Raw genomic sequence first — 120,038 nt, 5'->3', positions numbered from 1 at the left:
GTAGAATCTCCTTCCTTAGAGGTTTTTAAGGTCAGGCTTGACAAAGCCCTGGCTGGGATGATTTAACTGGGAATTGGTCCTGCTTCGAGCAGGGGGTTGGACTAGATGACCTTCTGGGGTCCCTTCCAACCCTGATATTCTATGATTCTATGATTCTATGAATGAGCCACAAACGGAAAGGAAAGCTACATTCACAGTGGATATTATTTTTAGAGGTAATCCTGCCAGCTCCACACAAGGGAATTATTCAGATCTGGATGATCTTCAGTGTGGAACTATAAGGGCTAATATGTGTGGTACAGGGGGCAGGGGAGTGGGGTCAAATAGCAGTATCACAAAAACAGGCAGAGAGGACAGAAGGATGGAAGATTCTCATTTCTACATGTATGCGCCCATACATTTCCCTGTGCGGTGGCCCAGAATGCCCAAAGAGGGCTTTACATCACAGCAAATGAGACTGGCTTGAAGACGGGCAGCACTTGCATTAGCTATTACTAGTGTGTATGCATTTATGAGCTACTTGTCACTAACAAATAGATGCTGTTTTACAAAGATCTACAGAATGATACAATACCACAACACCTGCTGAAATTCTGCTGCTGTGCTGTAGCCCTTCGAGGTGTGTTATCAATTCTTGAGCCCTATTGATTTTAATTTGTGTGGAGCATTTCCCCAAAACCTCTCTGAGGTAGGGTCCCCATGATGAACCGTCTGCTTGTTCTTCAAATTTTCTCAGTGTTCACCAGCTCGTGATCATTCTGTCCCTTGCACCCTTTGCTGTGGGTCTCACAGTGACCATGTACTTATCCAATTGCCTAGACTATGACTTTTCTTCTGTTCTGCCCTCTCTCGGGTCAGAAAACAGGAGCACATACCAGATCTGGTTGAGCTGGGCTTGGCACAGAACCAAACGCGGGACAAGGTGGTTTTATGTGGCCCCTGGGTTGGCTGAGTGGACTATCTGCTTCTGTAAACTGCATTGCATTGAAGTTCCTGTTCCAAAAGCTCTAGTCATTTCCTCCAAATGTCACTGTGGCCAACGCTTGTGATGTGTGGTGGGGTTCGAGCACCAGCTCGGGCAGGCAAATGGTTTCATGAAAACCTCAGCTTTTATTTAAAACAAAACAAAACAAAAAAACCACAAAGCTTCTAGCCCTCATGATTGCAAACGTAACCTGAAACCATGGCATGAGAGCACCCTGAAGGTTCGAAACCCAGGATGCAATTAACCCCTCCCCCCACCAAATATTAAGCCAGTTTCATGATTTTTGAGAGCTAGGCCTATGATTTTTGAATGCTTGGGTTAGCAGTAATGCATACAGCAGGGCTAGTGCAAGGTAATGGAGGTTTCAGTCAGTTCTGCTGCTGCATAACAATTCATTTCAGCACTCTTGGTGGTACATAAATCTGCCTGAAAGCCACCTTTTGTCAAGACTAACAGAGAAAAGCATGTCCCCAAAATTAGACCTAGGCTAAAGAAATAAGAACTCCTTGATCTGAAGTGTCTCAAGCTTGGGCTCTGGTGAATTAAAGAGCACTTTTAAAGGCCTTCAACTGAGAGAAAACAGGTTGCTCAGGATAGTATTTCACACTAGGAACCATCAGCAAGAGCCTCCCAGCTCCTCTTCTCTGCATGGCAACATAGGGTAAGAAGCAAGCTCTCAAATAGCCAGGTCTCAGGTTACTTATAGCCTTAAAGGAAATCACCAACAACTTGGATTGCATCTGGAAGTAAACAGCAAGCCAGTACGGAGAAGAAAGAACAGGTGTTACCCGTTCACTGCAGTTCACTTTGCTCAGAAGCATGCAGCTACATTCAGTAACAGAATGGGGGAGATTCTCAGCTGGCTGAGCTCCATTAACTTCAGTGTGTGCTCAACAAACCACAGCACATGGTTAGTATTGCCTAGACTAGAGGATGAGGAGCACGCAGCAGCATCAAATCAGAGCATTCACACAGTATTTAAAGCAGCACATGGTTATGGAGCAAGAATTTAGCAGGGGGTACATAGTTGGTACTGTCATAAAAAGGGAAGCAGGCATTGCCCCAGGAAGGCAGAGAGAACTCACTCAGAAGAAACATGGGATTTCTGCATGTTTTAAACATTGACCATGGTTCCTATTTACTCGAAGGCAGCTTTGCACTTCTCTGGCAGTGTAAATGGTCTCGCAGTGAGTGTAAAAGTAATCTACACCCATTTTAAGGCTTCTTTTTTTGCTACCAGAATGGTATAAAGGGGGCCTCAGTGTAAATGGGAACCAGGAGCATTCTTTTCATTATGGGCAATGAGCACAGAGGAGTCAGCTTTGGCAGCAAAGCTGGTCCAGCTCCAGCACTATTATTAACAACATGAGAAACCAGCTCAGTCCCCGAATGCTCAGGCCTCTAGAGACATCTAAAACACATAAGGTACTGACCTCGGCTAAACCAAAACAAGCCTCACTTAAACTGAAGTAACAGCATCCTCACAGGGGCTGACTGGTGTGACTTTCTCATGGAGATGAGGCCAAAGCCTCAGTGGAGTGTATTTAGCCGTTTCTTTCAGCAGCCACCACGTTGCTGACAAAACGCAGAGCCTTCATACACTGCAGTCTATGTATGGGTGACAAGATTTTGCACAGCACTTAGTGAGGAATTAAAATGGGAGACAATGGGATTGCACTGGTATTACTGAGGATGTAATTTAGCTTGCAGGATCTTTACTAATGTTTGGTTCACCACATATACGCAGAGAGTTAGAAACAAAACAAATTCTCTTTGTGAAAGCTTGCAACGAAACGCTGCTTTGTTTGTAAGGGTTCAGAACCCTGACACACACAGCAACCAAATACAGACAGAGGCATAGCAGGCTACTATCTAAAGGCTGGTCTATACTTAAAGCAGTGCAGCCGTGACGGCCCTGCTACACCAAAAGGAGAGCTTCTCCCATCGGCGTAGTTAATCCTCCGCTGCAAGAGTCAGTAGCTATGTCAACAGGAGAAGCTGTCCCATCAACATAGCGCTGTCTACACCAGGGGTTAGGTCAGCATAACTGCATCACTCAGTTTGCAGTGTAGACCTGGCTTCTGGCAAAGAGGCACACCTCAACTCACCTTGCCCCAGGCTAGCTCTTTTGCAGAAGACACAGATTGCACACTTCCCTTAGGGAAGTCCCCTAGCCTGCACGCAGGACAAGGGTAAGTCCTTAAAGCTTGAAATGATAGCTTGTAATATTAACACAGTTTTCAAACACCCCACAATTAATAGTAACTGTAAGAGACTCACCATCCTGGAGAGCCCCCTCAAGGCACAGTGTGGCATTGCAGCCACTCTGCCTCAGCTTCCCCACCATGTTGTTTGGTCTACTCCCACTGTAGAGTCGGCTTAGGGTTGACAACTTTCCAATTTTTCAAAACTGGACACTACAGGCACCTCTGTTGCTCCCCCCGACACGTCAGTCGCCCTCTCCACACCCCGGGACAAATCTGCCACCTGCAGAGCCAGGCTGGGAGAAGCTGATGTGGAGCCTGCTGGCCTAACTGGGGCATGGCAGGGCGGAAGTGCGGCTGTCCCCGGAGCAAGGGGCCATCAGGATCCCGGGAGACTGAGAAGGCAGGACAGGCAGTCATGGGTGGCAAGCCTGGCCGCTGGCTCCGTGCCTCAAATGCCACGCGCTGTCAGGATCCCTCTCCTCTGCGGCGCTGGTACCTAACTCTTCAGCGGAGCTGGGAGCCAGTTCCTCAGATTAAGCTTCTGCCCATCCACTGAGCTCCTCCTGCAGCAGTTGCTCTTCCTGCCCTCCGGGCAATGGAGGCCGATTGCGGTTACCCTGGTAACCAGACTGCACAGGTCCCCTTTCGACCGGACTTTCCAGTCAAAAACCAGACACGTGGCAACCCTAGGCTTGACCCTCCAACCAACTTACTTTAAAGCCTTCAGTCCGTTCCAGGGTAACAGAGTCCCTTACTCCAAGTCCAGAAACAATATCAAAACAAGAGAGTCTTCAGCCCCACCAGGCTCAGGCTTCAGCCTCCTTCCTTACAGGCAGGGTCCCAGCAGCAATGGCCTGCCAGCTCTTGGGTTCCAATCAACCCAACCATCTAGGCCAGGTCTAGCTTCCTACCAAGGGCTCTGGCAGGCTATAGCCCGCAGCCACTTCCTATCCTGAGCCCAGCTTCCTGTCCCACACGGAGGAGCCTGCCCACTCTCCTCCTGAGCCAGCCTGAATGCTGGGCTTTCCTCCTCTTAGGCCAGCTCCCCCCTATGGTGGTAATCCTTAGGGCTTTCTTGCCTCAGGGCTAGACAGAGAAGACTTCCCCCCCTCACCCAGTCCACCCTCTCCAGGGGATTCTGGCCACCTTCTCCCGCAGCTTCCTCTTCCTCCTTTTGAGTCGCACACCTGCCCAGCTGTGGTAGGATAGAGCTAAATGAACAGGGCTGACTGGCCCCAGGCCCTCGAAGCAGCAGGCCACCCTGTTACAATGCTGATTCATGAGCGGGTAAGAGCCCAGCTTGAGTTTGCAGGGCTCACAGCTTGGGAAAAACCACAACTGACATCCTTTACTTGGGAACCTGAGCAAATCTGTTCTGGAGACACAGATGATAAACCTTGACCCCTGTGAGGTCATTTTATAATCCCCCTTTGGAGTAGATACACCGTCTCCCTCTTTTGCTGTTCCCCTTTGAACCAGCACTGCAGGGAGGTGCAGACAAAATCCCTGAGTTTCTGTGGCAGAGCTGCTGTCTCAACACCCCGCCCCCCCCTTAGCTGGTTGTGGCACTGCAGCACCCTTGCCTCAGTTTCCTACCACGATCACGTGGCCAGCTCCAGCCACAAGAGCACCCTGGCCCTCTGTCCAGATCACTGCAGAGCCCTGCCCCTTCTAGGGCCACAGTGTCTTTTACCGGAGTGCAAAAGAAACACATACAAACCCAAACCTTTGGACTGGCTAGGCTCAGCTGGCCGCCACCTCATCACAGGCGTGCCTCTAGTGCTCTAGACTGTCTTCTGACAGGCTTCTGTACCTCAGTCAACAAACCCCGCTCCTCACGCAGGGGCTCCATTCAGGGTTCCAGCTAACCCCCAGAGAAGCCTATCTGCTTTTCTCTCCATCTCAGCTTTCTTTCAGGCTGCTTCCCGGAGAGCAAAAACTCTCCATCTTCTGTTCTCTGGGTCTCCCTCACCCAGCTCTTTATGGGGGCAGGGGAAAGAGGAGCACCCCTACAGGTGGGCTTTATTTCTAATTCGACCAGGCTAGGTGCACCCTAGCTGATTTAATGGGCCTCTGGGCCCATATTCGCCATTGCACAGTGTGCGTTGGATATGCAACCCATCAAGGCCTATCTCCCTGCTCCTCACCCCTTCTCTTGTAAACAACCGCATGATTTACACAGGAGCCATTTCACATTGTTAGTGCAATAATAAAGCGTTTGGCTATGTGAAGTATTCACAACTCTGCGCAGGACAGCAGTTTGTACTCTTTGCCAGTGCTAGGAAGAGTGGGAGGAGGGCACACTGCTGGCTAAATGTTGACTCTGAGTTCAAACTCAGCCACTGATTGGCTGAAATTTCCTCGGAAGACATAGGGAGAGGCCTGTAACCTCTAGCCCTTCGTCCACACGTGTGCACCGGCCAAAATGCATCAGGTCTGCAATGTCATTTTAACGTTTAGTTGCCTGAATAAAGGCTGATATTTGGGACATGAGGAAAATGCATGTCAGTTTTACTACCCTTTGAGGGGTGCTATCAGCTTGAAATCTAGTCAGTTTTTAAAAAAATGTAACCCTGTCCTGGATCCCCCTCACCAATTTTGGTGTTTTATAGTAACAATTTCCTGTTTGTTTTTTAAAAAATGCTCTCTCCAGTTGCTGTATGAATGACTGACACAAACAGGGCAACGTGCCTAGAGACTGATCCTACAGGGGAAACAGTGATGCTGACGATATACAAAGTACTATCAGATGCACAAAGTCAGCACCCTGATTCAATAGAGGACAATATTTTTCCCCCTAATCCCATTCATCTAGTGCTTACTTTGGCTTCAAGGCCTTATTCTTGCTTTCAAGAGCCTGCCAAACTCTGACTCTCCCTATTTATCTGCCCGTGTCTCTTTCTGCATCACTTCTTATCCACTCTGCTCCATCAATGCCAGTCTTGATGTGCTGTTTGTTCACTTCTCCCGCAACCAGCTCTACGCCTACTTACTTCCATGTGGCCACGCTTCCGGTGCTGGGCCGCAAATAGAATCACTCAGAAATTTTTGAACAGAATGATTTTCCATCAGAAAATGCTGATTTGTGGCTAGTGAATTACTTTGTCTAAATGTGTTGATTTGGGGGGGGGGGGGGGGGAAAGGAAACAAACAAACAAACCCCAAAGCATTTTCATAAGGTGAAAATGTTCTATTTTGAAATTTTTGGAATGGAATATTTTAATTTTTTTTGTTTCAAAGTGATTGTTTAGGAATGTATAGTACACATTTTAACTGTAAAAATGGAAATAAAATGTTTCAATTTTATTAAAACCAAAGATTTAGATTGACCTCCCCCAATTTAATTGATGTTTTAATTTTGTTTTGTGGGAAATTTCAATGTTTTTGTTTTCACTAAGGTTTGGAATGGATTTTTTTTTTCTTCAAATCTTGGAATTTCCTGTGAAGTAGAAATTTTGTTTTCTGACCAGGTCTATCAACAGGGTGAATATTATTCCCTCCTCTGTCTGAGGCCTGGTCGACACTTAAAACTTAGGTTGCTATAGCTATGCACTCAGGGGTGCTAAAAAAATCCACACTCCCCTGACCACTGTAGCTATGCCAACCTAATCTCCAGTGGATACGCAGATAGGTAGATGAAACACTATTGCTGTTCACCCAGCTACCATTGCTCTGGGAGGTGGAGTTCCTACAAGGACAGAACAACCCTTTCCGTCTCTGCAGTCTGTGTTTATGTTACAGGGTTATATATGGTATGCTGCTATAGCTCTGTGGTGTAGTCATACCCTTAGGCTCCAATTCAATAAAGCACTTATGTATGTGCTTAAGTCCCTACCTATCCTGCAAAACTCTTAAACAAACATGTACTTAAGTACCACTGACTTTAAGAGAACTTAAGTGCATGCCTAAATTTAACCATGTATGTTTTGTTGAACTGAGGCCTAAATTAACGGATTTATTATTTTATTCTGCTTTAAGTAGGAATAGTTTAATTCACTCATTTTCTTAGGAGAGGTATCTCTCAAGTAGCACAGACAAAATATTCATATGAAAAGGTTTTGTTGAAATAGGCTCAGTTTTGGGGTTGCAAAACAGAAGAGACTTTTAATAAAATTCAGATTTGTTTGATGAGTGTGTGTGTGTGTGTTTTCATTAAGATGCTTGAAAAGATTATGTGGCAGATTTTCCCATTGCTTTTTTCAAAGCTTGAGCTGGGTTGGTTGAGGCTGATTGGTCACCTAAGACACATGGTATTTATTATGTACATGCACATGTCTCTGTGTATAGAATGTATTATAAACGTGCATGTGACTGTCCGTCTATTGTTTTAACGATGGCTGTCAGGGAGTGTGTCTTCATGTGAAGTTTAAAATGTGCTACCTTGAGCTAGACATGGATTTAACAGGCCAGTCTGCAAAAGGCTTGCAGGCTCCTTGAAGTTTTGGGAAAAGTGAAATGATGGGGACTAAAAAAACCCCAACCCCGCCAAATAAACGACATAAAATGAAGTATTGAAAAAAATGTGAGAAGTTTCATGCAAATTGCATCATCAGTTTCATTGAACTCTATATTTCCTTTCCAAGCTGTCCCCTGACCTCACAAGCCTAACATTGTGAGCACTGATGCTGTTCAAGAGCTGTTGATTTCCCCAGGAAGTCCACTCCCTGTCCTACCCATCTCTTGCAATGTGTTATTTCCAAAACACTCCAGAATTTGTAATTCACTTTCCATTCAAGCAATTAAAAAGGTGTTGCATTAGCACTAATCAGTAATCATTTTTGCAGTAAGCTCGTGTTGTTTAAGGGCCATTTCACAAGTTCTCAGGACATTGCAGTTAACACATTTGACAAAGTAAGTATTTAAAAGCCAGATCCTCATGTGGCATGAATTGGTATACCAGGGGTGGCCAACCTGAGCCTGAGAGGGAGCCAGAATTTACCAATGTACATTGCCAAAGAGCCATAATAATACGTCAGCAGCCCCCCATTAGCTCTTTCTGCTCCCAGTGCCTCCCACCCACTGGCAGCCCCGCCGATCAATGCCCCCCTCACCTCCCGAACAGCTATTTTGAGGCATACAGGAGGCTCTGGGGGAGAGGGGGAGGAGCGAGGGCACTGCAGACTCAGGGGAGGGGGCGGGAAGAGGTGGAGTGGGGGTAGGGCCTGTGGCAGAGCCAGGGGTTGAGCAGTGAGCGCCCCCCGGCACATTGGAAAGTTGGCACCTGTAGCTCCAGCCCCGGAGTCGATGCCTATACAAGGAGCCCATATTAATCTCTGAAGAGCTGCATAGAGCCACAGGTTGGCCACCCCTGTGGTATACTTTCACTGAAGTCAACAGTGCTATGCCGATTTACACCAACTGAAGATCTGTCCCCAACAGTTTAAAGTGTCAGTTAAACTGTCTGACGTACTTCCAAGCTCACTGTGTGACATGACGTATTCCTTTATTCCAGACAGTACAGACAAGGACTGTAGGTATGTTCCTCCGCCCCCCACTGAAAGAGAGCATTGACTGTGGATAGGCAGATTCCCATTCAGACAGCATGAAGCAGCTTAAAAAATGCCTGAGCCATACAGGACTTTTCCTTACTGCCGCCTAGGAGGAAAAGGAGAGCAGAGGAGTTTAATTGACGTCTTGTAAAGCAGACAGCAAACCAGGTGGTTTAACAGCATTCATTTCTCGAATACTTATAATGACAACATCCTACACAAATTGCATTCACAGTGACTCCCCGAGAGTCTGAATTATGGACTTAGACTTTCTACAGCAGGTTCTCACCTCATTTACTCATTAGATGCTGCAGGATCGTGCAGGTCTTGCTCCAACAAAATAATCATTGACCCTTTACTTTCATGGATTATTGGAATAGTAATAACAATACTTAGTTTACATATAGTTTTTCATCCTCAAATTACTTTACAAGGAAGGGTAATTATCATTACCTCTCTTTTATAGCTGGGAAACTGATAGAGAGGTCAAAGTCATACAGCAGATTAATACTACAGCAAGGAACAGAACCCAGGTCTTCTAACTCCCAGGTGAGGACCTTAGCCACTGGCACCATCAGCCTGGAACATGACAGTTTAATTGCAGAGATTCATTCGTTTCCTTAATTCTCTTGCTCATGGAGAACAGAGTGCACACTTTGGATCATCTGTTTCCAGAGAGCCTGGTCTCCCGTCAATGTTGCAGCCTGCTCTTTTTAAGGCTGAGGCATGAGAGGTCAGGGGTCATGACATCCCTCCAGCATGTGCGAGGCTGTCCACGAGGTCTACTCCATCCAGCTTTTGTTAGATAAATGCACAAAGGTAGTGGGCTGGTATGGTCTCCAGCATACCGAGCACATGGACAAGCCACCTGAGCCAATATGAAGTCACTTGGGAAGACATTGGCAGCTGGTTGGTCCAATGCCTGACATCCTCATTCATTACATCATGACACCACCATATGCCTTCAATACATCATTGCTATTTCATGTCAAAAGCATCCAGCAGGTGCATTTGTGCCTCTGTGGAGCCACACAGCACAGACGCCATTGCTGCTTGGTAGATACATGTCATAGTCCAAGTTGACTTGTGGCATTAATACAACAGAGGCTTCAAAGAGTGAGCATAACATGCATAGCAGTGCTGATTAAATGTTTCATAGAATTGTAGGTCTGGAAGGGACCTCAAGAAGTCTTCTAGTCCAGTCAACTGCACTTGAGGCAGGACTAAGTATTAGCCAGACCATCCCTGATGGGTGTTTGTTTAGATAATACTTAGTGTCACCTTACTTCATGGCAGCAAGACAATCTTCTTGTTTGGTGACATTGGAGCCAAGATACTCAAATGAGTTGACAAATTCAACTTCTTGCCCATTGACTGTGATGGGTGGGGGTTGAGGTCCATCAGCCACAAAAATAGCTGTGATGGGATATATAAACAGAGTTTATTTTACATTACCTAGATGGGGCTTATTCCGTGTTACTATCATTGCTACCAAAGTCTTATAGGGATGGACGCTTCAAAATTGCTACCGAAGTCTTATAGGGATGGACTCTACAAGCAACTGAGCACTCCTTAGAGGAGTGAGGCACTTCCTACTCTGACTTCAGCCCTGATTCAGGAAAGTACTTCAGTGAATGCTTAAAGTCAAGCATGTACTTAAGTCCCATGCAAGTCAATGGGACTTAAGTATTTGTTTTAAGTTAAGCATGTGCTTAAGGGCTGTATTGCCTACAGATGCTTTTCTGAATCAGGCCTTCAGTGGGGGCTGAGGAGTGCTCAGCATCTTGAAGAATGCAATCTGTATTGCTTCAGGAAATTCCACAGTGCTAAAAAGACATTGTGGGAGGAGGGGAGTTGAAAGTGGCTTGATGTATAACACAGGAGAACTAATTCCCCCTCCTGCCTGCCTCTTGGTTTTAATTTAGTGATCTGTTAGAAAATTGTGATGTCTGGTAACAGCGGTAGAGAGGGCAGAACCAAGATCAATTATGCTGCTTAGACAAAGGATGAGAAATAAGAGATCATCATAAGCAGCTCTTTACACATGGCAAATGGGGTTTAAGCTTATAGCTCTTGAATAAAAATAGTGACCATTTTAATTATGTAAGTGTGACACATTTGAACACCTTTCATCCACAGACCCAAGCATGTGTACTGTGTGGGATATTGCTCCCTGACTTACTCAAACTGCTTTCCCAAAGATTTCAGATGTCCTTGAAACCATGCAGCTGAACTAGGTTACTGAAACATTTTGGTTAAACTTGTTTGTTCTGTGTGCAGGGTTCATTTCACCCGTCTGTGAAATACAATCACCTCGCTGCTTTGAAAGCAGCTGTCTTTAAACAGTACAGAGCAATGCTGCACTAGGGTGTAAGAAAGTGAAATATACCTTCTCCTAACTACAGAAAGAGTAACTAATTACTCAAACCCAGGTTGTCAAAATTAACCCCCCTTACACTTGCAAAGAGGGCCATGGGATTTTTGTAGCACACGGAGTTCTGTTTTCTGGTCAGTGCACTTTTAAATGCCAGAAAGTTTGCATGCTGGCCTCCCATGAGGCAGGGATGTAAGGGATCCAAGAGGACTACAGAGTCAGCAACATACTCAGCTCTCTTTCTGATGGAGATTTATATTGGTTCTTTCTTTGTAGTTTCCTGTAACCATAAATATAAGACATCTACACCAAGAGCGTGTGCTTTATATATGGGGAGCATTACACCCAGGACCTGAGTTATACATCTCAGGCCTGATTCTACCGCCTTGCACCTGTGTAGTCATCTGTGTCAGTGCAAAGCGGGCATAAACCCTGCCCATGGCAGAAGGGAGGGGAGAGTTCTGGGCTGGGGGCATTTTGCACAGGTATAAATGACAATACAATCTGCAGGGCAGTGGAAAACTGGGTCTCTCACCTGAAAGAGATCACCGTCAGAGCCAAGGTCCCTTGCACGTCATGCTCCAGCACTGGTTCAGGAGCAATGCAGAGGAAAGAGTGCTACTCACTAAATCACATCAATCACCCAGGTAATACACATTCCTCTAGAGGGATTTTCCTGTTTGTACAGCAAGGGAGGCAACTTTGGGAGAAGAGAGGGGTGTAAACCCCAGACAGACTCATTTTATTAGTCAGAGGCAAGATAGGACTTACTCTGTCTTCTCCTTTACTTGGAAGGTATCCATCGGTCGGATCCGCCCTTAGGAGTGTTCTTCAGCACAGGTGCTTCTATGGTTGACAAGTTTAACAGGCATCTATATCATGCACTGTTCTGTACAACTTCATTAGTGCTCATCTAAACCATTTAAACACCTCACCTGAAAGGAACTTAAAAGGAGTGTCTCGTGCCCCACTCCCGACACTGGAATTAGTGCTTGGGGAAGGTGCCCAACTGAGAGTCCTGGAGCCAAATCCTGGCAGGAGCATAAGCAGCATTAAAGTGCGTGTGACAGGCTGATTGACAGCCTTCCTCAGCCCTTCCATGCATCCTTGCCTAATAAGAACAGGAACAATCTACCCAGTGTACGAGTCCCCTGCTCACTGTCTGGTGGCTGTCCAGCTACCCTTCACCTCTGGTGTTCTCCTGGTTGCCTCAGATCTGGGCTGGGGGAACTCATGCTGTGTGCAGGAATCCCCAGGATGGACCGGCTTGGTTCATAATCTGTCTATGGATCCTAGGGAGCAAACACAAGAGAGAAAGAAACCATCAGTGTGATGAGGAAATGACAATGAAAGCTACAAAACAGGCCGAGGAGTGGCTGGGACTGAAGGGGAATGGTGTAGGCTAGTCTGCTATCTCATCACAAGAAGCAGTTTGAAGGTGTTGTTCATAGGACCGGATGCACAGATCCTCAGCCAGGGTACAACCAAATGAAAACAACCACTGGACTAATGCACTGAAATTAGCATTCTAGTGCCTTCTCGGGGCTGGGTGTAACATGCGTGAAATCACACTGCATCCCAAGAGCTGGGAATTCAGAGAAGGCAAGACATGGCCTGCCATCCGTGACTATTTCTTCTGGATGAGAAAACTGTTCTCTGACCTGCTGCTGTGGGTCTGACAAAAGACTGAATTTGAACAAATGTAGAATAGTCCTTGGCTTCCAAACCGATGTGTCCCTTTCCCCCCCTCACACTGAGCTATCTATTCTTTTCAAGGCCCACTGGGTAATGCTGTGCTTCTCTGAGTTGGATCTTCCTAGTCTTGCATGATTCGCCCTTGTGTTACAGTTCCTCTGCGTTAACAGAGATGCCCCCAGTGATTTCCGTATGTTTCCTGTGCATGCTTCCACTGGTTATCCTCACCTGGCCTGTGCTTCCCCTGTCATGTGTGTGCTCAGAGGGCCCAGTGCTCTTAAGATGTATATTTTAAACTGGTTCCCTTTTTTGCCATGGGATTTTTCTATTTGCCGCTTCTTGCGCCATCCTTCCACTGTTTCTTATGGGGTGATTTCCATTTTGAGTAACTGAGGCTGATGCAGCAGTTCGTACCCCCTCTTGTAGAGTTACGTCAGGCATTAATGTAGCATTTCTGAAAGTTCTTTGTTTAAAATCCCCACTACCATGTGGTCTCCTATGCATTCTTCCTGACAGATACCAAAAACCACAGTGCTCTGGTTGGTCATAAAGGGGCCCTTACAATGGCTTCCAGGTTTTCTGCAGATCTCTTTGGGTAAAAAAAATACACCTATTTGTTCATTCCAAAAATGAGTGCAATGAAATGATCAATCATTTTAAGTTAGCCTCCTTCCTGAGTAAAGAACAATGGTTTATAAATACTTTCAGCTCAAGTTACTTCACCTCTGTGCATGAAGCTTCTTTGCGCTTCAGCATCTATTGACGTTCCCCTCCTCGTTAGCCATTCTGTGGGCTTCTCAGATGGAAAGGTTTGGGGAGGGCTGGATTTTGGTGTGTTCCCCTCTTCTTTTTTATATTGGTTCAGTATCAGTCAGCTTCCGATATCATGTCTGATTTCTCGTAGCATGGAACAAGAAATTTCATTAGAAGAATTGAAAACAATCCTGAAAGCTACGCTATCTCTGCTTCTTACAACTTTGCTTTTTCGATGCAGAGCTACTACTCCAGCCCTTCCTATCTGGTTTCTTGTTATAATTTCAAAACTACATTATGTGTCTCCTAATCCTTTATTAATGGTGACCACTGTAGCATGAATAAATGAAACAGACGTCACTAAAATAAAAGGATTTTTTGTGAGTGTGTATTTCCCCTCCATTCTGCAGCCTTCAGATCAGGTTTGTTTCAAGTTCTGGGAGAAGGTTAGAGACTTTTTTTCAAGTTTTTGAATATGTTCTAGTGTGAATGGATAATTCTGGAGATCGAGTATCTTACATGGTACCTTACGCCAAATTTTCCACCACTGTGGCACTGTAGCTGGGGTAAGAGCTTGCTCAGCAATCTAGAAAGCAAGAGTCACAAGTCTACTTCTGAACTCGGGGTCTTTCACTTGACAGGGCACCACCTATGCACTGCTAGCAGAACAGTTCACCTTTGAACATATACAGACTCTTCCACCCCCACCAGCATATCGGCTACAGGATAAAGAGCACAGTAATGAAAAAACATAGTTTGTTTAAACATCTTGTTTGTAGTGTGATAAGGTAATTTACAAAAGTCTATTTGTCTAAATTCTGAAAGATTAATGAATTTACAAGGCCTTTTTGTGACAAGATGCCCAGTTAACAAACATAATAAGCAAATAATTTTATCTATTTAATTATTAGCAGGAATATTCCAAAAGTTTCATGTCATATACGACAGCAAAAGGGTTTTTTCATTAACCAGACATTACCTGAGAAGAGTATAAAAGAAACACCTCTCTCCTCTGTCTGTCTACCTTTCACCTACATTCCAGCCCCCCTCAAATCTGACACCATGAAGTGGGGAACATTCATTTCTTTTATTTTCTTGTTAAGCTTTACCGAATCAAAAACCCTGCCCAGAAGATATCGGGATGTAGGTAAGAATATTTCTTGTACATTAACTATAAGCTTTCATAGAACGTCAACACACAACTTGGTGTGGTCATTTGGGGATCTCATATGGTCATTGTCCATTCTAAAACAAAAAGGTAATATAAAAAGTTAACAGTTATAATTGATACATGTGAATAGTACATCACAATTATATAATGGCTCTGACTACACAGGAACAAGATCAAAAGCACACAGTGGGTCTGACTTCTCAAAATAGGCTACTACACTTCAAATACAATGACCACGATTACCTACTGGATTTGTGAACATGGTTTAGAACACATTGAAGGTTCTAAGTCAGACTCTGCAAATACACAGTCTCTTTTCAAGCCAAATCATGCTCACCTTTTTCATGCAAATCATTGGGAGCTAGTGGGAGATTTGCATGAGTAAGGTAAACAGGATTTGGACTTTATATGTAATGCGCAGTTTGATACCCCTGTCAGTAAGTGTCTTAGTTCTATTAGCGCTATCTAGTGTTTTTTAAAATATGTTTTGAAGAACAAACTGGGTGAATATTTCGGGCCCAGTTCTGCCACACTTGCTTAAGTTGATTGGTATCTTATTCTGTGAGCAGTGCAATTAGTTTTAGTGAGTAAAGGTGGCAGAATCTAGTCCTTAATATTTAAAATCTAGAAGATATTTTCTGTGCCACCTTTTTCCAAAATCATGTGATCATTCTCCGGTTTGTGGCTTATTAATGCTTTGAGTATCCGTGCAATATATGGGACAGTATAATATTTACTTAGAGGTGTACAATATGCAGGATGGTTTTAAACACACACAGCTTCATCATACTCATGTTGATTGCACTTTTATCTTGGGAGCTACTTACTTTATAGAATGCAGAGGCAAGTCCTCTGTAATTAAAAGGGCCCACTAAGAATCTTGGAAGATGCCTAGAAAAATGAGGCAGTCTTGAGATACCTGGTTGAAAGTCTGGTTTCCAGAAATGCCCATGGGCAAATAGTTAGATTTTCATCACAGACTTCTTTCTGGCTACATTCTCAGATAATCGCTACTCTCGCTCCTCTGCGGTTGAATCACTGTCTTCCATATGTCCAAGAATGGGCCCATTAGGAAAGGGGAAAAAAATTGCTTGCTAGCTTTAGCCGCTAAGACCCATTTTGTTTCACTGGGCCAAATTCACCCTGGGTGTATGAGGGTGAACACCATTGACTTCAAAAGGCGTTTTAGCCACTCATGTAGTGCTGATTTTAGCTCTTTAACTTTAAATACATAATTCCCCATTTTAACTCCAACTGGCCAGTGATCAAAGATCCCTTTAAATAACTAAGCAAGGTTTTAAGATATTCTGAGGTACTAAGTACTTGGCCTAACATTACCAAAGTATCAGAACACTTAATTATTAGCATATTTATTCTCATCATAACAACCGTGTAAGGTGGGAAAACACTATTGTCCCCATTACCCAGATGGGGAACAGATGCAGAGGGAGGCTAACAGACCTGTCCAAGGTCACATGGGAAATCTGACAGAGCGGAGATGTGATTCTGGGTCTGGGTAGCACCCTAACTATTCAACTATCTTTCTTTACAGATCAAAAAATGCTTCATAAAATACGTGTATGAAACATTTGGTGACTCAAAGACCAAATTATCTTCTTTTTCAGACGAAAAACACACCATTGGCCATTGTTTTACAGACCTACACGAGGAGAATTTTAAAGGCGTGTAAGTGTGATTGATAAAAATCCTGCTGAAAGTGTGAGCCTTACAGTGTATTTTTATCCAGTTTGGAAATGAAAGAGAATGAACGAGCCAGATGCTGAAAAAAAATACATTTAAAAAATTGGCAGAATAAAAGTTGATTTTCAGAGCAAAGTAAGTCAGAGCAAATATCAAAGAAAGTGAGACCAATGAGATGACTTGGCCTTTGCCCCCACCTATGAGGAAGCGGGGCAATAAGATCCGTCCCTTACAGCTCTATGCAGACTACTCTGGCACCTGCGTATCCACAGCCAAGGTCAATGGGCCCTGGGCACCTGTTAGTCTTCAGCTAGAGCCAGCAGGAAGGGAGTGGAGGTGGGGAGAAGCAGAGTGGGCAGAACCTTAGTTGCATCCTTCCCCCAGCTGAAGTGCTGGAATGCTTCAGTGAGCTGGCACAGGGGAGGGTCTATATGCCAGTAGCAGATTGCTGTCCCTCTAGAGAAGGAGGAGCATGGGAGAAATTAGGACTCAGAGGGCTGTTGATGAAGTATAGTGCCTCCTGCGACAGTGCACCTCATACACCACCCTTGGCTCAGGGCTGAGCCTAACAGCACCATCTAGTCCCAAGTATTAGCTACCCATTACCCCCACCAGTTCCTAAACTCACCTCCAGGAGATACTTCAAACGGCAATGATAAAAGGAACAAGAGTTTTAAAAGAAAAGACTATTTCTGGCTTATAGGAAACACGGCAGCTAGAGACAAGCCAAGATCAAAACTACAGGGAAGTTAGGTTTTGTCAAGTTCAACAAGAATAAGGTTTTTGGAAGACACATTACATTGTTTCCAAAGATGGCCTGGACATCCATGCAACTGTGCAGAATCCTGCCAATATTTCTTCCCTGCCCTTACTGTAGTCCACTGACTTTTACAGCCTTTCTGCAATAATACCTGGAGGAAAGAGAACTGCCAGCTGGAGACCACTCTTTGCAATGCGCCTATGCAGCATAGGGACCGGGGAAGTTCAAGCTCTGACAAGCTCTTGTTTCTTCCAAGCAGCGCAGATATTTACAGATTCCTTATGAAGTGCAGCTGATGCTTTATGGAAAAAAAACAGAAACGGTTGTTCATCAAGCTTTCAAAGAGAAGAATTTTCAATCAAACATTTTCACCTTCTCTGTGTTTCTCAGTGTTTATAACTTAAGGGCATTTTCATAATAGCAGGATCCAAGTCTGAGAGTTCATCAGCAGTTATCATAGTTAAGTAGGATTAGATGGTTAACTAGGATGGTTCTTACTCAGAGTTAAGCTGACAGCCAAATCTGGAGTCAAGAAAGCATACCCATCCCTCCATGATATATTGGTAGAGATCTCAGGGTTTTTTGCCTTGCCTGGGAACAATGAGTGTGGATCATCGGTAAGGCTGATGTGAAGGTCTTTCACACTATCAGTTTTCTGTAACGGCAAGAGTCTTGGTGGAATTTGATTGCCTCCTAACTTCTAATTTTATATTTTATATATCAGAGGATTTTCATTTCAGAAAGCGGGGGGCGAGGGGGTGGGTGGGGGGGAAGCAGAACCGACAAAAAATAGGAGCAAGGTGTCATACAAATAACCTTAATGATCAGAGGGAGAAATAAACAGGGGGGAGGGATAGCTCAGTGGTTTGAGCATTGGCCTGCTAAACCCAGGGTTGTAAGTTCAATCCTTGAGGGGGCCATCTAGGGAATTGGGGATTGGCCCTGCTTTGACCAGGGGGTTGGACTAGATGACCTCCTGAGGTCCCTTCCAACCCTGATATTCTATGAAATACTAAATATGATATACAACTAATATGAACTTAAGAGGCTGATTTGCCATGCTAATGGACACATGGGGGAATGGAAGTCTCTATTGCAATGCATTAGCTCTACCATGGCTACAGAAAGGCAAATTCATTTAAACTGCCTTAGTGGTTCAGCATTGAGCTTCTTTGACCATTGTCCTGTAGGTTTGAGATGGATCTTCATAGAATAGCGGGATTGGAAGGGACCTCAGGAGGTCATCTAGTCCAACCCCCTGCTCAAAGCAGGACCAATCCCCAATTTTTGCCCCAGATCCCTAAATGGCCCCCTCAAGGATTGAACTCAAAACCCTGGGTTTAGCAGGCCAATGCTCAAACCACTGAGCCAGCCATCCTTCCCCCTCTCCACCATCATCATACTTTATCACTACACAATGGAAAAACATGACTGTAAGTCTGATTCCACACTGACTTTCCCACCATGGTTCAGTAGGTCAGGAAACATTGTCTTTAGTTGCATCTCAGGTTCTATGTTAGACCTGTCCTCCAGCCCTGCCAATACACCAGCTCCTATGAGGAAGTTTTGATCTCTGGATCAGATGTAGCACTCACGCAGCTTGAAGAAATCCATTTTGCTTTTTGGTAGCTAGCTATGTGTGTAACCGTATTATCTTATTGCAGTGCCATGGTCATGTTTGCTCAGAATGTGCAGGAAAGCACTCATGAAGAAGCAGCTAAAATGGTAAAAGATGTTACAGACTTTGCACAAAAATGTGTCGCCAGTAAGGAAGACGCAGCATGTCTGAAACCGCTGGTAAGCAAAGATAGGATTGGTATCGTGGCCAAGACAATGTCATTGTATTGCTATCATGACCAAGATTTTTCAAAAGCGACTCGTGATTTTCGGGGCTTCAATTTTGGATGTCCAACTTGGGGTGCCTCAAAGGAGCTTGATTTTCAGAGGATGAGTGCTCAGCACTTTCTGAAAATAGGGCTCACTTTAGGGCATCTCAAGTAAGGCACTGAAAAACTGAAGTCCTCCAAAATCATTAGTCACTTTTGAAAAATCCTGGTCTGTATCTTTAAAAAAAGTCTGTTTCGACAGAAATTGGGCATCTAAGGTCAATGCAACTAAATTTAGTAGCAGCTGGTGCCACTCATTACCAGCAAGGAAGGAGCCTTAATTTGTTTTTAGCAATTGACTCATAACAGTCTCACTTTCTGTCAGAGATGGGGTCTGAACAAAAATACTGCATCCAAATATCCTTGAAATTTTGTTTCAGTATCCAAATCTGGATCGGATTTGTGCACATGCCTCCTATTTGTTATAATGGGCTGAACCAAAACCCTGGATCCGAGCATCTCAGCTCTGTGGGGAGCTTGAGATCTGGATCTGAATTTTGCTCCTTGAACTTATTTTGTAAGTAGGGAGGAGGATGCTTTTCATCAGACAGTTTCAATTCTAATCAGAGATGCACAAGACACATGGCTTTGTATCTTGTCATACTTGATATTACAATATGGAGGTGGACAAACAATCTTGGTTTGGGTAAAGATTTGAAGATTATCTGAACCTCAGTGGGAGCTGCTTGTTGCTCATTATTTTTAAAAATCATCCCACTTGTTTAGTTGCCTAAATGTGGATTTAGGAGCCTAAAGTTAGGCACCAATTTTGATAAACCTGGCCTACAAGTTTAGGGCCCAATCCAATTCCCATTGCAGTCAAAGTAGAAAGGAATAAAAAAGGAAAAAAATAATCAGTTTGTGTTAGTTAGGGCTCTGTCAATGGTTCGTGGTCTTAAATGTTCTTTCCACAAGAGGAAAGACAGTGCAACTACTGACAAACAGAAATGTTTCTTCTTTCCACAGACTGCCATTTTCCTGGATGAAATCTGCCATGAGCAAGGCCTTCCTGAGAAATATGGGTTAGCTGCATGTTGTACTAAAGCTGACCCTGAAAGAAATGAATGTTTTCTATCCCATAAAAATTCTACACCAGGATTCATTCCTCCTTTTAAAAAACCAGACCCTGAAGAGGGATGCAAACAGTACCAAGAGAATCGAGCAGCACTTCTGGGCTTGTAAGTAAACTAATTTTATATTAGAATTGAATGAGTTACATGGAGTGGTCCTCAGCTCTGTAAACTGACTGCTAGGTGCCTTCTTGTGGGTGGGCATGCCACAGCTACTCTCTCCTCTCTGCGGATGCCTGCCCTGCGGAGATTTCTCTGCCAGTGACTTGGCCCTCTGGCTGAGTCACCATCTTAAGTCCAACCTTTCCGGAGTCACATTTGTGCAAACTAGAAGTTAGGCTTGCCAACTGCCTAATCGCACAAACCCAAACACCCTTGCCCCTAGGCCTCACCGCCCGCTCACTCCATCCCCCCTCTCTCCATTGCTCACTCTCCCTCACCCTCACCCACTTTCAACAGGCTGGGGCAAGGGGTTGGGGTGCAGGAGGGGGTGAGGGGTGCAAGCTCCGGCCAGGTAGCGCTTACCTCAGGCGGCTCCCAAAAGTGACCGGCACATCCCTCTGACAGCGGCTCCTAGTTGGGGGTGGGCTGCCCCTGCCTGCAGGCACCACCCCTACAGCTCCCATAGGCCACAGTTCCCAGCAAATAGGAGCTGCGGAGTTGGCGTTTGGGGCTGGGGCAGCATGCGGCAACCCCCTGCCTAAAATCTCCCGGTTTGGCTTCAGTAGCCTCTGGGAGATAGAGCCTGATTCCGGAAGACTCCCAGCAAAACCAGGAGGGTTGGCAACCCTACTAGAAGCCCCAGAAACATCTTAACAGAAAAAAAGAATCTTTCTGCCTTTTCTGAAGCTATGTCTTTGTGGCTCAGCCTGCAGCCCTCCCACTCAATAATCCTTGCAAGGGGCTTGTATGCCCCCTTCCCTGGGGACAGTAGGGGAACCTAATCCCACCATCTATTCTGGGTTCTGGTCCAGCGACCCTGTACTGAACAGCTAGTCTGCTCCTTCACTTGCACTGAAACTTCTCTGGGCCCCTCCCTACCCACTCTCTCCAATTCCCCTTACTTCTCTCCCCTGCTTAGTCAGGGTCTCCCCTGGCCACCCTGCTTTCCTCACACTCTTCCTGCTTGGATCTTCCCAGCAGGTTCCTTTGCATGCCTGAGTTTCCTTCCTTTATAAGAACCTCCATTCAGCTCTTTCCCCAGGTGGCGTTATCACTACTTAAGCCTGGCATGTACCTTTCCCCCCTCAGGTGCTGGCAGGTAACTAACTGGCATCTCAGCTCCTCCCCCCTCCCACCCCCATTATCCCATTCAAGACCTTTTTACATTTCAACTCCCCAGAATGGGGTCTTCTGCCCCACTTTGCTCCAAAAGGGCCATTATACCCCAGAACAAACATCAATTACTGTTCTATTATGAACCCTGTTCTATGACCTGCTAACTGTGGTCATCTTTCATGGCACTCAATCCTGCAAGGTGCCAACCACACTGGTTTGATCAAGCAACGTATTTGGGCTTAACTTTAAGCATATGAGAAGTTCCCTTGAAGTCATAGATGCTTAAAGTTAAGAATGTGCTTCAATAATGTGTTGCTGGATCTGGCCTAGAGCACTCAGCATCTTGCAGGATTGAGCCCTTAAATTCTAGTAAAATCTTAGCACCCCTTCGCAACAGAATTCCTTCATTTTAAATCCCATTGCATTTTACTGTTCCCTGTTATATTGGCAGGAAAATTGCATGGACTGGGGTGGCTGTTACAACAGGCTTTGCTGTATATTTATTAATTATAGAGCAGCGTAAGTGCATATGACACTTTACAACCCACCCAAATCATCTGGACTCTGCCCTGGGAGCTTATGCTCAAAGTTAATTCAAGGTACCTTTCCATTTTAGATACATCTATGAACTTGCCAGAAGGCATCCTTTCCTCTATTCCCCAACAATTCTTAGCGCTGCTGGTCATTATGAGGAGATGATGAAAGGCTGCTGCCAAGCTGATGACAAGGCTGCATGTTTCAGTGAAAAGGTATTCTATTTTAATATGTACAGTTACTTCAGGTTTTGATTAGTGGTCTCCTATAACTAGAGAAATGCTTGAAGCAGAGCTGAAGGTCAGCTTTTTCCATTTTAGTCACCTCAACCCTTATTTAGGCCCCGATTCCAGCAATCACCTCCATTCAGGACAGGATTTAAGCATGTGCATACGGCTTTCCTGAATTTGGGCCTTCGACTCTTAAGAAAAATGGTCTGATTTTCAGAGGTGCTGAGCCCTGGCAGCTCCCACTGCCTTCAAGGTAACAACAAAAAGTTTATTTTCAAAGAGAGGACACCATTTTAGGATTGGTGACTGAGATTTTCAAAGCAGTGTAGGGGATTTAGACACAACTTCCCCAAACATTAATGGAATTTCTGTATCTAAGTCACCCAGAGTGTTTGAAAATCTCAGTCAACATTCTGTTATCATAATTCCTCTTTCCTGTTATTCTAAATGAACAAAGTATCTTCTCTTTTCTCTCTTTATCTCTGCCTGTCTGCGTAGCACCGATGTGGCCCTTCTCACTATTGAATCTCAGGTAGATGTACTTATTTTGTCAGACAGATATTGGTGCAGTAGGATGGGAGAATGCTAATTGTATTATTAGAATAGCTGCATTTGACTGGCTTGGGGCCTGATACTGCATGGTGTTGAGAACCTTCACCTTCCGCTAACATCTTTGGCAGCAGTATAGTAGAGTTGAGTACTTTAAGAGGCTCTCAGCACTTTGCAAAATGAAGCTCTTAAGAAGGAGGCATATGTACTATATATCATCACATCAGATTATCCATAACTGCACAGTTTAAAAACACAGAGTAGTGTTTAATAAAAGTTTTGTGAAATGCTGACCATTAGAAACCCTAACTAAATAAGGGGCTGGTGATCCAGCCACGTGAATGAAAACTATGTCATGCAGCTTCCTTTTGCTTTGTTGGACATTTTATAGCTAAGCAAGAAAAGGCCCTTTTGTGTTTCTGTTAAAATTCTCTATTTCTGATTCTGCTTTCTTCATTCATTTTTTTTTAAAATGGTTGCCCTCATCTTTATAACAGGCACCATCTGTGATGAAGCCAGTGAAAGAAAGTGGCTTGACAGAGCAACAGACATGTGAGATCCTGAAGAAGTTTGGAGAAAGAACCTTAAAGGCTCTGTAAGTCTGTAGCTTGTTTATTTAATGTACAACATTTTGGTTACTTGGAAAAAAGACCCCTTCCCCCACAAAACTGTACACCTGCCAGAAGCCTACTGCTCATCTTTAGAAGCAAAAGTGAACTGAAGGGACTGTGAAAGAGATGTGCAAAGAATACAAGGCAGGGCCCTGAGATGTTAAAAAAAAATATGCCAGGTCTCCAGACTGTAGCTCTTCTCCTTGGCAACCACTCTCAAGTGGTCTCTGGAGGAGACAGAGATAAGGATGGTTTAGCACCCGAGTGTTTCTTGGCTGGCTAGAGCTGGTGCAAGGGGGTTCAATTTGCATCTGCCTGTGCCAGTGAGGATGGATGGGCTTCAGGGAGGATTCCCCTGCAAGACACCATGTAGCATTGTGCAGCCTGGTGATGGAGGCCTAAACAAGCAGCACTCACAGGAGGTGCATTTCCAATAGCATCAGAACTCGAATGAATCCCTCCGCGCACACACTATGGTCCTTTCTAGGAAGTGGAGGACACATCACTCTATAATTTTAAACTTATCTTCTATGACAGGGGCCTCTCATGAGCGCCTCCGGTCAGCAGGTGCGGACCTGCACTCACTCTCTCTCTTTTCACGGTGCCCCCATCGGCTGTTGCCCTCGTCAGGTAGGTCTTCAGTGGCTCAGCACACAGTTAATATGCATTGAACTAACAAACCCCTTCCGAGGTAACAAAGTCCAACAAATGGTTGGCTCTCTCCAAGGTCTTCAGCCCCATCTCTGGGCAATTGGTAACGTCTTTATCCAGGTTTCTGGGCTCTGTCCTCTGCCCTTTCTGGGCTAGCTTTAAAGGCATGGCATAGAGCAGTGCCCTAGGGCTTCTTCTCTGGAGACTAAGTCCTGCCCTTCACTTGGGCCTCTAAACAAGCCTTGTCCCCTTCCTGGCGCTTAGGCCACCCTGCCAGTGGGGGGACCCAGCCCCCCTCACTACTCTGGGTCCCAACCCAGGGACCCTATAAATAGCAGCCATGTGTTGCTTCCTGTAATAGTTACTGCTGCTGCTATTCCCTGGGTCACACAGGCCTCTCACATAGCCTCTTCACCTTCACCCTTACCCTTACCTCAGAACTGAAGTTCTTCCTCATGGCATGCCAGCAGCACCAAACCCATCTTCTGAGTCTTCCTTGAGCTCCGGCAACAAGCACCATCCTTGCTTCTCTGGTCTCCACCAAGGAAAGGAGGGGCTCTGCCCCTGCAGCTCCGGTTTTGTCTCAGCCTGCTACGCTCTGATTAGCTGCTTCCCTGCAGCCTTTCTAGGCAGGCCTGGAGGACCCACCTTTATTGCTCCTTTTCTGGGGCAGGGTGTGGTAGCACCGTGAGGCTTCTAGCAGGGGGCCTGGTATACCCCATCACACCACAGTTGCCAGTGGAATGAAGCTCTAAAGCTGTAGGCTGTATAGGGGATGTAATAAACAGGCACACCCTGCTAGGACTAATACTAATCTTCCCCTCTCCCCAGCCAGTGCTGATGTGGCTGTGTTGGCTGGCTCAGGGCCCATCAGTGGAGTCACCTTGCATCACCGTAGCTACCCTCCTTGTGGACTTTCCTGCCACTGTGTACTAGGATGGTTGACGGGATGAACCTAAGCTCTAAGTGTTTCTTTGCAGAATTATTTAAAGTCCCTAAATTCCATCTGCAAGCAGGGGAAAACATTATCCTCTCAGATATGACTATATCTTGCCATTCCATTTTCTTGCCAGCAGCCATGGGCAACTTTAGGGATTACCAAAGAGAAAGGAAGGGGATTGCCATAAAATGAAAGTCCACAGAGCTTTAATGGTTGCAGGCCCCACTTAAATTACTTAGATCACAATAAATCATTTTTGTGCACATTCATTTGATGGAGGCTGATATGTGTAAAGAGCAGGGACTCAATGTTACTGCTTTGCCCTCTGAGCAACAAGTATACTCTAACTGGAGTCCATTTTATAACAGAACGTACAGCTCAGATTTGCAGCAAACTTTATGTGCTGCACAAAAACACCTGAACACACAGTTACCATGATTGTACACTCCACCACCCCAACTTTTACATGCAGATGGCCTGTGGGATGTGTAATTGGGAATGCAAATTAGGCATGCAAATGAACATATAAGTGTAGCATAATTTTCTTAAATTCTTATCTTTTAGGAGGAAACCAGCTGTAAAATAATGGCCAAATTCTGCTCTCATGTATACCAGTCCAGACCTTTGGAGACCGCTGGTGTGACTTAAGAATGCAGCCCAACTAGTGTTTCTGTGGTCACTCTGTACCAGTTATCGGCCTGATTCACCAATGTGTAACTTCAGCTTTATACTCATGAATAACATCATTGTCTTTTTCTCAAAGAGACCTAAGGGAATTAAGTGACCAGCTCTTATTGAAGTTCAGTGGGATTTGGGGGCCAAATTTCCTTACCACTGAATTCAATTGCAGTTTTATTATTAACTTCAGTGGTAGCAGAGGCAGGCCACTGCTGAGTGCTTTTGAAAATCCCACCCATAATAAACTGCTAGGGACCATATTATTGCATTCTAAGTTTTAAACAATACTTGTATTTATTCTTTCTAGGAAACTTGTTCAAGTCAGCCAAAAATTTCCAAAGGCTGATTTTGCTACTGTTAACAAACTTGTAACGGATGTTGTTCACTTACACACGGAGTGTTGTCACGGTGACATGATGGATTGTATACACGAGAGGGTAAAAGAATAATTTATTTACCTCTTCTATGTTTAAAAAAGTAGGTCTGATAGTGGGTTTTCTTCCTTCTAGTTTTGTTCCTTTTTGCTGATCTTTTGTGCATCTGTTAATTGTTCTCCAGATTAGGAGTTTAAAGCCTGAAGGATTTATACATAGATGAGAATTTTTCATCCTACTCAATTATCCCATGTGACTCTGTTTACAGTGAAATAGGCAGAAAGCATAAGGCACAAGGATGAGTTTGTGGCTAAAGCACTAGACTGGGATTCAGGAAAACTGTGTTCAGTTCCTGGCTCTGCCACAGACTTCTTGTGTAACCTTGGGCAAATCACTTAATCTCTCTGTCCCACATCTTCAAAGGTAGTTAGGTGTCTAAATCTCATGGAAGTCGGGCACCTAAATACCTTCAAGGCATCTTCTACTTGCATGTTGCAATTCTTTCTCCCACTCTTTGTCTGTCTTGCCTATTTAGATTTAATAGTTTCAGGGCTGAGACTGCCTCCTACTATGGGTATGTACAGTGCTTAGTACAATGGGAGGCAGTGTTGCCTAGTGGATAAAGCAGTGGCCTAAGCCTAGGGTTCTAGTCCCACTTCTGCTGCTGACTCACTGTCTGCCCTTGGGCAATTCAATTCACCTCTCTGTGTTTCAGTTTCCCCATCTGTAAAACAACCCCATGCCCTCCACAAAAAAACACCTTGAGTGGTAAAGATGAAAAACACTGAAACTGCTAGGAGGTAGATATTAATGGGGCCCTTATATCACCTGGGGACTTCTCTACGCTCTACTGTATTAAGTCACAATTGAAGGAGGGGTTTCCCACTGCAAAACAATGAGAAAACCCAGATAGAAGTATCAGTGGTTTTAAATTTCTTTACAGGTAAAGCTGACAGAGTATGCCTGTTCCCACAAAGATACCATATCAACGAAACTCAACGACTGCTGTGGAAAGTCAGAGGTGGAACGAAGCGAATGCATAGTTCACCTGGAAAATGATGACAGACCTGCAGGCTTGTCTCCCACAGTTAGGGAGTTCATAGAAGACAAAGATGTGTGTGAGCACTTTGCCAAGGAAAAAGATGCCTTCCTGGCCAAGTAATGCAGCTCTCAATCTACTCTGACTGTCATTTAAGCGTTGCAGGCCCAGCATTCCAATTTAGAGGCCAGCTTTGCTTGCAAAACTCCGACTTGTGAGCTAAGCCTGTATGTGGGAATGCAGTCAGTGTAGAAGCCCAATCTTGACCCATTAAGTCTGGTTTAGGCATTGAGTAGGTTTATTGCAAAGAAACAACAACAAAAATAGTATGCCTAATTTTCAAGGGGTTTTTATTTCAAATATTGGCCTTTATTTGTATTTGCCTTTACATTTGTCTTAGGTTTTTATTAATGCATCTGTAAGCCTTTTACGTGACTAAAACAATGAAAGATCTGCTTTTTTCATAGTTCTATAATTCCATCATCCAGTAATTGAAATACTATGTTATTTTTAAAAAAAGAAAAGGAGTACTTGTGCTACTCTGAAATATGTTATTTTTGGCTCTGAAGGGGGCTTAATAGAATATTTAAAAACATTAGCACAAATATAAACACAGAGCTATTTGGTTTTACTGAGGTTTACCTGAATACTGCTAATTCCATCGTTTTTTTAGAGAAAGGAAAAAACCAGAACCTTCAATGCTGCTGAATTTGAGAATGGGATGGGAGCAAATGTGGAACTTCTGATTTCATAAGTTTTCCGTTATTTGGGTTGGTAGAACATGACCAAGAACAGGGTGAAAATCTTAAATTTCCAGTGCTGTCCATTCCAATCCCAGATTCCAATGCTAGCCCCGATTCAGCCATAAACTTGCCTAAACCAAACCCAGATCTTTATCTAAACATGTCTGCTTTAGTCCAATTCTGGCTCTGATTCTATGCCCATTGCAATCAATAGCAAAAATTTCTATTGGCTTTAATGGAAGCATGATCACATCCCAGATGTACACCCAGAAGCTGTTTAGGTCAAATGAAATACAATGCTTTTGTTTATGAATGTGAAAGCCAACATCTTCTGGGCCAGATTCTGGGTTAGTATAAGCCAATTACTTCACTTGTATTACACCATATCTGAGGACTTGGTTCCTTGTTGGAAAGAATTTCACAAGCATTTAGATGTGATGTAAATGGATAAAGCCAAGCTATGCATTTCAAAAATGTCTTATAGTTAGAGCGGGAAGAATTGTCTCTTTCCATTTTCCTCAACATTTTTCAGTTTTTCATATTCTCTCCCCGCCCCCCAAAACAAAAACAAAAAACCCTGAAAAGCCATTGTTGGAGATAAAAATTTGAACAACTCATCAAAAAAATTAGCCAGTGTTGAAGAATCTTCATTTTCTAAATGTTTCATTGTAATTAGAAGCCATTCCCCAACCAGTTCTAGTAACAGCTAGATTAACTTCGTGACCAGGAGGTGCTCAGCACCTAGCAGGATCAGGACTAATAGCTCTGCACACCAAAAATAAATAAATAAATAAGCTAATCTTTACCATAAACCCTGCAAATAAATCAAATCTGCATGTATGGTCAGTGGCCACATACAAATTGTACATTAATCCTGTGCTAAAATAGGGCCAAATTTTTCATGAATGGCCTCTAACTTCAAATAAACTAAAAAAAAAATTAAAAAAAATTGTAGTCTTCAACCATATAGCCTAAAAGCTTCCTGAGAAGAAAAACATCTTATCATCAAAGCATATTATAGAATCCTAGAAGATCAGGGTTGGAAGGGACCTCAAGAGGTCATCTAGTCCAACCCCCTGCTCAAAGCAGGACCAATCCCCAATTTTGCCCCAGATCCCAAATGGCCCCCTGAAGGATTGAACTCACAACCCTGGGTTGAGCAGGCCAGTGCTCAAACCATTGAGCTATCCCTCCCCCCTATGTGCTAAACAATCCGAACTGACTATAATAAGCACGTGTCGGACGAGCCAAATGGCAGGAGTTGTTCAGCGAGATGTGCTCTATCTAGTTCACCTACAAGTGGCTGGGCTAGCCTCACCAGGTGGAATGCTAGGGCCTGTGTTCTGCAGGGGGGCAGGCTAGATTATAGTAATGGCCCATCTAGCCTTAAAATCTATGAATCTTTGAAGGGGCCCTAACTTCTAATGCTGACGTCGTTCATGTGTTGCAGATTTGTCTATGAATACTCAAGACGCCATCCTGAGTTCTCCCATCTCATGCTTTTAAGAGTTGGTAAAGGCTACCAGGAATTACTGGAAAATTGCTGCACAACCAGTAACCCTGCCGAGTGCTACGGCAAAGGGGTGGGTGCCACTGTACTTCATGTAATAATCGGGAGGCCTGAGCGGAGTTCACAAACTGTCATGGTCTGATGCTGATTGAGGCATGAGTTGGAAGCATTTCCACTCTCCTGGTCTGGAACTGCACCCCATGGTTTCCTAGAGGGAGAGAACAATTGTAATAAGGTTCTATGCTCTCCAGTCTATGGGAAGGCAAATGGAGTCTTCTCACCCTTCCATTATTTGAACCATGTGGGGTTTGCTGGGGAATGAACATCCCTGTGCAGGAGATGCGGGGGACAGCATCTGCTTATTCAGTGGCAGCTGGAGCAACTGGAAGCTCTCTTCTGCTCTCCCAGGGCACTGATTCTAGAGTAAGCTAGCTGTTCAAACTGGAGTGGGTAGCTGAGAGGGACTCCTGCCCATTCGGGACACGTAAGCCCCTCTCTTGGAAAACAGGAAGTAGGGGAGGACAGCAGCAGAGCCCTCTCTCCACATACAAACACTTGTTTTTAAGGGGCGCACTCTAAGTCCCACATCACTGATCCCTCTGCCCCTTCCTTGCACCTCCATGCAGATGGCTCCTAGGGAGCTACTACTGCTGGGGTGCTGCCCCATCTGTGATCTTCACATGGGTAGAGAGAGGTGCCAAGAAAGGGAGATCTCAAGTCTGTGAAATCCCTGAGCCCTTTGGGGCCTTTGGGGGCTCCAACCAATGAGCTACTCAGTATCCCTAATGCATCCCTTATGCACGGACTTGATTGTCCTCAACATTGGTCAGCATGGCCTGGAGCTCCCCTTTCTGGTAGTTAGGGTCGCCCAGGACCCATAGGGATGTTGCCCTGAATAATTGTCAACTCAGTTATTTAAGAGATGTAGCAGCTTATCGTCTATGCATGAGTTATGTTCAGATAGTTGAGGCTTCAGACAGCAGAGGGAAATTTTAATGCAATCAGCAGCGATATAATTATATGTCAGATAACAGGAAGTTGTGGATAATCAAAGCTGCATTGTGATGCAGTAGTATTCTGCATTGCACAATAACCGCTTTAACAATATAGTTACACTGTTTTTCAGGAAGAAATTCTCAAAAAACAAGTCCAGGAAAGCCAGGAAGTGCTAACAACAAACTGCAACCTCTACAAGACATTGGGAGAATACTTCCTCCAAAACGCGTATGTTTTGGGTTTTGTTTTTTTAGTTTCCTAATGAGCATCCAACCCTTGTTTACCAGTTTTAAAAAACAGGGGGCCATATCCTGAGCTGGTGCAAATCAGCGTGGATCCATTGATATCAGTAGAGCTATGCTGATTTACACCAGCCTCAGGTCTGGTGTAAACAACTTTAGGTTTTGTCAAGGTAACATTCTATCTCATGAATTAGGTCCATATTTCCACTCATAAAGTGGGAAGGTAATAAATACATTGTTAAACTGCCTGGTCTCCTGTGTATAATACAGGTCAGGTTTGCTGATCACTGAGATGTGCAGTTTCAGTCTGGCTGAATTCTGAACCCTGAGCTCTGACTTAAAAGCCTTAGTATGGCTCAAAGTGAGTTGCTTTGCCCTTTCTCATAGGCCCCTGTTCTTTCTCCGCGTGCTGTAATATGCCCCACTAGTATGTATTAACAAATAATCTAGCTGTGGAGGAGAGGGACCAAAGCTTGGATAGACTAAACCACCACCTCATCCCAGGTGACAGTCCCACCATGTCAGGGTTGACGAACATTAGGGCACAGGGAGCGTGGACAAACCTACAACGCTGCTGGTGTTGGCCCTAATTCAGCATGGTTCTTAAGCACAGGACTAACTTTAAACATGGGAAAAAGACGGAGGAGTCCTTGTAGCATCTTAGAGACTAACAAATTTATTTGAGCATAAGCTTTCATGGGCTAAAACCCACTTCATCAGATGCATGTAGTGGAAAATACAGTAGGAAGATATATAGAGATATATAGATATATATATACACACACACACACAGAACATGAAAAAATGGGGGTTGCCATACCCACTATAACGAGAGTGATCAGTTAAGGTGAGCTATTATCAGCAGGAGAGAAAAAAACAAAACAAAAATCTTTTGTAGTGATAAATCAGGATGGCCCATTTCAAACAGTTGACAAGAAGTGTGATTAACAGTAAGGGAAATAAGCATGGGGAAATAGTTTTACTTTGTGTAATGACCCATCCACTCCCAGTCTTTATTCAAGCCTAATTTAATGGTGTCCAGTTTGCAAATTAATTCCAATTCAGCAGTTTCTCGTTGGAGTCTGTTTTTGAAGTATTGCCACTTTTAGGTCTGTAATTGAGTGACCAGAGAGATTGAAGTGTTCTCCGACTGGTTTTTGAATGTTATAATTCTTGACGTCTGATTTGTGTCCGTTTATTCTTTTATGTAGAGACTGTCTGGTTTGGCCAATGTACATGGCAGGGGGGCATTGCTGGCACATATCACATTGATAGATGTGCAGGTGAACGAGCCTCTGATAGTGTGGCTGATGTGATTAGGTCCTATGATGGTGTCCCCTGAATAGATATGTGGACAGAGTTGACAACAGGTTTTGTTGCAAGGATAGGTTCCTGGGTTAGTGTTTTTGTTGTGTGGTGTGTGGTTGCTGGTGAGTATTTGCTTTAGGTTGGGTGTCTGTAAGCAAGGACTGGCCTGTCTCCCAAGATCTGTGAGAGTGAGGGATTGTCCTTCAGGATAGGTTGTAGATCCTTGATGATGCACTGGAGAGGTTTTAGTTGGTGGCTGAAAGTGACGGCTAGTGGCGTTCTGTTACTTTCTTTGTTGGGCCTGTCCTGTAGTAGGTGACTTCTGGGTACTCTTCTAGCTCACCTTAACTGAACACTCTTGTTATAGTGGGTATGGCAACACCCATTTTCTCATGTTCTCTGTGTATATATATATCTTCATACTGTATTTTCCATTGCATGCATCCAATGAAGTGGGTTTTAGCCCACAAAAGCTTATGCTCAAATAAATTTGTTAGTCTCTAAGGTGCCACAAGGACTCCTCATTCTTTCTGCTGATACAGACTAACACGCCTACACTCTGAAACCGGTCTTTAAGCATGGGAGTACTCTGAATGAAGTCACTTGTACGACTTGTAGTGTTAGGCATCTTCTTAAGTGCCTTGCTGAACTGGGCCCATCTTCTCTGAAGCGAAGCACAGGATATGCTGCGCTCTCTGTCTGGTCCCTCTCAAATCAACACATCTGCTTTTAAAAAGGCCTTTGGAACAGGAGAAATGTCCCAGCAAACCTGGCTTGACCCTCAACCCGTTCACCTTTCACTCCGTATTCAGTGTTTGTCTTGCCATACTTGCTAATGATAACGTTGTATATGAAGAAGAGTGGGTTCTTTTCCAGCCAATCTTCTGCCCCATGGCAGCCTCCCATGAAGTCACATAGGGCTCAGTCTTGCAAACAGATGCGGTCCCTTGAGTCCCATTGAAGGCAATGGTAGAGTGGTGGTATTTGTCAAGTTTCAGAATCAGGCCCATTATGTTGAATTTGTGACATCACCTTCATTTTTATTCCAATACCTGATGTAACAGAAGAAACTGGGCCGTGAGTGAGAGAACTCTCAGGCAAACACAAAGGACCTGATTCTTATTGCTTACACCCCTGTAAATGGAAAGCAACTAGCTTTTAAAACATTGGGCTAGACCCTCAGCTAGCGTGAATGGTTGGAGTTCCACCTACTGAGGAGTTGGCTCATCAATTACTAACCTGCTGAACCACCGGTAATTGAGAGGTTGTTGTTTCAGGCTCCTTGTCCGTTACACCAAGAAGATGCCTCAGCTGTCATCCGAAGAGCTGCTCCACTTCACCAAGGAAATGGCAGCAGTTGGTGCCATGTGCTGCCATCTAAGTGAGGACAAAATATTTCCTTGTGCTGAGGGACACGTGAGTATGTTTCTTTCCTTATCTCAGTCCTGCTTGTTCCTGGCAATCTTGCTGTCTCCCCACTATTCCCAATCTCCCACTGCCCAGAGGCTCTAGAGAGAAGCTCTAACTCAGAACCCCCATGAGGTAGCAAAATGCACAACTGGTCACTGACTTGGCCTTGCGGTGTAGGGACAGATCGTGAGGTGGTGTAAACAGGCATATTACCATTGAAGTCAATCGATTTATGTTGATTCACACCAGCTGAGGATCTGGCCTATAGTTTTGCAAACAAAACTGTCAGGCTACAGTGAAGCATGTCTTTTGCTGAGTCAGGGCATTAGTTACACCTACTGGAATTCTGATCCTGTTCCCATTGCAGTCAGTAGCACCTGTCTCCTGCATATCTTGGGAGCAGAACCAGGCTGTGAGCAGATATGGCCTGGCTATGACATTGCTCCCTTGGGATGATTAACTTTATATCATTATTCCATCACTGATACATCTATCTCATGGGCCAAATTATTAAAAGGGCCACAAACTGGCCTGCACGTGTACTTTAGCATATGCAGTTTTTTGCAGTGTCACATGTACATACACCTGAAAATCCCTGTTGGTGCAAACCAATCAAGTGCACGTGTAAATTCCATAATTTGTGTGCACAGATGACAGTGCATAAAATTGCATAGGCATGGAGGCCACTGTTTGAAAATCTGGCCTCATTTTGTGTTGATGGCACCACTCAGCTTTCAATAGGAATGTGAGCTGGTGCTCTTTGAAGGAATTTGCTTTAAATTATAAAGGTTTTCATTTATAAGGTTGAAACCCTCATGAAATTACCAAGGATAGCATGTGTCTGTTATTTTTTTTTAAAATGCCAATGTAAAAAACATTTCTCTCTCTCCATACAGGTTGACCTTATTCTTGGCCAAATATGTAGACGACACTATGCCAGGTCTATAAACCCTAATGTCTGTAAGTGCTGTAGTAACTCCTATGCTCTCAGAAGGGTGTGCATTAGCAACTTGGGAATCGATGAGAAGTATGTGCCCATACCATTGACTCCTGATCTGTTCACCTTCCATGAAGACTTGTGTGCAACTCAAGAGACAGAGCTACAGAAAAAGAAGCAGGAGTAAGATATTCCTGTTTATTCTATTTGCCCCAGCTTCTGTACCACCATCCTGCTACTATTCACCCTCTTCTTGTCTACCCAGCTTTCTCTCTAGCACCTTCTGTTTCCTCTTCCTCCTTCACATCCCTTGTTAAAAGCTTGTTCTTCCAGAAATATTTACTTATTTCTTCTCCTCACCAATTCTCTATATTTCCACCCCTGCTGCCGGAAGTGTTGTTCAATTTTTTGTTTGGTCTTCGTTTCCTTGTCTGCCTTCTATTGTAAGCAACTAATTTTCAAATTTAGGTGTCTACATTGCTATTTAGGCACCATGGGTAAAATCAGTGGGACTCAGGCTCCTAAATCACATAGGTGCTACTGAAAATTTTATCCCTCCGGTGTAAAATTTTAAAGCTGACCATAGTTTTATTTTTGGGTGCCTAACATGAGAGGCTGGAAAGAGGTCTGATTTTTTTCAGAAGAAGGGGGTTCAGCATGTTCTGAAAATCAAGCCCCTTTAAGAGGTCTCAAGATGAGCACTCAAAAACTGAGTGACCTAATTTTAACTACATTTTGAAATGTTAGGGCTCTAAATGTTCATATCTGGACCCCTAAATCAGCACATAAGTTCCTAAAATGGGCATTTATCTACCGAAATATGGATTTAGGACACTAACATTAAGACAACCAACTTTATAAATAGGGCTGTTTATGGTGCTTATATAGCCCTGTAACTGTAGTATCTTAACATCTCACAATCTCTGAGGTCTCTAGCCCAAGACACCTCTGAGGTGGAGCAGTATTATTCCCATTTTACACAGGGGGAACTGAGGCACAGAGGGTATGTCTACACAGCATTTTGGAACAAGCCTCCAAGCCAGTCTTGCCCTACTGCTCTAAACATAGCTGAATAGACAATTCTTGGTAGTTGTGGCTTGGCCTGGAGTTCGGGCTCTGAAGCCCACCTACTCCCTAGTCTTCAGAGCCCAAAGCTGCAACTTCAAAGCACTCTCTGTACAGCTATTTATAGAGCGCTCGTGTGAGCCCTGCTAACCCCCGTCTGTCAACCTGGGCTAGGAGGCTTGCTCCCACTCTCCGTCTGGCATTGTCTATACATGGCATTTTGGAGGCTAAGTGACTTGCCCAAGGTCACACAGGAAATCAGCGCAGAACAGGCAACTAAACCTGGCTCTCCCAACTTCCAATGAGCACCACTGGGCCATCCCCTGGCCCCCAAAAGTGGAAGAACCCAAATATTTCTCTCTTCTCAGTGGCTCTGTGACACACCTTAGAACTAACGAGACCTGGGGTCTTAGTGTGCCATCTCTTCTTCCCACAGAGAGCAACTAAGGAGCTGCATCTCATCCTGTTGCTGGAAACGGACACCTTGGCAATTAACTTTCTTCCCCAAGAGCTGTGTTTGTGTGGGGACAGTGCACACATATGGACCATGCCACCCATAGGGGCACCATCTGGTGCCTGTAGCTAGTTGGTCTAGCGTGTCAGTCAGGCTGCTGGTCTGCCCTCCCCCAAAACTATTCATGTCATACACCCAAACAAGCAGAACTCTGAGGTCCTGGTGCGGGGAGGGGCCCTTCTTTTCCTTGGAGTCGCTAAAGTTACAGGTGGCTACAAAAACCATTTTCACGATTGCATACAGGCTCAGGGCCAATCAACCTTGCAAGCAAAGGTTACTACTTTGTACTGAGGAATGGTGCAGAGATTTCCACCTACCTGCCCGTTCGTCCATGGGGCAGTGACCAGGCCCAGTGAAACTACACAAAGGAAAGGAGGTGATAACGTAACTTTGAAATAAGGATTTGTAGATTTGAGGGCATAGAAGTTCTTTGGTGGCAATTCATGTGCTATATATCTTTAAGTTAAGTAGGCATTGCTGTGGTTTGTTCTCCTTTCAGCCTGCTCATCAGGGTCATCAAATATAAGCCCACCATTACAGAAGAACAACTGAAGACCATCATTACATCTTTTCTGGGCATGAGAGAAAAGTGCTGCAAAGCAGAAGACCACGAGGCATGCTTTACAGAAGAGGTATCTTTAATCAAATCATGTATCTTTAATCAAAAAGGAAGGCAGGCCTGGGAGGTGTAAGTATCTGCTTTTTAAAAACAACTACGGCTAGCCAGAATGGTTCCATTCAGGTTTTTAAAGAAGGAACCATATTGCCCGCATCTAAATATATAAATTCCAAAATGCCAAAGAATGTAAGTTTGCCTAAGATACATCTAGTATTAACCTTTTGCTCATGTTCAGAAGTTTACACTTACAGAACACACCCTGTATTAATAGTGTCAAGGGCCTGAAGGCCTATAGGACACTTCACTGATGTAGTCCTGAGGGCAGGTTCTCAAATCTAATCTAACAGTTTCTCCTGAAGGATAATTTCTAATTTAAATCTCTCTCCTCAAGCCCAGCTCTGAGAAAGGGAGGAGTGGTATATTCTCAAAGTTAGGTGAAAGCAGTTGTTTCCTAGATTTTTAGTGATTGAATTTCTCAATTTCTTTCACCTAGCTCCATTTCTCTCCCTGTCTCCCTGTTCTTTTCCATATTGGTTGAGATTCATTTTACTGTTAAATCACACAACCACCTCCTTTTGCTTCTCTCTCCTCCCCACCCTATTTCTGTGCATCTTTTTCTTAGAGTGCACTCTCCCCTTTTTATGGATATTCCGTAGCTGGAATTTAGTTACCAGTCCCCTTTCCACTGCTTGAGCCAGAATGGAATCCAACTCTCTCCCTCAAAACTGTAGCTGCTCCGCAAGGCTCTAAGGGGTAAAATGCAGTAAACACTCATTTCTGTCAATAAAAGGAAGACATTGAGACTCTGAATCCACACAACAAGCAGATCTATAGAGGTAGAAGGGGCCACTGTTTCCAGTCCCATTTCCAAGTGGATCTGTACTTTAAATACTTTTCTAACAACTGCAGCATCTTTCAGTAAAAATCTCAGTTCAGGAGTAGCAGCCTTAACTGTGTTAAATACAGTGAGATTTTCTTTTCCTTTTGGGTTCAACTGAAGTATTTCAGAGTTGATCCAAGTGAATATGGGGATTGTGTGAAATTTCTTGGAGATAACGTTGCAACTTTATGTATATACAGCACGTACAACTGTATGTTTCTAAATGACAGGAAATGCTCCTAAAGCTAGGATGCTTATATTGTCTATCTAAATATACATTCTCTTCCAGGATTGTCACACTGATAAATCTTTGTCTTTCTCTCCTAGGGTCCAAAACTGATAGCAAAAAGTCAGGCTTTGGTGGCACAATAAAACACCACAGGTAACCGCAGTGGGAAATATGTTCTGAATTACATAAAGGAGTAACAGTATTTTAATAGTGAGACTGTCTATTCCCAATTTCCATGAAGGGTGCTTTGGAACTTATGAATTGCCGTGGTGGAAGAGACTAAGGAGCAGATTCTCAGCTGCTGTAATTTGCCATAGCTCTGTGGAAGTCAGTGGAGCTGTGACAATTCACACCAAGTGAGGCTCTACCCCTAATAATTAATCCGCTATCTAGTCTCCTGCAATGACCTATGCTACCTGCCTCAAAGATAGGTATAAACTCCCCATAATGCATCTGGCCAGCTGTGGAACACTAAGCCCACTCTAGACACAACATTGCATCGGTTGAACTAAAGGTGTGTTTTTTAGAATCAATTTAATTCAGTTGGTGCAAAAGGCCATGTGGACACTCTTTAAATTGATAGACACCTGGCTTACATCAAATTTAGCTCAGAATGATTAGGGACAGGGAAAATGAGCTGAAGTAAGCTACTCAGATCCAAATTAAGAGTGTCCACACAGTGTTTTGCATCAGTTTAACTAAACTGAGTAGAAAAACGATTTAAATTAAACTGGTGCAACTTCTATGTTTAGACAAGGCCCCGGTATCATGGAGGTTGGGCTTCTTCTTGTTCCAGGTTTATTCTGTGCAGCATAAGAATTGAAAGCCGTTATAATTTTTAGCTAAGCTAATGTAACTGTAGATTCCATTGATTCATAGTGTGTAAGGGCCAGCCCCTTAGCCCCTGTTAATACCCTGTGTGTCACTGCATAATAATCATCATCATAGATTAACTTAGCATTTTAATAGCACTTTGTTGAAAGTACAGTATAGACATTCACTACTTGAACTTGCTAATGCACATGATGCTATAACAGCACAAGGGGAACTAGAAAGCTGCCTTAAGGCACCTGAAGACTGTCTTGTTGGGCATCCTGAACAGATGTAGAGCAAAAGGCTGCTATAAAGGCCGATGAAGGATATGTTGGACGCAGAGTTGGAATGTGCTACACTCTGGCAAACCCCTGCAGCAGAGTGGCTCCCTGGAAACCTCCCTGAGGTTGCTGTAACTTGTAACAGGGGCTGTTTTGGCATTCCTGTTTATCCATATAAATGAACAGAGGGTATGTGATGCCGTCAAATACCAAAAGACAAATATCTCTAAAAGAAGATCCTTCCTCACAAAGGTTTGCAAACAGATATACCTAGATGTTCAGATTTAATGTGGCTCATTTAAAGTGATTTATCACTACCAAAAATAGAAAGTCACTTTCTTGTTTACCACTGTAAGTAACTCTTTTCTCATTTTTCATAGCTCACCTGTGAAGAAGATGGAGATAAAGTTAATCTCTGCCCTGTTTACTGTATTTGCTTGCTTTCTTATTAGTTGTCACTGTCATAGTTCTCTGATTCAAAGAAACAAAGGCAATTCTGCTCTTACTTTCATCTCTCATTGCTGCCTTTCATTCAGTGATGAATAAAGCTTTGAATAAACTCTTCCCTTGTCCTGGCCAGTTGATTCATCACATTGGACAATCACTCAAACAATTTTCTACAAAATCGTTGCCATGTTTGCAAATGGTTGGTACCATTACAAACTGGTAATTTTGTTTCTTTAACAGTTCAGGTCATGGAGACACTGCAGAAAATCTATCCAGGGCCATGCCAGGCTTCATAGGTATTTTTATAATGCCCAAAAGTGTTAGACACTCTACAAACCTGGGAAGACAGGCCCTTGCCCTGAATAACTTACAACCTACATATACACAACACACAGACGAAGGAAAGGGGAAGGGATTCAATCAGACGACACCACACTTAAAGGATGTACTTGCCTTTCAGTCTCATCAGTCAGTGGCACTTACTCTTAAAATTAAAGCGTGTGTTTCATTTCTTTACTGAATCACAGCCAATTTTTTTCTTTTCTGGTTTCTTATATTTTTGAAGTCTTCGCCGTATATCTTAGTCTTGTTTTTTTAGAACACTTACCTCTTTTACTTTTCATTTGTATTTCACGCATTGACGAGTTTGACAGAGTAGAAATAAAACAGACATAAAAGTAACTATATTTTTAAAGGCTCATTGCCAAGCAGGAACAGCACATTAAAGCTAAGTACTGGGATTTCTGAAAATGATACATATGCCCCAACATACAGGAGTGTAACTTGATAGGGTCATTCTGAGGGGCTGTATTTCTACAGCCTTTTTCTCACATCAGCCCTAACAAGAATGAAAGCATGGGCTGCATCTGCTCGTGATCTTGCAGCACCAAATGGAAGATAAATCTGTCACTTGGAACAACATGCACAATGAGAGGGTGGCCAAGGTCCATGTAAATAGGCTAGTTTTCCCCTTAATTGAGGCATTACTTTAAATGTAATAAGGATAATTGGATATGAGCCTGTTTTCCTCCATGATAACCTTTGTAAGGTCTAACTTTTACTCTCAATTTATCCACTGGAATGGGATTATTTTATCTGAAAACAGACCTATTAGATTTAAAGTACCTTAAAACTAGCCATTTACATTCCAGTGGGACCAATTTTGCAGCTTTTATGTACATGCAAAACTCCCCTCTACTTAGGCCTGATTTGGTTAAACAATGAAAGCCAATGGATTTAAGCACTTACTTAAAGTCAAGCAAATGCTAAAGTGCTTTGCTAAATTAAGAACTGTGTGTATGTAGGTATTGCGGGACCAGACCTGATATGTTCCCAGCCATTTCCCATATGACCTGTACATTGATGAGTTTTTACGTCTCAGCAAGGTCATTGAGTTATTCATATTTTAATATGTCAACATTTTCATACTCTGTATTCATAAATCACTACTCAACAGTTACTAGGCTGAATTCCATAGGCCATTCTACATAAAACTCATTAGAATTTATTCAAACATATTATGCACTGGATACATTGCCAACCATTGAGAGAGACCAGAGTTACAAAAAAAACCTTTTTGTATTAAGATGAAAACAATAAAATAAATTGTATAATTGCTAATCAGTCAGAAGGCTTGTACTCCAGTTACATTAATACAATAATACCTCAGTATGTTGTAGTTCCATCTACCCAGTGCCAAAGGTTACACTATATCTTCAAGCGAACTGAAAACGCAATGTGCAGCCGATGAAGTGAGCCGTAGCTCACGCAAGCTCATGCTCTAATAAATGGGTTGGTCTCTCAGGTGCCACAAGTCCTCCTTTTCTTTTTGCGAATACAGACTAACACGGCTGCTACTCTGAAACCTGTCAGCTAAAACTGTAACTTGTGCTTGGTTTTGGGTGGAAACCACACAATCATTTAATTTACTTGGTTCTGACCCAAAACCGTAAACTGGTGCAGACTTTATTGAAATGTGGCCTACCCTTTACAAGCCTAAACCTTTTGGCTCACATTTCCCATTTTTTAAGGCTTGGCAATGAAACTTTTCAAATACTGCAGCTGCATTTATTGGCTTAAGGAATTGACAGTTCTAGCTTTGAGATATTTAATACTAAGTATTCTTGACTGCTGAATGGTTTTAGCCAAAAAATAAGCACCTTAATAAAAAGTGCACAGGCAGAGTTACAAGAAGCTGTACATTAAAATAAACTAGTTGCTGATAACAAATAATAATTCCCATTAACACAGGTGCTTTTCGTTTTTGACACACCATCCAAGTTACAATATCTCAGGCAAGAATAAAGTTGGTATTTGTATTTGTGTAATTTATTCCGCTATGTTCTCCAGCAGCATATTGTGCATTATGGTAAAGCAACCCCTCAGTGTTTGTCCTGTGTAATTTATCCTGTATAAGTACGTGACAGCTCAGCATGGGACATAGAAACCACAAGACAAAAGGCAAACACAGCATGATAACAGGGGGCAGTGAGTTATTCATATGACTTATATGGGCTTTATTTACAACTTGGCAAGTTTGGCCTTAGCAAAATGCTTGGGATGCGTGATCCAAGTGAATGATATTAAGGAAGAGACTGATACAGACTCTGCGCTGTGGCCCCACAATGCCTGAGCCCTGCATCCTCAGGGACATGGTTGAATTATGCTAGTCTGCCCCACCAGTACTCATTGGGATCGTACTGCCTGCACATATTTTTGCCTGCTGAACAGAGCCCCCCATAGCCTCTAAACAAGAAGAAGGAAAAAGGAAATAGGAAAGTAATCTGTTTCTTAGCCAAAAGAAAATACCTCTGTGGGGTCTTGAAGAAACTGATCAATTGTAACAATGTTTAGAGAGAGCTCATTACACCGTGACTTAAAAAGGAGTTTCAAGTGAAAAATTTATCTCTTATTTTTAATCAATTGATTAAATACAAAGCATGAGGGGAAGAGTCTTTTTCAGATCTTATTATTCAAGCTAAAACACTAAAGGTCTGATTTACAAAGGTAAGGGACTTAGGCGCCTACCTTCCATTGACTTTCAATGGGATTTAGCTACCTCACCTGCTTACGTGCCTAAATACCTTTGTAAATTTGGCCCTAGATCCATTAATGAGTACCCCCAGACTCAGACTAAACAATCTCTCTCAAACAAAGACAGCTGATGACTATTTTCTGTATGATTCTTACGCCATCTGGGGGATTACGATATTTATCTATCTTCACAATGCTCTGGCTAGTGGGGTGCAAGTGGACAGGTTTCAAAGTTGTGCCCTTTTAATTGGCTTTTCTCCTTTCTGAAGTTTTAGTTACACAAGTTTTCAGAATGTGCAGTGCCCATGCTAGAGAACAATACGGTTTTTATCAGCTCTTCTTAATTCCCATTCAGATTGCAGTGGAGTTTCTTTTCAATCCCAGATGCACAGTCACCAGCAACACACCCCACCCCACTTGACAGGCCCATGTGCTATAGATGTCACATTCTCAATATTTCCAAGGATATAAAGGATATAAAATTAAGTCTCCTTTGGCTTACAGGAAGTGTTTTATCAGCTGCAGGCTGTGACATTATACGGTAGTCTCCGTTTTTATTACTGTTTTACTGTCAAGGTGCTGACGTATAATAGCCTTCTCCCTAACGTATCTGCGGTAAAGAGAGAGAGAGAGAGTGCAATCATTTCAAAACATACTGAACTATGCAGAAATTCACCCCAAATGTTCAGTTCAATATTTGAATGGGTCAGAAATTTTTCATCAGAAAAAAATTCTGATGGAAAATGGCAACTTTGTTGTTAGAAAAGGCCTGAATTTTTCTAGATTCCCTGTCCTGTTTGTTTTGGCCAGATCATCAGCTGGTTTAAACTGACATACCTCTGTTGACTTCAGTGACAAGTCCTTTACATGTTTAGGCTCTGTCTACACCACACAGCTTTTGGTGACATGACTGTGTTGCTACAGCTGTGTCGCTAAAAACTGCGCAGCGTAGTCGCTGTTTGCTGGCTCTCCTGCCGACAAAAAACTTTCACCCCCAACGAGCAGCGTTTGCGTTGTCGGCAGGAGAGCACCCCTGCCGACAAAGCGCTGTGCATGCTGGCGTCTGTCGTTGGCAAAGGGGGGTTTTAAACACCTCTGAAAGACAAACATTTTGTCGTTCCATTGCCAGTGTAGACCTAGCCTTAGCTATTGATCTGCATTTCTAAAGTGCCCATGACTGTGGTCTGTCCCTGGCTGGCATCAGGAAAGTTCATGTCAGCTAGCTGAAGAGAATTTTTAAGGGGTGTTGAGTTATAGATCTATCCAGATCAGGGTTACTATAGTCTCTGATCACAATCATTAATACAGTGATACTCAGATCTCAGTGGTTCAGGAGCCAAATTAGTGATCAACAGTACCCAAAAGAGCCACAGTCATGTGAATTCGTTGGTTCATTTACTATAGCACTATTCATATTTAAACCGTATAACGGGGAAATATTTAGTTTATGTATATACATGTATTATTCTCACAGCAAAATGACTGACCAAGTATTATATTTTTATCAACTACAATTGGTTAATAACATAGTAAAAGCATCCTTATTGGTTAATAATTAAATCACACAGTGTTTTAATATCATATTCTGCAAAGAGCCAGAGGAGACACATTAAAGAGCCATTTGCAGCTCCCGAGCCTCAGTCCAGGTATCTCTGCTTTAATACATTTATCCTCAAAAGGGGAGCACTACAATTCTCCTTTTACAACTGGAGAACTGAGGGGGTGGGTGAGCAGGCAACTGAACCTGGGTCTTCTGAATGCCAAGCTAGCACCCTCACCACTGACCCTCCCTTCTTCTCATTAGCAAATCATTGCTAAGTGCTATGCAAATACTACAGGATTTGTTCTTGCATTTACAGCCACAGCCCCGGAGTTTGGGTGTGGGTGTGATGCAGATGTGCTTCTGCCCAGTGGCAGTCCCTGGAGGCATTCTGATGGATTTAGCAAGAATATCTCTGGGAGCACTGAGGCTGTGCAATCTAAATGGGAGCTGCAACATCATTTAAAGGGTGCAGTGTGCACGCTCTGCTGGCCAGTGGGCCCAGTGTGGCTGTCAGTGGAAGACATCCACAGGTCTTGCACACTGGGATGGGAATCAGTGAGACTGTGGTTCCTACTTGGCAGGTGTGCCAGAGGAATGAGAAAGGCTACTTGCGCCCTCTGTCTATTTTTGTACACCTGTGCAGAGCTAGCCACAATATAGCACCACGCTGTATCTAGGTGCTACCTTGTAGCACCTACCAATGACTTTGAAAGCAGTGTATTTTCTCAGACTGCAAACAAATAAAGCAAACCTACCTCGTTTACTCCTACTTACTTTGCAATTGTCTGTTGAATCTCCCGTTCTTCTTCTTCATCTAGTTTGTGCAGAAAGGATTCCAGAAGAGGAACATGAAATTTAAGGTACTGAGCAACCTATTGTGGGGACCACAAGAAATGCACATCAGTGAGGTGTGTTAAATGGGAAGAGTATTGGGAAATATGCAGAACGAGGAGGATCACATACATCACTGGTAACTTCTTCTGCATTCTTGTCCATGAGAAAAAATTGGGCAATCTTTTCTGAGGGACCCTGTAAAAGTCTCTCCAGCAGTGGAGTGTCTGTGTTCTTGAGCCTTTTCTTTTCTGGGAATGAAAACAAATGAATTGATATGCATGTTCATTTTTGGCACAACATACAGCAGCAGTAACTAATATCTAACTCAAATAGTATGGCCAATTCTTTGCTTAGACATACTACTTTCATACTTTGGACATGCACTGCTCTTATTTAACACACACAAATGTCATTAACATAAATGGGAGTGCCACATGCAGATCGATGGGAGCATATGGTCCTACGGATCTCAGGACAAAATTTCCAAACCAGGCACCTAAATTAGGGCCCTAAACTTATATTTAGGCAAAGTGTTCAGTGGGGTTTCACAGATTGTAAATTAGAGCAGCATTTTATCTAAAATTAGGTTCTTAAGCCTATTTTTGCTTTTCCTAAAATAACAAAGTTAACTTGACACACGTTAGATATACAAAGTATATGATGAATAAATTAAGTTCCGTTTTCCACTGAGAGACTGCACCAGGTCTTCACGAATGTTTTTAGACCAACGCAATCCCCAATTGGCAGAGCACAGGTAAGACTCCAACGCTTATCCCTTTTGTGTGCGATATGAGCAGCCTCCAAAGCCCATTGGAAGTCTAATCAGCCGTGGAGCCACAGAGAAGCAAACTGTTTTATTTACCTCCTGATGCGTGGATGATATAAAGTGCAAATTCTTGTGGACTGTTTTCAATCTGACAAAGAAAAACCAAACTTGACTCAATGCACTGAATGGCAGGGTTCACATATGCTACATTTCCCCATCATTAAACTGTCAACAGATATGAGGGATGCACCTGAAATTTGTGGTCTTAACTCACAGTGGGCTGTCAGTACTGACAGTAGATAGAAAAATTAGTAGGGGTGGCCCCCTTAAACATTCTGGACTTAGGGTGACCAGAGAGCAAGTGTGAAAAATTGGGACGGGGTGGGGTGGGGGATAATAGGAGCCCATATAAAAAAAAACCCAAATATCGGGACTGTCCCTATAAAACTGGGACATCTCGTCACCCTATCTGGACTTTGGATAAGGTTTCACACTAAGGTACCATTTTCCTTCCCTTTGCCCCCAGCTACCATGTCATTAATATAACTACCATTGTACTTTCCAGAAGAGTAATGGATCACCACAGTAGATCATCTCACAAAAAAGTAATGGATCACTACTCCCTTGTTTCCCTGGAAACACTGTAATACTCCATACAAATATTTTTGTGACAATCAGATTTACCAGCTGTACAGACACCGCAGTAGAGAATTTGGATTTACTACCACCTATTTGCCTGAATAACACTACGAAATTCTCAGTCCTTTTTACATCTAACTCATGATTTAGTCTCTGTTGGGTGTCTTCAGAAACGGTAGTCCCATTAGTTATGGGTATTATTCATAAAAGTCCACATTCTCCTTTTAGCATTTTATTTCACATCATGTTCCACTGCATTTCACTGACTTCTCACTTAAGGGTGCTGTACAGCAGTGAGGTCAGATTAGAAAGCTCTAACGCACTATATAAAAGCTAGGCACTATTATTGTTGTTGTTATTAATTATCTCCAGTATAAAGTGATTCTGAAATGGCAAGAACTGCAGATAGGTGATTATTTTCCGTAATTTAGAACTGTTCTTTTGGCAATATTTTATGTAACACTCAAGTATAAGAGAAGCTCTGGGCATGGGGCTAGTGGCACATGTTAGTTATGAAAACGTATGAGAGTTTTGACTGAAGACAGTAGGGCAAATTCATCACTTCCAAAGGAAGGATTATTCTAATCACGCTAGAATAAAAGATCATTGCAGCCTGTTTTTAATAGCCTTTCTGCTCCTGTGATGTTCCTTGGCTGCATACATCCAGATGCCATATTTTATCAGTGAGGTTTGAACATGGGACCTTCCTCACTGAAACACAGGTCTTGCCACTTGAGCTGAAGGAAAACTTCTTTTGCTGTAAGCTGGGGAACCTGGTGACCGTTTTTTTTTTTTTTTTTTTTGCAGGTGAGGCACAAATCACAAAATATTTATTTCCACCCCGCCCAATGTAATAGCTATTAAAAGCTTACCTTGTTCATATGGAAACAGCAGCAAGCAGACCAGGCAGCTGGAGTTGCTACTGTTGGCTCCCCATGCACGGGGCCTGCCCCGTGGGGGCTGAGGCTGGGAAGGCACAGGGTGTAAGCCCCATCCCTTCCCTCTGCAACCCCCTGCAGCGTGGGTTTAACTGCTACAATCCTGCTATGACTGCACCAAACAGTGGTTACCACAGCAACACCCTTATAAAGTGAATCCTGGATGGTAGGTTGCCATAGTAACAAGGCAGATTCAGGAGGCACTATTAGTTATACCAAGAATTGAGCCTCTTTTGCTACTGGAGAGAGTGAATTGTGACATTTAAGTCAAATCAGTTTGTCCTTGACTGATAAACATATCCAGATTTAAGTAAAAAAGAGTTTTCAAAATACATTTTGTAGCCTGACTGGCGTGGGCTAATGAACTGCCACGAATTATAAGCAAATCATGTTTGTGAGGGCCTGTCACTAGAGGGAGACATGGGCATGTGCATTAAGCAATAGATTAGCTTTCCTTACTGTAAATGTGGTGATAATGAAGTCATTCGCTAGGAAAAGCTGAAGAATAGTGCAGCTTTCCTTCCCATAAATGTAGTTCTAATGAAGTCATTCTCTAGTTTCTCCTGCTCTGGAAACTAGAGTAACGACCGCATCAAACACTTGCCATTAGTCTCAAAGCACATATGAAGCCTAAGGAAAATAAAACCTACCTTCATCCTTAAAAGTGGCAATAGCACACTTTGTTTGCTACACTTTCTGTTTGTGGCAAGTCTCCTTAATATTTCTGTCCTTTGATACAGTCGGCGACAGAAGGCATTTCTATATTCTGGTTATCTTTTCCAGAATTCAATTTTTGTGTGCGCGCATACACAAAGAGAATTACCTTAAATTTCTGTAGTAGTTGCTCAATCACCTCTCCTGTTTTCATGTTACTGTTTATTCTTATTTTAGTTTCTGATCCAAAGGCTGGAGTGAAAACGGATGTCTAAAAACCAAGAGCAACAACAAAATGTGATATTTGATGAAAACACACTGGTTTAAAATTGATCTGGGACAATATGATGCATCGTGTCATGCAACATGTGTATATTATTCTTTCTTTGCTTGAAATTGTCTGCTCCTTGAAATCTACTTATGCATATTTTAAAAGCAGTAAATAGTCCCAATTTTTTTCAGTGTGACATATTTCTGTGAACAGACTTATGCAATGCGTGGTTCTTGTTTTTTTTCTAGCTTCTTATAAAGGAAGGAAGAAAGAATATAATGAGAATTAATGAGAATATTATGAAGATATTCTGAGCTACTATAGTTATACCTATGATAGCATTTCTACTGCAAAATCCTATGTTATAGTTTTTATTTCTTAGCACTAAAAACAATAGGCCAAAATTCTGATCTCAGTTATATCACTAACTCTGGGGGTCATTCCACTGATTTTAATGAAGCTAGTCTGCATTTTCCCAGCACATATGAGTGCTGAATTTGGCTCAGGTTTCAGAGGGGTAGCCATGTTAGTCTGTATCAGCAAAAAGAACGAGGGGTACTTGTGGCACCTTAGCCCTGTTCTACACGGGGGAAGCGGGGGGTACCTAAGATACGCAACTTCAGCTACGCGAATAGAGTAGCTGAAGTCAGCGTATCTTAGGTCTACTTACCTGGCCATGAGGATGGTGGCGAGTCGATCGCTGCTGCTCCCCTGTCGACTCCGCTTCTGCCTCTTGTGAGCTGGAGCTCTGGAGTCGACGGGGAGCGCATTTGGGGATCAATTTATCACGTCTAGATGAGATGCGATAAATCAATCCCTGATAGATCGATCACTACCCACTATCCGGTGGGTAGTTAAGACCTGCCCTTAGAGACTAACACATTTATTTGAGCATAAGCTTTCATGGGCTAAACCCCACTTCATCAGATGCATGCAGTGGAAAATACAGTAGGAAGATATCTATACACAGAACATGAAAAAATGGGTGTTGCCATACCAACTGTAATGAAACCAATCAATTAAGGTGGGCTATTATCAGCAGGTTTAAAAAAAAAACTTTTGTAGTGATAATCAGGATTTCAAATTTCAAACAGTTGACAAGAAGGTGTGAGTAACAGTAGGGGGAAAATTAGCACGGGGAAATAGTTTTTACTTTGTGTAATGACCCATCCACTCCCAGTCTTTATTCAAGCCTAATTTAATGGTGTCCAGTTTGCAAATTAATTCCACTTCTGCAGTTTCTCATTGGAGTCTGTTTTTGAAGTTTTTGTTGTTGGAGAATTGTGACTTTTAGGTCTGAAATTGAGTGACCAGAGAGGTTGAAGTGTAGTAGCTTAGTTCAGTAGGGCCAAAGACTATGGTTATAACCTTGTTGTATGTAAAGATTGTCACAGTATGCCTGGCCCCGGGGAATGAAATAGGTCCAGAGCCTGTGGGCCAGAGCAGGGGCTCCCAATATGGCCAATTAAAAGGGTAGGGCAGCACCTGGGACTATAACAGATCAGGGCAGCTAGACAAAAGAGACCAGGATGAGAGCAAGACCTGGTGAGTTGGAGACACCCAGTGAGAGAGAGACAGGGTGAATCAGAGCTGCCGAGTGAGGTCAGGAAAAGGGAAAGCTGACAGTTGCCAGAGCCAGAAGGTGTTTCCTGGGGGAAGATGCCTGAAGGAAGGAAATCAGCAAGAGGGGTTTATCAGCTGACCTCCCCAAGCCAGAGCACCAGGGCTGGAGAGGACTGAAAGGCAAGGGGAGCACCAGAGGGGATTACCCACTGATGTCTCCAGGTTGGAGAGCTGGACCCGGGGAACAGTGAGAGGACCCAGGAGAGTGAGGGACACTCTCCTGGTAAAGATGATATCCCAGCAGAGGGGCTGTGGGGGTTCCTGCTGGGAAGAGCGGGGTTGGGCTCCAGCTGGAAGGGCTGGGCTAGCCATCCAGGCAGAAGAGGGCCAATGAGGAGCCTAGGGGTGGCAGAAGAGGAAGACACTGGACTGTGCTATGGAAGGACTTCCAGCAGAGAGACTGGCAGGACACTTGCTGGGGAGAGCGGGGTTGAAAGGACCAGGTTTGGGGGATATGGGAAATGGACTGCTCTTGGGATTTTTGTTGAGGAATCAATGAATTGTGTTTTGGTAATAAACTGGCCCCAAGCAGGGGTATTATTTAATAAAGTGAGCCTGAAGTGGATTTATTGGGGACTCTGAAAGAGGAAACTGAAGCAAATGTACCTGTCATGTCACAACCTATGATAATAGACCTTAAATTAATGTCGGGTAAAAAAATTAATGAGGTGAAAAACAAGAGTAAAACGTTAAAAAAAACCAAACATTTTAAGGTCGTATACAACAATTACAATTGGTGAGACAATGCTGAATTACTGCATGTTGGAATAAGTCCCATGACTGCCGTCGACCTTGTAAAACTGGGAGATGTATCTCAGGGGGCTATCCCAGTGAGCAAACACACCTGGGAAAGATTCTGTTCAGCCCTTGTGGATATGCATAAGGGAGCCAGGGCCCCTCTAAGAGGGCAGGGCGGTACCAGTACAAGGAGTGACCATTGTATAGGTACTGTCCAGAATCGCAGTAAAGATGCATAGTTCCCTGCTCTCTACGCTGGCTTCCCAGAGGCTACTGAGTCAGGTTCAAAGTCTTGGCCCTTTGCTTCAAGGCTCTCAATGGTTTGGGCCCAGGATAGCTAAAAGATCGGTTAAAGCTCTGGGAGTGAAGGCGACAGTCTCGCCTCTCAGGCACAATGGAATCATTTGCCATAAGGCTAACGCTTGCCTCTGCAGGAGACAGAGCTTGCCTGGGGGCTGGTCCAAGGCTGCCGAACAAAATCCCGCAGGAATGAAGGACCATCCCAAACCTCTCTTCCAAGGGCAAGGCACACTTCTGTGGCCTGCCTTCTCTGACATAGACACAGACCAGGGCATACAGCATCCCTAGCAGTATTAGGTGCTGGGAGCAGGGCAAGGAGGGATGGGGGGTGGGCAGAGCCATGACTCCATGCCCCCTTTTTACCAGCCAGTCGAGCTTGCCAGACACAGAGGCGGGAGGACACTGCTCCCTCCTTAAGCACGGTGCAGCAGACATGGCCAAGCGCACTGTGCGGGAGCTCTCTGGGGGCTTGGGCTGCTGGGTTCTCATGCCACACTTCACCTGATGGTGGTTAAGGCAGAATCAAGCCTTAAACAAATCGTTGCATTTCACCCCATCAGTTCTCTGCCGCATTCACAGTAACTTTTAGCACAGGAGAGCGTTCACACCTCGTAGTTGTAGAAATGCCCATTAATGGAGAACCTGTGTGTTTCCACGTCTTTTCTTGCTATTGTGGGGGAATTTTCCCTTTTCCTCACTTGTGCAGCATCACTCATGGTTCTGGTTCTGTGAGGGGTCAGGGAGTTGAGCTCCTGCACACTCCTAGGCTTCAGGGTGCTGCTCTCATAAGAGGAGCAACCTGGACAAAATAAAACATCATCAGCACAGTGTAGAGCTACTTCACCTCCCTTTTAGTACAGCCCAGTGCTGCTTGCAGCATCATTTCTATAGCTGTTTGCCAATAGGTGATGCTGGTACGAAGGTATAATGGTTTGTAGTGTTCATAAAGCAGTCAGAGTTATCGGCTGTTTGAACTGGCCACCAGTAACAGTATGTCATTCCATTGAGTCTGTGGGGATAATCTCCGTAGAGACAGCATAATTCATTATTATGGGCTGATTGCTATATAGGTAATGAGCAGGTGTATTGCCATCACTACTATGTATTATAGTGTATTCAAGCAGGGTCTAAATATCCCAAGATGTCTCGTATTACTCCTCCCCACAGACAGGGCTACAGTTTGTCATCAGTTGTATCACATCAGAGGACTTTCTGATGAATATATGAAGAACACTGACCTTTCTCATGGTTTGGGGGTTCTACTGAAGAACTTGGTGTCTCTTCGCTAATGTGATGGAGATTATGAACTTCTCCCCAGCGCATCATCCCCCTGAAACAGGGATCAAGCATATATTTACAGGTTGATACTCTTTTTTAATTGAGGTGAATTCAGTTTAGGCTCCAGCCAAGCATCACGTAACAGATGGCCGTTCCTGTTCAGAACTGTAAACATCATGTTAGAGTCTTTCATTTGATTGTATAAAGTAGGCAACTTTAGCACATCACAATATCATGTTTTACTAAACATGAATTGTGGGACCAAGGGCACCACAAGTTGCTCATCAGCCTAAGTGGAACAGGGCAACTACGGAAAAAATGAGACAAATTATTCTAACTTTATTATTATTGGTTTTATAGTTACATGTAGAGGTCCCAACTGAGATGAAAGTCCCAATGATCTAGACACTGTGCAGAGACATAGTATGAGACAGTTCCTGCTTTGAAGAGCTTATACTCTGTATAGACAAAACCGGCCAATGAGGCCTCATTACCTCCATTTTACAGATGGGGAACTGATCCACAGAGAGATCTGTACTCCTAGCACAATGGGGTGCTGATCCATGACTAGGGCTCCTAGACACTGTGATAATATAAATAAAACAATAATAAGAGACTTGTCCAAGGTCACACAGGAAATCTGTGGCCCAGTGGGAACCAAGCTCTCCTAAGTGCCATGAAGTACCTTAACCACAAGCCCCAACTTCCTCTGTATAAATAATTCCTTTATTCATTAAATTATTTGACAAATAGTCTTTGACCAACTACAGCACTGATCAAGTACTGCAGTAAACAACTTGCATGAAAATATATTGCAACAAATAATGGCAAACATGTCAGAAACTATATTTGAAGAATAATCTGATCATATCATCAAGTGGATGGCTCATACTTAAGGCTATGTTTTAGTCACGGGTATTTTTAGTAAAAGTCATGGACAGGTCACAGTCAGTAAACAGAAGTTCATGGCCCATTACTTGTCCATGACTTTCACTATATACTCCTAACTAAAACTTCAGCCGCGGGGCCGCAGGTGTTCTGCGGGAGCGAACCAGGCTGCTGGGGGGTGGCCTGGGAGCCCTGCTGGTGCTAGGCGGGGTGGGGGTGGCACGCAGCAGTGCATGGCCCAGGACCTGCACTGGTCCTTTTGGGGGCCGGGGGGGAGAGAAGAGAATTGGCAGGGCTCGCAGGCTCCCCACCTGGCTCCATGTGTCCCTGCAGCTCCTAGGGGAGGGGCAGCCAGGGGCCTGTGTGTGCTGCTCCTGCCAATGGAACCGCAGCCATGAAAGATTTGGGGGTGGCACCTGCAGGCATGGGCAGAGCGCGGAGCCCTTTTGCCCCTCTACCTAGGAGCTTCAGGGACATGCCGGTGGGTGGTAAGTGCCGCGCTGCACCCTACCCCCTGCCCCAGCCCTGAGCCCCCTCCCACACCCAAACAGCTGCAGCTGTCCCAGGGCAGCCACTGAGCCAGCACCGGCCACTGCAGAAGTCATGGAAAGCCACAGAATCCATGACTTCCGTGACCTTGGTGTTTTATCTAAAAAAATCAAACAAAAAATCCTGTTTTGGATTTCAGCTCATAGACTTTGAGGGTCCATCATATCACCTAGTCTGACTTCCTGCACATTGCAGGCCACAGAACCTCACCCATCCATACCTGTAATAGACCCCTAACCTCTGGCTGAGTTACTGAAGTCCTCAAATCATGATTTAAAGACTTCAAGTTACAGAGAATCCATTATTTGCACTAGGTTAAACCTGCAAGTGACCCGTGCCCCATGCTACAGAGGAAGGCAAAAAAACAAAAGAAAACAGGGTCTCTGCCAATGTGACCTGGGGGAAAATTCCTTCCTTACCCCAAATATGGCGATGAGTTGAACCCTGAGCATGTGGGCAAGGCCCACCAGCCAGGCACCTGGGAAAGAATTCTCTGTAGTAACTCAGAACCCTTTCCATTTAGTGCTCCAGCTCCGGCTGTTGGGGATATCTGCTGCTAGCAGTCACAGATGGGCCATATGGCATTGTAGGCAGTGTCATCAGGTAAATTATTGAAATCAGGTTGCTCAGCTGTATTTGAGAATTATGCCCTGGAGGCAGGGACAGACAATCTCTGTGATTTCATCACCCTGAAACTTGTGGGACATTAGTGGGTTAAATTAATGCTGATTCAGTCGGCTTTCACCCAAAGGGGCCCTTCAGGGGTTGAGGATGGAGGAGGATTCCCTAGCAGCGATGCTCCTGCTTAGGGTTCAGGAGGAAGCACACAACTTTCACTTGTCTCAGGGGATCTGCTGGTTCAAGGGGAGGGAAGCAAATGTGCCATTCCCCGACCATAACGGCAGAATACAGTGGGAATTCATGCGCGGAGTTCCCCATCTCAGGTATGCAAGTAGCTCATATAGGAGATTGGGTCCTTTAGGTCATTGATTTTTGGAACTACTTTTAAATCCCACTTTAAAGCCTGGATTCATGATATTAAAGTGTCTGCTTTCTGCATTGCAGAAGCTGCCACAAGGCCAAACAAGCAACAAATGAAACCTTGCACAGGTTTCCACCAGGCAAAAGACAGGCAGAGCCTTCACAGAATCTGGTGTGCAAATGTCATCTTTGTTTTATCTTCACAGTTGGACTGTGGGAACATCAGCCTGCATAAGGCTTACAGAAGTTAATATATTACCTTTTACTAGGGAACAAACCCACAAGCTCCGGCGACTTCAGAGTCACAAAAGGTGGAATTTGCTTCTCATCTTGGATTTTTAACCAGATGGGACAACGTACTCCCCAAAAAATAGCCAGGATTCCTTCGATAACTGGTTTGCTGCCTTCTGGCTGAAAAAAAAATCCAGGAGTGCAGTGTTATGACGGGCCCAGGGAACCAGGTTCCATGTGAAGTTGCAGGAAACAGTTGAAACTAAGAGCCAAGTCCCGCCTGTCAGATGGTGAAGCCAGCAGGACAAGTGCATTTTATTGAAGGTATCAGCAAGGGGTAGCCTCTGGTTAGCACAAGCCCGGCACAGACCCTGGGTACGTACTTGACTCACTATCCCACCCTGAAACGCCTGGTGCACTGTCTTCACTGCTACTCTTACCCACCCCAAGCTTGGATTCAAGCTAGCTTGGGTAGGAGAGCCCAGGTAGAGCTTTGCTGTGTGGATATAGACAACCCTGGCACTCTAGCTCACTGACTGAGGAACCAAGTCCGGGCTGGTGTGTCCCCAAAAAGGGTCTGCTTAAGTCCTGGCCTGGATTTTGCAATCATGGAGTGGATTGCGGACCACACTGCAGGGCTACGTTGTAAATTGAGGGGAAAGGGCCCACTCCAATACTCACTGATATTAGTGGGCCTTGCATCAGGCCAAAATCCTGTTGTCCTTGCGTAGCGCCCTTACTGTGACAAAATTCTTAATGACTTCACGGAGTTTTGACAGAGTACAGATTGAGAAGCCCATATGCTCCCCCTTCACAGATTATTTTCCCAGGGTTATTTCTCTGAGGGCCCCATGTGTTCCCGTGAAGGCAGAAGAGTGGAGGCTCTCCACTGTGGAAGAGGATAAGTGAGTCAGACCTCGAAACCAGGGGATCTTGGGGGACACACCAGAAACAAGACCCATTCACTCAGAGGTCCCTTGCCTCCACACCAGCCCCTGGCCCCTATGGCCCATGCCAGGATTGTGCTACCAAGATCTACCCTGACTGCTTTCAGAGTAACAGCCGTGTTAGTCTGTATTCGCAAAAAGAAAAGGAGTACTTGTGGCACCTTAGAGACTAACCAATTTATTTGAGCATAAGCTTTCGTGAGCTACAGCTCACTTCATCGGATGCATACTGTGGAAAATACAGAAGATGCTTTTATACATACAAACCATGAAAAAATGGGTGTTTACCACCCCAGAGGCCTATTGGGGGTTTCCCTGTGTTGAGGAGGATGCTGAAAGAGTTACAGCAAACTTGAGCACCAATGACCATGCAATTTCCTCCCTTGGGTTGGGGGAGGTACAGAGAGTCCTGGCACAACCCTACTTCCCTCAGCTGATGATTCTGGATCCTTGTCAAGCTCTCCGAGTAGGACTCCCTGGGATCTAAAGAGTGGAGTGGCAGGGAGCTCCTGCTGCTGAGTCAATAACTCCTCCCCTTTTCATGACTCACCTAACCTCGATCTGTAACTTTCAGTGCTCCACCACTCTTGAAGAATGGGACTGTAGAATTTGGCTGTCATGCTTGCTTTTTTATATTGTAAAGACTCATGTTATAACTGAAGACGCACACTCCATCTTATACATTAATGTGCCACTAATGCACTCCTAAGGTATCTGAAATCCCATGTTCCACAGTTCACCTGCAGTATGTACCAAGAACTCGTTAGCACCTCCTCCTGCTGTGCTTTTCAAATAGACAGTTCTGTTTGCTCACATTCCTTACTTGATTACAGGAGAGCTGCAGATTCTCTTGGTCAGCATAAAAATAGTTATACGTCTTCAGTAAAGAGTTAAGTTGATCCCTAGAAGAAGAGAACACAATGAGACTATTTAAAAATCTCTCTAGTACCATAAAATCCAGATGTCAAGGTCAACATTTTCAAATATTGTTACACTTCTAAATCCGTATTTAGATTTCAGGAGCACTCAGCTTCTACAATTGCACCGGCGTCAGTGGTAATTGTGGGGCAATCAGCACCTCTGAAAAATCAGGCCATGAATTCTGGTGGCAGCCAATTTTAAAGCACCCAAGTTTGAAATGTTGGCCAAATACAGTAATTTAATGGGAACAGACACTTTACAATGACAATATAAAACAAGTATACTGTACAATAACAAAATGTCTTCTTCAGTACATAACGGGACTGGGAACAACTGATTCCAAAACTTGTCTTCAGAACTCTGGGCATGCTGCAGTTAGAAGTGCTTGTTTGGTAACTGGAACACTAAAATTGGGGGATTTGCTAGCTCATGAGAAAATAAGACATTTTGAAGACTGTCTAGTATAGCGTTTGGAACAGGTCCTAGTTAGAACATTGCTTATAAATCAATATAAATAGTTTCTCAAACCATTCAAAGGGAAGATGGAAATTGGGTGTTTAAGGATACATCTGTATTTGAGCTGCGAGTTGTGATTTCCAGCTTGCGGAGACATACGCGCGCCAGCTCTGCTTGAGCTAGTGCCTAAAAATAGCAGTGCATCTGTGGCAGCACTGGTGGCCGGTCGGGCCAGCTGCCCCAAGTACAATCCTGCCCGGGGTAAGTATTTGGGCAGCTAGAGTGAGTCACCATCCATGCCGCCACTGACATACTGCTGGTTTTAGGCATTAGCTCAAGCAGAGATAGTGCAGAGACATCTATGAAAGCTGGGAATCACACCTGATAGCTCAAAATATAGATGTACCCTAAATGTTCTTTGTGCCTTTGAAAATCTTCCCCTTAAGCATTTTTATATGCTGGTGTTGCAGTAGAGACCCTCAAATTACAGTTGAGAGGACACTTCTATTCTAAATCTACAGTATTGTAATGTTAAGCTTGAAAGTTGAATCATGCAAGAGTCTGGAAATTCAGAGCTAGTGTTCCTCGAAAGACTGGAGCTGTGCCTTCTTTGCACATCTATCTTTCAGCAGGGTCCTTTACTAGATGATCACAAAGTACTGGACAATGTCATGTGGCAAATAATACAAAGGAACAACATTATCCACACAATCTTATATGCACAAAATTATGATTGCAGACATGTTTTGTGATTATGAAAGGAAGACCCTATTGCAATGCTTACATACAAGGAGAGATATAAGGTTCCTAAAGGACTCTTTACTCTCAGTTGCTTTATTTCTGTGTGATTAAAATAACAATGTTACAATAACAATTTGTCTCATTTTTTATTTAGCTAGGTTGACGTGAAACATGAAAAATACAGTTCAGAATAGTTGAAGCTGCAGGATAGATCTCAGCTTCATATACAGAAAAAAATCACCTTTATGAGATAGCAATTCAATACTTCTCTGTTTTTGCTTCCTATGCTCAAATTTTTAAAGCTACCACAAAACACTTTGGACCGCATTTTGAAAGTCTTACACACGCTGGATAATTTGTAATCTCACTGAAATCAGTGGAGCTACTTACAGAGCAAAGTACTCCCTAGTGTGAGAGGGGCTGTCAGAATCAGGCCCTTTTTCTCATCTGGCTGAAGAACAAAACAATGAGTTTCATTTCTCGCAGCTTGGACTCACGACTTCCAGTTGGAAGTTCTCTAATCTATTTATTTGGCAAAGGGGTTGGAGCTTTAAAGACCCAGCAACTCAAATTTGATACTAAGCCCTGGTCTACACTAGGACTTTAGGTCGAATTTAGCAGCATTAAATCGATGTAAACCTGCACCCGTCCACACGATGAAGCCCTTTATTTCGACTTAAAGGGCTCTTAAAATCGATTTCCTTACTCCACCCCTGACAAGTGGATTTGCGCTTAAATCGGCCTTGCCGGCTCGAATTTGGGGTACTGTGGACACAATTCGATGGTATTGGCCTCCGGGAGCTATCCCAGAGTGCTCCATTATGACCGCTCTGGACAGCACTCTCAACTCAGATGCACTGGCCAGGTAGACAGGATAAGAACCGCGAACTTTTGAATCTCATTTCCTGTTTGGCCAGCGTGGCAAGCTGCAGGTGACCATGCAGAGCTCATCAGCAGAGGTGACCATGATGGAGTCCCAGAATCGCAAAAGAGCTCCAGCATGGACCGAACGGGAGGTACGGGATATGATCGCTGTATAGGGAGAGGAATCCGTGCTATCAGAACTCCGTTCCAGTTTTCGAAATGCCAAAACCTTTGTCAAAGTCTCCCAGGGCATGAAGGACAGAGGCCATAACAGGGACCCGAAGCAGTGCCGCGTGAAACTGAAGGAGCTGAGGCAAGCCTACCAGAAAACCAGAGAGGCGAACGGCCGCTCCGGGTCAGAGCCCCAAACATGCCGCTTCTATGATGAGCTGCATGCCATTTTAGGGGGTTCAGCCACCACTACCCCAGCCATGTTGTTTGACTCCTTCAATGGAGATGGAGGCAATACGGAAGCAGGTTTTGGGGACGAAGAAGATGATGATGATGAGGAGGTTGTAGATAGCTCACAGCAAGCAAGCGGAGAAACCGGTTTTCCCGACAGCCAGGAACTGTTTCTCACCCTGGACCTGGAACCAGTACCCCCCGAACCCACCCAAGGCTGTCTCCTGGACCCAGCAGGCGGAGAAGGGACCTCCGGTGAGTGTACCTTTTAAAATACTATACATGGTTTAAAAGCAAGCATGTGAAAGGATTACTTTGCCCTGGCATTCGTGGCTCTCCTGGATGTACTCCCAAAGCCTTTGCAAAAGGTTTCTGGGGAGGGCAGCCTTATTGCGTCCTTCATGGTAGGACACTTTACCACTCCAGGCCAGTAACACGTACTCAGGACTGTTGTACAACAAAGCATTGCAGTGTATGTTTGCTGGAGTTCAAACAACATCCGTTCTTTATCTCTCTGTGTTATCCTCAGGAGAGTGAGATATAATTCATGGTCACCTGGTTGAAATAGAGTGCTTTTCTTCAGGGGACACTCAGAGGAGCCCATTCCTGCTGGGCTGTTTGCCTGTGGCTAAACAGAAATGTTCCCCGCTGTTAGCCAGAGGGAGGGGGGAGGGTTGAGGGGGTAGCCACGCGGTGGGGGGAGGCAAAATGTGACCTTGTAACGAAAGCACATGTGCTTTGTATGTAATGTTAACAGCAAGGTTTACCATGAAAGAGTGTAGCCATTGTTCTAGAAAAAGTGTCTTTTTAAATACCACTGTCTCTTTTTTTTTCTCCACCAGCTGCATGTGTTTCAATGATCACAGGATCTTCTCCTTCCCAGAGGCTAGTGAAGCTTAGAAAGAAAAAAAAATGCACTCAAGATTAAATGTTCTCCGAGCTCATGCTGTCCTCCCACACTGACAGAGCACAGATGAATGCGTGGAGGCAAATAATGCCAGAGTGCAGGAAAGCACAAAATGACCGGGAGGAGAGGTGGCGGGCTGAAGAGAGTAAGTGGCGGGCTGAAGAGAGTAAGTGGCGGGCTGAAGAGAGGGCTGAAGCTCAAATGTGGCGGCAGTGTGATAAGAGGAGGCAGGATTCAATGCTGAGGCTGCTGGAGGACCAAACCAGTATGCTCCAGTGTATGTTTGAGCTGCAGCAAAGGCAGCTGGAGCACAGACTGCCACTACAGCCCCTGTGTAACCAACCGCCCTCCTCCCCAAGTCCCATAGCCTCCACACCCAGATGCCCAAGAACGTGGTGTGGGGGCCACCGGCCACTCCGCCACAGAGGATTGCCCTAAAAAAAGAAGGCTGGCATTCAATAAATTTTAAAGTTGTAAACTTTTAAAGTGCTGTGTGGCATTTTTCTTCCCTCCTCCACCACCCCTCCTGGGCTACCTTGGTAGTCATCCCCCTATTTGTGTGATGAATGAATAAAGAATGCATGAATGTGAAGCAACAATGACTTTATTGCCTCTGCAAGCGGTGATCAAAGGGAGGAGGGGAGGGTGGTTAGCTTACAGGGAAGTAGAGTGAACCAAGGGGCAGGGGGTTTCATCAAGGAAAAACAAACAGAACTTTCACAGCGTAGCCTGGCCAGTCATGAAACTGGTTTTCAAAGCTTCTCTGATGCGTACTGCGCCCTCCTGTGCTCTTCTAACCGCCCTGGTGTCTGGCTGCGCGTAACCAGCAGCCAGGCGATTTGCCTCAACCTCCCACCCCGCCATAAACGTCTCCCCTTTACTCTCACAGATATTGTGGAGCACACAGCAAGCAGTAATAAAAGTGGGAATATTGGTTTCGCTGAGGTCTAAGCGAGTCAGTAAACTGCGCCAGCGCGCCTTTAAACGTCCAAATGCCCATTCTACCACCATTCTGCACTTGCTCAGCCTGTAGTTGAACAGCTCCTGACTACTGTCCAGGCTGCCTGTGTACGGCTTCATGAGCCATGGCATTAAGGGGTAGGCTGGGTCCCCAAGGATACATATAGGCATTTCAACATCCCCAACAGTTATTTTCTGGTCTGGGAATAAAGTCCCTTCCTGCATCTTTTGAAACAGACCAGAGTTCCTGAAGATGCGAGCGTCATGTACCTTTCCCGGCCATCCCACGTTGATGTTGGTGAAACGTCCCTTGTGATCCACCAGAGCTTGCAGCACTATTGAAAAGTACCCCTTGCGGTTTATGTACTCGCCAGCTTGGTGCTCTGGTGCGAAGATAGGGATATGGGTTCCGTCTATGGCCCCACCACAGTTAGGGAATCCCATTGCAGCAAAGCCATCCACTATGACCTGCACATTTCCCAGGGTCACTACCCTTGATATCAGCAGATCTTTGATTGTGTGGGCTACTCGCATCACAGCAGCCCCAACAGTAGATTTGCCCACTCCAAACTGATTCCCAACTGACCGGTAGCTGTCTGGCATTGCAAGCTTGCACAGGGCTATCGCCACTCTCTTCTCAACTGTGAGGGCTGCTCTCATCTTGGTATTCATGCGCCTCAGGGCAGGGGAAAGCAAGTCACAAAGTTCCATGAAAGTGCCCTTATGGATGCGAAAGTTTCGCAGCCATAGGAAATCGTCCCAGACCTGCAACGTCCCACCAGTCTGTGCTTGTTTCCCGAGCCCAGAATCGGAGTTCCACAGCATGAACCTGCCCCATTAGCACCATGATGTGTGCATTGGCAGGGCCCATGCTTTCAGAGAAATCTGTGTCCATGTCCTGATCACTCACGTGACCGCGCTGACATCGCCTCCTCGCCCGGTATTGCTTTGCCAGGTTCTGGTTCTGTATATACTGCTGGATAATGTGTGTGGTGTTTAATGTGCTCCTAATTGCCAAAGTGAGCTGAGCGGCCTCCATGCTTGCCTTGGTATGGTGTCCGCACAGAAAAAAGGCGCGGAACGATTGTCTGCCGTTGCTCTGACAGAGGGAGGGGCGACTGACACCACAGCTTACAGGGTTGGCTTCAGGGAGCTAAAATCAACAAAGGCTTTACATCAAGGAGTATTTCAGGCAGGACTTCACGGAGGGTTCCAATAAGAAATGGTGCACCTAAGTTATTGTTCTTATTGGAACAAGGAGGTTAGCCTGGCCTCTGATTGATACATGGCTAGATTTACCTCGCTGCACCTTCTCTGTGAGTGAGTGCAGTGTGACCTAGAGGAATGAGTCCCCTAGACAGGGGAGGAGGCAAATGAGTACAAAACAAATCTGGTCTATTTCTTGTTTTGATCCACTCCATCTATCTTTTACATCTTTGGCTGGCAGCAGACGGTGCAGAAGGACTGCATGCCATCCACATCTCATGGCTGCTCGGCAGAAGATGGTACAATACGACTGCTAGCCATCCTCATCTCTTGCCTGCCCGGCAGAAGATGGTACAGTAGGACTGCTAGCAATCCGTATCGCCTGCCTGCTCACCATAAGACAGTTCAATAGGACTGACTGCAGGACTAAAGAGAATGACCTGGTCAAGTCACTCCAAATTTAGTCCCTGCGCCCATGTCTGCCCAGGCGCTCCCAGCCGATGTGGCCAGGAGCACCTCGGAGACGACGAGGACGGCTACCAGTCATACTGCACCGTCTGCTGCCAGAAGGCAATGGGTTGCTGCTACTGAATAGCAATGCCGCACTGCGTCTGCCAGCACCCAGGAGACATACGGTGACGGTTACCTGAGCGAGTTCCATGCTTGCCATGGTATGGCGTCTGCACAGGTAACTCAGGAAAAAAGGCGCGAAACGATTGTCTGCCCTTGCTTTCCCGGAGGGAGGAAGGGAGGGAAGGGGGGCCTGACGGTATGTACCCAGAACCACCCGTGACAATGTTTTAGCCCCATCAGACATTGGGATCTCAACCCAGAATTCCAATGGGCAGCAGAGACTGCGGGAACTGTGGGATAGCTACCCACAGTGCAACGCTCCAGAAGTCGACTCTAGCCTCGGTACTGTGGAAGCACTCTGCCGAGTTAATGCACTTAATGCACTTAGAGCATTTTCTGTGGGGACACACACACTTGAATATATAAAACCGATTTCTAAAAAACCGGCTTCTATAAATTCGACCTTATTCCGTAGTGTAGACATACCCTTAGGAAGTCTGTTAAGGAGAGCTTCAATTAGTGTCCACCATTCCCAGGTAACACTCAGAATTCACAGCCCTGACCCTTTTCTAAGACCATGATCCACAGAATAGCATTTGTTTCAAAATGTAAGGCAGATTGATACTACTGAGGAGGTATACCATAAAATAAGTGAGGCACAGCCAGAAAAGGAAGAATACTGGAAATAAAGCTTACATAGTCCATCCAGTCTAGGAAATTTACAAACTTTGCACTGCTCCTAGATATCAAACTTAATAACACCTCTAACTTTCCAAATGGAAAGGAGTAGAGCCAGGAGGCCTGTGAAACTCTGGGTGACAATATTCAAGGTAAAGAAGACCAGTGTAAAATGTTAAGTTTCTCCTTATTTGGGATGGTGCTATAGAACAGACAGGAAAGAAAACCTTTACTGTAGATCCACAGAGAATGCAAATCTCTGTGAAAATGAGAGACAGAATTCTGAAAATCTGGATCTCCAGTTGAACAATTCTGGGACAAATATATGGGGCAAAATATTATTCCACTGTAGTTTTGCCTTTGACTTCAATGGGGCTGGATCTCATTCATGATATTCAAAAACAAAAAGGTAGAGAATGCAATATATAAAATCTCCCCACTGTATTTTCCACTGCATGCATCCAATGAAGTGAGTTGTAGCTCACGAAAGCTTATGCTCAGATAAATTTGTTAGTCTCTAAGGTGCCACAAGTACTCCTTTTCTTTTTGCGGCTACTACTCTGAAATAATGCAATAGCTTGTGCTTTTACCATATGCAAAGGGGTTCTAAGTTAAAAGTTAAAAACACATGTAGGTGGCAGTCATCTCCCCTAGCTCCAATACTGAAGGAGCAGATATGCAGAGTTTAACATATACTAACAGTGAACAGGGCTGCTATACACACAAGCCACTGTATGATATGAGAGAAGGGTATGTTAATCAGTTACACATTATAGCTTTGTGGCAGTTTGTTAGTGATTACCACACATCCTGTTGGAGGCATATTTCCCTCTGGAATATTGACCTGCATTTTTCTATCAATTTTTTTAAAAGGATCGTGTGACAGGGTGCTGGCCAGGAGGTCCTGAGCCAGCCCTCTGTTAGCCCAGCTCCAATTAAGAAGCATTAATTGGGGCTGGCTCGGTATGTCACACCTAATTGATAGAAGGGAAGCACCTCCGGGCCTCATTAGCCAGGGGGCTATATAGGGCTGGCAGGAAGGAAGAGAAAGAAAGAAGCTATGGGCTGGGTGTCCCTGCTTGCTGGAGAAACTAGCTGTCCCCCTCCTAGGTTGCTAGTTTGGAGCCATCTGTAAACAGAAGGCGGTGGGAACTGACACTGTAAATAAAAGGCACTGGTGATTGCACCCAGAAGAGGTCTCATGCTGATTTGTGGGTGCAGGGGTCCCTTAGTGTGAGGGCAACTGAAGGCCCTGTGACAGATAGTCAAGGTTGTTTTAGGTTTCATAGTAGCAGTCGTGTTAGTCTCTAAGGTGCAACAAGTACTACTGTTCTTTTTGAGGATATAGACTAACATTTATTTGAGCATAAGCTTTTGTGGACTGTAGCCCACTTCATCAGATGCATAGAATGGAACATATAGTAAGAGGATATATATACACATACAGAAAATATGAAAAGGTGGAAGTTGCCAGACGAACTCTAAGAGGCTAATTAATTAAGATGAGCATTATCAGCAGGAGAAAAAAAAACTTTTGTAGCGATAATCAAGATGGCCCATTTCAGACAGTTGACAAGAGGTGTGAGGATGCGTAACATGGGGAAATAGATTCAATTAGTGTAATGACCCAGCCACTCCCAGTCTCTATTCAAGCCTGAGTTAATGGTTTCTAGTTTGCAAATCAATTCAAGTTCAGCAGTTTCTTGTTGGAGTCTGTTTTTGAAGTTTTTCTGTTGCAAAATTGCCACCTTTAAGTCTGTTACTGAGTGATCAGAGAGGTTGAAGTGTTCTCATACTGGTTTTTGAATGTTATGATTCCTGATGTCAGATTTGTGTCCATTTATTCTTTGGCGTAGAGACTGTACATGGCCAATGCACATGGCAGAGGGGCATTGCTGGCACATGATGGCATATATCACAGTGGTAGATGAGCAGGTGAACGAGCCCCTGATGGCGTGGCTGGTGTGATTAGGTCCTATGATGTTGTTTTAGTTTGACTCAGTACCAGCAATAATGGTGCTAGAGAGTAATTTGCACTTTGTACCCAGATTCTATTAATGAGTAGTGAAGCAAGCAGGAAAACTGTGCCTTAAATAAATACTATGGTTAATTTTATTTACTTTGAAGAAGTTCTCTTTGGTGAGAGGAATATTAATGGGGGTTTGGTAACTGTATGTTTATTCTGCCTTAATTTGATGGAGCTATTAAATAACTACACGAGCTATCTTACTTTTCTTTTGCTTTCAGAGTTACAGAAAAATGTATCCACTCCACATTCAGGGGGAATGGGCATGAGAATGAAGATAGCTGCCCTTTCAATATTTCCAGGACAAAGACAATAAACCACAGGCCTAAAATAGCATACCAATTAGTAACGAGCACAAAGTTTCCTGCACTGACATCTTGCAATGAAAATATGAGGGAAAGCAGACTGAATGCCCCTGGTCCTGCTGCTTGATGTTATTTATAGGTAGCTGGCATTTAAAAATGGCAGGAGGAGGAAATAAGTGTCTAAATCCCATTGTGTCAGGATTTAAAACACACTCACAACCTAGAAAAAAGGAAAATACTCTAAGCCAGAATGGGGACCCTTCACATGCAGACCCTTTCTGGTGAATGTTCCTTTCTTCTTGAGTGCACATCTGACAAATTGTGTCTTATCACAAGTACCACAGACAGGCACGCCCTTTTGACATACTAGGCCCTTGAGATGGAAGGTGAGTATGATGGTGGCGGTTTTACACAAGTTTACCATAATTTGTTTAAGACTAGAGCTGTGCAAAACGTTTGCAGTGAAAACCAAACCCAGGGAAACTCACTACGTTTCAGGCTATATTATATATTTGAAATTCAAACCATCCATTGAATGATTCACTAAACATGGCTAGCAAATTTGAGGAGGATTTTGAACAAGCATGGCAGAATTTATGAATCAGGAGAAAGCTGGTCGTTTCAGCTGATGATTGATTTTAGATTGTGGGTTTGATCAAACCTGAAACTGAAAGCAGAACCAGAGGTACAAACCCATGCAAATCACTGCCAGAGGGCCTAATCCGTTAAGCACAATAAATATTAATAAAAACCTGTCTGTGAGCAAAGCAAACACACAGCATCTGCAAACTCACCCAAGTAAACAAAAGGTATGTACACATTTGTTGAAAACACACTGCACACACCTACTCTTAGAGCTATTATTTAATTAATCCCTTTGCCAATGATGATTTACAGAGGGAGTGGAAAATTACAAGAATATATTTATAGTAGTGTCAGGAAAAAGTGACATTTAAATCACGCACAGGATCATAAAGAGCAACAGATTACTGTGTAAATATTAGAACTGACCCTTAGTTGACCAGGAACCTAAAGAAGAACCATGTACAATATCTATATATTGTTAAGGCCTTGCAGTGTACAATCCTTCACAAGCAAGTAGAACGTTTAGTGTTGGCAATGGGAGTTAATTGTATTGATCGAGGACACTGTATGGTCCTGAATAAGTGATCATAAGTAAATAAGTGAATAGGGAAGCCTGATGTGAAAGACTAAGAGCCTGATTTTGAACAGTGTCTCAAACCAGCTTCCCATTTTCCTCCAGCAACTATTACTTGGATGTTCCTCCAATGTGATTTGTGCCTGCAAGTACCAGAAAGCACGCATAAATGATTAACATATTGATGGATAGTAGAACCGATCAGAGGATCACAAGTTTGTTTTGGGGCAACTTTTAAGGTTTTGACATTTGTTTTTGTTCTGCATTGATGTGAAAATGAAGCTTTTCCAACATTTTCATGAAAACTGAATTCTGGTGAAATGTCCATTTTCAGATCGAAAACTGAGCTTTTCAGTTTGGAAGTGGAGTGGGGGTTGTCTGTGTCCAAAACATGAGCTTTTCAGTTCAGGGGGTAGAGGGAGAGAGAGAAACTCTTCCCGACCTGCTTTTAGGACACTTGCCTGGGATGTGGGAGACCCAGATCCAAGTCCCTGCTCTGCCTCATTCACAGCAGACAGTCCTCGTCCCAAACAGCTTACAGCTGAAGACGAGAAGCAACAAAAGTTGGTATAACTGAAAGCAAAGATGGTGGACAAAGGAGGACGAGGGTGAGAGTGATAGCAACATATGGCGGTGTAGACTAGCTATATACAAGATTTGCAGCCTTTTACTTTAGAAAGGTATTAAATAATACATGGTGGGCTTATGAAAGACAGGAGTACTTTCCCTTCTGTCTGTTCCTTTACACTGTCTTACTACAAGTAAAGTAAGAGGTTTCTCTGAGGTTTCTGCCATATGTAACAATGTTCCTGTCTCTGCAGCCTACCAGCTCTTCTGTTTTCAAACCCCATTTTCTTCCTTGCCCTGTCTCTGTTTCTTCCTCTGTTAGTATTTAATTGTATTACCCATCTCTGCACATGCAAAGCATGAGGTAAAACAGTCTCTCTGAAAGATACTAAACAGAACAGCATTGTATTGTACTTTCCTAAGGAGCATAGGTCTGAAGTGGCTCCTGAAGCTAATCTCTTCTTTGGTGGTGCGCCCTTTATTCAGTACTAGATTGAGGCATTAGGGCCCACTAAAGTCAATAGGACTTTTTCCATTGACTTCAGTTGGCTCTGGAATAGGGCCTTATTGTATGGATCAACAGCCCTGTTGACCAAAGTGATCCCCCCCAAAAATAATGTTTACAGTAGCTCCCCCAACTGGAGAGCAGTTTTGGGGCCAAAGGGTTTTGGCTAATCCAAGCAACTATTAGCTGCCATTTGTCCTTGCCTTTAATCATAGTGAGAATGTTGAAAACACTTCCCTGTATTGAATTGGATTTGCTTGTCATTCATCCTTTGTGTCCTATCAGCCAGGAAAAAACAGCAAGATGTTTGAGTCATCCCAGAACAAAATAATAAATAGAAAGCTTGAAATACAAAGAGAAGTGAAACAAACCATGACAGATAAGACATTTGCCTGTAATATCTCTGGGAGACCTTATCGAATTAAGTTTAAGTATAGTTAGGGTCCATTGCATTAAATGAACGGTTTAGGTATTATTGTGGGCCAGAATTGTACGTAACCTCTCTCTAGGGGGGGAAGGGGGATGTGAACCCTGGAAAGTGTTATAAACTTCAAGGGACTATACTGACCAACAGGCCACACAAGAATGGACTTTTGGGACAAAACAGTGTCAAGTGGTTTGCCAGAGGAATTTTTTGAAGCTGTGCCCTGAGGAAGAGACCATTGTCTGCTGATTAACTGTTCCCAGAGTCTCATGATCAAAGGCCAAAACTGTATAAAGGAAAGACTTATCTATTCCTGGGGGTGGAAGAAGGAGGTACCAGTTGTGCACTAGACTGTTGTGAAATTGTAATAAACAGAAAAAGCCTTTTCTCAGGTTTGAAGGACTGACTCCTACCACAGCCCTTGCTGGAATTGGGGATGATCTCCAGTAAGCTTTTTAGCATGTGTGCAGGTGCTTTTATTGTTTTTAAACATCTTCTCTGCAATGCTTTCACCTTAATAATAAATGTGCTTGCTTAGAAAGGGCTGTGGGGTAACTTGTGACTGCTGGCAATTACAGGTGCTCATAGCCTTCGGCGAGTTAGCAAAGCACAGACTCTGGTCTGTTTGCATGCTCTCATTTGCAGGAGATAACAGTGTAGGCAGGGTACCATGCAGCATGAAAACCTCTGATCATGAGGGTGACACACACAGGTCTCTACCCAAATGAGGGCTGAGGAGTCAGGAGTGGGTGCCTTCGAGAGCCACAGAGGGGGAATATAGGCAATGTTGCCCTGAACCATGACAGAAACAAGCAAGCAAAAAATTCCCTGTCGTATGACTGATGACGACTAGGGTCAACAATGTCTTTGACCATGCAGGTGCCTCAAAAATATTGGAGGGTAAAATTCAGCACTTTTTTTCAGAAATATGTAGCATTTGAGCTCCTGCTGATCCTGAATGCAAGAATCTCCAAAAAGTCATGAATGAAATTTTTTTTTCATGCTTTGAAAGCTTTTAATTATGACATTTTAATCTGTGCATAATCCATCCACTTGGCAGTGATGACTCAACAGCTAGGAGGTTGGTTGATGGGTTCCTTTCTGTAAAGGTTGCCAGTTCCTTGCTGGAGAAGGGATAAAGAAAGCGTTTAACAGCTTTGGTCTAACACTGAGGGCCATATGTGGCCCTTGATCCATGCATGCTGCAAGTCCTATAGACAGCAATGAGAACTTTAGCCATGGACTGAGGGCATTGCATGACCCTGTGGGGGTTACTTTTGAGATTGGCTCTATATCAGGTTAAAATAGAGACTAATCCTGAAAAATCTTTACTCAACTTTAATCAGCGCTTGCTCAGGCAAAACACCCACTGACAGCTGTCTGTGGGAGTTGACATAAATAAAAACTAACACCCTCATCAGGTGCAATAAACATCATCAGATTCATCATCAGGTGCATCAGTGCAATAAACAGTGTGACTAAAATTGTGCAAACCATTTGGAAATAAAGTCCTATAGGGGAACTTTGGTAGCAGATCAGATTTACTTGTCCGGTATGCTTTCTGCCTGACTGTGGGACCTTGGAAAATAGTTTAGAAGACCAAAATGGACTTGACTTAAGTGATGTTAATTTTCTTTCCTTATTAAAATATAAGGAACTTACTATATATTTGTATACACAGAGTGGTTAAGATTTTTCAAGTTGACTACAGGGAGCCGTGTGGTTAAATCACGTAACTGGCATTGATTTTCTCAACCACTGTTTTTAAGCACAGACATCCCTATGCTTGGTGGGAGGCTGGGTCTTTCAGTGAGGGCACTGAGATACTTAATGACATTTGTCATTAAAAACTGCTGAGTATGAACAGTGTTCAGATTACAGTTGGGTGAAATCATTTAGAAAAAACACAAGAATTTGCTTGAAACTTCACCCTCTTTCCCCAAATCAAATCTAATCACTTAAAGGTTTGGTTTGAATACATACTCCCTCCTGCCTATTCTCGAAGCCCTTCTCCATCTCCGTGACCCCAAACAAGGCCCTTAATGCCCTCTTCTCTGAGCCCAAACAGGCTCTTCAGTCCTTAGCATGGCCCCATCATGGAGTTTTAGATATGAAGTCTTCCTCAAGCTAATGCAGGGCAGAATCCAGTCCTCAGAGTTGGGCTGTTTTTCCATTATCTATTTCAAAATCAACCCCTCTTCTTGTTGAATTGTGACATTATTGATCACATTACAAAACAATGTTATGACAAGCAGTATCCATTACAAACAACAGGGTCATAGGAGCAGCAACAGGGATAACAGTGTGGGAATCTTCTCAACATCTTAGATGTCTATATACAAACGGGGGACCATGGGGAATAAACACGGAGAACTGGAAGTCCATAAGCTAAATTCTGATTAAACTGGCATCACAGAGACTTAGTAGGATAAGTCTCATGGCTGAAATATTGGTATAGAGTGGTGTAGCTTGTTCAGGAAGCACAGGCCGGGGGAAGAAGGCAGGAGGTGTTGCATTATACGTCAGCGATATATGCATTTACTCTGAGATGTAGAAGGAATTGAGAGGCAGAGCAGTTGAAAGCCCCTGGGTGAGGATAAGAGGTGGAAAAAGCAGAGGCTATGTCAAGATAGGAGTCAACTACAGACCACTAAATCAAGAGAAGTTGGCGGCGGATGAGGCATTTCTAGAACAAAACAGAAATATATCCAAGACATAAGACCTGGTAGGAATGGGGGTGTCAGAATCTCTTGATGTAGACTTCCGAGGGGTCCCAGCTTCTCCTAACCAGCCCTCTTCAGTTTGTTTTCAGTCCAGGAACTCTCATCTTAAATGGAGTCTATCAGCCCTTCAACTCCAGGGCTTGCAGTCTCCTGGTTGCTTTCTCAGAGGCAGCCTGGCATAGGGCTGTCACCCCTTCGCTATCTCAGGCCTTTCTGCCTCCTTCTCCGTACTCTCCCCTTTACAGCCTGTCTTGTTTTCTATATTGGTCACAGCTGTGGGTGCCTGTCTCCATGATTGGCAGTTCTGGCAGCTGTGTGGAGGTGCAATCAAGCGGATTGCCTGTAAGCGGGAGAGACTCTCCTCTTTCTTCTGCCTAGGCTCATTATGGGGTTTGTAAAACCCATTACAGGGGATTAACTACCCCAGCATCTTTTGGAAAAGTAACATGACAAAATATCCAATAAATTCTTGGATTGTACTGGGGACAACTTTATGTTTCAGAAAGTGGAGCAAGTAACCAGGGGGACAGCCATGTTGGATTTGATTCTGCCTAACAGAGAGGAACTGGCTGTGAATCTGAAGGTAGAAGGCAATTTGGGTGAAAGTGATCATGAAAGGATAGATTTCATGATTCTAAAGAAAGGAAGGAATGGGAGCAGCGGGATGAGGACAAATCAGACTTTAATAAACTCAGATAACTGGTAGGTAAGGTCCCATGGAAAGAAAATCTAAGGAGAAAAGGAGTTCAGAAGAACAGGCCATTCTTCAAAGAGACAACACTAAAGGTGCAAGAGGAAACACTCCTGATGCAAAGGAAAGAGAAGGAGAATGGTAAGAGGCCAATATGGCTCCATCAGGATCTCTTTAATGACCTGAAAATCAAAAAGGAACCCTACAAAAAGTGAAATGTGGTCAAATTGCTAAGGATGAGTACAAAAGAATAGCACAAGTATGTAGGGACAAAAACTCAGGAAGGATAAAGCACCAAACGAGTTACTCCTAGCAAGGGACATCAAATGCAATAGAAAAGGCTCTATAAATACACTATGGGCAAGAAAACGATGAAGGAAAGCATAGATTCTTCCATGGAGGGGAAGAAGAGCTAATAATAATAATAATAATTAATAATAATGGATGGCATCAAGAAGAGTGAGGTGTTTAATGCTTATTTTTCTTCAGTCTTCACTAAAAAGATAAAATTGTGACCAGATACTTAACACAATATTAACAAGGGGGAAGGAATGCAAGGGAAAGAACAGATTAAAGAATATTTAGATAAATTAGACATATTCAGGTTAGTAGGACTTGAATAAATGCACCCGAGGATACTGAAGGAACTAGCTGCAACAATCTCAGAATAGTTAGCATTATCTTTGAGGACTGGAGAAGGGCAAACATAGTACCTATCTTTAAAAAGAGGAACAAATAGGACCAAGGGAACTATAGACCAGTCAGCCTTTCATACCTGGAAAGATACAAGAACAAATGATCAAACAATCAATTTGTAAGCACCTAGAGGATTATAGGATTACAAGCAATAGCCAACATGCATTTGTCAAGAACAAGTTATGCCAAACCATCTTAACTCACTTCTTTGACAAGGTTACTGGCCTAGTGGATAGGAGGGAAGTAATAGATGTTATGATCTAGATTTTAGTAAGGGTTTTTACACAGTCCCACATAACATTCTCATAGGCAAACTAGGGAAATGGGGTCTAAATTAAATTACTGTAAAGTGGGTGTACAACTGGTTGAAAAATCTTACTCAAAGAGTAGTTATCAATGGCTGGCTGTCAAACTGATTGGACTGGGGAGAGGGGGAGGTTATCTAGTGGGGCCCATAGGTCTCTCTCCTGGGTCTGCTACTATTCAGTATTTTCATTAATGATTTGGATGATGGAGTGGAGATTATGCTTATCAAATTTGCAAGATGAGACCACCTGGGAGGGGTCAGAGGACAGAATTAGAATTCAAAACAATCTTGGCCAATTGGAGAACTGGTCTGAAATCAACAAGATGAAATTAAATAAAAACAAGTATGACACTTAGAAAGGAAAAATCAAATGCACAACTATAAAATGGGGGAATGACCGGATAGTGGAAGTACTTCTGAAAAGGATCTGTTGATTATAGTGGATCACAACTTAAATATGAGCCAATAATGTGATGCACTTGCAAACAAGGCTAATATTATGGCGTGTCATATGTAAAATGCGGGAGGTAATTGTCCCATTTTACTTGGCTCCAGTGAGGACTCAGCTGGAGTGCTGTCTCTAGGTCTGGGCACCATACTTTAAGAAAGATGTAGACAAACTGGAGAGATTCCAGAGGAGAGCAACAAAAATTACAAAACGTTTAGAAAACCTGAGCTATGAGGAAAGGTTAAAAAAAACTGAGCCTATTTAGTCTTGAGAGAAAAAAGACTGAGGGGAGACCTGATAATCTTCAAATATGTGAAGGGCTGTTACAAAAGAGGACGGTGATCCATTGTTTTCCATGTCCACTGAAGATAGGACAAGAATTGGCTTACTGGGCAGCCAGGGAGATTTTGGTTAGATATTAAGAGAAACTTTTTAACTTTAAGGATAGCTATGCACTGGAATAGGCTTCCAAGGGAGGTTGTCAAATCCTCATCACTGGAGGTTTTTAACAACAGGTTAGACAAACAGCTCTCGGTGGACTAGGTTTACTTGGTCCTGCCTCAATGCAGGGGGCTGGATGGACTAGATGACCTCTCAAGGTCCCTTCCAGCATGATTATGCTGGTGTTTTCTGTGGGCACCTTTAATAAGGGTGTTTATCAAGAGAAGAGAACGTGCTGTGCATGCCAGCCAGCTCATTTCACACGCCCCTTTGTTCTCTCTTGATCCACCCCTTGGGCAAATTGAAGACAATGGGCTTGTGTTGTGGAACACTGTGCAGGACAGTACTGAAAGAGGCATGTGTAATAACAGCAGATCCAAAGTTACCGTCATGGAAAGATACAATATGAACGTTGTATCTGAAGTGGTTTTAGTCAGCAAACACTATTTTAATGCCCATTCATTTTCAAATGTTCATTTCTCTTAAAGCAGAGAAACGTGAATGGTAATAGAAAGACTGAAAAACCTCTGCTTTGATCCAGGTCTCTCAGACAGTTAATTAGGCACATGTGTATTTACAAGAAGCAAAAGGCTTTGGCTGGCTTAGTGCCTTATCGGGAGCTCGTGTGCTGTGCTCTCACAAATTTAAATTGGTTAATTACTGGTGAGACCTACCGCATGGTGTCCTAAAGCAGAATTATCATAAAGGGAATGATGACTAAGCACGGAGCACATAGGTAGGTAATAATTATGTGCCATGGGTAAGGTTCTGATGTCCCTGTTTACAGTGAGTAGTTCCCTTGAGTAATGCTATTGAAATCAACAGGCCCACACAGGGTAAGGTGCTACTGAACCAGAGTAAGGGGGTTTGAGTCTGGTCTGATATTTGAAAGTATAAACACTAAGGGACAGATTGTGATGGGTCTGTGCATGGGGGCATAGGGAGTGGGGGAAAAGGACAGTCATAACCCCTGTACTTGCTTAGGGACGGCTCCCTCTGTGGGTCCCCTGGTATGTACATCTTCCCATAGGGGCTCAAAGAAAGGCAGGGAAGAGGTGGGGCAATGGACCCCATTCCTGTCACACTGGCCCACATATCAAGCCAGGTACTGCCTGGGGAGGAGGCTCTATGTCCTACAGGACGGTGCAATCTCTGCAGTTGCCTTGTGCATCAGAAAGCTCAGGGTTTAGTATAATATCGGGAAAACTTCTTGACAGCAAGATCTACCCTATGACTGTGGAACAGTCTGCCAAGGGAAACATAATGCCAGCTCCATTCCTGGAGACTTTTCAGACTTGACCGAACAAACATGTACATTTGTAGGAGGATGGAGCAGATGACGTGATAGGCCTCTGTGCATCTCTCATGTAGACAATTTGGAGAAAGATGTCTGGTCCAAGTTTTCAAAAGAGCAAGGGTTAGGCCCCCAAACCCTATAAAACCATATTTAGACCCATAAACCGGATTTTAGAGGTGACGAGCATCCACTTCTCACACACCAAATTTTAATTTATGCACCCATGTTAGAAAATGTTGGCCTCTATGTCTGTGTACAAGTCAATCAAAAAGATGAAAAGCCCAGTTCTGTAAGACCAATATGTGTGAATACCTGTTGACTTCATTCTGTAAAAGTAGATTGCTAGTAGGATCAGGCTCTGAACATCTGCATTATTATTATAGACAACATTTCTCCTTTACAGAATCTAATCTTAACGAAGAAGTGGAACAGATCATTACCAAGACATTAAATATTCTTACAGAAAAGTTACCTAGTAATGTACTTGTCCTTGTTGATGGAAACAGCAGATGATAGATGTTGCGATTTCATAGTCACTTTCTTCATTTATTCGGATTAGATGGCACTACATAACAGGAACAGAAGTACTAATCATTGTTCATTACATCTCTCTATTTGCAATGTAGTTTCACTTAATAGATTCATAGATTTTAAGGTCAGAAGGGACCATTATGATAGTCTAGGCTGACCTCCTGCACAACGCAGGCCACAGAATCTCACCCACCCACTCCTGTAACAAACCCCTAACCTAGGTCTGAGCTATTCAAGTCCTCAAATCATGTGCTACACTCGGAAAATTTGTTTTTGTATACTTGGTTTTTCCTAAAGTTTGGGACTTCACATTAAAATAATGTCATTTTTCTTTGATGGAACATGATATATTCTGTGCTAGCACTATAAAAGGAGGCCATTCCCACTATAGGTAGGACTATTACTATACATAGTCCATACTGTTCCTATAATATAAGGGGACTATATGTACTATGTATAGTAATACTCCCAAATACTACAGCTTACAACGGTGTTACTAATTCAAACGATTTGCAGCAACTACTCTAAAATACTTCAGTATTATTTTACAAGAGAGACTCAATACCAGGACGAGACTAGAATCCTTGTCACAGCATAGATTAGCTCATGGACAACTGATGTAAAGTTGCCTCAGGTCACAAAGTGAAAGTGTCCTAGCAAGTAAAGCTGAACCAGGTTCCCGTGGAATTGGATGGGAAACGTAGAAATTCCAGTTGATCCAGTGGAGTCCTGTGGCACACAAAGTAAAAAAGCAGAGGTATTAAAAAGAAACCAAGGATACTAATTGCAATATTATCGACTGCTTTCCATATAGCTGTCTCGGCACTGCGTAAGCTAGACCAATGAGACTCCAAGAGTGAATTCCTGGGAAGTATGATTATGGAGTTTTGGCTGTTCTCAATTCATTCCACGGTATTAGAAATAAAAGGCAGGCTGAGAAGGGTGTAACTGAAGAGAATGAAGATTAAGCTTTTTCAGTGAAGTATCATTTGTCAGGCTTGTGTTGTGGTACATGGACAAGAAGAGATAAAGTTACGAATATAAATCTCTCAAATCTCTAAGGGCTAAATTCAGAGATCCTTACCTCAGCTTTTACTCAGTCCGTATGCTGGCAAATGTCAATTGAAGCCAATTGGTGTGCATTTGTTTGAGGAATGAGTAAAAACTGAATGTCAAATGCTGCTCTAATTTATACCCGTGTGAACCTGGACCAGTTCCATTAAGATGTGTGGATGAGCTGGAGGCCACAAAGCCCAGGTCAAAGGAGGGTCTGGGTGAACCCAGCTTTACATCTGCAGTAATGGATACAATAAAAGCATTTGAAGAAGTGAAGTTCAGAATGGCCAGAAATGAGAAGTGGGAAAATTAAAAATCAGAAAGACCCTGGTGCATGCCAGCCTCTAATCTCTCTCCTTTAGACAAGATTTGATCCTCTGAAGAGAGATCTTTTATAACTGGATACATTTATAGTATATAGATATCCAAAATAAAAATAAAATACATTTAAACAAATATTAGCAAGCAAAGAGGCTTATCATCCCATTTATAGAATACCTTTATCCCATCCATCCACTACACCTTGACATACAAGAGCATCTGAGGTAGCCTGGAAAGAAAATTTGCAGTCACGAAAGCAGGAGACACCAGAGGACTGGATGGCTCTGCATACTGATCTTAGACGAAGAAGGTAGGGAAAGGATTCTAACAGTTGGTAAGTCTAAGAAAGCTAGTCATTAGCATGCATCATTATGTCCCCATAGGTTTAAATCCTACAACTTAACCAATAAGAACAGAAGGGACTATAATTAAACAACTTTATGGGTAAAGGCATGCAAGAAACTTTCCCCCCGCCAAACTCAGAGTTAAGTCACTTATCAAGAGCTCACTGAAGTCAACTGAAAGAGTCTCATTGACTTCAGTGGGCATTGGATCATGCTGAGTCCAATTAAATATACGTTCTGAGAAATGAAATCTGCTCAGTGATTACTGTAAAACAGAGAATGTTCTGGTGGATGACTGAAAATGGAGATCCCTAACTACAACTTTCATTATATTGTATTCTCTTCCTCAGTGTATTTTATAGGAACCATCTAATGTATTCTGAAGTAATTTGATTTAATCTGATTTATTAACTAACACTGATAGCTAGACACTAGTTTATACCAAACGGAACCTGTGTGTCAGTCCAGATGGCTACCCCATTATTCACTGATAACAGTTAAGAAAAAATAAAGAGTCGACCATGCATAAATAACCCTTTTTCATACTTTGAGAAAATTTTATTTTTATGGTTGCATGGGTCTCTGGCTGGCCAGCAATACACAATTAGGTTTGTCCCTTATATGTAACAGAATGTAGCTGACCAATAAGAGCCGAGTGACACATTGCCTCTAACACCCAGCACTACAGGTAAAATTATTAAATCTAGATTATTTGCTCTCGAGTTGCTTTGTTGATCACAGAGTTAACAGATTATTTGTTATATAGTAGCAGTCAGGTCATTTATTCAGTTAAGGAGTGGATCCCAAGAGCTGCAGATGGCTTCCTACACAGTGAAGAGCATCTTTTGTATGGGGGAAGATTTTTTACTGATGGCCTAATCATCCACTGCACACACACAGAGCAAAAGCCCTCCCTTGAAGACATTTGCCATGGATATGCTCAGGGGGACTCATAATAGAGCTGAATTTTGTCTCAATTTTGATATGCTGATAAAACTTTCCATCCAAATTTCAGATTTTGATGATGAAGGCCAAACACAAGGCAACCAACCAACCAGTAATATTTTCACAATTTCCCCGCACATGGATGAAACATTTCGAGTGACCGGGGGGGAGGGGAGGGGGGGTTAGGAAGAAAGGGTGTGGTGAGAAGATTTTACAAAATTTTCATTACTTTTATTTCTCTGGCCAGTGCTGCTTACAATGCTCTTCTGAAACAGGTGTTTAAGTCAATCTGTTGTGTTATAGCTACATGGTGAAATAGACCTGGCAGCCCTTGTACCTCTTTTGATACACGCATTTACACTCAGATCTGGAACCCGCAAGACTTCAAGTCTCAAACCCACACAGTTCATACCAGCTCCTGTTCTCTTTTTGCCTCCAACAGGACATGACAGTTGGGTTGTTGACTGGTTTCCATAGCAACTCGGTTGCCCAGGTCCTCCTCTCTAGGCTCTGCACATTCCTAAGGCAGGTCTGGCCTGGATCTATCAAGGCCAGACCCAGCTTTCATCTGGTCTGGCTCAGCTTTCTCAGGACACAAGTGCTGTCATGTATTAGGCAGCCAGCACCGCCCACCTCATCGCAGAACCTCCCTTGTTGCCTTACTCCAGGGAGGGCTTTGGCCTCTCCCAGTTCAGTTAGTTAGAGTGACTGATCTAGGAAACACCCCACCCTTTCCCCACACGTAGCCCAGCTCAGCTGAAACAAAAATAACCTTCCTGTGACCAATTTTATTAAAACCCAACACTACAGCTACCAAACACAGCAGCTTCTTGAGTGACTTGCATATGAGGGGTTTGAAAAAACTATTAGCTGTTCCTTCTTTATGCCTATAGGTGGAACACAATATATCAGTCTTATGCCGTTTACCCTTACATCACACTGAAGTCAATGACAGTTGAGGGCATTCAGAACCTCAAAAAATCACATGCATTATGCAGTTGCACAAATGACGATAGCATTTACCCTTGCATAAGCCTTAGTACTGCATAACTCTACAAAAGCAGCCATTGTCCTGACATATTCCAGTGCCTTGGTTTGTCTGTTTTCCACATCACCTCCCTTCTCCATGTTTGTCTCCTCCCCAGAACGGCGCAAAGGGAGTTTCCAGCACCATTTGCATAATGCTGCCCTTAAGACGATTGAGTGGGAAACAGTGAGATGAGACTGTTCACTTCAGGAAGGACAATACAAAGTTGCCAGCTCTTGTGACATTACTTTGAGTCTGTTAATATTAGGTATTATCTTTTTACAGCTTCTCCCGCTATCTAGCTGTACCTTCATCTCCTGACATATAAAGAGAGGTTGTGATGAAGAACAGGTTAAATACTGAGCTTGAGTCTTCTCTCAAACCGATTTTACTTTGGCATATTTCCACTGACTTACATGCCATTACTCCCAATTTATACCAGTGTAGGTCAGAGGAGAATCAGATATTCTTCCCTATACTAACTGAAAACATTTGGGGGAGGGGGGTGGCAAAAACAATGCAAATTCAGGTCAACTGAAATATGTCAAATTTATGTCAAAGTTACAAATTGTTTGCCAAAAAATTCCAACAAAAATCAAAATGTTTCACTGACATTTTTAAATGAAAACGTTTTAATTTTTCAATTCAGAATGACTTTCAATATTTCCTTCAACTTCATTAAAAACAGAAAAGGCAAGAAAGTTCAAAAGTGAAACTTTCATTTTTAAGTGTTTTCTTTCAAACCAAACTGAATTTGATCTTCTGATTCACCAAAAATCTCAAAAAACAAAACAAAAACAAAAAATCTGGTCAATCCAAAATTATTCCCTCCTCCAAAGTTTTTGGAACTCTCACCAAACCAAGACATCCTTTATTCACATAGCTTTACTGTTTGCCTCAGATTCTAGTGCAGTTCAGCCATCTACATTAGAAGGACCATACAACAAAATGTACACCTCATAGGATGCAGGGCTTAACATTATAGATACAAGGGTGTAGGAGTGACCTTTAATCCTTTCTTTCTTAGGTTCCATGAGGTCTGGTACTTTATGGATTATTTCTTGTTTCAGTATGTATCCTGGTATTTGTTTTTGTTGATTTGGTTTTATTTAATATTTGTGGATGTAAACATGTTATGTAAAAAGTAATCCATTTTTCATCAGCATAAAATGGATTTTATCTGCTTTTATACTGTTCTGTGATGCTGTAAGTTAGGTGTAGCGTCCTGAGCACCCAACGTAGATTGTGTTTTGAAGGACCTTATTTCTTCCCAGTGCCTCAATAGTACTGATGGAAAATAAAGTTCATTCCTATGATGTGTTATTTTGCATAAGTTTGGACAACCTGAAAGATGACAAAAAAACCCACCATAACTGTTTCAGTGCATAACACAGGGCCAGACTCACCGGTATGATAACACAGGTTAACTGGCTGAATAAGTCAGGTATTACAGCTAGCTTGGGCCACTGTAGCAGTGCAAAGCACCTCAAGTTTACTGATGAATGTGGCCCAGTATCTCTAGTGTCAGACAGAAAGAGATAGAACTATAAGCATGCCTTGTCCTATTTGCCTCGGTAAACATTATACACGGGGCTTTAATAAAAGGCTTACGTTAGCTATTCTGTTCTAATAATGGATGACTGACATTTATGCAGAGGAAGCATTTTTTATGGATTCCTGCTACCAGGGAAAAGTAAGGTCAACGTGACCTTTGAAAATATAGTTGTGATAGCATTAATGAAAAATAGCAGAGACACCTCACCAGAGACTTATGGCTTCTGTTTAGCTACAAGACAGGTACAAAACACTTTCCTCTGCCTATCCTGAATTGCAGGGACTACCTTTAAGTATGAGCGTCATCTTATAAAAGATCGTTTCTGAAGGTGAGCACTAACATGTCTCCTTTGCTCTAGTACACTAACCAGCTGAAAGGAATTTGACACGCAGTCTCTACAATGCCGTAATACCAATCACTTACTGACACTGCACATTGAACAGAAAGCAGAAGTGCGGCTCCAGCTAAATTCACTTACCTGTATGTGTGATCAAAACCAGCTGAAAAGTAACAGAGGAGTTTCACGTGCCTTTTTATTGAGCCCCGGACGAAGCATGACAGCACTGTACTCTACCTGACAGTTGCCTCCAACAGTTTTATGCAAGAGTCCAGGAGCTGTTAATTGTTACTTTGCTCAACAAGCAGGGAAGTGTTGGAAACATGAGACACTCCCTGTACCTTGGTGCCTGTTGGGAGTGTTTGCTTTCCTTTCTATGAGCAGCTGATAGGAGCACTCCCTACTCAGGGTTACACACCTAAGGGAAGTGGATTGACTATTCTTGTTAACACTTTAATCGCTGATTTTATCGTGGAAGGCAAACTGTTGATGCTAACTAGCTATTTACTGGCCAGATGCATCCTAAAAACATTCACCACCTGTTTTCAGTGCAGAGTAGAGCAGAAGAATTACTTCTTGTGTCTTGCTTACAACACTCCTAATACATCCCAGAATGATGTTTGCTTTTTTTTGCAACAGCGTTACACTGTTGACTCACATTTAGCTTGTGATCCACTATGACCCCCAGATCCCTTTCCGCAGTACTCCTTCCTAGGCAGGCATTTTCCAGTTTGTATATGTGCAACTGATTGTTCCTTCCTAAGTGGAGTACTTTGCATTTGTCCTTATTGAATTTCATCCTATTTACTTCAGACCATTTCTCCAGTTTGTCCAGATCATTTTGAATTTTAATCCTAACCCCTCCCAGCTTGATATTGTCCACAAACTTTATAAGTGTATTGTCTATGCCATTATCTAAATCATTGATGAAGATATTGAACTGACCCAGAACCGACCCCTGTGGGACCCCACTCGTTATGCCCTTCCACCATAACTGTGTACCACTGATAACTACTCTCTGGGAATGATTTTCCAACCAGTTTTGCACCCACCTTGTAGTAGCTCCATCTAGGTTGTATTTCCCTAGTTTGTTTATGAGAGGGTCATGCGAGACAGTATCAAAAGCCTTACTAACGTCAAGATATAGACAGTATAAAAAAACACTTATGGGTTTAGATTTCAAGCTACTCAAAAGTCGCATGTGCTTAGATCCAGAGTTTTAGTGCAGGTTTACACTACAGCTTAGGACTCATGAACATTTCAATGCTCTGCGAGACAGGAAAGGGATAACATTCACACTCATGCCTGTGAACTGAAGTGAAGATACAAGCAACCAATGATTCTAAGTGGGTCACCCAGTTGAAAACCTGAACCACACTTACCATTTTTACAGTCCAGTTTTTGCCTGGACCTTTATTTGGCGGTTCGGGGGTGGGGAGGTGATTCTGGAAAAAGAATATTTAAAATTTAGGGCCAGGTCCTAAATCAGCATAGCTTCACTGCCATCAATGGAGTTACATCAATATACACCAGCTGAGGTAGACCGTTTTGGACCAATCTCAAATGCCCATAAAATAAATAATAATAAATCCTCAAATCGCTTAATATACACAGGGTCACCTGGAAAATCTTTTATTTTAACTATTTTTGTGGTTCAGTAAATGCAAAATTGTTCTAACCAGAAAGAGAAAAAGTTCTGTTGCCTGACTGACCTGATCTTGGCTCAGGTTTGTTTGTATCTTTTGTTTCTACTGTGGAACCCCCACTCCCAGCTATGGCCTAATTCTGATCTCACTTGCTTTAAAGCCAAACATGAATAATGCCACTGAAACAACACTGAAGATCAGAAATAGGCAACACCCTGAAATAAAAAAAACCCACCAGCTTTAAATTAGAACACATAGGAACACAAGAACCACCATACTGGGTCAGACTAGGGGTCCATCAAGCCCACTATCCTGCCTCCTACCGTGGCCAGTCCCAGAGTTTCAGGGGGAGCACAGAGAACAGGGGAGTTTTTGGAGAGATCCACCCCTTTCTTCCCTTCCCAGGTCCTGGCAGTCAGAGGTAGACGGTCACCCCAAGCACGGGGTTGTATCCCTGACCATTTTGGCTAATTGCCATTGACGGACCTATCCTCCATGAACGTAGCCAGTTCTTTTTTTGAACTCTGTTTTACTTTTAGTCATCATGACATACCATGGCAATGAGTTCCACAGATTAATTATTTGTTGTGTGCAAAAGTACTTCCTATCGTTTTTATTGTGGGAGACCCATGGGTTTTTGTATTGTAGGAAAGAGTAAACAACGTCTCTTTATTCACTTTTTCCTTACCATTCATGATTTTATAGAACCCTATCATATCTGCCCCCTTAATTATCTCTTTTCTGAGCTGAAGAGTCCTAATCTTTTTAGTCTCTCCACATATGGAAGCCGTGCCCTATCTTGGATCATAAGTTGTGGCTGCAAAAGGGGAGAGATGAGGAAAGATACTATGCTTTCATGCAGTGGATCTGCATGCCCCCCAAGCCTGCTTTATAGTTATATCAAACAAAAGGAGTGAGTTTAGTTATGCTGCATCCTTCTTTTGTTACTACAAGACAGGAGTTATTGTGGAAGTTGCAGGGCGTATGTGTGTACAGACACTAAGCTACATAGCGAATTACTTAAAAAATAAAGTCCTTATTTGGTCTAAATACGCCTAGCTTAGCTTAAGTCAGTGGAGCTACATCAATTTATACCAGCTGAGGATCTGACCCAGTGTCACTGGCAAATAGATCACTAGAGCAGTGAATGATATTTGGGAGAACTGGAAGAAACAAGAGGGATTCACACTCAAATACTGTATTGGAAAGCCAGAACGAATGAATGAACGTGTCCTTCGAAGATGAAGCAGGCAGCCTGGAATTTGGTGTAGCTTGTTTTCAAAGATATGCTACTATAAGTACATAATGCATCACCTTAAGACAGATTTTTCCTCTCAAAGATTTCTGCTGAGAAGGGAACTACTCAAAGAACAACATTTATTAAACAGAGATCAGGTCCAGATCCAAATCTAAGAAAGACAAATTACAGAATCAGATCCTCATCTGATTGTAAGTGCTATAGCTCCTTTGAAGTTAATTTACATTAGCTGAGCATCAGTCCATGATTTCCCCCCCCCCTTGGGGGCACCATGGGGGTTCTTCTGTTGACATCTGCAAGAAGACAAGGAATTAAAAACAACTGGCTTAACCATATAACTCCTCTTAATCTTTAACCAGATTTTTGCAGTTGCTCTGCAGTGCCTCATTTTCATAGACAGCAGCAATGGGGTAGAGTCTGCCTTGTACCCACAGCCCTTGGTACAGGATGGTGCTGAGCTACATTGGCCCAGAGGGAGAACAAGGAGGCAGAATGTTGCCCTGACTGCTGGGCACACAGAGCATGCACATCCACTAACCATACTCTTACTTGCCCACGTTCTGGTGTCCATCTGTTCTCACCAGTGTGACGGGATCATGGCCCCACCTCCTTCCCAGTCCTCTTTGGGGAATTATTAGGAAGAGTGCGGGAGTGTCCCTAGACTACAAGGCCCTTTTATAAAGGTTGGCAAGACTCCTTCCATCCCCACTGTGCATCTGCATAAGGCCCAGACACAATCAGACTCTCTGTGGCTAACATTAAGAGCAGCAGCAGTTTAACAGCAGACACAGGAGAGGTGACCAAGCTCATGGATTAATTCCATTTGATAGAACATCTTCCTCTCCCATTAAAAAGTGGCCTTTTTCCCTCACTTGCAGGGAGCTGTGGGAAGAGAAGGGGAGAGGGGTAAACAAACTTCAGGCTCAGATATAAAATGGACCCCAACCAAATCCCTAGGATGCAAAACCCCTGACCTGCATGCAGACTTACAGAATCAGTCCCTTTGTAGTTACAGCCCATCTCCAGCTCAGAGACACAGCTGTTCTCAAATGCCATCAGGCTCATGCTTTAGACTGCTTGCCACTGACCATTTCCAGCTGAGTCACCCTGATGGGGACATTGAAAGAATACTTGTGAAGTGCCCTCTCCATTGGCAAGAGATGAGCCCTGTTGTGTAGGGTACTGTCCCAGAGCACCCCACAACACGGCACTGTACACACCCCACCTACACATGCCTCTGGAGCAGTGGTTCTCAACCTATTTACCTTTGTGGGCTGCATATGCAGCTCTCTAGGTGTTATGTGGGCCACATCTACACAACATATACACACACTGCCTGTATGACCCTGAGGCTGTCACGTGGGCCGCAGCTGCGTGCAGATTGGGCCACAGGTTGAGAACCACTGCTCTGGAGTCTCCAATGATCATGCTCACAGCATGGTCTAATTTTTCCAACACCTCACACCACACAGTTCCTGTGGTCCTTCCAGGTTTAAACCCTTCCTGTCTCAGGACTTGAAAGGGCACCTCTCTCTCAGCTCCCCCATTCCTCCTATGCCAGTCTCACTGCAGCCCCTGGAACTCTCTCAAAATACCTTCCCCTGGGTCTCTTCCTAGTCCTGGCATCAAACTCCTTCTGTCTTTGGGGCAGGGCTCCATAGCTCTCCTTCCTAGGGCCGTGTCTCAAGCCCTGCAGGCTTCCCCAGTTCATTCTGGTTCACCACAGAAGACACACTCTGAAAGTCTTCCCTGACTCTAGGCTCCCCTCCACCCTAAGCCCTGGTCTACACTAGGACTTTAGGTCAAATTTAGCAGCGTTAAATCGATTTAAACCTGCACCCGTCCACACAGTGAAGCCCTTTATTTCGACTTAAAGTGCTCTTAAAATCGATTTCCTTACTCCACCCCTGACAAGTGGATTAGCGCTTAAATCGACGTTCCCGGCTCGAATTTGGGGTACTGTGGACACAATTCGATGGTATTGGCCTCCGGGAGCTATCCCAGAGTGCTCCATTCTGACCGCTCTGGACAGCACTCTCAACTCAGATGCACTGGCCAGGTAGACAGGAAAAGAACCGCAAACTTTTGAATCTCATTTCCTGTTTGGCCAGCGTGGCAAGCTGCAGGTGACCATGCAGAGCTCATCAGCACAGGTGACCATGATGGAGTCCCAGAATCGCAAAAGAGCTCCAGCATGGACCGAACGGGAGGTACGGGATCTGATTGCTGTTTGGGGAGAGGAATCCGTGCTATCAGAACTCCGTTCCAGTTTTCGAAATGCCAAAACCTTTGTGAAAATCTCCCAGGGCATGAAGGACAGAGGCCATAACAGGGACCCGAAGCAGTGCCGCGTGAAACTGAAGGAGCTGAGGCAAGCCTACCAGAAAAACAGAGAGGCGAACAGCCGCTCTGGGTCAGAGCCCCAAACATGCCGCTTCTATGATGAGCTGCATGCCATTTTAGGGGGTTCAGCCACCACTACCCCAGCCGTGTTGTTTGACTCCTTCAATGGAGATGGAGGCAATACGGAAGCAGGTTTTGGGGACGAAGAAGATGATGATGAGGAGGAGGTTGTAGATAGCTCACAGCAAGCAAGCGGAGAAACCGGTTTTCCCGACAGCCAGGAACTGTTTCTCACCCTAGACCTGGAGCCAGTACCCCCCGAACCCACCCAAGGCTGCCTCCTGGACCCAGCAGGCGGAGAAGGGACCTCTGGTGAGTGTACCTTTTAAAATGCTATACATGGTTTAAAAGCAAGCATGTGAAAGGATTACTTTGCCCTGGCATTTGCGGTTCTCCTAGATGTAGTCCTAAAGCCTTTGCAAAAGGTTTCTGGGGAGGGCAGCCTTATTTCGTCCTTCATGGTAGGACACTTTACCACTCCAGGCCAGTAACACGTACTCGGGAATCACTGTAGAACAAAGCATTGCAGTGTATGTTTGCTGGCATTCAACCAAAATCCGTTCTTTATCTCTCTGTGTTATCCTCAGGAGAGTGAGATATAATTCATGGTCACCTGGTTGAAATAGAGTGCTTTTCTTCAGGGGACACTCAGAGGAGCCCATTCCTGCTGGGCTGTTTGCCTGTGGCTAAACAGAAATGTTCCCCGCTGTTAGCCACAGGGAGGGGGGAAGTTTGAGGGGGTAGTCACGCGGTGGGAGGAGGCAAAATGCGAACTTGTAACGAAAGCACATGTGCTATGTATGTAATGTTAACAGCAAGGTTTACCCTGAAAGAGTGTAGTGACTGTTTTATAAAATGTGTCTTTTTAAATACCGCTGTCCCTTTTTTTTTCTCCACCAGCTGCATGTGTTTCAATGATCACAGGATCTTCTCCTTCCCAGAGGCTAGTGAAGCTTAGAAAGAAAAAAAAACGCACTCGCGATGAAATGTTCTCCGAGCTCATGCTGTCCTCCCACACTGACAGAGCACAGACGAATGCGTGGAGGCAAATAATGTCAGAGTGCAGGAAAGCACAAAATGACCGGGAGGAGAGGTGGAGGGCTGAAGAGAGTAAGTGGCGGGCTGAAGACAGGGCTGAAGCTCAAATGTGGCGGCAGCGTGATGAGAGGAGGCAGGATTCAATGCTGAGGCTGCTGCAGGACCAAACCAGTATGCTCCAGTGTATGGTTGAGCTGCAGCAAAGGCAGCTGGAGCACAGACTGCCACTGCTGCCCCTCTGTAACCAACCGCCCTCCTCCCCAAGTTCCATAGCCTCCACACCCAGATGCCCAAGAACGCGGTGGGGGGCCTCCGGCCAACCAGCCACTCCACCACAGAGGATTGCCCCAAAAAAAGAAGGCTGTAATTCAATAAATTTTAAAGTTGTAAACTTTTAAAGTGCTGTGCTTAAAGTGCTGTGTGGCATTTTCCTTCCCTCCTCCACCACCCCTCCTGGGATACCTTGGTAGTCATCTCCCTATTTGTGTGATGAATGAATAACGAATGCATGACTGTGAAGCAGCAATGACTTTATTGCCTCTGCAAGCGGTGATTAAAGGGAGGAGGGGAGGGTGGTTAGCTTACAGGGAAGTAGAGTGAACCAAGGGGCGGGGGGTTTCATCAAGGAGAAACAAACAGAACTTTCACACCGTAGCCTGGCCAGTCATGAAACTGGTTTTCAAAGCTTCTCTGATGCGTACCGCGCCCTCCTGTGCTCTTCTAACCACCCTGGTGTCTGGCTGCGCGTAACCAGCAGCTAGGCGATTTGCCTCAGCCTCCCACCCCTCCATAAACGTCTCCCCCTTACTCTCACAGATATTGTGGAGCACACAGCAAGCAGTAATAACAGTGGGAATATTGGTTTCGCTGAGGTCTAAGCGAGTCAGTAAACTGCGCCAGCGCACCTTTAAACGTCCAAATGCACATTCTACCACCATTCTGCACTTGCTCAGCCTGTAGTTGAACAGCTCCTGACTACTGTCCAGGCTGCCTGTGTACGGCTTCATGAGCCATGGCATTAAGGGGTAGGCTGGGTCCCCAAGGATACATATAGGCATTTCAACATCCCCAACAGTTATTTTCTGGTCTGGGAATAAAGTCCCTTCCTGCAGCTTTTGAAACAGACCAGAGTTCCTGAAGATGCGAGCATCATGGACCTTTCCCGGCCATCCCACGTTGATGTTGGTGAAACGTCCCTTGTGATCCACCAGAGCTTGCAGCACTATCGAAAAGTACCCCTTGCGGTTTATGTACTCGGCGGCTTGGTGCTCCGGTGCCAAGATAGGGATATGGGTTCCGTCTATAGCCCCACCACAGTTAGGGAATCCCATTGCAGCAAAGCCATCCACTATGACCTGCACATTTCCCAGGGTCACTACCCTTGATATCAGCAGATCTTTGATTGCGTGAGCTACTTGCATAACAGCAGCCCCCACAGTAGATTTGCCCACTCCAAATTGATTCCCAACTGACCGGTAGCTGTCTGGCTTTGCAAGCTTCCACAGGGCTATCGCCACTCGCTTCTCAACTGTGAGGGCTGCTCTCATCTTGGTATTCTTGTGCTTCAGGGCAGGGGAAAGCAAGTCACAAAGTTCCATGAAAGTGCCCTTACACATGCGAAAGTTTCGCAGCCACTGGGAATTGTCCCAGACCTGCAACACTATGCGGTCCCACCAGTCTGTGCTTGTTTCCCGAGCCCAGAATCGGCGTTCCACAGCATGAACCTGCCCCATTAGCACCATGATGTATGCATTGTCAGGGCCCATGCTTTCAGAGAAATCTGTGTCCATGTCCTGATCACTCACGGGACCGCGCTGACGTCGCCTCCTCGCCCGGTATCGCGTTGCCATGTTCTGGTGCTGCATATACTGCTGGATAATGCGTGTGGTGTTTAATGTGCTCCTAATTGCCAAAATGAGCTCAGCGGCCTCCATGCTTGCCTTGGTATGGCATCCGCACAGAAAAAAGGCGCGGAACGATTGTCTGCCGTTGCTCTGACGGAGGGAGGGGCGACTGACGACACGGTTTACAGGGTTGGCTTCAGGGAGCTAAAATCAACAAAGGGTGTGCCTGTACATGAAGGAGTATTTCAGGCAGGACTGCACGGAGGGTTCCAATAAGAAATGGTGCACCTAAGTTATCGTTGTTATTGGAACAAGGAGGTTAGCCTGGCCTCTGATTGATACATGGCTAGATTTACCTCGCTGCACCTTCTCTGTGAGTGACTGCAGTGTGATCTAGACAGGGGAGGAGGCAAATGAGTACAAAACAAATCTGGTCTATTTCTTGTTCTGACCCACTCCATCTATCTTTTACATCTTTGGCTGGCAGCAGACGGTGCAGAAGGACTGCATGCCATCCACATCTCATGGCTGCTTGGCAGAAGATGGTACAGTACGACTGCTAGCCAACTTCATCTCTTGCCTGCCTGGCATAAGATGGTACAATACGACTGCTAGCAATCCTCATCTCTTGCCTGCCTGGCAGAAGATGGTACAGTACGACTGCTAGCAGTCCGTATCGCCTGCCCGCTCACCATAAGACGGTTCAATAGGACTGACTGCAGGACTAAAGAGAATGACCTGGTCAAGTCACTCCAAATTTAATCCCTGCGCCCATGTCTGCCCAGGCGCTCCCAGCCGACGTGGCCAGGAGCACCTCGGACACGACGAGGACGACTACCAGTCGTATTGCACCGTCTGCTGCCAGAAGGCAATGGGTTGCTGCTACTGTGCAGCAAAGCCGTACCGCGTCTGCCAGCACCCAGGAGACATAGGGTGACGGTTACCTGAGCGGGCTCCATGCTTGCCGTGGTATGGCGTCTGCACAGGTAACTCAGGAAAAAAGGCGCGAAATGATTGTCTGCCCTTGCTTTCACGGGGGGAGGGAGGGAACGGGGGCCTGACGATATGTACCCAGAACCACCCGCGACAATGTTTTAGCCCCATCAGTCATTGGGATCTCAACCCAGAATTCCAATGGGCAGCGGAGACTGCGGGAACTGTGGGATAGCTACCCACAGTGCAACGCTCCGGAAGTCGACGCTTGCCTCGGTACTGTGGAAGCGCTCCGCCGAGTTAATGCACTTAATGCACTTAGAGCATTTTCTGTGGGGACACACACACTCAAATATATAAAACCGATTTCTAAAAAACCGACTTCTATAAATTCGACCTAATTTCGTAGTGTAGACATAGAGTACTCCTTTATAATCATCAGCTGATCACACCATTTAGACACCTGGCTGCCATTCCCAGCTCTGGTGATCCTTCTCTGAACTACTTGTTCTTAAAGAGGCCATGTCTTGGAACAGGGTGGGCTGATTCCAGGCTTCCACGGTTTCTGAAGGGGACAGCCCACCCTGTTAAAAGCCCACTTGGGAACACTGGATCCAGGTCCCCCCACATTTTGGATCCAGATCTTTGGCTTCACCCATCTCTTTTCTTTTTAAAGCCTGGCTACCTCACAGCCGGATTTGAATGGTTCTTTCCACACTAAGCCAAAATCACAAAGCAAACTTCAGCTGTAACCATAGACTTTCACCTCATTTTGAATCAAACCCACGAGGAACCGCAAATTTCCCAAAGTCCCAGTGCAAAAAGTTCACTCAAAACTGGGCCTAGATTCACACACCAGATTTGTGCACCTTAACAAATAAGTTTTTTTAAAAAAGTGAACCTGGGTGAGTGTTGAGTTGGTAATGAATAAAACCCCATATCAGGAGATTTTCTCCTGAGTGTGGGAGAGGCAAATATTTTGCACAGCTCTATTTGCTGCAGCAAGCGGTCCTAGCTGCTGAATGGCAAAACAGCTCTGATATACAAACTAGAACCCTACCCTGTGAGCTGCTGAGCATGGTTAACTCCTGCTGAAGTCAATGGGAATGGAGTGGGTACTTAACACCTACCAGTTGGTGTTCAGCACCATAGAGAATCAGACTCTCAAAGGAAACCACCCACACCTTGCTCCGAACCAGCTCCTGAAATTTCACAGATCCTGCTCCTGAGAGGAACTGACAGCCCTGCAAGTCTCCCCAACTTCAGCAGCTCCTGGAATCAGCTGCCCAATCAGCCGCACTTCCTGTTGCGTATGAGCTGTGGAGTGGGTTTAACAAATATGTATACAAAATTTAATTGTCCTTTTGGAGTAACACCTAGGCACGCTTTCCCACCCCCGTAACGAAATGGGACACTATAGCCAGGCTCCTTTCTTCTTACAGCGCTGCAGGAACAGTCAGAAGCATGTTGCTCTTTCATGGCTATTCACACTGACACCCAGTTATGTAGCAAAGCCCTTCTGGTTGTTAAACCGGTTTATGGCAGGATGAGGATGGATTGATGACCTCTCACCCTACGGCCCGCCTTGTGGGTGTCTTCACTGCAGCTGGGAATGAGCCTTCCAGCCTGGGTAGACAGATTTGCCCTAGCAGGGCTTGAGCTAGCATACTAAAAATAGCAGTGTAGACATCGCAGCTTGGGCTGGAGCTCAGGATCGCAGGCCCAGGGAGTGAGTGGGTTTGAGAGCCTGAGCTGCAACTCCACATGCTATTTTCAGTGTGCTGGCACGTCGACCTGTGCTGAGAAGGCTGCTCCTAGCAGGAGCATCGACATACCCACATTTCATGTCCCTTCCCTTGAGCAGCCTAATGATTGGCAACACGTAGCTCCGAAAAGCTTGACTTTGATTTGGAGGCGTACACCGGAGATTAACGACCCTTACAGTTAGAAAGTTTTTCCTAATACCTAACCTAAATCTCCCTTGCTGTAGAGTACGCCCATTACTTCTTATCCTACTTACAGTTAACAATTGATCACAGTCCTCTTTATAGCAGCCCTTATCATATTTGAAGACTTATCAGGTCCCCACTCACTTTTTTCTCAAGACTAAACATGTCCAGTTTTTCTTTTAAACCTTTCCTCATAGGTCAGGTTTTCTAAACCTTTTATCACTTTTATTGGTCTCCTGTGAACTCTGTCCAGTTCACCCACATCTTTCCTAAAGCATAGTGCCCACACTTGGACACAGCACTCCAGCTGAGGGCCCACCAGTGCTCAGTAGAACAGGACAATTACCACCCATGTCTTAACGTGACATTCCTGTTAATACACCCCGGAATGGCCAGATTGTTGGCTCATATTCAATTTGTGGTCCACTATAACTCCCAAATTTCCTGTAGCAGTACTACCACCAGTTATTCCCCCTTTCGTAGTGGTGCATTTGATATTTCCTTCCTTGTGTGAAGAACTCTGCACTTGTTTTTATTGAATTTCATATAGCTGGTGGTAAGTACAGCTCTTCACACCATGAGGGCTTTCAGAGTGCTCCAGTGCACTGAATGGATACAACTGTAATATACACTGGGAAGCTGTGCTATAAAGTGTCAAAGTTTCAAAGGGGACAAATCCAGCTTAAGCAGAGATTTAACTGATTGAGAAGATTTTAATTAAACAAAAAGAATGCACTATCTTTCCTCTGTTTTTTGGATATTTTTATACCATTGTAACATATTTGGGCCAAATTATGATGGTGTAAATGGATGAAACTCAGATGAATGTGGGGGGGAGAATGATGGTCTAATAGCTAAGCCACTTGACTGAGACTTCGGAGACCTAAGTTCAATTCCCAACTCACTCACAAACTTTTCTGAGTCACTCTGGGCAAAGTCACTTAATCAACCATGTCTCAGTGCTCCATCTGTCAAAAGGAATGAGCACTTTCCCCCCCTCACAGGGGTTTTATGAGGGAGAAAAATCCATCAACAAATTGAAAGAGCTCAGACAGTAGATGATTTAGGCCAAATAAGTACCCAAATAAATTGTAAGAATGACATGCCTGCCTATGCAGCAGAGAACTTGGACCATTTACTTCAGTGGAGTAACTCTTGATATACGCCACTGTCACTGAAAGGAGAATCAGGCCTTCTTAAGTGTCTACCATACACCAGGGTTTCAGTGGCAACTATACGCACCATTCTCTGCTCTGTAACTGCAGCTGTAGCTCACGAAAGCTTATGCTCAAATACATTTGTTAGTCTCTAAGGTGCCACAAGTCCTCCTGTTCTTTTAGCAGAAGGTACTGTAACTGTTCGCAGATAGTCTGATGCTCTTTGTTAAATAATTTGGACTGAGAAGGAGTGGCAGCAAATACAAATTGCTGTGCTCTGTGGTTTTCACTCTGTTCCTGTTTGGGTCCAGAATAAGAAGCAGGTACATTCCAGTTGTAAAGATGGGCAGATAGAAAATTTGTATCTGCATTTGATCCGCAATCTGCAAACATGGTCTGTGGATATCCGCATCTGCGGCTGTGGATATCCAAGGATATAAAGTGGATATCCACAGATTTGCAGGGCTCTAAAGATAGGACATATGTTTCTTTGGACTAGGGCACATTCATCTTGCCTAGTCCACAGTTGTTCTGTTGTTCTACAGATCTTCTCTTGGAATTTCTGTGCTATATACAGCACATATGTACTGTACTTCTCAGAAGTAACTCTGAGTAGAGTCCCACTGTTGTAAAAATGAAGTAAGAAAGAGGAGAATTGACATATAATCCTTCACATATGGACACCCATTTAATTAAGCAGTACACTCTTCTTTTGTGACAAAACTGTACAGATAGAGATAAGAAAATGTATACTGTTAATGTTGAATTATATAGCTAGGCAGATATTTAGAGTTGGATTTTCAAATATGTCCAAGTGGGATCTGTGCTCCTAACTGATTCAGGCACTTTTGAAAATCCCACCCACCATGTGCATTTGAACAGAGACAGGGAAATCCAAAGGGGAGAATGCAAATCAGAGGCTGGCTGGTTCAGAGTGGCTCTGCCTCATGTTTGGCTGTAACTGTAAGTATTGCTTCTTTCTTAGCATTTTCACCCACCCTCATGTATTTCGGGGGGAAATGCTCAGAAGTATTCATTCTCCAGCCTGTGAACCATCTCTTAGTAAAGGGAAGCCTATAGCTGTCTGCTCTCAAATGATCCTTTCCCTGATATGGTGCTGCCCTTACAACAGGGCATTAATAGCCACTCATGGGGAATTTCAGCCCTCTCCCCTTACAAATAATAAATACCATAGTACTAAATACATCACAAGCTAGCTACTTCTGTTGTCCCATTCAGATACATACTGCATCGCATCATCATATCTTCAGTGTTTTTCATGTTTACCCAAACCACAATGCAGATGGAAAGGTTTCTAAAAAGCAAGTACATTCTGCTGATGATCCTGTCACTTAGATAAGTTATAAACCCTACACACCCTGCTGAGCAGTGTTGCCAATATAGTGAATGCCACGCGCTATGGGTAGCAGTTAGTGGACAGCCATTTCAGTGGCATTCGATTAAATGCACTCTCTCTAAACGCTATAGGGCTAAATTCTTCCCGCAGCTCTCAGTCTCACTCACACAACTGCCATGGGATTTCATGGGTGTTACTGACGACAAAACTCAGCCTCATGGCTATAAAGTGCTTTGGGATCTTCCTGGTTTAAGAGTGCTATATAAACATAGCTAAGGCAAGAAGAGAAGCATTTACAAAACCTCATTTTAGGGTAGCATGCAGAATCACTGTCTGTCTTGGGACATGGACTCTCTGTAAAGAAGGGTAAACCAGTAAGTGACAGTCAGAAGGGTGCAAGAATTACAAGAAGACTCTTCCTGGTTGTTTACAGGGTGTGTCTCGGTCTGGAATTCTATCCACCTACTTCTGTCGTTCTCAGCCCTTCAGGCGATACCTTTGATTGCAGCCAACAGACATGCCCCTGCAAGTGAAGAATTTCAACACGCTGCCTGCTGCGAACGAGCAAAAGTTCTGCCACAGCCCACAGAGGGCTCCTGTCGTCCTGGCTCCTGCAGAACAGGCTGTGCAGGCTGCACCTAGGTCACAGAAACTAATCCCGACCTTACTAAACTCTGGTGGGACAAATCCAGAGTGCTGCCTCTCTATGCAGCCAGTACTGTTCAGGGTAGCACAGCTGTTCTGCACAGAAGGCAAGCTCCACAGAACAGCCAGATGGCCGGAGGGAAATGGGAGTGTCTACAGGATCGCGAGCACTATGTTACGTTCCCTCAGGTCCACCCACACAGCACAGGTTCTAACAGGTGCATGAACTAAAGCAACCCCAGGCTTGAAATCAGGCCCCAATGGTATTGCAGACAGGGAAAACGTGCACAGTGGAGCAGCACCAGAGCATTTTGTACCATGGCATTCCTGAGGGCACACAAAGCAGAGGACAGGCACTCGCAGCCAGAAAGCGCATGATGATGGTGCAAGTTCAGTGGATCTTTCTATCCAGTTATTTCTGGGCAGACAGCGGGACGGAGAGCACCCCATTGCAGACGCAGATGCTCAGAGCACCCAGGAACACAGTACACCACTCAGTCGCCTAAGAAAAAGCAGTTATAAGGCTATAACAGTGCCACCTGGTAACTCCTGTCATAATAGAAAGCACTAACACGAAACATGCCAAGAATGGGCAGTAGCTTTGCAGGCCTTGGTTCTGGCTGCTCAGTTTGAGACATCTTTCTGAACCATGAAGGTATGTCTAGTGGGAGATGCAGAAACCACCGCCCACCCCCCAAAAGTCAGTGGCTGCTTTTGAAAATATTGGCCTAACTACTCAGTTTGGCGCATGCGAGGGCATCATCCTCTTGCCACATTGCCCTATTATTTCAAACAGGTGCAGCACTCTTGGTCTCTGATGTCTCTGGAGAACTGCCTTTGCTACATTACGTCGTTTCACCTAGGGTGGCATTTCTTCAATAGGGTGGTTACTTCCTCTCTTCCCATGCCACTCCCATGGGCACACCCCTACAGCCTGCACATAGGAAAGGTGTACCTCCCTTCTGCACAATAGAGCCCATTCAGCTACACTGCATGCATAATTCTTAGGTTTTTACATGAAGATTAACATCTTGTTGGGAAACTGCAGAACTTGTTTTAATTATTCACTACCGACGTCTGTCTGTCCCCTTAGACATTCCAGAAGAAAACAAAAATGCCTTTCCCGTCAAAAAACAAAAGCCCAACAATGCCTCCTGCAACCCCCTCACTACTGGTTGGCTGGGATGACCTCACAGAGTAAGTAACATTTCCTTTTGTGATGTTTCTGATAACGTTGACTAGAATCAGAGAGCACATGGCCAGAACAGGAAAGAGAAAGGAAGAGTATTTCTAGTCTAAGACCACCAGCTTGTTGGCGGAAAGTTTAAATCACAAAGAAGTTTCATCTTCAAAGTAGATTATAAACATTAAGGGACAGACTCTGGTTCCTCTAACTCATATTTAGTACCCTACTCTTCAGGCAGCTCCATCGATTTTAGTCTGTTCTCAGAGTAAGGTGCTACTCACCATGCATAACAGTTTCAGAATCTGGACCTAAATTTCACGTGAGGTAGGACCTGTAAAAAGCCAGTATTATTTTCATCATTTTACACAGAGGAAAGATGAAGCAGAGGGGTTAGCACCTGACTGCAAAAGGCCTTAGAAGAAGTCACTGTGGCAGGTAAGATGAGTACTGGCTCTCCAACCCCTGTGTTCAGAACACTAGGCCATATACTTTAGGACCTGCTTATGCTTGTCTAATGTAGGAATTTCCTACTCACAGGTCCGTGGGGCTCCAAAGCCTGCTACCCAGCTTTGGGGCTCTTTACACCTCAAAGAGAATCTCATCTTTCATTTAAAAATAAAAAGCAAATTTCCAGCCCTTTCCACTGCCTTAAAATCTAAGCCTACTACTTGTGTGAAAAATATGTCGAGTAATTCGTCCTAATTCTATTTGTCCATGGCCCCAGCTACGTCTGCCCAGGATGACTTTGTGGCCTGTGAAGTCCGTGGCCGTGGATCCCCTGATGTTCTGAGAAGAGGGAGGGCACGGGCAGGGTGATGGTGTTAGGACATCTACAAATAACCCACTGTCCGGCTCTTGCTGAGACAGCTCCTCCACTAAACAGGGTGGGCAGCTTCCAGCCACAAGAGTGGGGCAACACAGAGGGCAGCTCAGCTAAAGGCAGAAGGAGCAAGCGCTGGTGGCAACTATTTGGTGTAAAGCACCTCAGCAGTGTTGGTGGCAGCCTCCATTTTGTCTCCGTTCCTGCAGTGTCTTGTGTTTAGTTGGCCGACAGCCTATTGCGGGCGGGATGGTTATTCTGGGCCCCCATACGCTGACTGCTCAGGATTTTGTAGTTAAATGAGTGGAGCAAAAAGACAAAAATACAAATTGAAAAAAATCCCTGGAAGACCTCTGGCTTATCTCCAGAAAGGCCTCGGCAAAACATTTCGTTAGAGCAGCCATTAATCACACCCCGCAGCAGGAGCAGCTGGGTTCCCTGCCTCTGGCAGCAGAAGAGGGTAGGATCAGCCCAACGATTCCTGTCCTTCCTTCCCTCTTTCCAGTCACACACAATTAAAAAAATAAAAAGAGTTTTTAGGTAGTGGGAGCAGGAGCCACAGAGACTCCTCACACGGGCCCCCATGCCTCGGTATGGGACCAGTTACAGAGTTGCCACAACCCCTGAGGAAGGATGCAGTTGCTGTGACCCAGGGGCAGACTCAGAGTCAGAGTTTGGTCTCTGGCGCTCCCTTTGCTCCAAGGGAGAAACATTCCGTGCACAGATCCCTCCCGCTTCTCTGGTGCGTCTGACCCTTTCATCCCATCGCAGCGCGGCTGCTCACCAGCCACACGCACTCTTGTTTGGCAGTTCCCATGCTCCTGGCAGAGGGCAGCCAGTCACAGGGGGATAGAACAGGCTCATCTCCTCCAGAACACTCCCTCGCGGCCTCCGTGGCCCTGCAACACTCTTACCTCAGTGCTCCTTAAAAAGTCCACTCACTCCAAGGTATTCAAAACAAGAGGCTCCCTTCTGGGGTCTAATTACTTAAGTCCTTGACGTTTCCTTTGGCCCTCAAGTTACCCTCATCCCACCCAGACTGGCCCTTCCTCCACAGCGCCTTGGCTGGAGTGCAGTCTTCCCACCAACCTCCACAACTTGGAGACCAGGTCACACCCGCAGGGAAACAGTCTTTTCCGACTAGAGTCTCCTCTGCTTCTTGCCCCTGCTAGCTCAGGGGCTTCTTCAGGAGCCTTTCCGCAACTCCTGTGGATGGAGCCTCTGCCTAATGCCTGCTAAACTCCCCCTGACCCTGCCTCATTTTCCCCAGCTAGGGAAAAAAGTGTCATGGGTGGGGCTGAAACCCATCTCCCCTTCAAGGGCCAGCAACCTTGTGACCGGGGAGAGGAATTCTGAGTCTAGGTAACAGCATTAGCATCATGCACTGAGGTCACAGGTTTGGCAGTTGTATCCTGACCCAGTTGTTTCTCTGCTTTCCCTCTAGCTCTGCATTGCTTCTCCTCCATCCTCTTTCGCTACAGGATCAACTTCATAAGAACAGTCTCCAGCTACAACCTCTCCTTTTCTTAAACAATATTTGAGGAGGTATTACCATGTCATAAGGAAATAAAAGTATGTGACCCAAGAAGCTGCATTCCACTTGTAGTTAATGAACAGCAATAAACAGTTATTGGGCTGCAGTGACCTCTGGTGGCTTTTGCTGTAAGACATACAGCAGAGACATCTATTTAAAAGCCTCAGCTTCCTTCCTTCAACTCCCCATCCAAAAAATTCACCTCAGCCAGTATCCCATTCAGGCTACATTCAAGTCCCAACTTTTTACAGAGTTTCATATGGAGCTGCTGTTTTTAGCTTTCCACTTGTATCAAAAAAATAACGCCACCAATCAGGAAGAATTTATAAAACCATCAGGCCAAGATTTTTAAACCTGGGGGGCAAATGGTAGGCTCCTAAACCCATAATTAGGAACCTAAAGACATGGCTTGATTTTCAAAAGTGCTGAGCACCCAGCAATTCCCACTTGAGTCAGTGGAAAATCAGACTAGACCTGGTCAAAAAAATTATGTGAAAATGCTTTTGATGAGAAATGGCTTTTTGGATTAAATGGAAATTTTGGAAAAAAATATTCAGATTTTGACCAAAATTTTCCATTTTGATGCTGAACAATTTCAGATTTTGGTTGCCAAAATATAAAAAAAAGTGTTTTTTTGTTTTTTTTAAGGAAAATGCAATTTTTAAAAAGTTTTCATCAAAATTTTTCACAGGAAGAAAAAAAAAATCATTTCTGTCTAGCTCGACACAGGCCTTATGTCCTTCTGCTACTCTCCTTTCTGGGCCTTCTTCTGGGCTGCCCTTTATGACTAGCACACCCTCCCTGGGCTGGGCTGGCTTCCCTCCACTCTCTTCTCAACCAAGTCCCTCTTGACAACACACTTCTTTGAGGAGAGTTTTAAACCCTGTCCCACCTGTCCTCACCTTGCCGGGGTATTAACAGACTCCATGAAAAAGATATGGTAGAGCTTCATTAAAAACAATCCATGCAAAAATCATGGTACTTAACCAAACGTGTGCTTAATGGTGTCGTTTCCATCACACTGCTCTTTGCTGCTCTTCTTCCTCATTCCTTTACTTTGTTTGGCAGTTTAAACTGTAAGAAGAAAAGCAGTACTTGTGGCACCTTAGAGACTAACCAATTTATCTGAGCATGCGCTTTCGTGAGATACAGCTCACTTCACCGATGAAGTGAGCTATAGCTCACGAAAGCTTATGCTCAAATAAATTGGTTAGTCTCTAAGGTGCCACAAGTACTCCTTTTCTTTTTGCGAATACAGACTAACACGGCTGTTACTCTGAAACCTGTCATTAAACTGTAAGCTGTCCCGGGCAGGCAGCTTCTCTTCCTCCCTGTCTGTAAAATCCCCCAAATATTGTAAGTGCAATACATATAAACAAACAATATTAATAATTGATTTTTTAAATTTCCAATCTAATGAGTCCGTAGCATGGTATCAAAGGAGAAAGCTCTCTTATTTTGTTATTAATCATCCCCCCATGTCACCGAAGCAGGACAATCAGGATGCAGTTGAGCAGATGGGCCACATGGCGGGGCCAGCTCACAGTGCAGTGAATCTTTAGCTTTATATGGAGGAAGCAGGGTTGTCAGAAAACCTGCCACTGCTCATCTTTACAGAATCAGTGCAGCTGCAATGAGACAACCCCCAGTCTCTTGTCAGGCCTGAATTTTCCTGCATCAGAGCGATCAAGGGGATGAGTAGAAGGCATGCTATTAGTTCTGTTCGGTTGCTTGGGGACAGCTTGCCTGCAATACAATAAATTATTTTTTATTTAAAGCAAAGAAAGAGAGAGAATATGGAAACTGTGGAGAGCAAAGAGCACAAAAGTTTTAAGAAGGCTGTAAACCAGGAACAGCGGAGAAGACATGGATAGTTTTAATGGCTGATTCTAGCTATCTGAGTTACTCCCAAACCCCCTCATACATCAAAATTTAAATGCATCTGTAACTGTTAGGGATTGGGATGAGACCTTCACAGGGTTAGTATCCTTGTACTTTCCTCTGAGGCATCTTGTGCTGACTGCTGTTTGAGACAGGACACCGGACCCTGGATCAGATCTGGTCTGGCACTTCCTATGTCCCCCAAGGGGCTGAGAAATGTTACTTTCCCATTAACGTTAAGCACACAGACTGCATATCAAAAACATATAAGACGTCAAGCAAGATGCAAGCAGAACTGAAATGGAGGCATCCTATAGTAGAAAAAATATTTCTTTTCTCCTCTAGGTATGAATGGGTGAGCTTGAGAAGCTTTTAGTAACTTTTTGGTATGTTTTTTCACTTGATTCTTCTTCTTCTTCTTTTTTTTTTAAAGTGACTTTAGTTCTTGGGACAAGTACCAGGAATTGAAGCTGTCTTTGTATCTGCAGATCAGAGCCCCGGCGCAGGTAGAGCCCAGGCAGCAGCTGGGCAAAAATCCCCAACCATGTGTCAGTTTGCTCCCCAAAAGGATTGGACATTTAGATGAGAGCAAAATTAGCCACCATGATAATAGTAAGGATTGGGGGAAACCAAATCACACCCTCATGCTTCAGGGCAAAAACTAACCTCTGAGTTATGGAGGTCAAGAAGAGATTTTGCAATAGAGTTATGAAATCACCTGCCCCTGAGGAGTTTCACCTGAGCCTTCCTTGGAAACAGCTGGTACTGGCCAATATCAGAGAAGGGATACTAGATGGAATATTGGTTCGATACAGCAATTGCTGTGTTCCTAAGTTCCTGACCGACAAGGTCCACCTGTGAGGGTAAAAGGCAGGGCAGTCTTCCTGCACATTCCTACTTTGTCCCCTCTGTAAAAGCTGCTAACAAGTAAGGCAGTGAGTGCTAATGGAGATTGTGGTTTTTATGATGTTGACATCTGTCAAATAGGAAGTGGCTCGAGACTGCGATATGTTGTTCTTCAATATCCTTTTGCATCATTTCCTTTTCTGCTCCTTGGAGCGTCCTTTCTTTGTCCACTCTGAATTCTTGGCAGGTTAGGGGAATAATCAAACTGTCCAGCAGGGGGGTGGGGTCTCATTCATAGGTGCATTACAACTAACCTTCTCCCCAAAGAAAGGACTAGTACACAAGCAATTATTTCAGTAACAAAGTATGATAACGGGGGTACCACTAATGTCTTAGTTGTCAGATCCTTATTTGGAAGACCTACCTATATCTATATTATCCTATCAGGAAGTTTGTTCTTTAAGAATCTCTGTGTATATTTGGAAACATGATGGAAACTGATCAAGTCTGAAATATTCCATGTCTGCCATACAGTAACTCCTCACTTAACGTTGCAGTTATGTTCCTGAAAAATGCGACTTTATGCAAAACGATGTTAAGCAAATTCAATTTCCCCATAAGAATTAATGTAAATGGGGGGGTTAGGTTCCAGGGAATTTTTTTCGCCAGACAAAAGACATTATATACATATACAGGATAAGTTTTAAACAATTTAATATTGTACACTGCAATGAATGATTGTGAAGCTTGGTTGAGGTGGTGGAGTAAGAGGGTGGGATATTTCCCAGGGAATGCCTTGCTGCTAAATGATGAACTAGCACGCGACTGAGCCCTCAAGGGTTAATACGCTATTGTTAATGTAGCCTCACACTCTACAAGGCAGCATGGAATGACGCAGGAGGGAGGAAACACAATAGATGCAGGACAGTAGCTGCAAACACTTCCCTGCAAAAACTGAACATGATGATGAGCCCACGCTATCCAGCTGGAGTGCACCACTCCCTCCTCCTGACGGCACATGCACGGCTGCAGGCTTTCCAAAGTGCTGGGGGGTGAGGGCATGAGTGAGAGAGAGAGATGTGCCTTGCCACTTTAAGTACGCTGACCGCACTTCAATTACGTTGCCCTTTTAAGCAGATCAGCCAGTTCAGACAGGAAGCAAAAGCTTTTAGCAAGCTCCCTCCTTTCTGTCCCTGAGCCCTGTCCCCCTCCTCCGTTTTGTGGAGAGGGGGTACGGAGCCGCGGGGGGGCAGGAGCAGGGGGACATCCTGATATCAGCAGGAAGCTCCCGGGAGCAGCTGCAAGGCAGAGGGCAGGGCAGGAGCAGCTCGGCCACCTGAACTGCTGCTGAGCAGCTGCCGAGCCACATACCTTACAGGGAATTTAGGGGAGCTGATGGGGGGTGGGTGGGCTGCCGGCCCCCCGGTTCTAATCCCCACAAGGGGGGGGGGCTTCTCTTCCAGAGAATCCTGCAAGCAGTGGACAAAGCAGGTGGCTGCCAAACGACGTTATAAGGGAGCATTGTGCAACTTTAAATGAGTCTGTTCCCTAATTGATCAGCAAAGTAACGACAGTAACCGGGACCACTTTAAGTGAGGAGTTACTGTATAAGGTAATGGATTGGAGGTTGAAAGGAATTTCCTGGGTCAAGCAGTCTTTCAGCCTCTATACTAGTGCAGTAGTTCACCTATCCTATTTCATTAGATGCCCAGTCCACCCCCATCTCTGTGCCTACAATGGGATCGATAATGATCCTCTGAGTCAATACTGGACAAATGCCTCTGCGTGGAATTAAACAGCATTGTGCTATTAGAGAAGCCATCTCCCAGAAGACCCATAAAACCAAGGTCCTCTTTACCACTTGTGGTCATTAACAATTCCATGGCCCTCTTCACAGAACCATGTGCTAGCCCAGCATCCTGGCTACGTTCCAGTTTGGGTGATTACACGCTACTTTCCAAAGGCCCTGAGTCAGGACAGCACTTGAGCGTGTTAACGTGCTTTCCTGAAGGGGGATGCTTTCCTGGACCTAAATTTCCATTGTTGTTTCAATAAGTTATGCTACTCTTCATTTTCTGTACTACATAGTTGTACAGTGTTAGCATGAATTGTTAAACATGTCTCACTCCATTTCAACAGTGGGCAAAGTGACAGCTGTATAGTGTGGTTAGTAAAGGGACTTTCAGAATTAAAGATGTAAGATATTATAGTCCACAACAGTATTACTCAGTGCATTTTGTAACATTTGCTGTGTCATACTGAGGAATGACTGCATGTATAAGATCCATTGAAGTGAGCTGTAGCTCACGAAAGCTTATGCTCAAATAAATTTGTTAGTCTCTAAGGTGCCACAAGTCCTCCTTTTCTTTTTCCCTACAATCGTTTTTCAGTTCTGCTTAAGAGGAGGATGAGGCATTATTACTATAAAATTTTACATCAATAGAAACTACTACTCATTTTTCTCAAGAAAGACTTTCTATATAATACCAATCCCTACTAGTCTTAGACTCACATACATTCCAACGTGCTCTGGTCACAGGATTACCTATGGTAGTCACATGCGTGTTAAAAATCCAGAAATTCATCTTTATCATTTCATCAGAGAAGGAACTGAATGCCCTGAATTGATCAACCTATTTTGATACTGAAAAGGAGTACTTGTGGCACCTTAGAGACTAACCAATTTATTTGAGCATAAGCTTTTGTGAGCTACGTACTCCTTTTCTTTTTGCGAATACAGACTAACACGGCTGCTACTCTGAAACCTATTTTGATACTGGCTCCTTTGGCTTCTATTTAGATGGCCCTCTACTGGAAAATTGAATGTAGTCATTTAACACAATAAACAAGCTGACAGTGTTCATTTGCTCACGAAAGCTTATGCTCAAATAAATTGGTTAGTCTCTAAGGTGCCACAAGTACTCCTTTTCTTTTTGCGAATACAGACTAACACGGCTGCTACTCTGAAACCAAAGATTTCTATACTGAACATTCATCCACACTAGTCTATTATTTAATCAGGGAAGAGTAACAAAATCTAAGGTCACCATGACATTTTAGGATTTTAACAGTTGTTATGCTTCTAGCCCTCAATTCTGGAAAAACATCCCCTTTCCGTATAAGACTTCAGCACATACTTACATTTAAGCACATGCGTCAGTCCCATTGAAGTCAACAGGACTTAAGCATGAGCATAAAGAAAAACAAATGCTTAAAGTACCTTCCTGCATTGGCATCTAATGGAGAAGGAATGGCTTTGTGGATCAGGCACTAGACTGGGATTGAGGAGATCTGTCACTCAATTCCTGGCTCTTCTACAAACTCACTGTGTGACACTGGTCAAGTCACTTAGACTCCAGTACAGCAAAGCATTTAAGCACTTGCTTAACTGTAAGTATGTGAGTTGTCCCATTGATTTCAGTGGGATTGCCCATGTACTTAAGGGTTTTCATGGAGTTGGTCTTAGATCTATCCGTGCTTCCATTCGTTATCTGTAAAATGGCACACTAATACTTCTTTTGTCTGTCTTCTCTATCTAGGGTGGTATTTTCAAAAGCACTCAACCTTGGCCTAACTCCACTTCTAGTGAAGTCCAGTCCTGACAGTCACGTAGCATCATTCAGTACGTTATATTGCAAAATGCTCTGGCAGCGTTAGTGCTCTAGTTGTAGTTACAGAATTAAGTAATACATGATGATGGTAGTAAAATTGTTACAGATATAAAAGAAGAATCCTGGCTCACAACAGACTGAAATGTCATATGTGGAGTAAGATCTGCATTGCTCTCACCCCCTGAGTCTCAGAGGGGATTCAACCCCTCTTTCGGGGGGGTCTCTATCTCTTGCTGCAGCCTGCTCCCCTTCCTGTTTGCCACACAACTCTGCAACAACCCTCCCCTGTAATCCACTTTCCAGCTCACCATGTGGCAGTGGCTTTCCAGGATTAATTCCGGAGTCAGGGTCTTTCAAAGAGTTTCCACACCATCCCCTTTTTGGCCATGGAAGGGGGGCGCACCTGTATGATGGATACATCACAGTCATTGTTCTAGAACTGACATCTGTTAAAGTAAGAGAAGGAAATACCTATTCAGTGCAGCTAGCAAAAAACTAACAAAACCCCTCAAAAACACAACTCATCTGTAACCACCTAACCAAGCCCAAACCTCACCCTTTTCTAGTATTAACATGCAGATAATGTAGTCAGTCCAATTTAAACAATATTTATTTTCTATAAGGGTTTCTAGCAATGTTTTATCATAGAATCCTAGAATATCAGGGTTGGAAGGGACCTCAGGAGGTCATCTAGTCCAACCCCCTGCTCAAAGCAGGACCAATCCCCAATTTTTTTCCCAGATCCCTAAATGGCCCCCTCAAAGATTGAACTCACAACCCTGGATTTAGCAGGCCAATGCTCAAACCACTGAGCTATCCTAAATCCCCGTTATTGACAATTCTGCTTTTTACCCTCTCTTTTAGTGGTGCTGTGCTTAGACTCGTGCACTTTGCCTTAGTCATGTCCCATGTTCCTCCGGGGTAACGCATCCTGTTCAACTAGTACAAATTGTGAAATTTAGCAGACGTGGACAATTAGGTTAAAGAATTGCATTGAAAAAGTTTTGAAACTGCTTCTTTGTTAAGGGTGATTAAAAACCCCTGGAACATGCCAAACGACCTGAAGAAAACTTTAAACTAAGCGTGTGCTAATGAAAAATGTTTAGTTACTGCCTTCATGAAGTTACACTCTCTGCTCATAAGCGGGCTATATGTCAATGTCCAAATACCTGCAGCTACTGTACCTGGGCCATCATGCTGGGTTAGTGTGAGCTGTAGAATATCCTGGATCTGACAAGTTAGGTACCTGTGAAGCAATTCTGAGAAAGGCTACCATTCTTACCCTGAAATTGTTCCTCGGGATAAGCACTGAGCTTACAGGTAATCTTAGAGGGCAGTTAAATAGGTGGCTCCTCCTCTTGATAATGGGGTCTCCTGATTGGCAGAAAATGTGAGGCTCGGGAGGCCACTGACCAATGAGGCTCCGAGTTTGAGGTTTTCTGGGGGACTCGGTGTTGGGTAGGAGGTGCGTGAGGTGCTGCTGCAGCTCCAAGGAAGAGAGTAGAAGAATGAAGCTCCGAAGAGATGCTTAAAGACGAAGTAGGCAAAGACGTAAAATGTGGCTTGGGCACTCGGGCTTATGGATCTGGGAGGGAAGCATGGAGGGAGCATGAAAGGGCATGTCTGGCAGGGAGGTGAGGTGCCAACTTTGAATAGTGCAACCCGACTGCTAAACATGTTGACAGGGGACAGCCATTCTCTGCCCTGCGGTATTTTGTTGGATGTTTCCTGCTCTTTTCAGATCACAGAGTTACTAGCAGTAATGTTGTCATGCAGATGCACATCGTGGGGACCCATGCCCACAGAAGCAATTCCCTCTGCATTACAGACTGGAAGTTATTTAACTCTACTTCTGAACTGCTGAACACTTGGGTTTGGCAATGCCATTATTCACCAGCCAGGGAGCAGCACTGCGACGTCTGTGCTCTGGACTCAACCCTGGCTGGCCTCCAACTGCCTGATTCTGTAGCTGCACCATCCATGGGATACTTACTGAAGTCAGAGAAAGTTTTTTGTGCCAAGCATCTATGAACCTGGGCCCTAAGAGAATGGATGGAGTCATGCATCACTGTCCAGATGGCCAGTTCCGACCATTTCTCCTAAAAATTCACTTTACTTCTGCTCTCTCATATTAAAAAGACACCTTCTTGCCCTCCCCCAGAAAAAAAAAACGTATTGAAACAAACCTACCATTTTTTTACAGAGCACTGAAATTCCATTGCCAGACAGTAGACAGACCCTGGACTTTCTTGAGACCATTCCAGCCCTTCAGTACACATCAGGAAAGTAACAAAGGTCACAATGCAATTGAACTGGAAAATGTTTAAAGCAGCTGGAAGAGGCAAAGAACATTAAGGACCATTTATTAATATTCAGGTTTTAAAGCAGGTCCAACACAGCATCTCTAGGCACCTCTATAATATTGAATGTAACAGATTCCTTTAAAAACAAACCATTCTTGGCTCGCTCTACCTGACTAAATTACACACTTGCCCTCCTAACACCCTCGTCCATGACTCATCCGAGAACAAAGTCTGGCCTCCCACTGGCTCAAGTTCAGCCTCTGCCAGATGAATGGGAGAAACAAAATTCAGAGAGAAGCTCTCCACTAATAACATCCTAACTTTTAGCTTGCGTGACCCAGGTAATCTTAGCTGCTGCTGTGGCCTATGAGCAGAGAGACAATCTCTGACATGGCTAGGGACCAAGCCAGAGATCACATTTTTCAGACGTGGCCATTGATTTGGGGTGCCCCATTCAGGCATCTTAAAAGCACAAAGGTGACTTTATAGGGTGCTGCGTAACTGCAACCCGCATTGATGTCAGCTGGAATGGTGGGTGCTTGGCACGTCTGAAAATCAGGGCCTGGGCAAAACTCCTAAAAACCACTGAGCCACTTGAGAAAACTTTAGCCACAGGGTGTTAAGAGCTCAAGGCCAACAGCACTGCAAATTGCATCACAAAGCAAACTGGATGATGGCATTTGATTCAGGAACTGTTGTAATGCGTTCCTCAGAACTAACAATTGCAAGCAAGCACGCAGCCATATTCTGCACCAGCGGTAGGTGTAGCAATTAGTCCTGGTCTTTTTAATCTTCTGTCATATGGACGCCCATTGTGTCTCTAGTAAATTTTCATTGCCTTCTGTAACCATTTTCTATGTTTTTTGCAATGGGGAGACCAAAACTGAAATAAGTGATCAAGGGGAGGATAGACCATTGAGTTTTATATTGTAATAACATGGTAATTTCTAGCAATTTTCACATTTCAACATGAAATGATGCTGTTCAATCTCTTTTCTCAAAATTGAATCTCTTGCCTTTGTGTGTGCAAACCTTCCAGGATTGCCAGCAACACTGGTTAAACTGCACAAATAATGACTGCCCCGGGAGTGCCAGTGCCTATGTAACCCATGCAAATGCCAGTGTGTCTGAGCAGATGAAGGTTTCGTGCAAACAGCAGGTATCCGCGCAACTGCAAGCACAACTTCTAGTGGGCACGTGCCTTTGGCGATTAGATCACAATATCAGTTATAAACAGACTGCTGGGTAAAGGAGCTATTCAGTGTTACTGTCTTGCAGTTCCAAGATGATATGTAAATACGCTTAAAATCTTGCCGCACTGTACTAACAGATTGGTCTTTCATTGATTTGATAAGACTAAGGTACATATAAAAGGGAGTTTAACAGTAAAAGGAAATTATCGTTAATTACTGTAAAGGGGTAGTTACTTCGAAGATAATTAAGTGTATACGTGCTTAAATAATGTTTCCGGGAGTTAGTTAATGATATGCCTGTGTCTTTCCCTGAATAAATATTTGTCATCGGTATAACATCAAGTCTGGGAGTCTTTTGCTTTGTCTGTGTTTGACAATGTAACGTATGGAATCGGCAATCAGAGACTGAGTTCTTGGACAGCAGATGTTTGACATGTATGTATTCATTTACCTTATCAGCCTTTCATACATCCACCAGCTGACGGAATTAGGGGACAAATTCCATCTGATAACTGGGCTGATTTATGGAGCACGAACACCACATTTTAATGGTGCCGTGTACCTTGCTGCGACTTGTGGGGAGAGAGGGAGGGCTTGAAATGCAAGTTCTTCGTTCCTTCTCTTTGGCAGAGTGTAAGGCATAGCAGTGAAGCCTAATTGACAGAACATGACAGAGAGAGACATCGAGGACACGATGTATACTTGGATTCAGGGGCTGAGGGAGGAGAATGGAAAATGAGGGGATCCTCAGGGCTGTAAGAGAAGCTAAAAGGATCTCCTGGGAAAAGAAATTGTGGGAGTAGAGAAGGGGGAATAGGAGTCCAATTTGAGGCAAGTGCATAACCGCTTTGTGGTATAAGTTGAAATGACACCCCAGTCCCCTAGTTCTCTGCAGTCCGCCGTGAAACAGTCTCCGAAAACCTCCCAACTGCAAAGGCAGAGTTTGTTGTGATTAATAACAACAATAAACAATATATAAGATAAATGACCTACAAATGTATATGTCACCAAACACTGCACATTTCACAGAGTCATCAATAAAATCATGCAGTTTTGCATCTTTACAACTTGTCAAAGCTGCAAGATTAGACAATACAAAATCAGACAATAGTACATGGGCTTAACATGGTAGGATGGGGGTAAAAACCACCACCACCATAATAAAGACATACATAAATAGGCAAAAAAGGGAAGAAGGGACCAGAGCAGGGGGGTGGGAGTGATGGGAAGAAGCAGTAAGGTCAGATGTAGAATGGAAGTCTGGCATTTCTGTACTGTATCAAGAAACAGGGGCCAAATTTCTTCAAATTAAGATAATTGCTCTCTACATTGATAAACCAGGCTTTCTTTCACTGCTCACTTAGACAGGTCCAAATACCAGTGTTCTATCCTGGGCATAACCCTACGCCTCCACTTTTGTAAAATCACGCGCTTAGTAATCATTGTGGTCCTCCAGAAGCAAAATCTGTGTGGTGGAGTTAAACGCAGTGTCGCAGGCACAGAACCGAGGATATAATTTTCAGCTGAGCTTTGATTGCTGAACCCAAGCTCTGTTTTTACTCTTGTGTCTACAGCTGTTCTGCCTGTTGGACCGTCACATGGCATATGCATCAGGATTCCGCTCTCTTGATTATAGCACCAACAAATATCAGAGCATGAGCCCCCACATCTTGCATAGCCTCTGTGACATCCAAATTTTGAATGGAATCTTGGTATCTGGTCTGAGACCCACAGAAGCACACTGGGATTCTTTCAAGGGCTGTGATAACCCCCACTTCCCAGGCTTTCCCAAAGAACGCCAGGCCATATGTAAAGCACATAGCAGACATGAGCCTGGGGGAGTTTATGAAGCAATTCCAAGGTTCCCAGTAGCTCTGGGCCCTCTGGCAGTCCCAGGAAAACTGGACAATAGCCTGCGTTTCAGTTTGTAAGTACTGCCACTCCACTGAGAGTGGCAAGTCATATTGTTGATATAGTGTTAAAGAAGGGACAAAGCCCTCATCCTTGACTACCTGTGGAATCCATATGATGCCCTTGCTTAGCCAATTCTTCCAGATTATAGTTTTTTCCCCCCAATTTGAAAGTCTGGGTTACCCCAGACAGGTGCTTTTGCAAGACAGCAAAGACAAAATTGGTACCTCTTAACTAAGTTTGCACAGTCATTACTATAGGTATCTTATTTGTTACATCAGTCAAAAAGAGGAACTGAACAGAACTGCAGAGGGAACTGGATGCAGTGATATCTGTTCAGTTTCCACCCATGTGAGTATAAGGGTGTTAGCACTCTGTCATGCATGCTATCAGCAGCACCCTGATCACTGACATTGCTACAGCCTGGAGAAGGCTGCAGGCCCAGCTGAGGCAATTACACACTGTCTGCTGAGGGATTGTGGTAATCACCATGTTAACACAGCAATTGAGGAGAATATAAAGAGAGCAAACAGGAAGCAAAGGAAGCTGAAGAGGAGCTCAGAGGGTGAGCCTGGGCTAGGGAGAAAGGGCTACAGGAAAGCCTGTCCTTGTAATCCTTGCTTGCTGTGTTGTTTGCTATTGTGATGCAAGAGGGAAATAAATGCACACCTTGGTGGAGGATAAATGCCAGGGGTGCATTTGTCACTGAGAGACTCTCTGAACTTGCCAGGCAGCAAGGTTCACCAGGTAGTGACAGAGCTGCCCCAGTATAATCAGTTTGACATCTGTGATATGCTAAAAGCAGAACAGTAATTATGTAGGTCTTAGAGCCTGTGAACTCTAGGGTACAGATGTGGGGACCTGCATGAAAGACCCCCTAAGCTTATTCTTACCAGTTTAGGTTAAAAACTTCCCCAAGGTACAAACCTTACCTTGTCCTTGAACCGTATGCTGCCACCACCAAGCGTGTTAAACAAAGAACAGGAAAAGAGCCCACTTGGAAACGTCTTCCCCCAAAATATCCCCCCAAGCCCTACACCCCCTTTCCTGGGGAAGGCTTGATAAGAATCCTCACCAATTAGTACAGGTGAACACAGACCCAAACCCTTAGATCTTAAGAACAATGAAAAATCAATCAGGTTCTTAAAAGAAGAATTTTAATTAAAGAAAAGGTAAAAGAATCACCTCTGTAAAATCAGAATGGTAAATACCTTACAGGGTAATCAGATTCAAAACATAGCGAATCCCTCTAGGGAAAACCTTAAGTTACAAAAGACACAAAAACAGGAATATGCATTCCATCCAGCACATCTTATTTTACCAGCCCTTAAACAAAAGAAAATCTAATGCATTTTCTAACTAGATTACTTATTAACTTTACAGGAATTGTAAGACTGCATTCCTGATCTGTTTCTGGCAAAAGCATCACACAGACCGAGAGCTCTTTGTTCCCCCCGTCCAGATTTGAAAGAATCTTATCCCCTCATTGGCCATTTTGGGTCAGGTGCCAGCAAGTTTACCTTAGCTTCAAAACCCTTTACAGGTGAAAGGGTCTTGCCTCTGGCCAGGAGGGATTTTATAGCACTGTATACAGAAAGGTGGTTACCCTTCCCTTTATATTTATGACAGAGCCCAACCCCAACCCCCCTGGGCTATAGGGAGCCAGAGTTTTTAAGTGATAGTCCTGGATGTTGACCACAACCCCACAGAAAGACTCTAATAATGTTATTCAATTTTCTAAAATAAGATGGAGGGATATATTACTTTTTTTATTTCAGTTTTCACCAAAAAGGTTAGTAGAGATTGGACATCTAACATAGTGAATGCCAGTGAAAGAATGAGGTAGGATCAGAGGTTAAAATAGGGAAAGAGCAAGTTAAAAATTACTTAAACAAGTTAGATGTCTTCATGGCATGAGGGCCTTATGAAATACATCCTAGAATACTCAAGGGGCTGACTGAGGTAATATCTGAGCCATTAGCAATTATCTTTGAAAAGTCGTGGAAGAAGGGAGAGATTCCAAAAGACTGGAAAAGGGAAAACAGAGTGCCAATCTATAACAAGGGAAATAAGGACAACCCAGGAAATTACAGACCAGTCAGATTAACTTCAGTACCCAGAAAGATAATTGAGCAAATAATTATGCAATCAATTTGCAAATACCTAGAAGTCAGCATGGATTTGTCAAGAACAAATTGTGTCAAACCAACCTAATAGCTTTTTTTGACAGGGTAACAAGCCTTGTGGATAATGAGGGAAATGGTAGATGTGGTATATCTTGATGTTAGTAAGGCTTTTGATACTGTCTTGCATGACCTCATAAACAAACTAGGGAACACAACATAGATGGAGCTACTATAAGGTGGGTGCATAACATAAAATCGTTCTCAGAGACTAGTTATCAGTGGTTCACAGTCATGCTGGAAGGGTATAACAAGTGGGGTTCTGCAAGGATCGGTTCTGGGCTTGGTTCTGTTCAATATCTTCATCAGTGATTTAGATAATGGCATAGAGGGTACACTTCCAAAGTTTGTGGATGATACCAAGCTAGGAGGGGTTGCAAGTGCTTTGGAAGATAGGATTAAAATTCAAAATGATCTGGACAAACTGGAGAAATGGTCTGAAGTAAATAGGATGAAATTCAATAAGGACAAATGCGAAGTACTCCATTTAGGCAGGAACAATCAGTTGCACACATACAAACTGGGAAATGACTGCCTAGGAAGGAGTACTGCAGAAAAGGATCTGGGGATCATAGTGGACCACAAGTTAAATATGAGTGAATAGTATAACATTGTTGCAAAAAAAGCAAACATCATTCTGGGCTGTATTAGCAGGAGTGTTGTAAGCAAGACATGAGAAGTAATTCTTCCACTCTACTCCGCGCTGATTAGGCCTCAACTGGCGTATTGTATCCAGTTCTGGGTGCCACATTTCAGGAAGGATGTGGACAAACTGGAGAAAGTTTAGAAAAGAGCAACAAAAATGATTAAAGGTCTAGAAAACATGATCTATGAGGGAAGATTGAAAAAATTGGGTTTGTTTAGTCTGGAGAAGAGAAGACAGAGGAGATGATAATAGTTTTCAAGGACATAAAATGTTGTTACAAGGATCAAGGAGAAAAATTGTTCTCCTTGACCTATGAGGATAGGACAAGAAGCAATGGGTTTAAATTGCAGCAAGGGTGATTTAGGTTGGACATCAGGAAAAACTTCTTAACTGTCAGGGTGGTTAAGCACTGGAATAAATTGCCTAGGGAGGTTGTGGAATCTCCATCATTGAGATTTTTAACACTAGGTTAGACAAACACCTATCAGGTATGGTCTAGCTAATACTTAGTCCTGTCATGAGTGCAGGGGACCAGACTAGATGACGTCTGGTCCCTTCCAGTCCTATGATTCAATAGGCAGAATATTCATTTTTATTGTATTAGCCCTTCTCGACTGGCTCAGGGAGAGAGGGTGCCACCTATTTGTATCACTAGCTATCTGAGAAAGTACATGATCTAAATTTATGTTCACTAGTTCATTAATGTTTCTTGGTGCTTTTATACCTAGGTACTTGATTGTATCAGTTTGCCTGTGGAAATTCCATTGAGGAAAGGCCCCACCACATGACCATGGGGAGATTTCCAATAGTTCCAATTTTTCCTAATTTATTTTGTAAGCAGATATTGCTCCAAATTTTTGAATAGGTGATTGGAGGGCTGGAATAGTGGTTTCTGGTTTTGGATATATACAGAAGGGCATTGTCTGCCTATAACATCAGTTGACAGCCCCTGGAACTAAGTTGTATTCATTGTATATCTGGATTGGCCCATATGGGTGTTGCCAAGAGGCTCACAAGCCAAATTAAAAAGTAAGAAGAGACAGCCCGCACTCTCACCTACTACCTGGGAAGAGGCTGAAAAACCAGACATTGTAGAAACAAATGATTCTTCCCCAGCTTTACAACAAAGATGTTGAGAACTTAAATAATAATGGGACACAAATGTGTCACTCCCAGCCCATCTCAATGTAACTACAATGGACTTCCATTTGCCATGTTCATTCTGAAGTAGGGCTGTAGAGAATTTTTACTTTTCACTGGAAGAAATCTGAGCTCCAAAACCATTTCTCAACAACATGATACACTAGAGGGGAATCCAGCAATTGCTTTGCAAGTATTGCGCAACAGCACAGAAATGCCTAAACTTATTTGGTGGGTTTATCTGCTTTCAAACAATAAGCAAGACATTTTAGTGCTGCGGGTCACATCACACATCAATAGGGGTCATCTGAGTCCATGGGGATAGATATTATTTTTCATCCAGGTCAAATGCATAATTGAAGCATCTTTCCTCAGGAGTCATTTGGCTTAAGCCAGTATTGTCAAGGACTGTAGACAGCAAGTGAAAGTTACTACACAAAGAGCAACTACCAAGAATCCCAGTGCTAACCATGGATCGGGATGACTGCCAGTGGGGTGCCATCCCTGCTCTCCACAAGATAGTCTTTACTACAAAGGGTACCACTCCACTTCCAGCAATAATTAATGTAATAAGGCTCTTAATTATTTATTATCTGGTTAGGTAATTAGTCAATTCCTTGTGCCATCTGAAATGGCTTCCAAGTACTGTAGCTCCCCCCACCCCCGCAAGTGCAAGTTTTGTAATACACTTTTATGACATTGCTAAGTCATCAGTCAAACAACCAGTCAATGATCTGACATTTCCTGGGTGATTCATCTGCATTTGAAGAGTTTTTTTTCCATCCTCCAATGCCAAATTAGTCTTCATCTTCCGGTGTTATCATAAAAGGTAACATCCTGTTACATCTTGTTAAAGAAAGGATGAACAGCACAAAGACTCTGACGCAGGAAAGCTCGAAAACTTTCATTTAAGTCTATCCTTATTCAGGACAGCCCTTAAGCACATGCTTAAAATTAAGCCCACACTTGTGTACTTTGTGCCTTAAAGTTGAATAGAGAGCTTCAGAGCTCACAATTAGTAACAGTCTTTTCCTGTCAGTCTTAGACTGTATCCATGTTTCTCAGATTTCCTTTCTTTGGCAATGCCCTTTAAATTACTGAAGAGCACCGATGAAGGGTTACTGTAACTTGCTGAACAAAATGTACCAGACCACAGGAAAGAATCTGTTGCACCAAAATCACTCGGAAGTTTCACAATTTGGGCACCCAAACACTCAGGCACCCAAAACCACTCAGCAGTTTGTGAAATCTTGGTGTGTGCGCCTTGCCTGACCTCACCCAGATGGCGGCGAATGTGATTCTCCGTTTTCAATGGGAGGAGACTATGACAGAACATTCCACATGGCCATCGAGGACTGTCAGCAGACCTCAGCACTGATGTTCGGCAGCTTCCTTCTGCTGAAGCAGCTGGATTATTTTGCTCAAACCTAACCTGTAAAGAGCCACTAATACCTCCTGAAAAACATTCTTTGGAGTGGGTCGGGGAGTTATTTCTCAAGCTGATAGGCTACCATAGAAACCCCCCGTCACCAGTTCTCTTCCTTTTAAACCAAAGGTACTTGCACTCAGCCTCTCCGATGATCACACCTGTGCTTGTCTTGAAGGAGGAGAGAGGTGATTTCCTAGGTAACCAGGTACCAAATCAGATGGGACTTTATTGGTTAAAAACAGCACTTGAACCCCACCTAGGAACTGCTTGGCAGCCACTCAGCTCCCCAAGAACTGATTTTACATGCTCTCTGCAGTGTGCTCCATTCCACAAGTGAGCAGAGGCTTTCTGTACAAGCTTCAGATTATGAAACGTCTCACCGTACACTGGTAGAGCACGGTACAGCAAACTAATGCAGAGGGGATGCAGGCCTAGATACTTGTAGCAAGGTCCATATCGGAGAGAAAAGTCACATTCTTCTCTCCAGGTGAAGAAAAGTGTCCTAGGCCACTGCCTGCAGGAGCAACCCACCGTCAGCTAGTACACCTAACCTAGGAACATATGACAAGTGCACTCCCTCAATCGTGGGTATGCCACGTTACCAGTGCCCCAACTCTTCCGGGACGCAGCGGGGCTGATACAGCAGAGAGACAGCTGAGGGAATTCATTTGGGAATTTGCTTTAGGCTTGATCACAAACCCTTTCATTCACTCATATGGATAAACGTTTTCCTTGTCTGTGGCTGACGGTGGAGATTCGCTGACGCATCTCCGGACCTTAGCAAGTGTAGGTGGAGCCACTCCAGTGTCTCTATGCCTTGTGTTCTGAGAGCTCCCAGAGATAGGCAATTACTCATTCCCCTTGGCAGCCACAGGATTTCATTTGATTTCTCCACAGGAGGCTCTTAGGAGGGACAGGCCCTGATCCTGCACCACTGAAGTCACTGGGAGCTTGTGCAATTAGCCCAGGATTAGGCCCGTAGTAAGCAGATCTAGGTTACAAAGCCATCAGTAGCCTGATAACGTGCAACACTCTCTCTCTATGGTGACTTTTCTGGCTGGGGCGAACGCCGGTGTGTGTACAGAAAAAGGTGTGTGGGATTGTGACAGAGTGCAGGGAGTGAATGGGTGAGCCTGCACTCTGATCACTTAGATGCCAATTAGTTCCCCAGAGAAAGCTGACTGAGGTAATTAGACAGGCTGGTGGGCTGGGTGGGATAAAGAGACAATTAGCCCACCAGCCCAAGTCTGATAAAGATGCACAGGAAGGAATGGCCAAGGGGTGGGGGAAGAGAAAGAAAAAGAAGGAGGGAACGAATGAACAAACAAACAGGCCTCGTTGAGCCCAGTCAGACAGAGGTCTCAGGGAAGGGAGACCTCTGTTCCCCTCAAATCCTGATGAGAGGGCCTAAAGCACAGAAGACATTGTAAATAGATTGTTGCATAGGGACTATGCGGTATTGGTGGAAGACACTGTGAATACACAATTAGTGGAGTCTGCACGGATTCTGCAGGGCAAGAAGACAGGAGCGAAGGTGTGCGCTGTTTCGGGGATCTTTAATGAGCAGGAACAGTAAGGACCTGGGTTAATGTCTAATAGGAAAGAAAATCAACTCATTTTGCTTGACGTAGCATTAGAGCTCACACAACGAGAGACACGCCTCACTGTATCGGAAGCTGTGCTGAAAAGCAGCATCTTTGGTGATAACAGCGATGTAGAAAAGTGAGAGGGTGAGGCCACAAAGCACTTGCCGCTGGCTACAGTGCATTATCAGTAAGAGAATTACCATGACAATGAAACAGAAGTTTAATTTTTCCTCTGATCAACGGCCAAATGCTGATTTTCAGTTAATATTTCATCCCAATCCACATTGCTAAAGCACTGAACAGCTGTTCAGACGTCAAACTTCCTCCCTTGGTACAATCAAATCCTGTTTATGCCCAGCAATGGTGAACAGCTGACAGCATGAGCTATTGTATTAGGCACACATACACCGTTACAGATCAAAGGATGTGTTAGACAGACTTCAATGAACCAATACTTCTCATACAGATTAGACTGAATTTAAAGATCAATGGCAAAGCCAATAAAAAAGGTCATGTTTGTGTCTCTTGTTTAATGGGCTATGAGATTGTATGATGACAAACTTGACTGAGGCCAAAGTCGGGATGTGAACTTCCATAATTCATCTTTACAGGATCTCAAGTATGCGGATGATATTGCTTTACTTGGAGAGATTGCTGAGTAACTACAGCTAATGCTGGAAGGGCTGCAAAACACTGCAGAATCTATGTCAGGGACCAGGACATGGGCAGTTGTGCCAGGTGGTTAGAGCAGGAGTTGGTAACCAGGAATCAGGAGCCAGGTGCCAGAGCCAAAGTCAGAAAGCAGGAATCAGAGCCGAGGCTCCGAGTTGGGTTACCTGGAGTAATGCAACACAGGGACACAGCTGGGTCCAGGCAGAAGCAGGGCTGGGTCGATGGCAGGAATGGGACAGGAGCAAGGCTGGGAACAAGGAGACACAGGAGCTATCACATCCTCGAGCAAATGTTTTGAGAAGCCACCAAACTGCTGCTGGGCTTAAGAGCCCATCTGCTGACTCTTCCATTCAATCAGGCAATGTAGCCTGATTGCCTACTAGAGGCCAGCTGCACTTGCTAAGTTGACCAGACAAAGGCTGTGCTGTAGACCCGGATTCCTGACACTATGGGACTTAAGATCAGTGGTGATAAAACCAAAGCCTCCTATAACACAGCAGGGAATGACCTGCTGCTGCTGCATGGAGATGCTAGTGACAGTGAATGAGAGAAGACGTTTTATCTAGCTGGGTAGTCAATTGACAGCAGGAGGTTCTATAACTGAAGAAGTTACACGTCCGACTGGTCTTGAGTCAGTGGCTTTTCAATGTGTTCAAAGGCCTCTGTTTGGGCAGCAGGAGGCCTTTGTGACAGCTAAGATCTGGGTATTCAGCCCAGTAGTGATGGCAACTCTGTTATATGGAGCAGAAATATGGCTATTAAAAACAGCTGGGGAGAGAAAACTAAAAAGTTTTCAATGTCAAAAGTTACATCATATTCTTAATATTTGTTGGGTTGATTTTGTCACAAATGAGGAGACACTTGGATGATCCCAGCACGTTGCAGTATTGTGCCAGTTGGGAACCAGACTACTGCAGTGTTGGGATCATGTCCAACATGGAGAAGGTGGCATGCTTTCACAGAACGTTTATAGAGCTGAGGTCAAAGGAAGTAGAGCACAAGGCCAATGTTGAGGGATTAATGAGGCCTAGATCCTCTTCCACTGACTCCTGCCAAAGGAAGACGACTTGCAAGGGACTCTTTGAGATGGAAGTCCATTCTATGTGTCACCACAACGACATCATAACCCTGTGAATCTGCTGGTACCCTTTACTGCTTTGATGAAGAAAGACCACCTCATTTTTTTATTTTTTGCTGTTGGCGTGTTATAATTAATCATATCAGATCCCATGTTCCTTTTTTTGTCAGAGGTCTTTGGCTAGATCTCTTGAGGATCTAGGTGAAGATATCGCAGGAGGCTGAAACCTCAGCTCTCCCAGTGTGCAGCCAAAGGAGGAAAAGATCTTGAGTTTTACTTCTGCCCCCTTGCAATACCACCCTCTGAATCCTCTGGATCCTGGATCCTCTGAAAATCTTGCCAGAGTCTTCCAGCAAAAGGTCATGACCTGCTATTTGTGATATTGAATGGCAAGGTCTCTGCAACAGGAACTACTATGTTATTTATTTGCATATTTCAAAATACAAGGAGGCCCTGATCTCTGGTAGGAGTCCATGGGTGCTACTGCAATAGAAATAATAAGTCATATTGATACTAAGTAGAAGAAAATATTTTAAACACACGCTAGAAACTGGGGCTAATAAATAAAGGAGTGACCTTTTTGCCTTGCAGTTCACCTTTAAGCTGAGAGGTTCTATACAATAGCTCCCTGTGTTACAGAAAAATATTCCTAGTTGAGGTTTTCCTCTCCTCCACCCCCCAAAAAAAGTATTTACTTAAAGCTGTATCTGAGGTCCATTGAAGTACATGGAAAGACTCACACTGATTTCACAGGGCTTTGAATAAGACTCATATGGTACTGACCTAGTTTTCACCTTCTGAAATTAGACAATTGGACTCAATTCAGGAGACCTTGTGAAATATGCCTCGGTACAGTGGTGCTGGGTGCACTAGAAATGCCGCTGACAGACCAATTACATTGGATAAAATCTCATTCATAGAGTTCGCTGTAGCACGGGTCAAAGCTTCGTATTTCCAGGGAGTAGTGCGCTCGAAAAAAAATTGAATAGCGTTGCCAATTTGAGCAGCATTGGTCGGGCACTTTCACAAGCACTCAGCATGCCAGGGAAGCCACCCCTCTGCATTCTCTGCAGTGACTAAGGCAGGGGTGGCCAACCTGGGGCTCCGGAGCCGCATGCGGCTCTTCAGAGGTTGTCTAGGCACTGACTCCGGGGCTGGAGCTACAGGTGCCAACTTTCCAGTGTGCCGGGGGGT

General features: G+C 44.1%; 3 protein-coding genes across 3 annotated transcripts; 2 read left to right on the top strand and 1 right to left on the bottom strand.

The window, feature by feature from the left end:
• The first annotated feature begins 14,560 nt into the window (after positions 1–14,560).
• Positions 14,561–37,571, top strand: LOC140909925 (alpha-fetoprotein-like). Its single transcript, XM_073340015.1, has 14 exons — positions 14,561–14,650; positions 16,300–16,360; positions 18,800–18,932; positions 19,988–20,199; positions 21,986–22,118; positions 23,180–23,277; positions 25,870–25,999; positions 26,880–27,094; positions 29,169–29,301; positions 30,355–30,452; positions 33,052–33,190; positions 34,081–34,304; positions 36,200–36,332; positions 37,527–37,571. The coding sequence occupies exons 1-14, from the start codon at positions 14,566–14,568 to the stop codon at positions 37,569–37,571; spliced, it is 1,839 nt and encodes a 612-aa protein (XP_073196116.1). The 5' UTR covers positions 14,561–14,565.
• A 2,070-nt stretch (positions 37,572–39,641) lies between these two features.
• RASSF6 (Ras association domain family member 6) lies at positions 39,642–80,940 on the bottom strand. Its single transcript, XM_073340369.1, has 12 exons — positions 80,737–80,940; positions 75,576–75,739; positions 74,952–75,044; positions 56,006–56,084; positions 54,264–54,415; positions 51,547–51,638; positions 50,917–51,107; positions 47,546–47,647; positions 45,242–45,293; positions 44,509–44,627; positions 44,320–44,417; positions 39,642–42,612 (listed from the first exon to the last, which is right to left on the bottom strand). Exons 3-12 carry the CDS (start codon positions 75,023–75,025, stop codon positions 42,537–42,539), a joined length of 1,035 nt encoding a protein of 344 aa, XP_073196470.1. The 5' UTR covers positions 75,026–75,044; positions 75,576–75,739; positions 80,737–80,940; the 3' UTR covers positions 39,642–42,536.
• Positions 80,941–85,418: 4,478 nt separating this feature from the next.
• On the top strand, positions 85,419–87,400 carry LOC140909924 (uncharacterized). The gene is made up of 2 exons (XM_073340014.1): positions 85,419–86,214; positions 86,803–87,400. Exons 1-2 carry the CDS (start codon positions 85,632–85,634, stop codon positions 87,336–87,338), a joined length of 1,119 nt encoding a protein of 372 aa, XP_073196115.1. The 5' UTR covers positions 85,419–85,631; the 3' UTR covers positions 87,339–87,400.
• Positions 87,401–120,038: the final 32,638 nt, after the last annotated feature.

The sequence above is a fragment of the Lepidochelys kempii genome, chromosome 4 (assembly GCF_965140265.1).
Source record: "Lepidochelys kempii isolate rLepKem1 chromosome 4, rLepKem1.hap2, whole genome shotgun sequence".
NCBI classification, from domain to species: Eukaryota; Metazoa; Chordata; order Testudines; family Cheloniidae; genus Lepidochelys; species Lepidochelys kempii.
This window is presented reverse-complemented; position numbering and strand designations above follow the sequence as displayed.

Bases quoted from the DNA above. Each gene is read 5' to 3' on its own strand.
- RASSF6 (XM_073340369.1), bottom strand. From the start codon at position 75,025: ATGAAGAAAGTGACTATGAAATCGCAACATCTATCATCTGCTGTTTCC. The intron at 54,416-56,005 runs GTAAGGAATGTG...TTTTTTTTTCAG, and splicing joins TGCAGCTCTCCTGTAATCAA to CCAGAAGGCAGCAAACCAGT. The intron at 47,648-50,916 runs GTGTGAACGCTC...CTTGGTTTTTAG, and splicing joins GGCATTTCTACAACTACGAG to ACATCCGTTTTCACTCCAGC.
- LOC140909924 (XM_073340014.1), top strand. From the start codon at position 85,632: ATGCAGAGCTCATCAGCACAGGTGACCATGATGGAGTCCCAGAATCGC. The intron at 86,215-86,802 runs GTGAGTGTACCT...TTTCTCCACCAG, and splicing joins AGGCGGAGAAGGGACCTCTG to CTGCATGTGTTTCAATGATC.
- LOC140909925 (XM_073340015.1), top strand. From the start codon at position 14,566: ATGAAGTGGGGAACATTCATTTCTTTTATTTTCTTGTTAAGCTTTACC. The intron at 14,651-16,299 runs GTAAGAATATTT...CTTCTTTTTCAG, and splicing joins CAGAAGATATCGGGATGTAG to ACGAAAAACACACCATTGGC. The intron at 34,305-36,199 runs GTAAGATATTCC...TTCTCCTTTCAG, and splicing joins CTACAGAAAAAGAAGCAGGA to CCTGCTCATCAGGGTCATCA.